This window comes from Topomyia yanbarensis, chromosome 3 (genome assembly GCF_030247195.1).
Source record: "Topomyia yanbarensis strain Yona2022 chromosome 3, ASM3024719v1, whole genome shotgun sequence".
Classification (NCBI taxonomy): domain Eukaryota; kingdom Metazoa; phylum Arthropoda; class Insecta; order Diptera; family Culicidae; genus Topomyia; species Topomyia yanbarensis.
In genome coordinates, this window is record NC_080672.1 from 311487192 (window position 1) to 311604778 (window position 117587).

At 37.9% G+C, this 117587-nt stretch overlaps 7 protein-coding genes across 15 annotated transcripts; 4 read left to right on the plus strand and 3 right to left on the minus strand.

Moving 5' to 3' along the window:
* The first annotated feature begins 5785 nt into the window (after positions 1-5785).
* Positions 5786-41649, plus strand: LOC131688451 (MOG interacting and ectopic P-granules protein 1). 9 transcript variants are annotated; one of them, XM_058972715.1, is made up of 9 exons: positions 5786-6006; positions 6513-6599; positions 30492-32946; positions 33011-33307; positions 33551-33610; positions 33799-34062; positions 34123-34302; positions 34366-34735; positions 41477-41649. In XM_058972715.1, exons 3-9 carry the CDS (start codon positions 30559-30561, stop codon positions 41479-41481), a joined length of 3564 nt encoding a protein of 1187 aa, XP_058828698.1. In that variant the 5' UTR covers positions 5786-6006; positions 6513-6599; positions 30492-30558; the 3' UTR covers positions 41482-41649. The 9 variants fall into 9 exon arrangements, with proteins under 9 accessions (XP_058828698.1, XP_058828695.1, XP_058828696.1 ...); XM_058972712.1 differs by having other exon boundaries at positions 6559-6599; XM_058972713.1 differs by having other exon boundaries at positions 6002-6136; positions 6559-6599.
* A 1318-nt stretch (positions 41650-42967) lies between these two features.
* LOC131688453 (uncharacterized) lies at positions 42968-45540 on the minus strand. Its single transcript, XM_058972721.1, has 3 exons — positions 45180-45540; positions 43589-43669; positions 42968-43523 (listed from the first exon to the last, which is right to left on the minus strand). The coding sequence occupies exons 1-3, from the start codon at positions 45374-45376 to the stop codon at positions 43136-43138; spliced, it is 666 nt and encodes a 221-aa protein (XP_058828704.1). The 5' UTR covers positions 45377-45540; the 3' UTR covers positions 42968-43135.
* A 12850-nt stretch (positions 45541-58390) lies between these two features.
* On the plus strand, positions 58391-59400 carry LOC131692802 (uncharacterized). The gene is made up of 2 exons (XM_058980090.1): positions 58391-58534; positions 58724-59400. The coding sequence occupies exons 1-2, from the start codon at positions 58514-58516 to the stop codon at positions 59384-59386; spliced, it is 684 nt and encodes a 227-aa protein (XP_058836073.1). The 5' UTR covers positions 58391-58513; the 3' UTR covers positions 59387-59400.
* A 7871-nt stretch (positions 59401-67271) lies between these two features.
* Positions 67272-67893, minus strand: LOC131691192 (U6 snRNA-associated Sm-like protein LSm5). The gene is made up of 3 exons (XM_058977414.1): positions 67709-67893; positions 67436-67632; positions 67272-67365 (listed from the first exon to the last, which is right to left on the minus strand). The coding sequence occupies exons 1-3, from the start codon at positions 67752-67754 to the stop codon at positions 67330-67332; spliced, it is 279 nt and encodes a 92-aa protein (XP_058833397.1). The 5' UTR covers positions 67755-67893; the 3' UTR covers positions 67272-67329.
* Positions 67894-76359: 8466 nt separating this feature from the next.
* On the plus strand, positions 76360-101627 carry LOC131688947 (uncharacterized). Its single transcript, XM_058973594.1, has 5 exons — positions 76360-77053; positions 92502-92852; positions 92912-93217; positions 93270-93875; positions 99958-101627. Exons 1-5 carry the CDS (start codon positions 76976-76978, stop codon positions 100768-100770), a joined length of 2154 nt encoding a protein of 717 aa, XP_058829577.1. The 5' UTR covers positions 76360-76975; the 3' UTR covers positions 100771-101627.
* Positions 101628-107383: 5756 nt separating this feature from the next.
* LOC131691832 (uncharacterized) lies at positions 107384-108687 on the minus strand. Its single transcript, XM_058978499.1, has 2 exons — positions 108566-108687; positions 107384-108503 (listed from the first exon to the last, which is right to left on the minus strand). The coding sequence occupies exon 2, from the start codon at positions 108454-108456 to the stop codon at positions 107581-107583; it is 876 nt and encodes a 291-aa protein (XP_058834482.1). The 5' UTR covers positions 108457-108503; positions 108566-108687; the 3' UTR covers positions 107384-107580.
* Positions 108688-109830: 1143 nt separating this feature from the next.
* LOC131691524 (eukaryotic translation initiation factor 3 subunit I) lies at positions 109831-111280 on the plus strand. Its single transcript, XM_058978031.1, has 3 exons — positions 109831-109961; positions 110091-110317; positions 110373-111280. The coding sequence occupies exons 1-3, from the start codon at positions 109959-109961 to the stop codon at positions 111121-111123; spliced, it is 981 nt and encodes a 326-aa protein (XP_058834014.1). The 5' UTR covers positions 109831-109958; the 3' UTR covers positions 111124-111280.
* The last annotated feature ends 6307 nt before the right edge of the window (positions 111281-117587 follow it).

Here is a 117587-nt window from a genome sequence, read left to right on the forward strand (position 1 = left end):
ATGGTTTCGCGGTTTAAGTTTTCAGTACACTCGAAGTGTACATAAGAGACGTTACGGCGGAATTGAATATTTGAAGATTTATATATTGCTTTCGTCTTCTATTTATTGGGATATCATTGGATACGAAATTTGCAAAAAGCACATTTTAGGCAATCATCATGGTGTAATAAAAAACAAAAAATAAATTGGATCCATATTAAATTTTCTCAAAGCATGCAAATTATATATACTTTCCATCAACAATGTCTATTTAAGAAAAGCATCTCGTATGGAGCATAAAGTAGCTAAAGTGACAACAATTGGGTGATCTGAATTTTGTTTCTCATAAAAACTCGATTCGTCGAAGTCGATCTGTAAAAAAAATCTTAGTGTTGTGGAGAATAAACTTCTAAAGGGGAGGTTATTTTTTTCTTTTGGATGTGAATTAGGTAAGTTTGAAATTGTTTGTGGAATAATTAAAAGACGTAAGAACTTTCGGCGATTTCCGTCTGAAAATCCGCGCGAAGCATGGTCCGAAAACTACGAGCCTGGAGTAAACTGAAAACAAAGATCAATACGTAAACGGTTTTGTGGGGTACATTCATACCCCAGCACTAAAATCGCTCTAATATGTCTAATTTGTATTCAATTTATAAAAAAAATTGGATAGTTTTGTTCTAAAATCAATCCTAAACCAGCCTGTTTAAAAATATTTGTGTTTGGTCTATTTTATTATGTAATATTAAAATTTTTATAGAATAAATCTTTAAAATATGCCAAAATTCCCATTTTTCCCTAAATATTTCTATAACTCTATAAGTTTATAACCGATTTTAACTTTCTACACTGCGTTTTGAAGATTATTAAATTGGCTTTTGAACTAAAAGTAAATATTACAGACAAAATCTTTTACACGTATAGCCATAAAATAAATATTATAAAATTAATACCTCATTAAAATTCAGGAAATGTCTGTGGTTACTCGTATATGTGCATTACTTAACATATATCGTTGTCGCAGACAGCTAAATCGATTATTACAATCTTTCTCTCGTTTAAAGGCTAATCAGTTATAATGCATGTTTAACATATCGATATGAAAGAAAAATTCTAGTGGTCAGAAACAATCTGATAAAAAGTTTGATGGTCTGATACATTTTGCATTAGCGGTCCAGGGTTGGGGTAATTCAAATTTCTGATGTACTTTTGCGGTGAAGTGTTTTATACTCAATAAAAGTAAGAGACCGAACCGTATCAGCTAAAATATGTGTAATTGATCAGGCTTTCCAGCAAAAAATAAGTCCAGCAAGTCGGTGAACACATTTCAGATCAAAAGCTCATAAACCGTTACAGGGTCGGATCAAAAAAAATCGGAGGGGGTTCGAAACTTCGATTTTGAAATGTTCTTTGAACAATAACCTCATTTAATTAAAATCATTTTTGGTGGTCTAATTTAATTTAGAACGAATTTGAGTTTAAAATGAATTAAAATAGAAACTATTTTAAAATTTGTCAACAAGTTGAAAAATTTCTGGAGGGGTCCGGACCCCCAGGACCCTTCCCCTGGATTCGCCATTGAACGCTTACTAGGTCCGAATTAACCCAGGTCCACTAGGCCTTTCTCAAGGACCAACTGGATACTATATTGCTCTTATATGCAAATCTTTTTTTTTGATAAATTTGCTACATTTACAACTCAACTTGTTACGAAAACAGCATTGCAATAAAATTCTGTTATTTCATTTTGATCGGATATGTGTAGGAAAATTTGTAAATGTTAAACTTAATGTAATATAGTGAACTGTTATTATATATGACCTATTTGATGGAAACACTAACAAAATAGCTTACAATGATAGAATACATATAAAAATACATTAAGTGAAAATCATTAAAAATGTCAGTTTAAATACAATTTATAATATTTCAAATTATACGGTTCATCAAAATCAATTCATTCTAGAATATGGTTCTTCTACCTTGTAGAACCCGTATTGCAACGTAGAATTTATATGTTAGTGTTGAAAAAAGTTGCATACAATAATTACCTATAATTTGCTTGCGAAAATTGAAAATAACCCCATCGTTATTTTGTTCTACAAGAATTCTTACTGATGATGGCAGTAATGTATATTTCTTTGACATTCAATTTCTGTTTCCGACTCTGCACTTGCTAGGATAGTTTGCATTGGACTTGTAGACTCAATTTCCGAATAACTCTGTCTTACGCAATACACTGTGCCAAATATTTGAAAAAGAAAAAAAGTTTTGATGAACAGTTTGAAAACACTATAGCACAGTGACTATAGTATCGTTTAGTCATAAGTTTGCAGAGAATACAAAATATTTCCTTATAGTGTTATAGACCGAAAAATAACGACAATTTCTTTCCTATCACCCATATCCTTTTTGACTATTCATGCAATGGCTCGTGATTATGGTTAGTGGGTAATGCTTTATCAATTTATAATGAGAGGACAGCCCAGTGCTATGGGCGGTAGACCTGCTGCAATGGTTGGTAGTAATACACACACACATCATTGGAAGCGCGATAATTTCTTTGCAAATCACTGGGCATCTGCACACGTTCGAACGCTATGCATCTGGTAGCCTTTTTATCTACTGACTCTTTATCCGGCAGCCAAACACAACAGACATTCTTTCAAAAAAAATTCTCACGAGTGGCGAAAATCACATTCGCATGAAAATGCTGCCTCCAGATTCAGTGAGCGTGGCATTCGGAAGAATTTGCTTCATCCATCGAACGAAATGCTGTGTGAGCAATTCTAAGCTAGATTGTGTCAACCTCTACTCAACTACGCCACTCATCAGGCATTGTATTCATCGCATGAACAGAGAGAGGGGGATGAACAAACTATTATGAAATTCGACGTGTGCATCATCACAGCACAAAGCGAAACGGGAAAAAATCGACGTTCACTCAGCAATCAACAAGCTTGATTGCTGGTTAGTTAGTTGAAATCGATCAATTAGGTCGCCCGTACTACTTTTTTAAAAATTAGCGGACTAAAAACTTCAATTGTCAATATTATGGTCAAAAAAATTTACAATGTCGAATACTACCAAAAAATTAGATATTCAACTAAACTATCGTTCCTGATGTGATGATCGATAACCTTTAGTTTACAAAACAGAAAGAAAAACCTTAACTTTAATAGTTGAACACCATTTCTGATGTAAAATTGTGCGCTGAATCCGAAAATTAGGTCCAAAAAATTTACAATAGAACAGTTTTCCAGTTAGAGTAAAAAAATTAATTTCATCTTTATAACAAAAAGTACGTTTAGTAAAATCCAAATATCTTCGGTTATAGCGCATCGATATGAAGTATTATTATGTTGAATTGAAGGTAAATGAATACATTTTCGGTGGTTTGAATATTTTGTTTTACTGCGACTAATGGTCCTGATGTTATTTACGAGTTTATTGAACTTTTTCTAAATTTTTCCTCATTGTTTAAAGAAAAATTAGTGTTTGATTTTGGCAAGACGAAGCAAACATAAAAATTATGTTTTTACGGGAACTCAAAGCCTGCTAATAATCAATGAAAACAAGCACTTATTAGTTTAATTCGTACGGGAATTGTGAAAGTTTTTTGTAGAATAGAAATTTTTGAGTTTCTCTGAGTCAATTTATTGAACTGTATCGATCCCACGCTTTTCCACGTTATCTTTCATAATATATGAGGGATTTTCTGTTATAACTTTGTTGAATAAATAAAAAGAAGAATTTTGGGAGAATTCAAACCATGGTAATATTCGAACTCGTTTATCCAAATGATTTAAGACTTCGGATAACAATAAGTTTAGGCTCAATGAAGTTACAAGTCATCGCATGATTGGTATACAATACTGCGTGTAATATTTACACGTCTAATACAGAAAATATCACTCTTATGATACACAATTCGCTGTATACTAAATCTTTACACGTTATAAAGTACATATTTTGAAACGCTAGCCACTCAACTGTGTTTTATACAATGTTAATACAAACTATACGAATCCGCAGATACATGAGATACTACATACGTCAAATATTATAAAATTAATAATTTGTAAAACTATTAATTTATTTTCCTTCCTAGAACATCTAGCAGTTCATGTTTTGAAGTTATGTAGAACAGCGAACAAGATTTAGGTTAGGTTTAAAATCTCAAAATCTGAACTTCGGAATGATGTGAAGGACGTATGATATTTTGGTTGGCCCACAGCCACTGTCCAACTAACGAATTTGATTCGCTAGTTGGACCGACTGACAAGTGTCAAAAACGAGACGTTAGTAGTGTAAAAGATTGAAGAAGACGTTAGTAGTGTAAAAGATTTTCAAAGTAAATTTGACATTAGATTTTGGCGTTCAGATGCTTTTTAGTTGGACAATAGTCCAACTAGCGGAGGTCCAACTAAAAAGCGAGCCAGTTAAAGAGTGTCCAACCAGCGAATCACGACTGTACTCAAGTGAGAGCAAGGATGTGAAATATACATGTCTTTACTGTGAGACATGTTGGTAGACTTGGGTGGTTCGTAGTAACTCTGCCTAAGTTCGACTCCTGCCAGCAGAAGACAAAAGAATAGTCTGAAGAATTATAAGCCTGTTTCTAATAACCCTTCCACTTCTAGTTTTCCGATCTGTATATTTCACATCCTTGCTCTCACTTGAATACTATGGCTCTAAAATTTTCATAACTTTCACTACTTAGTAATCTCTAGCTAATTGAATGTCATTGAGAAAAAATTATTTTAAAATTTATTTATGAAATATGTTTTTGTGGAATAGGATTCAAAGGAAATTTGGGTCGGTTTGCAACGCGAAACAGCATATGAAAGTGATATTTAATTGAAAGGGTTTTATCGTGTAAATTATAATTTATCTGTGAAATCATTTGACGGAGTTGTAATATAAATAAAATCATGATTCTCCGAAATAAGTTTAACCAAATCGACCACACTAGAAATACTGTTCCGTTTTTGATAACTGACTCGAGCCACCAAGGTTCGAGGAATGTGTATATTGCGTTTCTCACATCGTAAATATAAATGAAAAGAACACCGTATATCAAGTGCAAATTGTTTGATGCTGTGTCTGCTTTACCAAACAAACTTAATCTTCTTCCGTTTGATACCATCGTAATTTATGGATGAACCATGAAAAACCTCAAAAAAACTTCCGTAATAAAAATAACAGTCAGTGATCACTTTCAATTTAATAGAGACCATTGATTAGTTTATTAGTGTGAAATTTGGACAAATTTGATAAGCTGACAAAATCAGAGGTAGACAAAATCAGGGGAAGACCTCCAATATAGCTTATTCCCATCATCACTATCAACACTGAAATCGGATGAATATCAATAGACTGCAAAAAACCGTTAGTCTTAAGTACTATAACAGTGCTATAAAGTTGTATTGTACTTTAATTTGAGAACATCATTTTCTATTCGCGGAATTGGTACATATCATAAATGCGCTGAACGATGTTCAAAGCCGCGCTAGGTTGATAAATTAACGGTTAACTCACCCTAACTTCACTAACCCACGTTGAATTTCAACGATAATGATCTACCGGAAATGATACTCTTGCGACTGATTAAGATTTGCGCCAAAATTGTCCTTGCCCTTTCCTATCGTTCTTCCGATCGTAAATTGCACTTTTTGAGCCTTCCGCTAAAGCTAAATTGTGCCAAAATGCACCGCTGGGTGGCGCGCGTTCGAGCCAAACACAACTTCCTGTTTGGATCGGCGGTTTTTTGCAAGAGTCGGCAGCGCTGCCGACCCAAACGTCAGCGTACTGTCAGTCACAGACAAACACTCGTACCGTTCAGCCGTCTCTCTCGGACCTGGGACCAAGCGAGTTGTGTTTTATATATTTATAGGGTATATCGCGGAACATAGTGGTGAAGGAGCTGCTGCAGGCCGATCCGTGTGTCTAGGGCGAGTGAGTGAGCGAGAAGTTGACGCCATTTTATGTTTGCGCTTACACCAGTGTAGAAAGGGGCCTCTGTCTTCGGTGAGTTGGTGTTCTGCTGTGCAGTTTTGTGAACTCCTCTCGCGGGTGGCAGATAAAAAATCGCGACTTTCCCGATCAAGTGTTGCTGTGAATGTAATGAAAAGTGCGCTAAAGTGAAGATTCACGAATGGTACGATTATTATGAATGGATTTGACCGGTTTTGATCCGGATTGGGGGGTGTTTTTGTCGCGTCAAAATTTCAGGTCAACTTTTTTTTTCTTGCAATTGTGAAAAGTCTTGGAGAAGCATGTACAACAATGATCTAGCTTGCCCGCTGGTAGAGGCGATGTTGGCGGTAGAATATGCCCGTGTGTGAGTGCCTACTACTGACAGTTCTCTCCGTGAAGCTTGGCGCTCGCTGTGGGTGTTTGTGACTGCGTCTGTTTGGCAGCAGGACAGCGTTGTCAGATTGACAAAATACAGAAATACTAAACTAAATTACATATTGAAATATGAGAATCGCTCATGAAGAAATTAATTAGTGCTATTCTTGTGTGATTTCTAGTGCATTTTCCTTCAATTTATTAAATATCGGATATTTGTTGTTACAGTGAAAAAACGTTCACCTGGATTTATTGTTTCAGCGCATCACGTAAGTTATTCATTTTAATGCAATTTTATAATATGTAATTTATTAATCGAACGGGAAACTGGTGGATTAACCTTATGTCAGGGCAAGGAGAAAGTTTTACATCAGAAAACTAAACATTACAAGCTAGAAAAATAATGTTCTAGTTTGTAACTTTAGTTTTCTTATTGGAACAAACATATACATTGTTCTTGTTTATGAGAATACTTCCCAATTGTTTTTTTGAAATTCTGTCCATTTTTTCACATTTTTTTTGGGTTGTTGACTTCACATTTTAAACGTATTTAGTTTCTTTTAATTATCGTTAGGTAGGACCCCAAATAGAGATGTACAGTTATAAAACCATCCGTTTTATTTTAACAGTGCAGTAATTTAACAAAAATTTAGAACAAAAGTTATGGCACAATACAAAAACAAATATACGTACACCTAATTCCATTATCGGCAACATAGGAACGGGTTATGTATATTAATATTAAAAAATATATTTGTTGCATAGCTTTTTTTTCAGGAAAGGAACAGTAATTGTAATTTTATTGAACACGATATTCTGTCGGTTCACACAGACAAGAAAATAATAATAATGTTAATTTACAGTATTAATTTTTTGATAATTAAATTAATTGTTACATGAAGTTTTATTAAAAATCTATTAAACAGTTCTTCGTCGATCAATAACCATAATATTTAATGTTCTACGATTGTTTGTAGGGTAAAAACTGTTTATCCCTATTCGGGATAACATTTTAACTACTGTGATTTTTCATAATCGCGAAGTGGTCTCAGGTTACTATATAATTTATAATGAACTTTTTTAGAAGTATTTACATTAACTTAAAAGTGTTATATGCATTATTATTTAAAAATATTTTTCTATTCATAGCTAACAGAAACATTACGTCTACTCATTTGTGAATAACTATTTACTGATTCAGTTTCAGTAGACTGCTTTTATATTCATATTACGACGATGAAACTTTTCTTAAGACTTAAAATGCTATAAAATTGATAATTATTATAACACTTCTTAACTCTGTAGTCTAGAATGTTATGAAATGTTTCAAACTCTCTTTAAACCATATTCTAAAAAGCTGCTCCCAAACATTGGCAACCCTGGCGGGCAGCATGTGCGAATGAATGAATGGTTGTTGCGGGGTGGATCGTCGCCGCATGCAAGGAGTAGGTTCGCCTGCTCGGTGGGGTGGCGGAGTGTTGTGTAGTTTTTAAAAACAGCGCTCTGCACTGGGGCCCCGCAAGTCTGTCTAATAAATTCAATATGGCGGCCGGGGGCAATTAAGCTGTAACCATGTCCCAAAACAGTCCGGAATCACCGGATTCCCGGCATATCCGGCGGATTCGCAGTGAAAACAAACTAAAACTTGTGTGCGTTCCACAGATTCGGCTTGCTTTAGCTAGCTATTGGTAGTTGTGTGTTTCGAGCTTGAACTCGTCTCGGCCGCGATTGCTGCTCTCGCGTTTTCCTTCTGAATGCTACTCACAGCTGATTATATACAAATATCACATATTTCACGTACTTTTAGCTGTTGCTTATTATTTAATCTACATATTGTGCTAATATGCCTAAAAGGTGCAGCAGAACAACCCATTTAATATGTAATCTTTGGTACAGCCACCATCAGCCTTCAGATTACCATCGTACATTGCCCTCCCGTACCGTAGTTTTTGCAGAAACTAATAAGTAAATAAGAATGTTTACATTTTTTGCCTTTCTAAGCACGAGATTGGTTGAATTTCTCCAAACGATATCCTTTTTTCATCAACTAAAGATTCTGGAAAATTCCCACAATGATTACGGTTGCGCTCCGCTTTGCACGAATCAGCGCACAAAGAGCAGCTATTCCGGAGGGCTGAGTACCAGTTTGTGAAAATTTTCCTCCACACAGTCGAATGAGCTGGTGCTGCTTTTGAGGTTAGGTATCGAAGTACCACTACCACTCAACACCACCAGCCAGCCGTCAACAAACGAACAAACCGACCGTCCACAATGGGTACCTATCTACGTCGAGTTAGGTCGTGGATATGCCTAACAGGAGCTGAGGGAAGGAACGGAGGAAAGGCTAACGAAAGCGATGAAAAGGCAAAAAAAACTAAACGATGAGGTGATCCAGGAGAAGCAGCTGGCGGTGCGCGAGGGTAGTAGGTGACAGACGGGGTGACGTGGGGAAGGGTTGCTGGGGCATTACTCGAGGAACTTACCCACAAAGAAACTGTTCTGCTGATGTACAGTATCCGATTGAAAGTTATCTTTAATACTGTCAACATTTTGGGCTATTTTTGAGGATTGTCCTGATTTTTGGAGTCTAATTTTAAAGTTGATCACGAGTACTAATTTTAAAGTTGTTAACGTGAACCTAAGTTGCGTTCAGCTATACCTCACATTGCGGAAATAGTACCGATGTTGCGTTTTCGAGGTAAACAGTGGATTGCGCAACGGTTCATTTGCCTCGTCGATCGGTAGTTGATTTTCACGGTTACGAGTTTTCTTATTATCTTACTTATAAAATTCCAATGGTTCCGAATCAAAACAATAATATTTGGTGGCTGTGTTGTTCTCAATAATCATATACCGATTATTAGATCATAGATTGTTCTATAAATTGTGTACATATTTCACATAAATATGTTCAGAACAAATATTCTTAGCGACTTGGGATTCTTGGGATGGAAGCCTTGAAAGTTCTATCGCTAGGTAACGGGTTCTTTTTATATAGCTTATGCGCTTCCCCTGCGCCATAGTGCTGATGGAAATTTTAAAATAAATCTCGTGGCTCATTGCAGGGATTAGAGGAGACAGGGATAAGAAAATTTGGACGACTCTCGTTGAAGGGAGCAGGAATGTCTGACAATATATGACGTCGCTTAGGGAATATTTCAGAACAAAGTGAGGTATATTACTGAATAGCTCCAATTCAAGAAAAGTAAGCTTGAAAGGACATTGAAAACAGTATTATATTGCTGCAGATAAAATCAACTTGCAGACTTTTTGATCCGATTTTGTCAACCTCACATGAAAATCTGTCTGATAGTCTCTAAAAGACGAACCAACCCAGATTTAATTAAACTCATTTTTGAGCACATGTAACTCGTATCTAATGAATAGATGCAATTCCTTTTTATAATTTTTCACTCGTTTTGGAATTTGGGCACTTGCACATGTGCAATGAGTGCACGTCGTTCTTAAAATCATCTTCTTGTATATAGATACCAAGTTTAATAATGCAATTGAATATCCTAAATTCTTAGTTAGGACAACCAAGTCATGTTATCGTAGCAAGCATATATCAATAATACGCAATTGCACCACAAAATGGATTAACATATTTTTCAGTTTTGATTTTAAAAACTTTTTCCGCGTCGCGGAGTTCCCAGCCTTTCCTATCAATCGACTCAGCTCGACGAGATGGGTCAATGTTTGTATGCTTTAATATGACAGTTATTTTTTATATCGCCAATCAGCAAATTAATCAGAGCATCAAAAAAAAATTGGGCGGAATCTGAGCGAAATTGGACCATATTAGTACTTGCCTGCCCCAAAGCGATTTTGAACCTTTCTCAAAGTGCTCGAAAAATTTGGTGGTATTCGTTCTATTATTTTTTTAACTTTCATCATTTTATTTACCTTTGCCTAGGCTGATTGAAGTGACGATATTGGAAACAGCTTCAAGCAATATTACATCTATCAATTTGAATAAGCCTAGTGCATCAATTATCAACAATTAATACTAGTTTGTTCCTAAAATCTCCCTTCAAAATGTCAACTAGGAAAATAGCCATTTATATTCTATTGTAAAAAATTGTAACTTTTCATATTGATCTCCAACAAAAAGTTGTTCTAAGATGTTGGTTGCAATATGCATCGATACCCATGCATCGATGAGGCCATTGAGGGCTTATTGGGCCTTTTTATGTCGCATGCTTTTTCCTGCTATCACCAGCCCAAACCAAAGCTCAGCCGTTAGTCAATGTTTCAAATATTTTGATGGTGTGTGTGATGGTTGAATACTAATGTTTTTTTCATGTGCTGTGTTTTTGCTTTTTCACCATTGGTTTTCACTAGTGTTTGCTGTTATGCACATGCTTGTGACAATTTCTAGTATCTTTCTCTAATCTATTGTAGTATACGAGTCGTACGTCGCTACGTACTGATTGAATGCTTAATTAATATGTTGTTTCTTCTTTTGGTGTTATATAAACGAATTCAGACTCACAAAGCTATACACAAGCTAGCACACGCGCCATCAAAACGGCCAAACGATCTTATACGTTAACATAGAAATGCTTGTGCCCTTCGCGATTATATAAATCTGACCATGCATGCGCACAATTGTGATTATTTAACCACGTAAATCAACTTTCGCGATCTCGCATACGTAAAAACGCAACGCTGCTCAAGTCAATATGTTAGCACTTACGATGATATAAACGCGGTCGTAAGTGCTATTATGCTAACGCCTGTTCATACACTATTACGAATCGAACATTGTCGAAAGCCCATACCGTTGGAGTAATGGACGTCCATGATTTGATTCTCTGTTTGAAACAAAAAACAAATGTTATACATTAGAAGTTTTATTGCACCATGGCCGTATCTAGTGATTTGGGGAAATTCATTCCCTTCCAGATCTAAACAGTTCATTCAAAACTGCGATTCGCACAAGCATTTAAAAGCCCACACGAATAAGTAAGCATTTAGGGTAGGCCCTTATTCATCTCATTGTTCAGGATGTCACACTATTTCGTTAATAATTCGGCCAACTGTCACTAGAACATCGGTTCTAAGTAACGGTGCAAATATGAGTAGTGTATAAGGGGATTTGTCAATTTGGAAATACACACAAGTTTTTTTTTACGCGGTTTTTTTTGCGCGGTATTTTTTTACGCGGTTTTTTTTTACGCGGATTTTGAAATTTACGCGGTTTTCATTTACGCGGTTTTCATTTACGCGGATTTTGAAATTTACGCGGTTTTCATTTACGCGGTTTTCATTTACGCGGTTTTTGAAATTTACGCGGTTTTCATTTACGCGGATTTTGAAATTTACGCGGTTTTCATTTACGCGGATTTTGAAATTTACGCGGTTTTCATTTACGCGGTTTTCATTTACGCGGCTCGTATCCCCCGCGTAAAAAAAAACCTGAGTGTATTAACTTACTGGTGGGTAACACCCTCTCGCAGGTTGATGGGATTAACGGTATTGTAAACATCATCCAGCCACAATAGATTCCATGGAGTTATCTAAATATAAGGACCTTCGCTCTTTTTAGTTTCTATTTGCACCAAGTTCTACTACTAGAGGGTAATTAGTTCTCATGGTAATAATCCACCAATCGTTATGGCTGCTCAGGACTTGATTACAATACACCTCGATAGTGGTGTATCGAGGAGGTCGGTAGGGCTGATGTGAGCGTTTTCTCTGTTCTATACTTTTCCTCTAATAGATAATAAATAGATACTTGAGAAAGTATATGCTACGTGTGGTAGTTGGTTATTCAAGTATTAGTAGTGTTTGAAGTACTAACGTATATTTGTCATGTGATGATCATAACTTCAGCTGTATCTTGTACCTGCCTAACCTTTTACATCTCTCATCTAATGTGTTTAATTTTTTCTTTTCGAGTCTTATACTGCCATTCTACACCTGCCTTCAGTTGAGTTAGTCAAAGATGACGCTCATATCCACCAGATAACACGTTCCATGACAACATGACCGGGAACTACAGTTGATACGAGAACACTCACTCCCTTCTAGCATCTGAACCGCACACTGAAATTTAGTATCAGATTCATGGCTCGCCTATCGTTCAGGACCAATCGCATATATGGTACCAGTCACAGAATCGAGCGCATACACGCGAAGTCACATTCACGCTACCACATGCGACATCCGTGGGGATACTTGAGCCATTTAACATGCTTAACAAAAATGCATATAATTTTGATAACACGTTACTGTTGTTTACAAAAGGTATTGCATATAGTAAAGCAATGTTTGTTCTTTTATATCCATGCATATAGAATATTTTATCGGAAAAGGTCTAATACATATAACAATTAACAAAAAAGTGGTTCATCTATACCCACTCCTCCAATTACGCTTTGATTCAAATAAGGCACATGTCGTGTTAAAAGTGCCAGGATTTTTTTACAATCGATTTGCTTATTTACATGTAGCGTAATGCGCCTATTACTGGGTTTCGAACTATTTCGTTAAGGGCTTATATATGATGAGGTCGGTCAAAAAGTCGAACTTTTTATTCTTTAATCTTTCTTTGATTCTTAAGAAAGTATTTCAAATGTTTGTAGAGGTAAAGCAGTAGAAGCAAAGTTATAGCGCTGTTCATCTTGTTCCTTTACGGGGCAGAGGGCGTAGCGCGAAACTGTAAACGTGAATAATCTCGAAATCGTGTTTTTCCAAAACCGTTGTTGCAATAACTAGGATTGCCAAAATTCGGCCAAATGCAATTTTTGTTTTAAATTCTTCGTAACGTATTTGCCGTGCCCTTAAGAGAGGCGCAGAGGGTTAAAAATCGACTTCTTTTTTATTAGCTTAATTGTTAGTTATCCGCAGGAAAATCTAACAAAATAATGAGAAAAACAAAATACGCGAGATATGATAGGTTTGACGAAATATGCATTTTTTCTTGAATTGATGTGAATACTTTTCTTTTGGAAGGGCAAGATCAACAATTGGAGATGAGACTATGGATGTTGAAACAACGAGAACTGGATCATAGTCTCTTCGAATACACCGATTTCAATAGTCAAGATATTTGCTCAAAACCTTAATGTGCCAGATTCCTTCAAGCTTAGTTTTGGGTTTTTTAAACAATTTTAAGAAACGGTACAGGCTACGTAAAGTGATGCTGTGTGGGGAAAAAATTATCCGCTGATGCCATTTGACTCAAAGCGTTGAACAAAGATGGCTTCAATGGGTAGTGTGAAAATAGAAACATGGCAAAAATAGAATCATTACCTTACTATGATTTATTCTTTTTGACTAACTTTAACTTTTTATTACTTTTTGTTTAGAGAAATACGTGGGTTTATTGCTTGAATGCAATTTTTTGTTTGGTTTTGAATATATCACGCATCAAATATTTCACGCTAAAATTCATACCGACCGTGATATAACATTACTGTACGAAAATCTTGTAACTATTTTCATTCTCACAGTGGAAAAAATAAAATATTCCTTTCAGTACAACAGGTTATTTACGTTCTAAAACTGACGCAGTTGCCACGGCCGATATTTTGAAACGGTGCCCCTTTATTCAAAGCTTAAATGTATTCTACATCAATAGTGTTATTCATTCGTCTGCATTCTCGAAAAATGATATAAAATCAACACCTGTTCCTGTTGCAGAAGATCAATGTTATATCGGGGATATGACTTTCCTAAGAAGAATATATACCAAGCACTTTACATATAAAAATGCATAATCGCAAGTTGTTGAAAGTTGATTAACAATCTTCCAGGGATTTTTGATGAAAACCGTTAACTGCGATTTTTCAGATTGCCTTATTTTGTGTGATTTTAAATATTTTAACTGCTCAAAACATGGATGTCATGATTGGATAATCCTACCGATGGCAGTTCTCATCCTCCCACCAAAATCTATCAACATGTAGAGTAGATTGCCCAGAAAAAAATTAATTTTTGAAAACTCAATCGGCCCACCCCTGAGTCGAATCCTAATCCCACCAGGAGTACTTGCACCAAATTTGAAGCAAATCGAACAAGTCTAGCTACCGGACCAACGTGCCTGTAGTTTGTATGGGCGTTTTCGACAATTTACATGGAGAAAACCCACTAGTTCGCATTTTTGCCTCTAGGTGGCATCTAGGTGGTGTATGCATCGTATTATCACTGTAAGTGAAAATAAGAAAGATAATTTAATTGTCTACAACTTTGTCCAAGACTGTCATTCAATCCGGCTTTGTTAAAAGAAGTTATAAAACTTTTAACGAAGTGATGACTGAGTTACTTTTGCATGGGGCCTAGCAGTGGATGGTTGTGTACCAGTACTCGATTTCCACGAACTATACATTTTTGTGAAATAATCGTTAGGTTTAGCTAAATAGTATGTTCAGAAGAATTTTTGTACATAATAAGAATAATGTTTTGGTTAGAAAATTTTAGTTCCACCTTTGACCGCATAGAGGGCACCAACACTAACTTTTCATAGAAGAGAGATAGAATATCGAGATGTTCGGAAGAATCACTGCAAAATGCCTGTTCTACAACTTTGTGGAAGATACCTAATTTCTATATCTTTCCTTTGCAAAGCTAGTGTTGGCGCCCTCTATGCGGTCAAAGTTGGAACCAAAATTTTCTAACCAAAACATAACTCGTGTTATTTACTATAATTCCTCTGAACATAATATTGAGCTAAACCTAACGATTATTCCACAAAATGTTTGGTTCGTGCTAATCAAGTACTGATACACAACCATATGCTGTTAAGCCCCATGCAAAACTGACTCCGACATCACTTCGTTAAAAGTTTAATAATTTCTTTAAAAAAAGCCAGATTTACTAACAATCTTCGACAAAGTTGTAGACAATTAAATTATCTTTCTTATTTTCACTTACAGTGATAATACGATGCATACAGTGCCATCTAGCGTCGAAAATGCGAGCTAGTGGGTGTTCTCCATGTAAATTGTCGAAAAATCCCATGCAAACTTCAGGAACGTTGATCCGGTAGCTAGACTTGTCCGATTTGCTTCAAATTTGATGTAAGTACTCCTGAGTGGCATTACGCACAATGCGAGGAAATTTACAATTTTTTTCATCTTCGCATTCGGATAGAGCCTCGGATGAGTTGCTACAATCAATTGGATTTTCGGATGGAGAAGTTTCCCATTTTCGTTTATTTGTAATATTTGACAAACGGCCATTCTGGGAGGACCCAAGCATGTTTGAAGAACTAAATATTTCTTTAGGCTGAATTATTCTTGAAAAATGTTTTAATTTTGAAAAGAACTGATTGAGTAGAAAAAGTAGGTAGTCTTAACAAAGACTATTACTGTTGGAAAACTCTAGGTAAACCAGGAACTATCAAATTTTTGTGACAAGCCGGACAGAACTGACGCTTGTATCACGAAAGCACTGCCACTTGATCATGATGCAACTGTCAAACTAATGTTGATTTCGGTTTTGGAATTGAGTCGCTCTAGATTCGCTTAAAATTCATATAAAAATAACAGTTTCGAGCGAAATCAGCATAAGAAAATCGTTTTGTTTTATTCACAGTTATACGGTATGAGTTATAGCATACATTCTTACAATTAAAAACAAAGTATTGGTAGCACACGTGATACGGGAAGCTTATTGTATTCTGGTGCAAACAAAACAGTAACATGTTAAACATATTAGCAAAAATTATAGAAAAGCGATTTGGAATCGGAGGGATAGCTCATAAGTGATTTAAAAATATTATTTATAATACTCAATTTTTTTTAACGATTTTGTATCTAGTTCTCTCAGCAATCCACGTGGTGTGTCGTAAGGTAGTGTTTTAGGTTCTATTTTGTTCATTTTGTATACAAATGACACCAAGTTTTAAGATTTGGTAAACTCAAATTGGTTTGCTGACAACGCTGTTATGTTCATTGCAGCAGGATATAGATCAAGCTGTGACACATTTAAACGAAAACTCTTGCTCGTTAATTATAATTAGAACGATTAATGTTAAATGTTCTTGAAACTAAATAGGGGAATTATGGTTAAAACCGACACCTTAAGCTTAACACTTTTTATAAGTTGGCACAAAACCAATAAAATTATAATTTTAATACACAATTCTTCTTCAGAAAATTCTTAACAAGGCTTAATTTTTTCAGAGCTTCTAAAAATTAATTTCATTAAAAATTATTGGTTGTAAAACTAGGAAAACAAAGTAACTTTTGTAGACACTGCGGGTAAAACCGACACCCTATAGGGGTAAGATCGACACCCCCTTTAATTTATTTTCGCTCCACTTTATTAAAATCTTTATCTTTATTAAAAATGAGATATATGAGATATATGCGTGATTAATAAAGTGTGAGTATGTATGATGCAAATATATGCTTTTTATTGCTTCATCATGTAGTGAGGGGAAGAAAGTTCGAAAGCGTAGTACTATAACTAAGAGCATTTTATGCTATAGGATTATTTATTGATATTTTTTTCGAAGTAATCATTACATATTTTTAGACGCAACACTTTTTTTCAAATTTAATATTTTTAAACCATGTATGGAGAACAATATTGGATGGTTTTACCTAAAATTGTCCGCTTACAGCTATTTTTCCAAAAATGATTTCAAGTTGAAGTCCGTTTTCGTATTCCGGGGTGACTTTGATAGCCTACATTAAGTTATTGATGTCAATGTTTTTCACTCAAATGTTTGTTTAAACTAATTTTGGAAAGATACTCATTGTTAACTAGATGTTAATTGGTATTATAAAAAGTATTTCAATGTACTGTCAAATTCGAGTGACCAAAATTCGTATAATTTGTGTCCAACTAGAATAAAAGATTCTGAAAACCTTTAAAATTGCTAAAATTGTTTCATTTCAGTGCTTTATCAATGTACAAAAAGTTTCATCCATTTTAACACGTTGGAATAATTAACAATAAAAAAATGTTGCGAATTTTAGTTTATGCATAAAATGCATTTAAAATAAACAAACTCTTAAATCTAGATTTGGCACAACCCAATCTAAAGAAAAATAAAAACTTGCTTGTAATTTATTACCCTTGCTCAAATCTGAGATTTATTTGTTTTATAAAAAATATACACTTTACGAAGCTTCGTAAAAATAAATTAAAGTCAAATTTTGGTTTTTTGTAGTTTTTGTACCCAAAAACCGAACAATATACTCAAAAAGTATAACAAATCAGTATTTTATAAGTTTAGAGTAAAAATCATTACAAATTAAAATGATTCGGTAGACTCTTCTGGTTTAATAAGCGATCTACGAAAACAGTTTCGAGTGATCAAAGTCACCTCAATGATCAAAGTCACCCCGGTTTACGGTATTTCCAAATAATCCTTGCGCACATCATTGCAACCTCCAGTGTCATTTTATTTCGTAAGAGAAGATTTGCAAGCGTTCTACGTTCTGCTAATTGGATTCATTAACTTATAAGTGACACACACACTTCTTAGTAAAACTATCTTTTTCAGATTTGATTTTTCGGACTCTGATCTTCAACGATCTATTGGGGTATACATAATATCATTGTCTCATTGTGATAAAGTTCGTCTATGGCAAACCAAGAGAACACTAGAAATTCAGTTTGATGAGCTTTTTTCCGAAATAGCACAAGCTTCGATAGAATCAGATGAGCAAAAATTCCAATTTTTGATTTTTAAAGAGACTTACGAGAAATAAACACAATAAAAGTATTTCTGTGTATTTCTGCTAATACTATAGTGTTCTAATAGGCTAATTGAAGTGTCAAAAAAATCCCCAGTATTTTGAAATGAATCCCAAGTATACACAACCATTTTAACAGCGTGTCGGTTTTACCCTAACCATAGGGTGTCGATTTTACCCCAACAGCGCACATTTTTTTATAAAAGCAATTAAAAATATTGAATTTCTCGAACTCGTCTTCATAGGAAAGGCCGATAATAATAGGTACTGAAAAATGGGGTGATTTGAAAAGCTTTTATTCGGTTAAAATCTTAAAATCTACCAACGAAATTTTACATCCAGACGAGTATGAACGCTGCTGTCGTATGTTTTGTTTATTTTTATGACATTCGGCGCACTAACGTAAATCCAATTTTTCTTCAAATGCTCTACATAAACGTACTAATAATAATATATCATTATGAAATGAATAAAAATTTGATTTCTAGGAGAAGTTGTGGGGTGTCGGTTTTACCAACAGTGTCGGTTTTTCCCGCAATTCCTCTATATGATTATTTCTCATGCTAATACGAGACCTTACGCATTAGTGAATTGAAATAGCTACATGAACTCTTTTTGGCTCCAAAAGCAGGGTTGTTATGGTCGCGTAGATTTCGCGGATTTGGTGTGGTTTGTGTTTTTAATTCGACGAATCGCGTGAATTTGGCTCAATTTTCAACAGCGTTTAATTTTATCAGAATTGGTTCTAACATGTTTATCATTTTATTCAAGATAAATGTGTACTATTGACTTTCACTCCAATCGCTGGGGACATTATAGGGTGTCCCACATCAAACTGCATCACGGAAAAAAACCTGTAGAAAATTACCTAGTGGACCGATCCTGTTCAAACTTTCAGGCAATAAAATATAACTCATTAGCAAACTTTTGGCATGTTTATTTCTTTCAATTTCAATACCATAATCGAGCGCTCGCATTCCTTGGGATGCTTCCGTAGTACCTGCTTCATAATTGCTCAGTAGGAAGCACCTATCTTTATGAAAATAGACTTTTCGTGTTTCTTGATCTCGTCGTTTTAAAGGAAAAATAGTTTTGAAACCCTATATGCACTAGAAAAAGTTGGGCATGAAAGGGTTAAGGTTTTGCCTCATAGCCTTTATCCATTCTATATTGAGTGAATCACTGACATATAGTCACCTTTTTGATTCGCTATTCCTGATTGTGCACCAATGTTTTAGATTTATTCTGGCTGTTGTACAATAGCCGTAAAGGATGAAGTATAATTCTACACTAAGTAAAAGCATATATTAATATACCGGCTCTTACACCCCAAGGTATAATTTTCAAAGCTTTGGTTTACAAAACTGTTTTTAAAAAACAAATTTTTACGTAGGAAATTTAATGAATTGGCCTAAGGCGAAGTTGTCGAGTTGCACAAAAAGTTTTTTGTGTGGCTAGCGAACTGTAGATGTATCAAAATAAGTCAGTTTCCTTCGAATCTGGATCCGCCTACCGTTAAATCTACATTGACAAATACCTCCAAAAGTGACTTCTTAAGGTCTCATGAAGTCCAGAACTTCACTGTCAGAAAATGTAGGGCCATCAGAAGCCTAAACTTCCTAAAATTCCGCTCCTGGTCCTTTCTTCAAAATTATCCAATGCAGTACTCTGTGTCACTCTTTCGCGTTTGAACCGCTCATATGGCAGTCAGTCTTTGCCAGTATTGCTCTTCTTCCATCCATTTTTCTTCTGGGCCGCCGATGGATCAAACCCCATGTCGTTGTGTTTATTATATTTGTTACGCACAATAAACATGCCGTTTGCAATTGCCGTTTAATCCAATTATGGAATTGTGTCTGAGTGAAGACGCCTACTTGTCATTAACATTTCGCAGTGAATTTCTTCATATTCATTTTGGATATCTGCACTTTTTGTTTGCTTGCTTTGTACTGCAATCTTTGGAAATGATCATTGAAGTGTTAATAATATGCAATACTCCCGATGGTCGGCTGTTCGGAGTTCAAATTGCTCATTCTGAAATTGATTGCGACCGACTTTTGTACATATTACTAAGATCATATTGTCTATAGATGAATAGTTATCTCTATTATATTCCACGCGGCTTTGTCCTTTTATGTAACGTCTCGCGGAAGAATAATTATTAAAACGCCTATTCGAACGACATTCATGTTTCTACTGGAACTCGCACATCTGAAAACTTTGATCTAAAATGAAAATACAAAGCGCGTGAGTACTTCGTGAAATCACAATACTTACCAAGATATATCTTGACACATTTCCCTACTTACTAACCTGTCAATCCTATCCTGCGACACTTGTGGATGATGCAGAAAATATCCCGGTCATAATAGTCACAAGTGTTGAACTAACATTCCTTCCATGCATGGGCGTGGCCATCTACGTTATTAATCATAGTCTCTTCAGGTTGCACGTTGAGCATGATGTACTACTCCCAAGTACCATACAATTGGTTCAATATGCAATTTCAACAGGCTTTGATCAATCGCGGGAAACTCACGGGCGGTCAACTAAGCTAAGCTAAGTTTAGAGATAGAGCATGTTTTGGGTAAAAATTTAACATACATTTAACATTTAAGATATCACGAACAGAAACATTAGGTGATTTTTCGGAGCTTCAGGAATCAACTAACTGAGATCTGGCTTCGAAATGTTCAATGCAAGACCAAACAACATGTTCAATGTCTTGGTAACCCTCTTCGCAAGCTCATTAATTTTCTTCTGTGAGCCCAATATGGCAGAAATGCGAATTCAACGCATAATGATCGTGCGATAGTAGTAATAACGGAGTTGGTTTGTTGTATATGGTCGTCTTTCTGATATCGCAAAACGCTGGGTTCGATTCCTGTGCGATTAAGGATGTTTCTAAATAGGAATGTCTCTGGATTCACTTGGGTTGGCGTTGAATTAGCCTTCATATTTTTAAAACTACCAGTAATGGGGTTTTATATTGCTGATGTAACTCGGTTTGGCTCTGCACTACCACAAAACTCGTTACTTTCCATTATCGCACGCGAAAGTAGCAATGTAGTGGTCGGGCGGGAGAAGTCTCATTGACTATTGTCGGAGGTGGAGAAGAATTACCGATTTCATCAAGTATTTTTCCGGGATGGAAATTTTATCGGTAGATCCTTATTTACAAACTATTCGAAACTTATTTGATCACGTTCTTTGTCAGGAAAAGCTAGAGAAAAAATTTAACCAATCCGTTGTTGTTTTGATTATTGGTTTTGCCGTGTATAAAAACATTTCGTACCTTCGTGGGGGTATGAGTTAGTACCGTCATCATAATCACCATATCCGTATTCAAACTATAGAGATGCCTCGAATTCTAAGATAAACAGTCTAACAGTATTCATCGGTTTAACACAATCTCTCCGTGTATAAACAACGATTCATTACAATTTTCTTCGAAATTTTGCATAAAAGCTCTACGTGTCGCTTGGATAGAGGTAAATGTTCCCAATTGTTTTCCAATTCTTCTTTGTCGGGAAGTTTAGAAACACGTCACTACCTACCTAATCACAATTCGTATCATGCGTTATCTTTTGAAGATATTCGTTTCGGTTTGATGCACACACAGCCTTCCTTCTCTCATCATGCCGATGCCCTGTTTTTCTTGATAATTATGTACGATGCTCATATTACATCATCATTTTATAGTGAAAAATAAATTGAATACAACAAATGCTGAATGTAGTGGTGGTAGCACACTTTGTTTGACAATGTGTCCATGAAAAATTTGTCGCTGTTATTGGTTGATAGTTTTGATAAGGCGTTTGATATATCTTGCGTTCAACGACCGTAAAGGTAAAGAAGCCTAGAGTTTTCATTAGTTGCAGTACATTGAAGAGTAGTTAATAGATTCCAATGAAGTTAGCTGCTTTAGTTATAAAACTAATTTGCATTATACTAAATAAGTCATCATTGTTCATTTCGAGTAACGCCGTCATTCCGCCGCCGCCGCCAATCGAAAAATCATGAAACATGGCTGGTTAAGATTTAGTTGGTGCGAAGATCTAATAATGAGTCATATTTGGGCATCGGAGAACTATTTAAAAGTTACTTAGCACTGATTCATAAAATCAAACCAACATGAAATATCAAGGCGGCATATCTAATTTTATTCATCTTTAAAAGTAACCTTGTTTCAAAGATATATGTATATTTATATGTTTAGAAATTCTTGTGCAAGTTAAATTCAGCATTTAGTAAAACACAAACAAACTCCATAGAAGCACATCGTGTCTCATTGCCAACCGTTAAGTTTGTTCTGCCAAAGCTTCTTAGACTTTCTAGTAAACTTTGCGAAAAAAAATCTTCCTTGCCCACCGCTGCTCCTATGAATATACCCTCCATACCCCGCAGTCGGCTTGCCCTTGCCCGCCGCTCGTCAGCCACATTTCCACAAACCATCGACCTCGGTGCTGCTGTTGTTTGTTACTATACTTGTACGGTGCTGTTGGTGAACAGTTTTTCCCAGTGATCATACACTATGCCAAGCAGTGTGTACCCCCCCCCCCGTTCACCAACACCAGTGGCGGAGCAGACACAGTCAGCCCCGAGAATTCCACACATTCAAAAATCAATTCAACTAGCAGCAATCCGTCCCCTGCCCAATCCACTCCCGGTGCCACCTCATACCGCAAGCAGGGTTCGTCTCTTCCCTGCCCGTGTCACCCCTGACGGTTTGCTGCCGTAGAGAGAATGTTATTCGGTGTTATCCATAGTGTTCGAATTTTTATTTCTGTCGCTTTGGATGGTATCAGATTGTGAAAGTTCATTTCCCGTGCCCAGGATAGGCTTTTAATCGAAATTAATTAGCTGCATCGCAAATGACATCATTTGTGAGATATGGCAGGCGCGTGATTTGAATACGGATTCATTAAAGTTCCTGCTATGCCAGGTGTAAAATGCTGCGCTTGCATTATTTTTTGCTGATTATGTGCAGTTTTGGATTTCCCGAAGTCCACGCTTTTCATAGTCAATCTAACTGTGGCTGTTTTGCTGCCGTTTAGTTATGTTTTTCCTCGTCCATTATTGCTTTGTTTCTCTGTCTGGTTTTTCTCTATCGCTCTCGCTTTTGCGTTCTGTTCGCTTAGTCGATGATTCCGTTTTTGCGCTCTGGATGGCTGTTAGCTGAAAATTCCCCTCCCGTTTCGCTTCTCTTCCCAACCCGCGCAGCCGATTGTTGGACCCCTCACTACCACCATCGGGTGCTCTGCCGTTTCACTTTGTGCAGTGTGTCATGTAATTCTAATTCGGTGATAGATCCTGACTGGTCAAGATTGTTCTCAACCTATCAAGGTTGGCGACATAATGACATGCACTAGAACCCCCCCCGCTCTAGCCCGGCTCAAACTATTCGAGGGTATGCTTTAAATCATTGAATCCGATTGATCCCGGGAAGACTGTTAGTTGCTGTACTATAACCAGCAGTAAGTCGGCCATTTTGGTTCGCTGTAGGATTTTTCCTCTCCATCATCAGAACCACGTTTGCTACAAGTCGAGTGGCAGCTGCTTCACTGCCGTACTGGGGCTGCCATCTGGTGTCGCTAAGACACAACGCTGGCTCGAGTTGAGCCATGTTGGCAAGGGACTATTTTTTCGTTCGTTTCACCCGGTTTGTACAAATCGTGGGCGATCCCCGGATGACGTGGAACATCTGCAGAGGTGCGGCGCGGTGATTGTGTCGCTTTAGGGGTAAGGTCGGTGCGGCGTGAATATCCGAAACGAGGTGCGGTGTATTTTATCGATTTATTTTCCCAGGGAGTTGCAATTCTTGGTTGTTGTTTTCGAATCTCAATAATGAAATGATTTTCCATGGACATACAGAGACCTAGTTTTTTTTATTACCATAATGCATCATTTAATGGACTTTTTAGATGTAATCAATACAAACTGATTTGATGTTGTAACAATTTGTACACTGAATTCATATCAATTAGACTTTCAACTTCATTGATTTATAATCAATGAAGTTGAAAACCTAGTTAAAATGAATTAAATGCACAAATTGTAAGTTACAATTTTCTATCAGGTGGTATCGATTAGCTCTATACAGTTCATTAAATACTGTTTTCTACCGTCTCTGGATCCGCTTGTGCTTATACAAGTAAATCTCGGAAGTTACTTGTAAACTTTCCACTCAGTTAAGAAAATAGTAAACTTATAAATTAGAAAACAAGATTGTTACGTAAGTTTCACAACCTCTATCATTACACCATAATATTAATCCATTATTAATTAACCTAATTAGTAATGTGGGATACTAGTAGCGACAGTCCCATGCAATCCACACAAAAGTAACAGATCAACGGTTTGGATATATCCCTAATCATCTGTTATCAAGATCAACTAACCAACCTAAAACAATGAACCCTATTATATATTCAGTTTCGCCGAGAATATATCATTGTATAACTTCATTAATTTTTGTCTAATTCTTGTGTTAATATCCCACATCAGGACTTCTTGCTATCTATGCTCTTCTGCTTTCTGGTCAAGTACATTTCAATTTTAGAATAAATAATTTCTTACTTCCCTCTCGCAGGTTGATGGGATTGACGATATTGCAAACATCATCAAGCCACAATAGATTCAATAGAGTTATCTAAATATAAGGACCTTCGCTCTTTTTAGTTCCTATTTGCACTAAGTTCTACTACTAGAGATTAATTAGTTCTCATATTAATAATCCACCCATCATTATGACTACTCTGGATTTGATTTATATAAAAAGCCCGCTTCAATATGTTGATTACAATACACCTCGATGGTATCGAGGTGTATTGTAATAGTGTATCGAGGAGGCCGGGAGGGCTGATGCGAGTCTTTTTTTCTGTGCTATAACTTTCCTCTATTTACCAGCTCACAAACAACAATTAACGAATAACAAATAGATAATTAAAAAAGGATGTGCTATATGTGGTGGTTGGCTATTCAAGTATTAGTAGTGTTTGAAGTACTAATATGTATATTTTTCATGTGATGATCATAACTTCAGCTGTATCTTGTACCCGTCTAATCTATTACGTCCCTCATCTATTGTCTTTTATTGCTTTTTTTTTCGAGTCCTATACTGCCATTCTACACCCGCCTTCAGCTGGGTCAGCAAATATGGTGATAGTGAACGTCTTAACACTCATACATTCTCAAGCGGGAATACCTACAAAAATGCCCTCTCGTGCGCAATCACGAATCGGTCACGTCCGGAAGTCTATCCTTGATCCGAGAAACCTTTGTCCATGCCTTCAGCTGAACCAATTAAGAAAACACACTCATACTTATAACACAACACGTCTCATGGCTACATGACCGGGAACCCTAGCGATATAAGGGAACCCATTCTCTGCTAGAATCTGAATCGCGCACCGAAAATTTAATATCGGACTCACGGTTCGTGCGACCATTCAAGAACACACGTGAATATGTTACAAAGTCATGTCAGCATGCAACTGTTACATCGCCTCGCAATTAACCAAGCAACCTACGCCCACGAACTCGCAAACATGATAATATCCCGGTGATAAGGCGAACGTCTCAGCACTCATAAACTTACCAACGCGCTCTCAAGCGTCAACCTACAAACTCCCGCGCTCGGGCGATCATAAATCGGGATCGTCCGGAAGTCTCTATCCTCGGTACCAACAGTCTAGGTTCATGTTAATTAATATAAAAAGGAACAAAAAAAATTAAATTGAGAAATTAAGAAAATTAACTCCCATATTCACTAGACAAAACGCTCCTTGGCGGCATGACCGGGAACTCTAATGATATGGGATAACTCACTCCCTGTCAGAATGTGATCCGTACACCAAAAATTAAATATCGGAATGGACGGTCCGCGTGGCCATCCAAGAACACACGCGAATATGTGAGTGGCCGCAGGGTTATAAAATCGAATTTATACACGCGACAAACACGTCAACATACCAAGGCTTAAGTCCTTCGCGATCATCTACGCACACCTACGCCCGCGATCGCGCAAGCTCGATAACACTCCGGTAATAATGTGAACGTTTTAGTACTTACGAAGTTACAAACGCGGTCTCAAACGCGAACCCGCAAACTCGCGAGATCATGAATCGGTTACGTTCGGAAATCTTTATTCTTAATTCTAGCAACATAGCTCCCACTTTCTTCTAGAATCTGAACCGTACACGGAAAATTAAGATAGAACACACACGAATATGCGAAAGGCACACGGTTATAAAATAGAATTTATAGATGCGAAGTTACATTCACGTTAGCACACACGATATACAAACGCGCGCGCGATCGAACACGTTCGTGTACAAATGCTCGAGCCCTTCGCTATGATACACGCGATTGCGAGTCCCTACGCCCGCACATATCTGAATCGTACAATGAATATCACATTCAGAATCACGACTCGCTACAATTGGCCTAAAGCAGTGTTTTATTGGGCGCCATCACCTGTCTCGTCTGCAACTTGTAGTATGTGATTCTGACGGGGAGCCCTTCCGAGAACCTAGCTCTACAGCTCCAGTGTTTTCCTACTGGAGCTGTAGAGCTAGGTTCTCGGAAGGGCTCTCGAAAAAAAGAATATATAATTTCTTATTTGTACCTGAATACCATGCGCAAAAAACATTCATATGATATTAATTATTGGACAAAACAGTAAAATCACCCTGTACAAAATTCAAGATTAGTCATTTTCTATTTTTTCTTTCAATAAATATCAAGTAATGTTTAGGCAAATCATATTATTTGTTATTGCCTTTTACGAAAATCATGAGAATAGAACATATCCACCGCCTTCACATCATAATAACAATATTTTCGAGCTTCGAAAAGTTTGCGACCATGAAACTGATCCACAGAGTATTAAATGTGCATAAGGAAAACGCATGGTCTTATCTGAGTGGAAAGAACAAGCGCTCGAGCCCTTCATCCACGCACACATACACCCGCGAAATCACAAACAGCATAACTTCCTGATTACTAAGTGGACGTTTTAGCACACATTTACAAAAGCGGTCTTAAGAGTACAAACGTCCGTGTTCGCGCGAGAATGAATCAATTACGTCCGGAAGTCCCTACTCTAGGCCCTAACAGACTAGGCCCATGCCTTCAGTTGAACCAATAAATGACACTCATATCCAGCAGACAACATGTTCCATGGCATAGCTGCGAACTCTAGTGATATGGAAGAACTTGCATCTGAACCGTACACCAAATTCACGGTCCGCGCATACGACATACGGTTTTAAAATCGAATTCATGCACACGAATTTACATCCGCGCTACCACACGAACACGTTAACGCGCAAACGCTCGAGCCCTTTGTGATGATATACGCGTTCATCAAGTCTCTACGCCCACACAATAAATATCACATTCAGAATCACGTCCGGCTGCAATTGGCCCTGAGCAGCGTTTTAGTGGGTGACATTTCCGGTTCCGTCTGCACTTGTAGTGAGTGATTCTGACGGGGAACCCTGCCGAGATCCTAGCTTTACAGCTCTCCAGTAGGACAACTCTCGACAAAAAAATGTTCATTGGTTTGCTTTTAGTTTATGAAATCACGTTCATTACATATTTTTTCTCCTTGTATTAGGTAATTTCATATAATTTTTAATGTACATGCCCTATAGAGGGATTCCATGAGAAACCGACCGACCGCAAAATATGACCATCGTCGATTCGAACGAAACTTTACAGTGCTCCATAATTTTCTCTGGTGATGCGATATTTTAATTCAAGAGTAATTTTTCAAAAGAGTGCAAACGTTTCTGCGTGCGCTACCTTCAAAATATTTTTGTTCGAAAACTGTAGGGGAGACCGGGACTGGTTGGCCGAGTTTTGCTTTCAAAATTTCTGCACTCATTCTGGTTAGACTTTTTGATAAACTGTTTGCGCTGTCATGAAAATACAACCCTGGAACATATATGTGAATTTTTTCCATCATAAAACAAAATCTGTGAAAAAGTTTATAATCAAAGGCGGAGTGAAAAATCGGCCAACCAACCCCAGGGCTGGGGTAGGTTGACCGAGTTTGGTAAAGTAAATGAAACATCACATGCATCAGTGGAAAACTCCACTTTTTACTTTTTAGTCCCTTTGGAGAATTTTTTTTTCAGGAATTTCAGGATTGAAGGGCAATATTGGAATCATTTGTTTTTATAATCAATTTCCAACTATTAGTGATTATTTATTAATAATTTCAGTTTATTTTAATTAATTATTTCTAATGAATATTTTTCCTTATAATCATCAATATTAGTATAACTTCCGATTTCATTCAGAAAAAGGTTAACATTTCACGAATATCAAAGCGCACATTGCTCTGCGCTAAATTTACAACTCGGGCAATCAGATCCGCACAAAATTCAGCCAACCCACCCCAATACATATTTTCGAGAACAATCACGATTTACAAAAACAAAATTAAGGTTACACCGAAAAGCGTTATACCACTTTTGTTGGGTTTTGAATACCCTTTGCAGCTGTACCACGTTTTTGGAAAGTGGATGTAAATTGATTCGCGTTACACATATTATTACTTTTCAAAAACTAAAATTTACTCTCCAGTGCCGGAAAAAAGAACAAACGTGCTCCTGTACAAATGACAACCCAAAAAATTACTTGGGTACATGGGCGACCTAAAACCCCACTAAAATCATTATAGATGTCGCTACTGCGCATAATAGCCATTTCATAAAAGACAATCGGCCAACCTGCCCCTTTTAGGCCAGCCAGTCCCAATTTTCCCTTATTCAAACAGCAAAACTATTTGAGTACGAGTTACGGGGAATGAATATCTCTGTACGAAAAATATATATACTGAAAAAAATGTTGTTTTTCACAAAAAAAAATAATTATGTTGAAAATTTAACCCTTTATATGGCCCAGAGCTTTGGGCTAATAATGGATGTTATATTAATAGAAACACGGTTCTTTCATTTAGTTTAGATATTTACATTTACTTCGTAAAAAAAACTGGTTTGAAAATACACTTGGTACCGCCCGTTAAAAAACGTCAGTCTTCGTAATGTTTGATGTATTTCCAACAAAATTGGTGGAAATATAAAGACAAATCCCCTGGATTCTGAGGATAAGTTGAAAAATGAGGCCACAGATTACAGACGTTCAGTTATGCATTTCATTTTTTTCTTTGCAATTTTTACCACTGATAAACCAAATTTTCGGATTAAAATAATTGTTTTTACAAATTTGCATCACCAATTTATAGGGTCTAGAGTATTTTTTTCAAAATCGAGCTAATATTATTGTCCAAAAGCCGTAATCTTCTCAAAAAAACTTTACCAATCTGACACTTTTCACTGTATCTCAATAAAAAGTAAGAAGGCTCCTAACAAGTAAATTTCATAAGGTTGGAACACTTCTCATTTCATATTTCTGCGTTGTGAACGAAACGAAAAGGTGCCAATATAGTTGCCCCTGCTTTATAAAGGGTTAAATTGCAAAAAAATCTTTTCAAATTTTTTGTCAACAAAAACCTAAAAAGAAAGAAAACATTTCGAATGTAATTGCATGATGGAGAACTTATTGCTAAAAAAGTTTTTCTAACGAAAATCTTATACATGTTTTTAAATTTCATACTAATTGACATACAAAACTGTAATTTTATTACAGAATATGAATCTAAGTATCATTCCTAATTAAAATTCATTTAACAAAAATTTCCCAAAATGTGATACTTGTTTAGATATTTGAAATTTTGCTCCAACAAAAACAATTAATTCGCGCAATTCTGCTCTTTTTAAAAGTTATTCGCGTTTTTCCATCATAGAATTTCATCAATCTAATGTGCATCATTTTAAAAACGTAAAAGAAATTTTTTTTAGCGTATTTGGATCATGGAGAAACTTTCAATAAAAAGTTATCCTAACAACTTTTGACGTATTTTTATAATTCAATCTATTTGTAGTCAAAAATACAATTTTATTTTTGAATATATTTTTGTTACGCCATTTTAAATCAAAATGTTCGTAACAATTTTTTTTTTTAAATGTTGTAATTCTCGAGATATTAGAAATAAGTTTCTATCAATCACAGAAAATATTGCTATTGAACATTTAAACGAAACGCAAATATTTTTTTAAAAGATCTTGGTTTCATATAAGATTCTTTCTTCTTGCTGAATATAAGTTCCATAGCTAACAATTTGACCATGTGCGCAAATACGTTTTGCGAAATATGCAATTATAAAAACTATCTAATTAACATTGGTAGACATAGACATAGACATAGACGGCCGCGAAGTCGTTGCTGGGGGTTAAGGTAGAATTTCAAAATAAAACTAATCCACAAATCAATGTAACTGTTATTAGTACCTATAATAACCTTTCTCATTTTTTTTCGTTTTTGTTCTTGATTAAATAGCCTCATTATTAATCTAACTATGATTCATTGTAACTACATATCTTGTATTGATGCTAATCTTTTTTTCAAATTCTCCGTTCTCTTTTTTCGTAGATCTCACGGCTCTTTGCGCCATCCACAAGCTGCCATCGCCTTCACCGTGGCGTCGTCCGTCAAGGAAATGGGCGAAGTTGGAGTGGCCGCCAACGAACATCCCACGTCCGACGAGGTCAAGGAGAATGGCGAAATAAACGGCAACAGCGCTAAACCGAAGCTGGACAAAGTGAACGATATTTCTGCTAAGGTAGGGCCGCTCGTCGAGGAGCAGAAGCCGCAGGATATCAGTCCAAAAGGGGCCACTGCTAGCGAAAGCAGTGAGGTGGATGAGAACTCACAAGCCTCACGTCCGATCAGCAGCAATGGACATACTGAAGGGGAAGATGATGAAACGTCGCAAGATGCTGGTGGTGAGACGGAAGAAAGCAGACCGGATATGGTGCCACAGGATAGTGAAAACCAGGACACAGTAGAATCAATGGAGGTGGATGAAGAGGAAGATGATGGTGGAAGAAAATCACAAATCTCCGATGAAAATAGCGGTAAGGATCCGCTAGATGATGGAGTCAGTGTGACTAGTTCAGTGGATCAGAAATCCAAAGGGGATACTGAGTCCATGGATGTCGATGCACCTACCAATGGCCACAGTACGACTGATAAGACGGACGGAGAGGTGATCGATGACGATAGTGACAAACCGGTCAGTATTAATTCGGATTCTGAGAACGAAGAAGATCGCCCTGAGCCAATTAAAATTTTGGCTCCAGAAAGTTTGGATGGAAATTCCAAATCAAATGACGCCATCTCAATGTCCAGCAAATCCAATGGAGATAATTCAAAGCAGCACAACGGTGATTGTGATAACGACGTGACAATTCTTAGCGACAAAGAGGAAGATTGTGTGGTGATTGATGACGAAGATGGAGATTCAAACATTAGCGGCACGCCTAGTCAAAAGAAACTGGATATTGGTGAGTTATCACCTAGAAGAAGTTCAAGGGTGAGAAAAAGTACCCTGCCTCAGGATATTTCCACTATCGATGATGATGACGATATTGAAGAAATTATCGATGACCCGCTAAATATTGCTGCTGCCAAAAAACCACGGCTTTCGATTAATCAATCGTTACAGCAAAATTCTTTCAAACCCCAGTTGGCGATGAACCCGCAACCACAAAAATCACTTCTGCCAGGTAGTAACCCAAGTAGTACCACAAAGGAACCAACACTGGTCATAATCGATACTAACACGCTGATGAATCGTTCCAACCCAACGACGCCAAAGTCGCTCAATAGTTCGTATTCATCCCTCCCGTTAGGATTGTCACCGAATAGTTCGTTCAATTCACCTCGCAGCGTCCTTAACCCGGTGGCTGCTGTTTCAAACTTCATCTCGAAAACAAACCCGCCGCCATTGGCGCCTGTTACTCCCCTGCTGCCTGCTTTGACAGACGATATGTTTGTGTTGGAAGCTCCTTCCTTCATCGTTCCTTATATCTACGAAAAGCCCCCACAAGAAAATCTTCGGGATATTGTCAACGAACTGGAGGTAAGAATTAAGGAAATGCGCAAAAAGTTGGAGGAAACTACTAAAGATGAAGATAGCAATAGCAAAATTGATGACGAAAACAGCCAGGAAACCGCGGATAGTGCCGAGAAAAAATCATCAACATCTGCAGAACCTGAGTCCGAGGTAGACAAAAAGAAAAAGTCGAAGCGAAAACGAATGCCTGATGACGATGAAGAGTGGGATGAGCTAGACACTTCAACAGACGACGAAGCTTCCGATGAGGAACATAAAACTAAAGTTCTCATCAAGGAGGTGCAATCGGACATTGAAATGATCAAGGAGCACATAATTACCCCTGTGTCAAAGGACGATCTATCCAGTAGTACTCAGACTGATACGAAAAAGTCGGAGAACTATTTCGAAAATCCTCTCGGCAAATTTTTTATGAACATCGGTGTAAACCTGGTACAGGAGTATGTACAGACCGATTTGCTTCGACAGCAAAAAAAGAAACGTGACCGGGAAGGCAAACCATCCGCCAGCACTCAGATGGCCATTAATTCACTGATGAAGAATCTGGAACTTAGCAAGGAAAACAACAGACCGTTCAAATATGACATGAAACGTTGCGAGTACTGTTCCTTCAAATCGGAATCGGCTTTAGCAATGGCGCACCATTACGAGACACCACACATGCGCAGCTACGTCTACAAGTGTAATTTCTGTTCGTATGAAACCCGTCCGCCACATGACATTCTCTACCACATGGAAGCGATACACAACGTCAAGGGTCGACTGGAGAAAGCGGCAATGTACCATGCATGCCCCAATTGCCCGTTCGAGGATAACGGGAAATCTAAACTTGCCCGGCACGCCGTGGCCTGTGCGAAGAAATTTCGACCAGAGATCAATCTGAACCCACCGATCGACTGGGAACCGCCGGCGAAAATACCGCGCATTAAACCCAAGCACGGGCTAGTAGGAACTGCGACGGCCTATCAGGTGAGTACATGTGTGCTTTGAACATTGAATAAGTATAATTCATTACTGGTGAATATTTCAACAGGCTATGACCGCCCAGCAGCAGAAAAATCTAGCCCTGGCCACACAGCGAATACAAGCAGTCAACAACATCAGCCCGGTCAACATGAACAACATGTCGGCGGCGGCGCAGGCGGCTGCGCTGCGTGCTCGAACTGGTCGACCGCAACCTATTTCACCGGCTACGCAAACGAACCTGCTCCGACCAGGTGCCGGTAACGTTGGCAACCTGCGAACGTCTATGTCCCCCGGAATGGTAATACCCAATAACTTCCAGCTCTCTGCAGCGGCAATCGCCGCTGCCGCTAATAAGTTTTTGCCGGTAATGTCCTAGTATATGTTGTCTTGTTTTTAGATTACACGAGTTGTTTAGTTTAACTACTATTAATCTATAATTGGTTTTCTGTTTTTCTTGACACTATTAACAAGGATTTTATTTCGGTGAAAACACTAATATCTGTACAGAGTTTTATTTGATCAAATGATTTTTATTATTTTTTTCTTTCTATACCCTACTCGCACCTATTTTGTTTGACACAATGAAACATACTGCACTATTGCAAAGACCCAGAACGCTGCTGGACGATCTCTTCTAGCGAACACTAATGCATCGGTAACGATTCAGGTTCGTTTTCTTTCAGTTTACTATTAGTTATGCTTCAGTTGGTCTTACTGGCGAAGGTATATCAATAGACGTGTATATAAGTATATTTGATTGGATGTGTTCACAAGTATCAAAATATCTTGTGAACATTCCAAGCTCTGGATCAATAAGCCCTGTTAACATTCTGTATTATTTCCAATACAATACAGAACTCTATGGGAATGAAACCAGGTATGAAACCTTCGCAGACGCCCAGCATCTCCATTACTCCTCTTCCTCGACAACCCAATCCTACAAACATGGCAGTCGCGGGAGCACTGTCCAAACTACAGGCAGCCGGCACGTCGGCGATAAAGCCAGGACAGAACCCAGCCGGCGCCAAGACGGCATTCGTCGTTTGCGAAATCTGCGATGGTTACATCAAGGATCTGGATCAACTGCGTAATCATATGCAATGGATACACAAAGTGAAGGTTAGTCATTTGATTCGAATTAACGAAACAGCTGACCTAATATAGCATTCAAATTAACAGATTCACCCGAAGATGATCTACAATCGGCCTCCACTGAATTGTCAAAAGTGTCAGTACCGTTTCTTCACCGATCAGGGTCTAGAACGACATTTGCTGGGCTCGCACGGCCTGGTGACAAGCTCGATGCAGGAAGCCGCCAACAAGGGGAAGGATGCGGGACGTTGTCCGGTTTGTGGACGGGTAATTTTATCTAAGCTCATTTTCAAAGTTTAAGTTTGCTTCAACGTTCTTAATCGATTTTAGGTGTACCAGTGGAAGTTACTGAATCATGTTTCCCGAGATCACAACATGACACTGAAACCGGCTCACCTGTCCTACAAATGTACAGTATGTACGGCCACATTCGGCATGTACAAGCAGTTTGAGAGCCACGTGTATTCAGCGCACAGCACGGTCGCGAAGAAAGCACTTGACAACAAGAACAAACCGCAACCAGCAGGAACGGGATCCGGTGGCAGCAGTGGTAGCGGTATTCCAATGCGAAATTCGGTCGGTGGTAATGATTCGCTGCTGAAACCGTTGAAGATCAACGACGAAATTACGATTATACCGCAACCGGCGGGCAATAAGAGTGGTGTACCGAAAACGATTGAAATCGAAAGTCATGTTATAGGTAAGTCGGAGTAGTTCGGTAAGCGACGATTGTTCTTTTCTTTTTTTTAAATAATGCATTATACTATGTTCACATTACAGAGTTAAAACACTTTTTTAATAATTAGCAACAAGAAAAATGTCATCAAGAAAGGTTTAACTCGTAGTGTGAACGTAGTATTATGTTCATACATAACAGTGGATAACGAAACTTGTGCCATTTCGCTTTTCGTGGCGTAACTTCCACATTGAAGACAAATTTTTAGAACATCAAACCTTATAATATGAAACTCGTAGCACTGCAATATGACTACTCAATTTGTGCGATCCAAGCATACCTGGAGAATGAACACAAATAGCTTAGTTTCGACGAGAAAAAGGCAAATCAAAAGACACTATTCTGTCGAAAGTTTGGATATAGTAATAAAAACACCTCATCCGTGCAAAGATGATGCTAAGGTGCCTAAATGTACGTTTATGGAAATTAACCTTCCGAAATTCGCGCTAGTGCACTGAGTGCACGCTGCTCTGAAAATCTAGCGAAATCGTCGTAGTGCACCAGTCGCAGCTCGTACAGTGGGCCATTTGCGCGACTTCCGGAGGGGTAAGGCAGGTTTCCAATTTTTTGGGTCATGAAATGAACATTGTTAAGAAAAATTACATAACGAAAGGCACTTTACATATGCTGAAAGGGGTGAAGCGGAGAGATTGTTTCTCGAAATCACGTTTTTCAAGCTTACGGAAGTCATCCAAGGCGCTGTAGTTAAGAGACCTTTATGAGAATTTGCTGAGATGATCTAGGGTGTGTTTAGCTGTTACTAGAATGAAGAGAAAATAATAAGAAAAAATTTTGTAATAGTAAGAGTATTTTAATTTTTTATCAATTTTTCTTCAATTCAGTACCAGTCATGTACAGAGCCTAGATACCCTTCTCCCACATACGATTCTCTTAACGATCGCTCGACAGAAGGACTTGAAAAACGTAAATTCGAGATACAAACCCCCACCTCCACCAATCAAATTGTTTTTATCCACGTCAATACATTTACTATTAGTAGGAAAACCTTCAAAAGCATACGTTTTGTAACTTTTCTTAATGCAAATTTTCTAAACAATGCTGAGAGCAATGCAAACCAGCTGGCTGATTGATGAAAATCAAATTAAAACAAGATTGCACGACTTTCCCACCAAAAGCTTTCCCGAAAAGTTGTATGTAAAATCTCCAAAACGCGTGTTAGATGTGTGTGTGTGTGTTAACCTTCTGGCCAGCAGTGGTATTATGAAAAAAGTATTCTGCATATGGTACAATCACCCCATGCAAACAACTTAATCTCGGAATGAAGTAGGTGTTAGCTCTATTGATTTTCCAATGATCCATTTCAGAATGACAGAGACCTAACGAATCTTTCGAATCCTTGCCACGAATGCGGGCACAAGGAATTGACGCGTGTTTAGTATATCATATTTTATTTACTTGTTAATATTAAATCATGGGAGCACGTCGTTTGGCATAAGTTCGTTTGGCATAAGTTCATTTGGCATAATGTTCATTTGGCATAACAGCAGGTGACACATGCTTTCGTTTGGCATAATGTTCATTTGGCATAATGGTCATTTGGCATAATGGTCGTTTGGCATAATGGTCGTTTGGCATAATGGTCGTTTGGCATAATGGTCGTTTGGCATAATGGTCGTTTGGCATAATTTGAAATATACATAGAAATCTCTGTTATATTTAATGTTGACGCCTAATGTGGCTACGCCACATCACTTTAAGTATGGTACTTAAACTAGTTGATAGCCCCTATGTTTGAGTAACCCGGGCAAACGAGTGTGTTGCTGGTGAGGGGTAGCCGCTTCTGACGGCGGGTTGATGACCACCTCGACCCCTCGGTTATGCGATATTTCCAAGGGCTATTTGGTATATAGATTCAAAGAACTGCTCATACCTTAAAGAAGGAATCAATCCTTGTTTCTGGCAAATATTTATATATATATATATATATATATATATATATATATATATATATATATATATATATATATATATATATATATATATATATATATATATATATATATATATATATATATATATATATATATATATATATATATATATATATATATATATATATATATATATATACATATATATATATATATATATATATATATATATATATATATATATATATATATATATATATATATATATATATATATATATATATATATATATATATATATATATATATATATATATATATATATATATATATATATATGATTCCTTCTTTCAAACATGAGCAGCACTTGAGCGACCAAAAGTAAAAGTCGGAAGGATAGAATATGCTTCGTAAAACCCGTTTCAAATATATTAGAATATAAAAACCGGATATGAACTTCAAGCATAAAAATCGGACTGGGACATTCCTTTGTAAGAATCGGGTAAAAAACCTTCAGTGAAAAAACTGGAAAGAAAAACATCCGATTCTTACACAGTAGTTTTTGTTAGCCGACTTTTAATCTTGAACATCAAGATATACGGATGCTCCTACGAGCGATTTATTTATTTTTAAACGATTTTTATACTGGAGGTTCATCCTTGCCGAGTTTTACGGGTGAGAGCTTTTCAAGCGATTCTTATGCTGAAGGATTTCTGTCCGATTTTTATGCTTGATGTTTATTTCCGATTTTTATATTCAAATATATTTGAAACGGGTTTTCCGAAGCATGTTCTATCCTTGCGACTTTTATTTTCGGTCGCCCACTTTTACTTTGCATGTTTAATAAGTTCGCCAGCAAAGTGTTGATTTACTCGTTTGTCCGGTTTACTTAAACATAAGGGTTGATTCTTCTTTCAAATATGAGCAGTAATTTAGTAATTTATATACCAATTAACCCTTGGTATCGTTGCATAACTGAGACCAAGGATCCGCCGGGTTCCGATGGTGCGTCGGCGGACTCTTGCGAGCCAACCTGTGATCCACTCGTTTGCCCGGATTATTCAAACATAGGGGCTATCAACTAGTTCAAGTCCGACGGAGCGGAGCGATGTCGGACAGCACCGGGTTTAAAGCGATGTGGCATAGCCACATTAGGCGTCAACGACTAGTAACAGAAAATTCAATGTATATTTTAAATTATGCCAAACGACCATTATGCCAAATGACCATTATGCCAAACGATCATTATGCCAAATGACCATTATGCCAAATGAACATTATGCCAAACGAACGTATGTGTAACCTACTGTTATGCCAAAAAAACATTATGCCAAATGAACTTATGCCAAACGAACTTATGCCAAACGACGTGCTCCCTTAAATCATGGCATGTATAGGCAAACGCTGAGTCATCTAGCAAATTTATTAATCCATACATACATTTGTTAGGCACACAAAATTTATTAATGTTTTTATCCTAAATGCCAACACCAAAGGAAATATTGTGATCACTTTCAAAGAATGAAATAATCAGAAGGATAGGAGGGATCTCACCAGCTATTCACATTAGTCCGGACACCATTCTGTCGCCCGCTCCTGCTGGTAGCCTTTATTAGGCAATTCCGGTGATTGGTCCTGCCACCGTTACTCCCGAAACAACATCTTTTACACAGATTCTATCGTGTTTTCAGTATTCCTCTGCAAAGCATTGTCACATTTTTCAGCAGCGCACAGAGGAGTATTTGACCCAAAAGCTGGCCAAAAGCTAAAACTCCAAACTCGTGCAATAGCTTCTAATCCAACGTGGCTGTTTTTCGGGATAGCTACTACATAATTTGGAAGCTTTGTTTGATTTACACCCAGGTTTTTTTTACACGGGCGATACGCACGCGTAAAAAACCGCGCTGATTGGAAAATCCGCGTAAAAAACCGGATTAATTGGAAAATCCGCGTAAAAACCGCATTAATTCGAAAATCTGCGTAAAAATCTTGCGGTAAAAGACTTAGAATATTTTTGGAATTTTTTTTTTTGCGCGGATATCGCAAAAAAGTCCTTTTGAAGAGATTTTCGGAAAGATGGAAGAAACGGGTCTGGAAGACTCCTTATGGTTCGCACCTAAACAATATGGGTATTTTCGGAATGGATTTGGCGAGTAAGTGCCAGAAACTTATGTTTGACGCTATTTTTAAATCCAAGATGGCGGCTTCCGGTTTAGTAAAATTTGCCATAACCCAATCAATATTGGTATTTTCGGAATGGTCTTGACGAGTAGGTGCCATCAATTGATGTTTGACGCCATTTTGAAATCCAAATGGCGACTTCCGGTTTAGCGAAATTCGCTATAACCCGTGCGATATGACTATTTTTGGAATGGTCATGACGAGTTAGTGCCAGAAATATGGCGACTTCCGGTTTAACGAAATTCTCTAAAACTTAATTAATATTGGGTTTCAAAATGGGTCAATTTCTGGCACCTACTCGTCAAGGAAATTCCGAAAATACCCATATTGTTGAGGTGCGGGCCGTAAAGTCTTCCAGATCCGTCTCTAGAATCTTTCCGAAAATCTTCCAAGTCTTTTGCCTTCAAAAGGACTAGGAATATTTTTACGAAATCCGCGTAAAAAAAAACTTCCAAAAATATTGTATGTTTTTGCTGAGGGTTTTTTGCGCGGATTTTCGAATTAACGGGATTTTTTGCGCGAATTTTTCAATTAACGCGTTTTTTACGAGGAATCCGCGCTACAAAACGGACGCTTTCGAATCATTCGGGCACTGTTACAGAAAGTTGGAACCGCACCTTAGGATGCATACAAACATAATTACAATATAATTCCACATAAAAAATTGCTTAGCACATCTTATTACACTGGTTTCCATTCATCACCGGATTTTTTTCTTGGAACAAATTATATTAATATTTTGATACGAATACTCTTCTGGGCAGCGCTCAAAACATCGTCTCCGAAACATGTGTTACATGAACGTACATATCTACAGTACACACTTACGATTATTTTTCAAGCTGATCGGATATTGACCCGATGCTGATCTGACCTTGGTCCGACGTTCGCCCAAAGTAGATAAAACATTGGTCCGGTTGGATTTGAATGTTTCGTGTTCCACTCAATAACTGACACCCCTCCCCTAGGTTGACGGGTTTGACGGTATTGCAATCATCAAACATATTTGTGCATCAGTTTTAACGAAACTCTGACAGACAACTTCTTTAAAATAGTTATTGCATTACACCTCGATAATGATGCATCGAGGAGACCGGGAGGGCTTATGGGCGAACGAATTCTTTTTTATCGTTTGTGCATCTCATATTCTGCACAACATAAGCCCAAACTAACGGTTAACCACACTGGCCGAGTGGCGGGTAGCCGTGAATTGTCTTTTTCTGTGGGCTGTCATTGCAAACATTGTTTAACAGCTTAACGGCACTGTTTGTGGGTACGGTTCGCATTTGGGATTCAAGTAGTTTGATATTTACTATATTTTTAATTGCCGCAAAGTTCTAGTTTATCGATTTTTTGGCTATTTTATGCAAATTTAAGAGAGAAACGAAAGCAATGAAATTGGAAGACGGATAGGACTTCTAGAGTGAATCAGTTAATAATGCCCACACGGTTGTAGAAAATAGTGTATACATGCAAAGCTAGCTCATGCGACAAAAACGTGAACATGCAAACGCTTGAGCCCTTCGCGATCATTCATACATACTTACGCTCACGATCTCGCAATCTTGATAACACCACGGTGCTAAAGTAAACTTTTCAGCATTTATAAATTGACATCACAAAATACAAATACAGTGAAGACCCGATTTTATCAGCACCCGATATTAGCTACCCCTGATTTCATCAGTTTTTTGACCCGATTTTATCAGCTTTATATGAAAATTGATACTTGGTAGTTTGATGGGCTCTAATAGACGAATCAAATTGAATTCAATTCTTGAGCATATTTTTCTTATCTTGGAGATCCGAAATATGCCAAAAAAATTCATTTTTGCACTGTCAGACTCCCTTAAGGGAAGTTTAAGCTAAATAATCAGGAAAGGTCATGAGGCTATACTGCCGCTCTACGCATAATTGTCCCATGTGTATAGGGAATCCCATAGCACATGGGACATTTATGCTTATAGCGGCAGTATATCTAGGGACTAAAGAAGAATATTTTGAGAGCTTCGGTTTCTTAAAAAGAAAGAAAAATATATGTTCCGATTTTATCAATGTCCCAGTTTTATCAGCCTAAAATTCCCCAAGGGGCTGATAAAAACGGATCTTTACTGTATTTGATATCAAACCTTATGGAGAAACATATTTTAATTTCTGAACAACCAACAGTAGTACTGTTCCATTCACCTTTTCATCATATTCTGCTGCGCAATTATTAGCCAAGTATACATCAATTCTTCAACCCCACCCTAACCCACACCCTGATATATCCAAACTAACCAAATTGGCACCAACTAGATACTAAATCCAAACAATTCCCACAAAGTAAGTGAACGCCTAATGCAACTGCCGGGTACCGTGTGATGTCTTGGTTAGCTAAGCACAGAAACTCTGAGGCGCCGGTGAGTTTAAGAAAACTAATTCTTGACTTTTGGCGTGAGAGTTAAACGCCCGAGATTATGCAACATTTTTTCCCAATTAGTAACAAAAATGGATCAATGAAATTAGTTAATTAGTCGTGATGTAGTATTTGCATTCATTGTTATTTATACACGGTGGATATGAAAACGAATAATTACCAGCAATCGTGAATCAATTAATTAAACTATACTTCATTGTCTCTTTCATTCCAGATTGAACATCGCCTTCGGTTTTACCATTTCATTAGGACAGAGTTTTCTACTATACCAATTACCACTTTCTGATCAGATGTATCTTGTAAACAAAGCTGCACAGAAAAAAACCCAATATTAAGGCAAGCTGAAAATAAAGCATTAAGCGCAGATTCTTTCTTTCTACTTACTCTTATCCCGAGTTCGATCATTCGTTGTTATCACGTCGACCATTCAATCTCAAATCCTAGTTCTTTTTTGAATGGTTACGAATGGCGACGAAGGGAATACACATTTGATTGATTTGGTTGAATGAACTAGCGACAGTCTTTAGAGAACAAAATGCAAACGAGTTCCTATTGGTCAGATGCAATCTGTTACGACCAAATAAAGGGGGATTTTCTCAGTTCAACCGGTTCCGAAGTGGTTGATAGCTAACCAAGTAACAAAACAATTGACATATAGGACGATTAGGGAAGAGACCTGCTGATAGGTTGATTCGTATACATAGCTGTAAGAGCTTCGTTTTTCACACTTGAGTTGTAATAGTTCCCCTGAACCAACGAACAAATTCTGATGTATCATACTTCCACATTTTTGGTATCCAAGTAAAGATTCAATATATGCGCATAAATATAGTTTTGTGAAAAGATTGACGAGAAAACACTCATAAATAAGCACATATTATCAAATATCAAAGCTGCATAGGAACAAAAAAACATTCGGTTTGTTTGTGAGCTTGCAGCTAACGACAAACGGAAGCTACCGATAGCGACTGATTGGCGAACGGACAGATTCCTGCGTAATTTTGGCAAATAGCATTGCCCCTGGACGACCCTGCAACGTAAATATATTACCACAGAGAGGAAATGGTTCGGGGAGTAAAAAAAATCAACAAAGTAATAACGGATGGGCTTACTTTCTTGTACTTTGTATATTTTTGAATTTGAATAATTTATTTGTTTTTAAGAGAACATAATTAATCTAACGTTTAGGAAGTAATAATTAAATCGCGGTTACAACTAAGCGTAGTGTACCTAAGTTAATCAATTTTCTTATAGAGATGTAAACAACGGTACAGATCATCTGATTGTATTGAGGTGTGCATGAAAGGGAAAGCAAGTACATAACAATAGATGCGTTAGGATTCACAGAATTTAAAGCAGTACAGTGCACTAACCTCATCAGGCTGAGAAAAAGTAAACAGAAACATAAACTGTAGAAATGAAACTTGCCAATGACTGGCGGACCGGAGTATGTTTATGTAAAAGTAAAAATTATTATAAAGGTGAAGCAAAAAAAAAAAGAAAAAAATACTTTATAGTCTAAATAAACAGCAGATAATAAGCAAGGACAAAACGCGTATTTCAATGGATCACCTAGAGAAAATCGTTGCGAAACGCGATCGGAAATTCCCCAGGTCTCGTTTCTTGATTGTTCCTATTATCATCCGATTAGCACCCCGTGCAAACCTTGGCCGTCATCGTGAAAATAAGCCTTTTTTCCATCGTGTATAGCAAAAACACTCCTTGTCATATTTATTTACTATGCGAACCAAAATAACAGCAAAAAATAAGATCACATACATATCGTAATTAACTGCACAAACAGACGTCGGTGATGTGCGACTTTTGTTATCTATGGTCAAATCTCAGAATTGCCCCTCGCCGTTTTCCTAGTCTATACCGTATCAACATCCGCCAGATTGCTGATCGTCTGATCCAGTGACGTCGGTATCAGCGGATGACTAATCGGCGACGAAATGTGCGGGAGCTTTGCCAAATCGGACACACTTACAACATTGGCCGAGTCGCTTAGGCTGCTAATATTCTGCTGTGACAGCTCAATATAGGAGGTGTTGGTTTGCGTAATATTCACGATCGTACCCGTGAATGGGAGCGTCTGCAGGACCTGACTTAAATCGGAAACCGCACCGATATGAACCGGGGCGATACCGGTTAGTACCTGTCCGTTCACACTGGTTGCCACCGGCAGAGGGATGTTACCCAGATTAATGTGGGATTTGTTCGACGAGGAACTGAAGAATGTCACGTCCACTTGTTGCTCACTGAAATTAAAGAAGCGTGATTAAACAGTTATAGGCTTTCTAACATCGACTCTTGCTAAAGTTACCTGCTTGGGTAGTCGTCTGTTTCGTTGTCGGGTACGTTGACTAGAATACCGACTTCGTAGACTATAGCCTTAACCACATATCTGGAAAGGGATTGAAAGGTAATAGTTAGTGTTGGTTCACGGCATAATTGCTCATTAACAAGCCTGTGTATTACGAAATTGTAGAGGACAGCGCTGAGCTGAAGATATTTAGTAACTAGCTAAGAAGAGCTATTAAACTGCTCAAATCACTTGATACCTTCTTCTTTTGAAGTAATAACGAATCTCAATAAAAAAAAGAAGTTATGGAACCCTCCAAAGCAGTAGATAAATTCATCTACAGAAACACAACGTTTTAAATCAATATTTTTATTATCTTATTTAGATGATAGGTGTATAAGTTTTAGGTTAAGCGCCACACTATTATTGCGTTGTATTATATTAAGCATTTTTGTGGAATCATGGCAAGATTTCAATCACATTTGAAAAATTAAGATTTAGTTATCTCAGAATCCAATTCACACACCCACTTGAATAAGGCGATTTTGCTGTTGTACCAAAGAATAATTATATTTTGCCCACTGAAATGTTTTTATTAATCATGACAGACAAACAATTATAAAATAGTTAAATTGTTCAAATTGGGTACCATAAGAACCATTATCACGAAAATTCACATGGATCTTGGTTTCCAGTACGATATTGACATTATTGGTGTCGATCGCAGAATAGTGACAGAGTCTTTTTTGGCAGTGTAAGGGGGAAGCTGCGAGAATAATATCTACTTTCCCAAAACAGAGTACATGGCAGCCGGTCGAGAACAGATTAGTTCAAAGTGGAAATGGATAAGGTAAGGTATGAAAGTGTTGAATTCATCTATACTTTGGAACGCTCGTAACATATGATAATAATGTTAGCGGTAAGATAAAAAGGTGTTTTATGCGCCTTTTTATGTTTTGCGTAGTCAGAACCTACAAACGAATATATAACTTGCTCTTTATCAATCGCTGATACTCTCTGTTGCCCTCTGGGGTCACGAAGCAAGGATTTTGTGTGCTCTGAGCTGAGCGTCTGAGAATGTGTGCTCAATAAACGGAAGCAAAAAACATGGGGAATGGCGCAAACGCATGAATGCCCCAAGTAAAACACTGAAGCCAAGTAGTTCAAATGCCGGAAAGACACCAGCTAAAGTAATTTTCAACAGAGATCCTGGAAGAGCTGGCCGATCTTGAAGGAGTTGCCCCAATGTACAATCGAGGAAAAAGTGCAAGCTGTGGATGTGCAGACACTGAAGAGTGGCGGCCGAGAATCTAGTGAACCGGAAATTTGTAATTTGTCCGGTTGTGATCCAGAACGCCATGCGGAGTGGTCGACCATGAAGAATAATCACGAACACAAATTGTTTTTTGGAGCTAGTGTCAATCCGGCCCTAGCTTAGTCCTTTCACTAAGTTAGTGTCGGATTCTGACGAGATGAAATCAAAACGCATATTCCATAACTAGTGTAATCACGAACCTCTATATCACTTCTGATACCATATCAGGGGTCCATCACCTAGTGACTGGAAAGAAATTTCGCTCTAGTCACTAGGTAATATATCATAAGTACTTACAATTCCTGATGAGTGCCGTTTCCTGACTCCGACGATTCATTCGATTCGATCTCGTTCTCTGAACTGGGCGAGTTAAACAGAGAGCTCAACGGTTCAGGTGTACTGTCCCTGTCGAAAGGCACCGGAACTCCGTGCAGCTGCAGGAAAAACGCACACAGTACCGCAGTCAGGATGCTAGTAACCATATTTGAAGCCATTCCAAACTATCTCCGATCTATCGTTGCACTTTGCAATCACTACTACCGGAGGTAATTCTTCTCAGCAAATATCTAGTTCGCGTTTTATAACAGTATTGCTGAATGCTGCGAGGACACTACAGTTACTGCTGGATCTGGAATCTGCGATACGAATGACCTGCGATAAATCGTGCCGTGATGCTTTATATACATATGTTTGGCGAAATGTTTAGCACAAGCGCTCCCAACGATGTTGTCGTCTTCGTTAGCTATCGACATCTTCGACGCCATCAGATCACTTCGTAATTGGTCGTTGTGACCGATTATTTTGACTGTGTATGCAAATAAATGACGATGTGTGACATGGCGGGTGTGGAATGAATTTATTAGGATTCAATTATAGCGCCTCGCACAGTCATACTAGCTCATCACTAACGTAGTTGTTTCCGGCGTTAAACATCCTAACATTAATTGCTAATTAATGTAAATTAACCGATACCCAGAAACAACACCGTGATTCGAGAGGTAATTGCTGAAATTTTTATTAGCAATATTTTTATTAGCAAATATTTTCAGGAGACCAATTCGGGCTTAAACATGGTTAAATGATTGTGCGTCATTTCCTGAAATACTATTTCACAGAAAATCATGTCTCGCAATGAACCATTGCCCGGAGTGCACCATTTTCTAGAAAGATATTTCCCCAAATAAATATGTACTCGAACAATATATTCAATGGAAGGTTTGTAATTTTATTTGAAATTAATAAAATTCCAAAGCTTTACATTTCTTATAAACGAAAGGTATAGGATTCGCTCAAGCTCTGGATTTTGTTTCTCCGAAAGTAACTCATGCTTAAAAGAAGGTAAAATCTATTATATAATTGTAATTACACCTAGAATAAACAAAGGGTCCCATTCTCACAGTCACGTCACCTAGTGACTAGAAGGAAATTTAAAAACAGTAACAAAACATGTATAGTATGTTTGGTTTATCATTATAAATTTCATGAAGATCACATTCAGCGAAATTTTGAATTAAGACGGAATGAATTCTCGAACCAATGTGGTGTAGGGAATGAGATGGAGAGAAAGAGAGAATAATTAAAATAAAATTGTTGAAGCAGAGAGAATGTACTGGAGAAAGAGGTCGAATGAAAAGAGTAGGAAAAGGTTAGGAAATTGTGTGATAGACTTTGAATAAGGAAGTTCGGCTGCTGATACGTCCTGATACGACATGTGGGTTGATCGAATACGAGCCTCATTTACTGTTACTGAGAATGCAAATTACATTCGTTCGAAAAAGTGATTCGTCGTAATGCAGAAAACGGCAAATTGTACCATTTTTTGGTATTGTTTTATTGCTTATTCGACATGCTACCTTATCAGGGCTATGACAACTAGCCTCCAGATGGGGATGCCATCTTGGATATGGCTGACAAGGCTTGCAGTTCTTCAGCCCCGCGTTCTGGGACGGACTCTGTTTAAAGCCAATCTTTACATAGAGAACAGACGCTCTTCCATTTCCCTCTACCCTAGCATACGATCTACCGGGGTTGGTTACCCTATTTTCACTAAGGTCACTCACACCTCAGCTAGCACCTCGTGGAGGTATGAATTAGAGTTCTGTATCAGGGGCCCTACTCTCACAGTCCCGTCATTGAGTGACGAGCAAAAAAATTTTACAGTGAGAATAGAGCAACAAACGATCGCATGATGGGATCTCATGTTGCACATATGATACGGGTTTGCCAACCTCTAGGTCAGTACAGCAGTCACAGAAGTGATGGATACAACACGTGGGAACCAGCGGAACGACTGCTTCGATGCTGAGTGCCAAAGATCGACGGACGAGAAATACCAGGCTAGAAGTCGAATGCCTGCAGTGGTTATATGTCAGAACAGAGGAACGATATAGTAAGCTGAAGGCAGCCAAGAAAAAACTTCATCGACGTAAGAAGTCACAACCAAATGGTACTCACTAAGGCAGAGAGAAGCTTTGCGATGTATGACACGTGGCAGTATTACAAAACGATCAACAACATGAGGAAGAAAAGCACACCGACGTCGGTCATGATTAGCGATCGAGACGGGAATCTGTTGACATGAGTGGTTGCCGAGTGGAAGAAGTACTTTGAGTTGCTTTTGAATGGACAAACGAGTGGGGAAGGCACAAACAGAAGGATGATTAGGGATGATGGACAAGCCCACACTAGACGATGTGCAAAGGCTGATTCGAGAGTTGTCAATGGTAAGGCCGTCGGGAATCCCAGCAGAAATTGTAAAAGCCGCTAGTGACCGGCTGTACGATGCAATCCACCGCGTGATCGGGAGGTCTGGGTGGAAGAAGAAATGCCTTCGGATTGATTGGATGCTCTATCTTCAACGATCACGAAATCGAGTGAGATAATTATCGAGGGATAACGATTCTCAATGCCGCTTACAAAGTACTCTCTCGTTTTTCCCCGTTGGATACCACCAGTCCTACTCTCTCGTGTTCTGTTTAGCAGAGTACGCCCGTTTGCTGAATCCTTTGCTGGTGAACACCAAAACGGGGTTCAAGAAGGACGACCCACGACGAGCCAAATGTTTTCTTTACGATAAATTCTGAACAAAGAAATCTTATAAAAAATATTGAAAACTCCACATAACTCGACATTGACTGTAATTCAATGCATATTATATGTATCCATTGAAAGCCACAGGAGAAACACATACAACTTATTGTGGCACACCAATAACATTCATATTTGTGAATTGGGATTTTCGATTGATTGACACCGATGAAGTGGAGTGCACTGGAACTGCACCATTTATGCAATTTTCTAGCAGAAATGCAGAAAATTGGGTATGTCGCATTGACACTTCTGCTAGAAAGTGCAAATCCAGTGCACTCCACCACACCGGTGTACATCAATCTAAAATCCCAAATGTGAACGAGGTTACTCGTATTGTCAGATGAATGTTATGTGATTTGCAAATATGAAAAATCAGTAAGAATGCTTAAAGTGTTTTTACGGTAGGGATTCTGGTTGAGCACTGGTCGAATCATGATTCGAAAATCGTATTCGATCCCACTAGTTTGAATACAGTTTGAAGCAGAGTTGCGTTGAATGGTCACTTTTCAGTACGTTGCACAGTGGGACGGAATCAAAAAAAGCCGGACATTGATATTTGCGACGAAACTATTGGTTATGGCACTTTGATGTCTTCGGAAAGTTTTCTTAATTTTTTAAGTAGTATAATATAATGTTGGAAAATTTTTATTTAAGGGGGTATATACGCAGATAAAAAAAATAACTTTGCAAGTTGTTGCCAAAATTGATAGTCATGTATGGAAAGTTTGTAGACGAAATTATTTTATGAAACTTTGTTGAAGTAGCGAAATGGCTATCTGTTAAGCGAAAAAAGTTATTGGGTGAAATTGAAGTACATGTCGGAATACCCCCTTAAAAAGTGTTTTTTCATTGTAACTTTTTTATTTGATTTTTTACAGTTTCTCGATGTTCTAGAAAGTTGTTGATGCTTTCAAAACACACCTTTTTGCGAAACAGACCAACTCGCTATCTCTTCGTTTTTAGGGTGTATGTCTGTTTTTTTTGGTTTTTCTGGGCTAACTTTAAGGGGCTATGGTTTGTAGAGTAGCAGGTAGTAGCAGCTAAATTTATTTTTTTGGTGTTCAGCAAGAAATACCCTATTGATACATATATAATTCATAGCGGGATCTAATGGGATCCTTGGAATAATGCAGGGTAAAATAGACTACCCAAGCAACCAAAAGTTCGTATAAGGGAGCTGCATAAGCTTCTCGTTTTAAGTAATTTTTCAGTGCGTTTTATGTTCTAATAGCGGCTTAAGCAGCTTTATAGTTCCATTAAAGCTTAAGCAGCTTGGAAGTTCGCTAAGAACTTTATGTGAACTTTAAAGTGTGCTTTTTAAGTATTATTCGAACTTCTGGTTGCTTGGGTAGCGTTTCAATAAATTATTGGTATTATGAAGCATGAAAAATAAACTATTATGCGAAATTAATAAACATTTAAAATATTATAGTTCATTCCATATATTCCTACATTCAAAGTTAATTTTTTTGTTATTAACATGCTCATAAGGCATCATTGTCCTGATCTTCTTCGTCATTGGATGAACAAGGTATTTCGTTGCTTAAAATACTCGGTTATATTATTACCTTGTTCATCCAATGACGAAGAAGATCATTGGCAGGACACTGATGACTTATGAGCATGTTAATAACAAAAAAATTAACTTTGAATGTAGGAATATATGGAATGAACTATAGTATTTTAAATGTTTATTAATTTCGCATAATGGTTTATTTTTCATGCTTCATAATACCAATAATTTATTGAAACGCTAGTCTATTTTACCCCGCATTATTCCAAGGATCCCATTAGATCCCGCTATGAATTATATATGTATCAATAGGGTATTTCTTGCTGAACATCAAAAAAATAAATTTAGCTGCTACTACCTGCTACTCTACAAACCATAGCCCCTTAAAGTTAGCCCAGAAAAACCATAAAAACAGACATACACCCTAAAAACGAAGAGATAGCGAGTTGGTCTATTTCGCAAAAAGGTGTGTTTTGAAAGCATCAACAACTTTCTAGAACATCGAGAAACTGTAAAAAATCAAATAAAAAAGTTACAATGAAAAAACACTTTTTAAGGGGGTATTCCGACATGTACTTCAATTTCACCCAATAAATAAAAATTTTCCAACATTATATTAAACTACTTAAAAAATGAAGAAAACTTTCCGAAGACATCAGTGCCATAACCAATAGTTTCGTCGCAAATATCAATGTCCGGCTTTTTTTGATTCCGTCCCACTGTGCGTTGATGCCTGGGAGAACATTTAGTGAAAGTTTTGCGTTAGTTAGTAAAATGCGATAAAATTTAGACCAACATGTGAAAAGCAGTTTTCGACCATCCACATAATGTGGCAATTTATGTATGGTAGCAGGGAAGTTAGCTGTGGTTCGAGAATCAGTGCTCTTCCCCTCCGAGTACAATCTGGGCGCAAACTTCCGATTGTCTAATTTTCTGAGCCCTTCGGCTCCCTTGTGCCATACACCACCGCAACTTCTTTAGGTCCATTGGCTCCTTTTTGTGCATTTAGCACCATTTCCTCGTTGAGCTTTCGACTTGTTCGCGAACTACTCGGTCTAGTCCCCGAGGATGGACCTAGCGTACTCCGACGGAGAATCGTCGGCGATAATAGTTCTCCCGAAACCGAGCCAACCAGCCAGGTCTTGTGGACAGTCCTACAATTCCGATGGAGCAATGCGTTCGGTTCGCTGGTACCCCAACAATCCGCAAATGTTGGTGTTTCATCGCGGTCTACTCAGTCCAATCCCCGACGGTGAATCTTGCTTACGCCGACGGAGAGTTCCCCAGCTGAAGAAGTTCTCTCGACACCGATTCTACTGCTGTTTTCGCCACATTTCTCTCGAATGGCGTCCAGTGCGCTGGCGTCCTGACGATCCAGTGCTCTGTCGTAGTCTACTCGACTAGTCCCCAGTCGTAAATTTACTTTACTCCGGCAGAGTTTCCCGGCGATGATTGCTCTCCCGAAACCGTTGCTCGCAGTTTATCACGCCATTTCCGCTGTAAGGCATTCATGATCTGCTTCACCACTTTGTTCACCGCGTTCCAGCTGATAACGTCACTTATCATTTTGTGGACGACATTATCTGGGTTGATGTTTGGCCCTCCCGTTTCAAGCATCTCTCTGCATATCGCTTCGAACCTCGGGCATTCAAAGACTACGTGCTCCGATGTCTCCTCGATGTACTTACACGACGGGCACAAAGATAACGTTGCGTGCCCGAACCGATGAAGATACTGTCAGCTATGTCAAGTGGAAGTTGGTTTTCAGAGTAGCATCTCCGCCCTGAACCCCATATCACAGTATCGTTAACGAAACACTAGCTAGCAGACGTCTCGTGCAGCTTTTCGGACCGCCGACGTTTGGCATCATCCTCGCTATCCCGTTCGTTGCCTTCGCCAACCTTTCACAGACGTCGTCGACATGGTTGTTGACGCTTCCGAGTATTCTGAGTGTATCCAGCAGACAGTGACTTCCTTAACTCTGGCAGCATCACCAGCTTCTGTACCTTCCACATTTCGAATAAGTTGCCATCATCCAAATATTCCTGCACAATTATCCTGAACATGTTCGGTTATACCAGGCTCACAGCTTTCAGCACCACGTTTGGTATTCCATCTGGACCGGGGGATGGGCGCCGTCTACTGCGGGGCTCCAGTTTTCGCGGCATTCTGGCGTCACAATCCTTCTTGTTAGGCCAGCCGCATCCATGTTCTCGGTCTCGCTATCCGGCCGAAGTGCCTCAACGAAGGGGTCTTCCACTTTCTCTCGCCGGTCGTCCTTCTCCATGCTGCAGCAGGAATCCTTGGCGGATAAGGTAGCGAATCGTCTGGTGGTCGCTATGGGCATACTTCCCGCACATTCTCCAGCCCATGTTCGCCGTGAAGGATTCCAGAATGTGACGTCGATGATAGACTCCATCCTGTCTCTCCAGAATGTGCTAACGGAACCTTCAATGCAATGCACCTTCGTATGTCTAACTTCACTGGAGCTTTCATTAGGATACATCCCCTTGTGATGGTTACTCTACTGCCCACTTCACATTCCAGGTATTGAAGTCAATACCAATAACTACCGGCTTTCGGCCAATCAACTGCACGGTTAACTGTTCCAACATTAGGCTGAGCCACTATCACCCTTGTAGGTGCGTAACAGCTGCACACGAAGACGCCATTCATTGTGGCGATCACGAAGCTTTTGCTCGCGAGTTTTCTGAAATTAACTCGGAGTCACGCTTGATCCATGAAGTGGCTCGACCTTTCATCCATTTAGTTCTCAACATTTCTCTTGCTTTCCGTCATTCTCTCCATCTATTACGTTATATAGCGATAAGTTACCGCAAGGCTTTTATTTGTGGTTTCTGTGAGCCGTTTAGATCTCGTTTTCTTGAGCTATTTAGCTTTCGTCTCTTTGATCTATTTAGCTCCTGATACAATGAGCCATTTGGCTCCGGTTTTCGTTAGCCATTTAGATCCCAGCTTTGTCATGATCTATTCGAATAGTTCCCGGTGGTAAACTCGCCTCAATCCGACTGAGAGGTCCCCGATAGCGGAATTTTCTCCCGAAACTCATACCCATTTCCTTGAGCCATTGAGCTACCAGGCGGTGAAACTACCGTACTCCGACTGAGAGTACCCCGGTGGCGGAATTTCTCTCGGTACCGATGTCTGTTTAGTAAACAAATTAGCTCCCAGCTTTGTCTTGGTACAAGTGAGCCATTTAAGTCTCCGCTTCTGCTCGATGTAGTCCTTGGCGACAGACCTAGCCTCCACAGCGAGCCGGTAGGTGCCGAAGTCTGTTGCTAATTTTCACTACTAGATGCACATGCACACACATAAGTTATATGTGTGTATTGTTATAGAATCGGGTTTTATGTGCCTTATAGTTATGAATTATGAATGTAAGATTAAATTAATGTAGCCAGAAATTTGATTTGGGGGGTGGAGGTGTTTGATGAAAATTGTTGATTTTTTGAAAATACTAAAATTTAATAAGAGTTTCATCAATTATTGAAAATTCAGAAACATAAGTAGTCTACATTTCTCAACAGTCAAGACCAGAGCCACGAAATTTCAAAATCAGTTACCTATTTCTGCTTGCATTTACTGAAATCGACATTCAGATTCAACGCCTCCCTCATTCATTCACTTTCCAACTGACTGAAATTTCATGCAGAATCGAATGCTCGAGTGCAGAGGAAATATAAATTCATTCGCCAACCAAGCATTCATTTTTTTTGTATTTGTATTTGTTTATTAACAATATTACGGTAACCTGTCGACATATGCCTTAACTCAGGTCAAGGAAGCGGTTTGTTATTATGTCGATAGTTTGAAGGCAAAAGTTGGCATCTTCTACTTTTTCGAGCATAAGTGAACTGCATAATCTATATCTGATGCACTTTTGCTCAATAATCCCTCTCAGAGCCAGCATAAGAACAAAATTCACTTTGCTTCTGAAACCGAACACATCCGAGCCTGAATGCGCTGCGTCGGGAGAACGAATGACGAGGGAAACAGGCTGGATGTTGTTGGCTCGAATCAAAACTTGTCGAAAGTAAACAAAGTTCATTTCATATCGTGAATCTGGCGCCCAGGTGGTGAAATCGTTAGAATTCAACGGGGTGCTGGAGCGTTGCTAGAAAATTTTTATTTCCAGATTAAATTTTACAAAACTTCCCAGTTAAGCTCAGCCGGTATGCTGGCTGGTTCTAATTCGTATTCCGGCTCCAGTGACACAACCGATTCTAGTTAGAATGTTTAAGGGGTGCCATTTCGATGCGGCCTAGCCGCATAACCGAGGCCTAGGAACCGAAGCAGCGCAAAGTCGCTGAGGATCAGCCGGGCGAGGTGGCCACCGTCCCGCCGTCGGAAGCAAGCGAACCTGTGATCCACTCGTTTGCCCGGCTTACTCAAACATAGGGGCTATCCCTGGTTTCAGTCCGACTGAGCGGTAGCGAAGTCGGACAGTATGCGCAAAAGCGATGTGGCGTAGCCACATTGGGTGGTGGACACAAAATAAAATTGGCAACGCTAGCAAAATGTAAACACAAATGAACACATCGGATGAACCTATCGTCAATTGACATTTCGACGAGTTTTGATTCGAGCCAATAATATGGGCCCAGGGAAACGAACCAAACATTTCATTCATCGTAGAGGGCATGAATTGAATTTCTTTTTTTTTTCAAGTTCATGCAGAAATGTCAATTTTTAGACTCTGGTCAAGACCACATAATTTCGAAATCATCTACTTTGAAGGTTTGACAACATCGAATAAGTTTCCCAACATAAAACAGTGCATCTTTTGATATACATGAATATGAATTCTAGTGATTATTTCTCCTATATAAGTAATTGTGGAAAATTAACTCTTCAAAAATGGTAAGTGACTTTGTACCTTCAGCAAAGTTGTTGATAATATCATTTTAAACAATTTTGTTGAAAATATGAAGGCTACATGAATGCAGCATATCGATCAGCTCTTCAATATACCTTTTTTGAATGCTTCAGAGACTCATACCTTGAATGAAATGTGAATTTTATTGTTTGTAAACCGCAGAAGAGATTTATCAAATACAGTAATATCAGAATAGCTTGTTTAAAAGGTTTTCTTTTACATATAGTCTACTATATTTCGATACTCTGAATATATAAAATATTCGTGTCTTCAACAAAGTTTTTTGAACCAGCATTTTTGAAAACTTTCCTAAAGACGTTAAGTCTCGAGCTAAATTTTCTTGAAGATTAAATTTTCTATACCGTAAACCGGGGTGAGATTGATCACTTTTCGAAGTAATCATTAAATATTTTTAGACGCAACACATTTTTTTCAAGTTTAATGTCTTTAAACCATGTACTGATGTAAGGAGAACAAGATTGGATGGTTTTACCTAAAATTGTACGTTTATTGCTATTTTTTTCAAAAATGATTTCAAGTTCAAGATTTAAAATCCGTTTTTGTGTTCCGGGGTGACTTTGATAATCTGCATGTTCACCCACATTAAGTTATTGATGTCAATGTTTTTCATTCAAATGTTTGTTTAAACTAATTCTGGAAAGATACTCATCAAAATTCTGAAAACCTTTAAAACTACCAAAATTGTTTTGGTTCAGTATTTTATCACTGTACAAAAAGATTCGTCCATTTTAACACGTTGGACTATTAACAATAAAAAAAATGTTGTGAATTTTAGCTTAAAATAATTTGAAATAATTGCCAACTAGTTTCACAAAAAATGTATTAAAAATAAACAAACTCTTAAAACTAAATTTAGCATATCCCAATCTAAAGGAAAATAAAAACTCGCTTGTAATTTATTACTCTTGCTCTAGTCTGAGATTTATTTGTTTTATAAAAAATAGACACTTTATGAAGCTTCGTAAAAATCAGGTAAAGTCAAATTTCGGTTTTTTTTTAGTTTTTGTACCTAAAAACCGAATAATATACTAAAAAAGTATAACATATCAGTATTTTATAAGTTTAGAGTAAAAATCATTTCAAATTAAAATGATTCGGTAGACTATGGTTTAATAAGCGATCTACGAAAAAAGTGTCGAGTGATCAAAGTCACCCCGATGGTCAAAGTCACCCAGGTTTACGGTAATTACTTCTAGAGGATTAACCACCAAAATTAGTTTATCAGAAGATATACTGTTTTATGTTGTAAAATTCTTCTTCAGGTATCATCGAAATTTGACAGTTAACAGGAATTCCGAATGAAAGTGATCGTAATAGTAAAAAAATTATCGAGCATTTAGTTTGCTTTTCTTCACTATTCAAGCTCACAACTTAACAACGAGTCCTTGTACCTAGCACACAAAATTTTATTACGCCATTCAATTCAACACTCAAATATACACCATTACTAGCTTGAACTATTGAGACATTCACCGAAACGTACACGCTGCACCAACTGCTTTCTAAAGACCGCTCTAAGGTTGCCAGTAAGTTTTTGGTGTAACTAGTACTTGTATTTGCTATTTGCGGTAGTAATAAGCTTTCTTTTTTTGGTAAGTGAAGCTCATTAAACCAATTTTATCAACAATCTAAAAAGAATTTTTTGAATTTTACTGAATGTGGTGAATATGGCACCACTTGAATCTGGTATACGCAGGGCTGATTCTTGGATCAACTTGTGTTCTCATTCAGCCCTTCGTTATGCAATTTTGCGATATTATGACAGATCAGCTAAGCGCGGTATTTCATGAAGCGCGGTCCTTCCTTTCGATCGGGAAAGGCCGCATGGAATTTTGAGTAAATGCGCTAATATATTGAAATTTTAGATTCATATAATTGATAATACAACAACAATCAAATTTTCATAAAAACATATCCTGACCTGCTAGAGACAACCTGTAAACGTCATTTTTCATCATCTTCCATCTACTTTCCGAAATGTTATTCTTGTTTTTAATCATATTGAGTTTTTGTTACAACTCTACGCAACCTAAAAAAATGCATTTTCAGCAAATGTTGAAATGTATGCACGTTTTTGGTGAGTAAGTTTATGTTTTATAGACAATCAACCTATCCAATTAGTTTCCCATTCGAAAAATTGTTCCTAATCCATATTTTGGAACATCTCTCCAGAAAAAGCTCATAATAATTCCGGCAATTATTGTATTAAGTTACAAGTTTCTCTTCCCACAATTTTCCACAAGTCGTCATGATGTTTGAAACAATAGGTTCTCAATGTAGAAATTAGACAATAAACTTCCAAAAATATTTTGTACAATACACTCAAGTTTTTTTACGCGGTTTTTGCGCGGTATTTTTTTACGCTTTTTTGAAATTTACGCGGTTTTCATTTACGCGGTTTTTAAAATTTACGCGGTTTTCATTTACGCGGATTTTTGAATTTACGCGGTATCCATAAACGAGGTTCCCATTAACGCGGATTCATAAATTAACGCGGTCTTTATTTACGCGGATTTAGAAATTCACTCGGTTTTCATTTAAGCGGTTTTGATTTACGCGGACTGTATCCCCCGCGTAAAAAAACCTGAGCGTATTTAATTAGATTAGTCAACATGAATAATTTTTTCTTCAAGCTGATTAATATTGGGTTGGGAGGATTTTAACCCCCAAAACATACCACTGGTTCCATAAAACTAAAAAATGCAGCAAAAAATTATTGAAATATCATATGAAATTTACTATCGAAATCAATAACCCTCATTGACATGTCACGTACAATCTTGTAACAAAACCGAATAATTCGGGCGTATGTGATTGTTCTAATGACTTTAATCAAAAGCATCTTTCAAAAGGTTATGGGATTTGAAAATTAAGTAAAAAACAACATGGAAAATAACTATGTTTTCTGATTGATTTTGAAATGATTTAGTTGTGTGTTCAGTGATTAATACCTTCTCGGAAAATCAACCCAAGTAACTGCTAGAAATCCTTTTATTAATTGCAAATGATTGTCGCTTGCAAATAATGCAAAAGATTTTTGTTTTGGGTGTGGAGTTCAAAAAAACTAATTTGCAGAAACAAGTTTTGAAAAATTAGTTGAAAATTTATTTTAAAAAATGTAATGTGAGTTTTCGAAAAAGGCAGAAAGGTAGAATCCAAAAGCGTTGTTTATCTTTACAATACATTGCCTCTGGTAGAATCCTTCTTGGTTGGGACTCGAACTTACATTATGAGATCAGCCTGTAAAACTCAGCAATTAAGCCATCCAAAAATAGATAAGTGTGTTATCACAAAAATATACATAGGTATTAATCCTACTTAATCTTTCTAACCAGTGCTGGTATAGTAATCAGAAGGCATGTCGAAAATTAATTAAACAATTTTCGACATACTGATTACTATACCAGTAACACTAGTTGGCTAGATCCAACCAATATTTCTCAAATTCAAATTTATTAGTTTGTTTTCTTAAATGCGAAACATGAAAAATAATTATCACATTTTGTTAGAACTAGAATTAAGGTCGATTGTTCCAGTTATAAATCTAGTTAAATCCCGATTTAAATCTTTATTTAAAATTTTGCTAATTCATAGTAGATCACGACTGAAAAAGGAAAATTTTGTAACTTTTTTTGAATCAGCCTGCAATGGGTTCTGAAAATAACAATTATATTTGCAAACATAAAATGTGTACTTTTTCAAGTGCAGTTTCTCCGAATTTAGTTTTAGTGAATCAAAATTTCCCAATAGTTGTCCTGCAACGTCATTTAAGAAGTCACCGGACCAATTCTGATTGGGATAGTGCTAAATATTTATCCAAACAGTGATCAATGGTCGGTTGCATGATTAATATCGATCGTGTCTCTTTTTCTGTGAATGCCGATATGTAGCCACGTTTTTAGGTCGTTACTGGGCACTTGGCAGTGGGATCGATCTTTCGACTTTAAATTTATTATCAAACGGCGTTTTCAGATCAGTCAAGCCGTGTGTCGTGTTCAGTGCAGTTGCCAAGTATCTCTTTCGAGAGATACTAATACTATCCGAAACTGAACATTTCCGAAATCGTGATTTTACAAGTTTATATTTTGCAAGTACCACCTCTCTGACGAAATGTTTGTACTGTTAATATCGGTGAGTCAATATTGGTAATTTTGTACCAGCGCTACATCAGTGTAGTATTATACAAATATAAACTTATTATACCGAAGGAAGAGTGAGTGTAAGTAGTGCTGCAACTGGTGTAGTGCTACATCAAAAACTAAAACGTCACAAGAATAAAAAAAAAATAAAATGAAAGTATGTATTTTTATTTTTCAACAGTTTTTAACTTTTGCAACGAAATGTCAAAGTGCTCCAGTCACCACCGATTTCAACAAAACTTCGCTTGCGAACATTGAAACTTTTTTCGAAAATGCTTTCGGTGACCTAGCTGGAGCGTTAATAACAAATCGAGATCAAAACTCCACGCAACACTATCAATCGTCGGACGGTAGCATTCATGCCGATGTTCAACCATTGCATTTTTCTCCGTTGGAATCGATCACCTTCAGTCCTAATCATCATCAATTAACCATTCAGAATAAGACTGTACTGTTCCACAATGGCAGTGCCGAAGTAGAACTAGTAAAGGTCAGCTTTGCTACCACAGTATCCAGTCACAATGTTTCCGAAATAAATACTACCGCAAAGCCAATACCGACAACAACCGCCGCTTTCGCGAGTGGCGCCCATGAAGTAAAAAACACTACTAGTGTAGTAACGACGGCTCTTACTGTTAATAGTAGAATGAACAATAGTACCAGTAGTAGTACTGTTCCAGTTGAAATAGTAACTCCTGAGAGTAATCCAGCTACAAGGGAAATAACTACAACGACAGCTGTAAACATAAAAACTACAGTGCCAGACAATTCTTTAGAAGATGAAATAAAGGAACAAATTAAAGAGATAGAGGCCAACCCAGTTATTCTCTCAGTCATCGTTTAATATTAATCGTAAAAATGCAGTTAATAAATTATTTGTATGTACAAATATGTCTCAATCACGAATCACATGGTCCGTCAATTTGAAAACTTGCAGAGATTAGAAACAACATTTATTACTTTCACTTTTGCTATTTGGGGACCAACAAATACTCGCCACCGCGTCAAAAATTAACACAATTTTCTTGTGACCCCCCACTTCTACCATCCTCCTTGAAATTAATGTCGCAAATAATTTTTGTAGAGGAAGATGGGGTAAAACGCACCACCGGCGCAAAATGCACCCCTTGCTTATATGGAAAACTTCTGAAAATTTCTAAAGAAGGGTAACACCAGTTAGACGTCTACCATAGTACACATACTTTGTCAAAGTTTGAAAACCGTACATTGATAGCAGCCCGAGAAATTAACAAAAGTCAATAACGTGCTCTTCTCATGTAATTATCGTGGCTCATGCAACAAGGATAGGATTTTCAGCTCTTATAAATGCAATTTTTACTATTATATTAGTGCATTCCAGTTCTATTTATACCTTTGTTCATTATTCTGTCGCACTATATATGAAAAGTCTTCTAAATAATTCACTTTTTGCTAAATTTATATCTCTGCTCCATCCTCTTCTTTGATTACGCTGATTTTTTAATCGAAAACAGAAAAATTGTTCTGAAAACCTACTAATTGCATAACATAAGGCTATTTAATGGCACACTTTTGAGGTGCGTTTTACCCCATCTTTCCCTATTGGCTTTTTTCGGTAAATGCCTCGTAACGTTTTAGCTTACTCAACTTCCCCCAATATGTCACAATTTTCCATACACCTCCTCCTTATGATGCATTGTCGTTTTCGGTTTTAATTTCGCAATGGTCATCTTGGCCACTGTGACGCACTCGTAATGGCACACAGGTACTGCGTCATAACGTCCCAAAACTGGGAGCGTAATAACGTCCGGGACATTATGCCGTACAAGAGTGTGTCGTAAGATCCGAGAGCAAAAATATGGCAAAATGTCTGGGATCTTATGACTCAACCTTGTACGTCATAATTTTCTGGGTATTGTGACGCACCACCTTTCGGACATTATGACCTCGGACTTTATGACACGGAGACATACAGTCGTGATTCGCTAGTTGGGCCACAGCCTCTGTCTAACTAATAGGGTTTCCATCCATTCGGGTTTGACCCGGAGAATCCGATTTTTGGGGGCGATCCCTGGGCCTCCGGGTTTCAGCTCAATTACTCCGGGTCTAGTGAGACGACACATTTTTAAACTTTTATAGTACTGAATGTATTTGTTTCAAACGAGTTCTTCTGGTGTTATGCTGCCTGATTCTGCAGCGGTCCTTATGCCCATGAGTTGATAGTGATTTCAAAATCCAATAACACGGCATACCTTACGGGTATTCAATAAAAAATGATTCAATACCTTTCTGTTATTAAAGTAAAGAGCGTAATTTTTTTTCCAAGAGAATTGCTTTCTGGACTCCCTAGAAATGGTTGGCATGTTTCTCTTCGCTCGGGTGCTGTCAGTTCAATCGAAGATGGCATCGAAACAGCAAGCACTCCGCGAGCGTGTCGTACGGTTTTACGAAACGCATGGTCATTGTGGAAAAAAGTTTACAGTAGACCACTTTCAAGACGAAAACGTGCCCGTGAGTACAGTTTACCGGATCCTGGCATCCCAGAGCGTGGAGCGGAAGGCCCGTAGCGGCCATCTGGCGAAGATAATGACGAAGAAGAAAGAAGCGTTGAAAAAGCTGTTCGACAACAGTTGCGAGCCGCCAGCCGAAAATATCACTGATCCCATACCTTGATTCACCGATCCCTCAAGATGGAGGACACCAACTGTCGGGTGAAGACTCGGTCCCCCGAGTACACGGGCGATTAGATAGCGATCGACGAAAGTTACTTTTCGCTTTCGAAAACCAGCATTCCAGGAAATGACAGTTACTATTCCAGCGACAAGTCGGCCACACCCCCCGAAGTAAAATATAAGTTTAAGATAAATCTGGAAAAAAGTTATGCTGTACATCGCCATATCGGATGGAGGGATCTCAAAGCCGTGGTTCAAGCCGAGCGGTCTGGCCATCAAACAACAAGTGTCTTGAGAAAACTCTTCTGCCGTTCTTAAAGATGCATCATGCGGATGGGAAGTACATCTTGTGGCCAAACAAAAAAAACCGTGCAAAAAAACCGCGTTAATTGCGAAATCCGTGTAAAAAAAACCGCGTTAATTGCGAAATCCGTGTAAAAAAAAACCGCGTTAATTGCGAAATCCGTGTAAAAAAACCGTGTTAATTCAGAAAACCGTGCAAAAAAAAAACCGCGTTAATTCCGAAAATCGTGCAAAAAAACCGCGTTACATTCAATGCAAAAGACTTAGACGATTTTAGGAAAAGGGATGATTTCGGAGTTTTATCAAAAATGTTCTAAGTCCTTTTGAAGGCAATAGACTTAGACGATTTTTGAACAGGTTTTTTTGCACGGATTATGCAAGTAGCACGGTTTTTGCTTTTTCCAATTCGTTAGGTATTTGGAAAAGTGGAAACGTCGGATCTTGAGGTTTCCTTTTGTACCGCACTTTAACAATATGGTTGTTTTCGGTACAGTGTTAACGAGTAGGCACCAAATATCGATGCCTGAAACCATTTGGAATACCAAGATGACGACTTCCGGTCTAACAGAATTTTCAATAACCCAATCAGTATGCATATTTTCCGAGCGGGCCTAATGAGCGCATGATAGAGATCAATGTCTGAGGCCATTTTGAAATACAACATTGAGACTATCGGCTTAGCGATATTCTGTATAACTCACAACATGGAGTGTTTTGGAACTGGATTGACAAATATGCAGTTGCCAGAGGTCTGACGTCATTGTAACACCCAAGATGGTTCTGATTATTTAGTATAAATATCCAGCGTAAAACAAAAAGATACATTTATTTTTGTATATTTTGCATTTATAAGATAAGAAAAATGTGCTCATGAATGGATTTACTCGAATTTGAGTTGGTTCGTCTGCTAGAGCTCATCGAGCGAATCTTCATGCGAGACTCAAAGTCGAATCAAAAAGCTGACATAATCAAGGGGAAATAATAAAATCAGGACTTCGCTGTATTATTAAGGGGGGCGTCTGGTGTAAAGTGCTCAGACCGAAAGTTATTTTGTTTTACGATTTTGAAGGCAAGGAAACAATGCATCTTTTATGTAATGTTAAGCTTTAAATTTGTACGTTTATTCTGTACAAAAAAAAAATTTGCACGGCATTATTCTGCGCGGCGTGTGACGTGAGACGACGAAACTCACCTCACTTTACGTGACTTTTCTCACCCGATTCTGAGAGTCGACTCGGGTGAGGTAAGATTCCTCATTGCGGTTAAATGGGAGTCTCACGTCACCCGAAGTGACTCTTCAGAATTGGGTGAAGTCACGTAGAGTGAGGTGAGATTAGTCGTCTCACGTCACGAGCCGCGCAGAATAGGGTCGGCAGCCATGCAGAGCCACACATACGAGCGTTCCAAGAGTAGACGTCCAACCATTTCCACGTCGAGGAGCGCCGCGGCTAACACGATGACTCTTGATAAAATTGTTTGACACAGGAAATTAAGTAAAAATTGTAAAGCTTAGACTTGTAGTTACTCGATGAACCCAAAAAAAGTTCGAGTTTAGGAAAATGGCTTCATGTATACCGAAAAATCTCATATTTTTCTGTAAAATTCGTGCACTTTTCTTCAAAATAATAGAGAGAACAATTTTTTCATTCTGTTTTCTGTGGTTCACCGACAGGCTACACATATTGTGCATTTTCATAAAAAAATCAAGTCAATTCTTTGATTAGTTTTTGAGTTATCGTGTTCACCAATTTGAAAAACGCGGTTTCGAAAAAACGCTATTAAAGGATACTCCATATCAAATTGCATCACGGAAAAAATGACGTGGAAAACAATCCATTTGTTATTTTCTCTTAAAAATTTGGGTGGAAGTGGTTTAAAGTGTATTGTTCACACTGTATTTTTATCGCTGTCAGTCTTAAGAAAATTTTTTGCCGATAGATTGAAATCTGCGTGTGTCACAGCAAATACGCGCGAGGAATGCATGGCTGTTTAAAACAAAAGAAGTTCAGCGTGGTCACCGAGATTGCGGGAGACTATTCTAGAGGCTCAATACTAACAATTAAGCGGATAAAAAAGAAGTCGATTTTTTTGCCCACTACACCAGACGCCCCCTTAAGATGAATGAGATGTACACTAAAGCAGAGATGATGCTTATAGAGATGCGCGAAGACTGAAGCTGAAAGTTCCAATCGAACCCAAAACAACGGTTCCAAACTAGCAATGTAAACAAATATGGCGGATTTAGAAAGTAATGCGTGGGGAGTATCGAGATTGAAATGAAAAGAAATGCATGTCTGCATCCTGCATCCTCGATACATTTTTTCTAGTGCAACGAAAAACATGTAGACAGGCTCAGTAACGTAAATCAATGCGTTTCCAAGTTACATGATTGAGTATTGTGGGAAATATTTCAAAAAAAGAATTCGCCAAGCATTCGTTAAAACTACAAGTCCCTCGCTGTTTACACAATATTCCTGGTTGCCAAAACTAGCAGACAAATAATTTGTAAAACCGTGCAGCCAAATTTACTGTTTTTCTCGCCGCGTGTCTTTATATTTAAAACATCGTCTTGGTACTAAAATAGAAGTCACCATCTTAGATGAAAACATGACTTCCGGAATTGACATCCGGTATCTATTCATTAACGCTATTACAAAAATTCTCACATTGTTGTGGTAATTGAAATTTTTACTAAACCGAAGTAGCCATTTTGATTTTCGAAATGGTCTCAGACATTGATATTTGGCACCTACTCGTCAATCCCGTTCCAAAAATACTCATATTGATTGGGCTTTGGAGAATTCCACAGAACCGGAAGTCGCCATCTTGAATTTCAATATGGAACCAGACATCGATATCTAGCGTCTATTCGTCAATCTGTGATCTAAACAGAATGGTTTTAAACCCGAGCAAATGCTCAATCGTTACGTTCACGCGGAAACGCCAACCGACTCAGTTTAACTACCATTTCTTCGGCTCGAGCATTCCAAGACACTCTCACATCAAAGATCTCGGAGTCATCATGGATTCGGCATTAACATTCAAACCACATACGTCATACATCGTGGACACTGAACCGGAAGTTGCCATCTTGGTTTTCAAAATGGCCTTAAACATCGATATCTGACGGCCACTCATCAATCCCGTTCCAAAAATACCCATATTAATGGGGTTTCAGAGACTTCCACTGGACCGGAAGTCGCCATCTTGGTTTCCAAAATGGCCTTAAACATCGATATCTGACGTCCACTCATCAATCCCGTTCCAAAAATACCCATATTTATGGGGTTTCAGAGAATTCCACTGAACCGGAAGTCGTCATCTTGGTTTTCAAAATGGCCTTAAACATCGATATCTGACGTCCACTCATCAATCCCGTTCCAAAAATAGCCATATTGATGGGGTTTCAGAGAATTCCACTGAACCGGAAGTCGCCATCTTGGTTTTCAAAATGGCCTTAAACATATCTGACGTCCACTCATCAATCCCGTTCCAAAAATACCCATATTTATGGGGTTTCAGAGAATTCCACTGAACCGGAAGTCGCCATCTTGGTTTTCAAAATGGCCTTAAACATCGATATCTGACGTCCACTCATCAATCCCGTTCCAAAAATAGCCATATTGATGGGGTTTCAGAGAATTCCACTGACCCGGATGTCGCCATCTTGGTTTTCTAAATGGCCTCAGACATGAACATTTGGCATCTACTCGTTAATGCTGTTCCAAAAGCAATCACTTCCACTTTTCCAAAAATCTTGGAAATTCTTTGCCTTCAAAATGGAAAAGCAGAAACCGTGTAAATTTCAAAATCCGTGCAAAAAAAACTTGGTCAAAAACCGACTAAGTCTTTTGCCTTCATAAGGATTTTTGCTAAAACCGTGTTAATTGTGAAATCCGCGCAAAAAAAAAATTGATCAAAAATCGTTTTTTGCCTCCAAAAGGACTTAGGTAGAACATTTTTGCGAAACCCGTGCAAAAAATTTGTTGAGAAATCGTCTAAGTCTTTTGCCTTTAAAAGGACTTAGAATATTTTTGCGAAAAACCGTGTTAATTGCGAAAACCGTGCAAAAAAAAACCGTGCTAATTGCGAAAACCGTGTAAAAAAAAACCTTAGTGTAGGGAGTGGGCGTAGCGTATTGGTAAATCGATTGCCTTGTACGCAGCGCACCTGGGTTCGAGTCCCGACCCCGCACATAGGGTTAGAAATTTTTCCTAAGAGATTTTTCTAACCCGAAGAGGCGAATGACCTTAAGGTTAAAACCTCTATAATTAAAATTAAAAAAAAAAAGACCTTAGTGTATTTGAATATAAGGATATTTGGAATCGCTGAACACAAATTTGAGGTGAGATTTGAAAAATTTTAAATTTCGGATCCAACATGGCGGCCAAAAAGTGATCTTGAAAAATGTTCATGAAATTTTGATCAAAACAAGTGTTTTCAACAAGAATGAACAAAATTTTAAAATTTGTTTCGAAGAATTCAAATGATCAAATAATGTTCATGTCCATGACAGAACAGAACGTTTTGAGGCATCGCAAACATCAGACGTCTATTCACTTAAAACAGTGACTCACATGGGGACTTGATGGTACTCGGTAGGTTGCGCAGGAATGCTCGATCGCCAAGTTGAAGGCTTCTCCTGGTGCAGGGGAGCGAGTAAATTTCACGTTGGAATCACACGATTTGCACATCAGAAATTCACTTAGACAGTTAAACAACTTCTATGATAGCTTCCATGTCCTTGGCTGTTTTTTCAGTTTTTTCGCTGACGTGCCGACGAACTCCGTTCCAGCAGTAAATTGATTTCCCTTGAGCCGATCTTATTTCTTCCACGAACGACGCCCAATACCAATACCGTGACCATATTTGTGTGGTCCTCTCATTTTTCTTCGAAAACCCTACTCTGCTTTCATGAGATCATACTGTTTGGGCCATAATGGCAACTTGTAAACACAACAATAAACACTACTGCCACCTATAGAATTAATGTGAACGACCAGAGTTACCTTCGGTCGGTATAGTAACTTGTTTTAGAGCGTGCGGCGAACTTGTTTCTGAGCGCCCGTCAACGCTCAGAACATAGGTCCGTTCTAAGTCGGGGTAGCGACGTAACTAATTCAAAGACCAAAAATAAATTTTACCAACATATTCTAAACACTTTCATAAAATAAAATAAAAATCGATTTTTCGAAAAAAAAAAAAAAAAAAGTTTAGAGAACCCCATAATTTTTTATTTGAGTCGTGAACCAATGTGAAAAATTAGAATATCATTGTACAGTACAAAGCTGTTTATTTGGAACATAACTCGTACTTATCAAAATGAGTGAGTATGTTCATTGCTACTCTATTCCGCAAAGAATGTCTGCAGCTGGTTACTTTCAAATATACCTAGTTTACCGTTTAACCGAGCTGCAGTGATTTTTTTCATTGGTGTTGAAATCATCCTAGTTCATTCTATATAATTTTTATCAAAACATTACGTGCCAGTCTTGAAACCAGAATACTGGAATTACAAAATATTGTAAAATCAAAAACGTTAGAAATTTTAACTAACTTTTGTTCCGAGTGGCATCACACCTTATACTACAATGCGACACATTATGATTTTTCGAACAGATGTAGGTCGACCGAATCCGACTTCCGTTTGATGATACTATCAATTATTGAGCAAGCAAACCATATTCGATCGCAAAAGCAGTGACATGTTCATTCCAATAGGCATAGGCAGTTCTTGCTTAGGAGGCTTCTTTCTTGGAAAAAGCTCTAATCATAAAAATTGTAAACAGTAGTATTTATTATAATCTAAATGAATACAATCTAAAAATATTCTTCAAGCAGCTTCAGTCAGTTCACCTCCAGGGACCAGCTAGCAAATAAAATGAGGAACATGTAACGTACCGCCGTAAACAAACAAGAAAAACGAGTAAAACACTCACCATGGTTATGTTGTTGCCATTCAACAGAATCTGATCCAACTTGGTAATCCGCCGGCCTTCCGGTGTATTTTCGTATTCTGTCACATCTTCAAGGAGCATATTAACAAAGTCATCAAATCCCAGCAAAGTTCCGACAATTTCCTTGTCATTCTTCATTATGATATGTATTCTAGAGCCGATGCATTTGTCAACCAATTCTACGTAAATGGAAGTTAACACCAATCGGCATCTGTAGAAACAATATTTCCAATGATTTTACAAAAAAAAACTTACCAAGAGGGAGTAAAGTTGATTGATTAGAGACTGTTGACTGGGCCATCTTCAATCAATATAGAATAGTGCAAGATTAACTATAAACGAGTAATGATCGTGCGAGCTCAGAATAATTATTATTCTGTGATGCTATGTTGGGTTTGTTCTGTTTTCGGTAAATAATTATGCTACATGCTCGTTTGTTTTGACATTTTACCCGCCGCTATAGATGTTTTGATGCTTTGCTACTACTTTACCGACAAAATCATAGCATGCAATATAGGGTGATCAGTTTATTTCCGGAACAAGATAAAATTTATGCTGCACTGCGCAGTGCGCACAGAGGAGTAACTAGAACAAATTCTTGGCCAACATAAAAAAAAAATAATTTCGATTTTTTATTAAGTTATATTTATTTTAGATACCTAAAAGCATACTGCATATTGTGGCAAAATAAAGAGCTTGCCAAAAATTGCTAAAGATTTTTTGCATGGATGCAAAATGGTGATATTTTAAGGGGTTTTTAATCATTTTTTATTATATATCCAGCAAAATCGCTTTCAAATGAAGACGACTGTAATAAATAAGACAATATTATAACGAACGTAATTGAATACAACTATTTGTGTAATCTCAGCTTAAAAATAACCGAAAATAGTAGTGTTTCTGTGTATTGGACCAGCTTTAGAAACACTCTTTTTAAACATTTTATTCCAAATTTGAATGATAAAAAAGTTACATTATACGGCAAGATCCGGCAAAGTTGCTGAAACAACATTACAAAACAAGATTCCGGCTATCCGAAAAACATTCAATCTCTTTCGATCTACAAATTCCAAGCGATTTGAAAATATTGATATTTACACTAATTTGAGATACGCCAAAATTGTGTAGGGCCAAATACTATGTTTGGCAAAATGTATATTTATGAATATGTGTACAGGTTCCCCTTTTCTTCTCCCTTTTCCACTGACCAACTGTTCATGCATCGGGAAAAACAAATGTATTCACAAAGATTACCTCAAAAATACTAATATTCGGAAGGATCTAGAAAAATGACCTCTGCACTGGTAGGTGGATAGATGCCAAATTGTCCCAAAAACTAGTTATTTTCTATTTTTAGTTCATATTAAGGCATAATAACAGCAATAGCCGCAATAAATAGTTTTGGCCAGGATTCGACCCCAGTTACTCCTCTGTGGTGCGGTTAGAATTCAGCGTTAACATTAGTTTATTCATTAGTTCTATTGCTTGTGGCACTTTAAAGAGCTACAAGCAATAAAACTACTGAATAGTGTATTGAGATATCTGTTGAAATACCCACACTGAAATCTCGCAATTTTATACTGACCCCCCCGCCCCCCCCCCTACTTAAGCCCAGAAGCGGTTTGTTTTCCTCCCAATTCGCCGTGTAAACGATTTGTTTTCCTCTCAATTCAAACTTCCGCACGAGTGCGAATGTGCGCAAGTAAGATATATGAGTAAACATTGTTTTCCGTGCAGGGTACTGAACCGTCGGATTGGAATTAGGAAAAATAAGGTGTGTTGTGGGTAAATAAGTATGATAACCGTAAAATAAATGAATGCATGAATGGGAACATTCAAAAACTACGTAAAGCAAAATCATGTAACAAATTGTCACAAATTTATTCACAGTCCTTCTCTAGCACGTTACAAATTCTTTAAAAAGAATTTTTATTCAGCAAAAACTAATGAGACTAGGATAACAAAGAGACGCCATCTTAATTCAGTGAAAACAATTCAACTAGCAACCAAGCTACTGGTCACAGGCAACACTGCAAATGTGCAAGGCTCACCAAACTTGTTTGTTGTTATTCCGTTTGTTTCTTCTAACCAATATAAAAATCCGATGCGACTGTAACTATGTTTTAGCTGCTGAGTTCCTCGACCAGCTAAAACATAGTTATATCCGCAGAAATCGTATTTTTCAGCAACAAAATTATATTAGGCCAAAATTTATTATTTGCATCATTTGGTATTCGTTACCCTCATGCTTAATTTCGTGCTCCCATAAACCCAAGCCCTTTTCTCTTTAGCTTTTCCAAACACGATGGTATTGTAACAAATTTGGTTTGAGGATATAATTTTTATCTTTAAAATCTTTAGTAATTTTCATGAATTGCATAACAATACTTCCTTAAAAACAATGCCACATAATGCTAAACATTTACGATTGACAACTCTCTTGTTCGTTTGGAATGACATTGACAGTAAAATTGGAATCCCAAATGGAACATGGCGTCTCTTTGTTATTCTAGTCTCTTTAGTAAAAACATGTCATGTAACGTTCTAGCTTAGGGGGATTCCGGTTTTCGGGAGCGATCTCCGGACCTCCGGGTTTTACCTCAATTTCTCCGGGTTTGGTGGGAAGAAGCATAGTTTTAACTTTTTTGAAATTAATTGATTATATGCAAAATATTTTAAAAGTTTAAGTTTACTATTGCTCTGGTTTGGACTAACCCTTCGTTTCAAGGTGCCGAAGAAAATTTCACCAAACATTCCTGATTTCGTTCGCAAACCAATGAAAATCAAAAACAAATCAAATTTACTACAAATTAAGAAAAGTAAAATCTCGCTATATGCTACAATTGAAATTTTGCATCCCATTACGTCGCTCAAAATGGTGTAAAAAGTTTTTTGCTGCAATTTTACTAAATCACCACTGTTGGTGCTTATCGACAGCTGCACCAATGTATGGCGGATTTGTTCTAATTCAACTGGCTAGGTCAATATCAAACGAATTTTTCCGGTGTTGTTGCTACTCCTGCAGCGATCCTTAACTGTTGGCTAAGGACGTGAGTTTTTCCCCTTTGTTGGGATCGTGATAAATATACTACACATATTGCTACCCATATGATGCCGCCTTTGCTCTTCTTTTCCTGTTAGATGTGAAGGAGAGTAATGCTCATTCGATTTATCCAACACAGCGAGAATAGCAGGTGCTTTTGTATTCTGGACACTTAGCCGGGTAAGTAAAATACTACATCTAATTAAACCGACAAAACCGTTCTCAAATGTAAAAAATGTACAGCTTTCTTTTAACGCCATGGATGAGTGGTGCGCAATAAGTTTGGCAAAAACAACACACTCTACAGTGATTGTGAGACAATTTTGAAATGAATGAAAGAGTACATATTTTACTCTATTTAGATCATTAGGTAATAAAAAGCGATAAAGGTGCTCTAAAATGTCGAGTAATCGCTTTGATTTCTGTCTATTTTCACTCATAATCTACCATCACCCAGTTCAGTGAAAATCTCCGGGTCAAAGCCACTCCAGAGGTGGCAACTCTAAGCAGTACACCGTCGCTTAAATCATTCACGGTATATCTAAAACGGCCAGTTAATTCGAAGTTCCCTAACCGGACAATTTTCCAAGATGGCAGATAAACAAGCTGTCGATTTTCTCAAAAAAAGTGGATAAAAAAGGCTTTACATTCCACTGCTAAAAGCCAATATTCGATGTGAGAATTTTCAATATTTTAAAGAAAACGTCGCTGAGCTACAGTTAATACTTCCAAATTTACAAGATCGGATGGATTTCTTTCGCATAAGGCATACCAGGCTGAATTAACAGTGCCAATTTGTTCCCACGAGGTATGACTAAAAGGAAAATATCTTTAGCTAATCTAGCGTACTCACTATGTTCTGTATCATTATTCCATGCCTCTAATATTTCTTGCAGACATTTGCAAACGATATCATTACGGAAAAAAGTTTCTGTCGCTGTACCGAACTGAGTTCGACAAAAAAAATTACCCGCCAGACAGCAGAAAATACTTAAAAGAAGCTATGGTTAAACACTATCTTCAAAAAGGTGAGGTATTCTAACCGGTGCTTTCCTTGGAATCGTTAAAATTATTCAAAACGAGCTGTCTAATGGAGATCCTCTTGTTTGGTACACTAGATCATTCCGCACTAAAGCCGCGGGAGGTTTATTATTTTATTATATTATATGCAAAAGTGACGTAAACGCCGCTTTGATCAAGCTTCATTTTTCATATTTTTGAGTTCTCTACGAAACCCCGCGTCTCTGAAAAATTATGCAAAATGACCTTTAAAAGCGCGAAAAACAAAGGGACGTAAACGCTCTTTTTTACCAAAGTGACGTACCGGTGCAATATACTATGAAACGCGTATTTAAGAAGGCAAAACAGTTTATTCTTAGATTGTTGTATCATATGTAATTTTGTGGAGCTAGATAGTTTCATATATATTGATAGCGGGTGTCTATACGAGTACACTCATATCATTTTTAAACCTTAGCTATTCTTTTCTGATTTTTAAATTTAAAAAAATCTTAAATTCAGTTGTCCTACTAAATGACGTATCTGCAAATATCTCGTTCGCCTCATTGTTAACCGGGACAGCGACCCACACAGCATGATCTGGTACTTTTATAATCCGCTAGAAGCCTGCCATCCCAAATTTCATCTGCAAAATATAGTAGATTTAATGAGGCAACCTATAGAGTCGTGCAAGTCGCATGGGTTTGGATGTGTTATTGTCCTGAAAGGAAACAAACTAAAAAATTTTTTTTTCAATAGTTTCGGGCTTAAAAAAGAAAAAGGACCGAGATATTAACTCACGGCACCAATCTACATCAGAAAATGCCTTAGCCCGCACACCCCTAACATCCCTTTTAGGTTAGAGTGGTATTCAAATAAGCTTTTTAGTGCGGTCGAATTCCAGCAATTTGTCGATGGAAGCATATTTATGAGCCATTCATATTTTATAAAGAAGTCTCATGTGCAAGTTGAAATGTTTCTTCAAAGCAGCAAGCGGAATGTTTCTTTAAAGCAGTGATGCGAAATTTATTCAAGTTTCATGAACCGTGGGAGTTGAACTGTTCCGGCTTCGAATTTATACGAGAATTTCATGGGGTCCGTTCGAGGTAAATTTAAGCCAGTTTCCTTATTTTTTAACGCATAGCTTGAGGATTAGCATTAATATAACATGCACATTAATAAATTGTATATGTACCTGAATAAACCTGTTATTTGACACACTCGATCTACTAACAATTCAATCAGACGTAAAGTCATCAGATCACATGAGGTAGATTACGACCAACTCCAGAATAACTGCATGTTATACTTGACCGTAAGCTACGTTTCATCGAACACTTCAATGCAGTAACTGCTAAAGCCTATGCAGCACTAGGACTCATCAAACGAAACACCCGAGATTTCAGCGATGTCTATTGGCACTGTACATCATAGTACGCAGTATTCTAGAATATGGAGTTATCGTATCACACCGTGCACATTAATCGTATAGAACGTGTGCAAAAGAGCTTCGTCTGGTATGTACTTCGACGGCTTCCCTGGCGTAATCGTTTTGAACTACCACCATATGAACATCGCTGTGCTCTCATCAACCTGCCTACGCTACGAAACAGGAGTTTTTCTGCAGCGACTTTTTGTTTTCGATCTTCTCGCAGACAGGCACCCTGTGCTTCTTGCAAAGCTGAACTTCAACGTTCCTGGTAGATTGTTGCGAAGAATAGATTTCTTTCGGCGCTCTGTTCATCGCACGCAGTACGGCCAGAATAACCCATTCAATGTTTGCTGCCAGATCTTCAATAGCGTGCATGTGATAGTATTATTCGTAGAAAACCGAGTTGGTGTATTTTGATATGCCACGTGACAGGAATATTCACTACAAATTTCGTCCGATGACAAGGAATCCGGAATCACCGGAATGGGTCGTAAGGTTTCCCTGTGTGTCCGAATGACTTTACATGTTTGCATTGTTCATAGATCATCGTTAAAGTACCACATGGTCGGTGTTAAGTCAGACCGGACTAAGTCGCAAAACATCAAAAAATGAGATAATGATAGCACTGGATAAAGAATTTCGTCAGCTACATTCGACTTTTGCCAGATTTGATATATTTAACAATAAACAAGAATTATGGCAAAAATAAATTTGCAATCATAATGTAAAGGATGCGGCGATTCAAACTTTAAACTCATTTTTCTCGAAATCAATATTTTGTCACTTAGTCCGGTCTGACTTAACACCGACCACATGGCAGGTATCTTCAAGTACACTCAGCCAAAAAGTACAGTGAACTGCATATCGTATATTTTTTAGCCACAAGCAGGACGTATGTAAATCATAAGACTATCTTATGAAGCGGCATTTATTTCGTCAAATCGGTTTGCTATGATTTAATTTTCCTTAATGCATCTTCGATTTTTCATAAAACAAAACTATATATTTCTCATATGTTTATGTGAATCATAAGATGCTCGTATGAAACTCTAGCGAGTAACGTATACAATACCCAATAAAGTCGTATTTTTTCATAATCATCTTATGAAAACATAGTTTTGATGTTTTTCTATATATCATAAGATAATTCTTACGAATCTCGTTGTATGATTATCTAGATGTATGATTGCTTCACAGATGATCAGTGCAGGTAATGATCATTTGTAGGCAGTGGTGTAAATTTTCATTTTCAAATGCCAACTTTCAGCTCAATCAAACCCAACCATGATTCAAATTCAAAGCCTCCCTAAATCATTCACTTTCAAGTTGGCGGGATTTTCATAACCAAACCGTACGTCTTCATTTCAAATTGATGCTTTTTCATTCACCAACAAAAGTTGTCATCTGCTCTGTAGAGGTGAGTTTAGGTTAAATGTTGACATATTTTGCGAAGTATGTTCAGTAAGTAGTATGTTCGGAGTAATTTTGCTTGAAAAACCTTGTCAATATCCCAGTACAGGGATATTCATATGGTCAATGAAATCGAAAATGAATGAAAAATGATTGGCTGTTTGAATGAATGATGCAAACGAAAAATGGCGAATTGAACATAATAGGGCATTGTTTGAGATTTGTTCTTCCTTCAAGTTCAAAACAACCTAGTGAAAATTTGCAGCTCTGTAGGTAATTCAGTTGAAACGGTTGAAAACACACGACACGATTTTTTCGATACTAGTGGTTTGTATACGTCAGAATTGCATAAAAACAGCGATTTCATTTCAATTCGCTGTTTTTTTTGCAAAAGTGACGTTTGCTAAAATTTACAAAGTTTTCGCAAAAAAGTGAAAATCGAAGGAATTGGCTATTGACTAATCCATGTGCAGTTGTGTTAGTGCGAGATTGAGGTTAAATCGGGTGGATTTTTTTCCAAATGAAGTTAAATCAGATGGCGAATTGAAAACATCGTGTTATATGTATGTTGTCTATACACATTGCAACTGTGCTGGTGTTCTAGACGTCAAATAAGTCAATTATCTACGATGGAATATATTCTGGTTGTAGCTAAAAATCTTCTATTTTCAGCGTACGCAACTAACGCGCAAGTGGTGTAGATGATGGGCAAGTTCATTCTGTAACATGTACACAAGCTGCGCATGAGTTACCCAAGTTCAATAATTAAATTTTCAACTGCAACCAGAATACATATTTTGTACAGAATAGATAGTTGAAACATTACTCGTGCTTTTGAAAACATGACAAAAATTGGTTTCCTGGAAAATATTCCCATTGTTGCTAACGTCACAATTGCATACAAGGGCTTGGAAGCATTCCATCCATACTAAACCATTTCCCTTACCTACAGTATGTAACAATTCCTATGCGTATGCACATTTCATCATTTTTATCTGACCTGTTTTGATACAAAGTTTGTTTAAAAAAAATTCAAAATTGAAGCAAAGTATGAGCGCTTTTGTTTTGAGTGTATAAACGCCGCAAAAACTGAAACACTCGCAGTTCCTTTCGATCATAACATTCTTGGATACTAATGAATACTATATATTCTTTCAGGATTTTGTAGTAGATTGACAGTACTTTAAAGATAATTCTAATGTCATCAGTACACTGATAAAAATCCAAACGTTAATTCTATTTGCTTCAAACCACTTAAAATCCATATGAAGAAGAAATGCTAATGTTATCGCGCGTACACATACCTTCTATGTGTCAACTGTATAAACTATGTATGCGCACACATAAATTATATGTGCGTATTGTTATAGAATTGGATTTTATGCGCCTTATAGTTATGAAATGTGAATATAAGATTATTATGTCTTGTGAATACACACATTAGGTTTATGTTCCAGAAAATAGTGTCTATCTGCCTCCGCTAATTGCAAAAATCTATGTGTAAAATCAATAGGCATAACATTTAAATTTTTTTGAGTGTATAGCATATGCAACTTTTGAGAAAATTGGCTAATAAATATGATTTTTTAACCAAAGGTACAGCCGTAACTCTTTCTACAAACGTTGTAGCATTTTGAAATCACGACTGTATTTATACATACATGTTTTTTGCACATTATGTTGTGATTTTATTTGTTGCATTGCATATGTCACATAATTTCAAGTGACAATCTAGTCAAGTTTCTCTATATTCATGCATGCAAATGCAACAGTCGACACTGAAACGAACGAAATCACATAGCATGAAGAATGTGGGTGTACTCTGCCATCACACAATTACGGTAACCGCAACCCCCAACGTTCGCTAATAGGTAAAACAACGTGCAAATGTCACATACTGCACAGGCGCAGACGTTGACTCTCGCGAGAAACGATTCAAAAGTTTACATGTTTTTATTTTTCACTAGATATTTATTACCCGCACTTGTGATAGCGGCAACTCTCTTCCATTGTGTCGGCGACTGTCACGCTGTTCGAGTCGTCTAGTTCCCGCAATCGGAACCGTAGCGTGTCGCGTATATCAACCTGTAAAAAGTGAAAAACATGGCGCCCGAAGGTAGACTGCAGACTTACCCGTCGTTCCATCCTCATAGGAAAGCTGGATCTAAATGAAATCAATTTCAAAGGCCATAATACAGATAATCGCGTCAACGAAATCATGTTATAATCTCGAGTTTTTTTATCGAGCGTGCTTGCTCTCGAAACCAGTACTGCACGTCAGAATATCATAGTGATTCCATTGCCACTTAAAGTTGATTCTTTGCCACGGTGGTCGACTTTTTGTGTTACATTACGAGCAAACAAGTGGTTAATAACAACTCAATAATTAGCATGTTACGAAACAGTATATAATATGTGTGTGATAAAGAAAACGTCCTCAAATTCCCATCGTTCTAAACGAAGATACTCAATGTGACACACAAAAGAAAAAATCGATTTGTGCTGGAACAAGGAGAAGAAGTTTTTGTAATATGTAGAGTTGTAGGGAATGCGTGATCACTAGACCAGGCGAAAAATTCGCAATTCTAAACTGCTGTTTTCGGATAGACTGCGGATTATCACTTGGGATCGGTTCACAATGAATGCAGATCGAAGTAAACGCCAATATCGATCCGGGAACAACCTGTTCAGCGATGATGAGCTGGAATTATCATCGGTAAGTGCCGTAGGTACCTACATTATACACCGCAGTAGTATATGGATACATGGTACTGGATTACTATTACTGCAGAACTACACACGGTGGTGATAAACCAGTGAATCATCTCTCGCTCTCTCGTTAAAAACAATGCTAGAATAATCCCGTGTGTGTGATCAACACTTCTCGTACAGGTTTACTTTTCGCGTCACGTCTATATTTCGTGACAGCTAATTGAATGATTTGTATGCGAACAGTATATCTTCTGTTTCAACTGAATAACTATAGCATTCTTTTTAAATTGAATTTCAAATAAAGTACACTGCGGGTTTTTGCCTTTAAAAATTCTAAGTTTGATGATTTGCAAATAACATTTTGCTTGAAAGTGTTAGTAGATTTGTGGTTCAATATCGACGATCATTTGTTTTTAGTACTCTTGAGTAAGAAATCAGATTGACGCTGTAAATTTTAGTCTAATTTCATGGAGATCAGTGTTATTTTGACAGATCGATTTTCGTCATTCAAACAGAATAAAGACACATCACTGATTATTGATTGCTGAATTTGACCCACAGTTTTTGCTTCAAACTTTAAATCATTTTTTAATAATTGAGCCGCTTCAAATATATTAGATTTTAAAAAGCGGATATAAACAACAAGCGCGAAAATCGTACTGAATTTTTTCAACACAATAATCGTTTAAAAATTCTCACCCGAAAATATCGGCAACCTCCAGTACAAAAAGCGGTAATTGTTTACTTTAGCTACTTTTCCCCCTGTAAGTGGAGAACATGTTTTTCTTTCGTGAATATGCTAGTTTAGTGTTGTAGATTCATAAAAATAAGGCGGAAAGCGAAAATTTTTAATAATTCTTTAATTAGCTTTAAAGTAAGTTGTACCTAATAACTTTGTTCATAGGGTTATTGTGCTCCCGAAAGTAAGGTTTTTGGCGAAGCTAGTTTAATGCGGCTATGCCGCATAGCCGTAGTCCTCGTACTCGTCATCGGAAACGTAAGCAAACCTGTGATCCACTCGTTTGCTCGGTATACTCAATACTTAAACTAGGGATAGCCCCTATGTTTGAGTATACCGGGCAAACGAGTGGATCACAGGTTTGCTTGCGTTTCTGATGACAAGTACAAGGAAGGCTCGTCCAGCGGATCCTCAGCGGCTTTGCGCCGCTTCGGATCCTTGGACTCGGCTATGCGGCGTAGCCGCATTAAACTAGCTTCGCTAAAAACCTTACTTTCGGGAGCACAATAACCCTATGTGCAGGTAGAACTTATTTTTAGTCTCATTAATAAATTATTAAAAATTTTCGCTTTACGTCTCTTTTTTATGAATCTGCAACACTAAACTAGCATATTCACGAAAGAAAAACATGTTTTCCACTTACAGGGGGAAAAGTAGCTAAAGTAAACAATTACCCAAAAAGCGGTTAAAAATAAATAATTCGTTCGCAGGAAAAACCGCATAATGTTACATTCGAAATTAAGTCGGATAAAGAAATGTAGTTTGTAAGATTCGGATATATCTTAGAAATTTTTAGCGATTTTTATTTTTTGAGTCGAAAAAATTCATAAAAATATATCCGATTCAGCAACAACAATAGCAAATTTAATGTACCTGTTTTAATCTACCTAGTGGTGCTTCTCTCATTTATCCAAACTAAAGAACTTAAAACAAAAATAAAATACAAATATTCGTGTTCTTGATCAACATTAGTTCTATGTTGTCTTCATGCTAGCTTAATTTATATACGGTGTGAATGAAGGGGGATCGGAAACCTCCAGCACACCACCCTAACTTATGTTATGTCGTTTTCGCTTGAAGCAGAAACTAACTCAGTTTCGGACCTAACTGCTGTCAAACCGTTTGTTTGAAGCCAGTTTCCAACCTAGGTTATGCGCCACTGAACTGAAAACCGGGTTGGGTTCCAACCTGAAATATATTTCGGGTTCGCTCACACCACCGCTGTTTGGCGAGAACCCAACTCAGTTTCATTAAAAACGTTCGTTTGAAGCAACTAACCTGGGTTAGTTTCTAGGTTCTCAATCGAAAACGACATTAGTGTACACGGTGAAAAAAGGGATGGTGGTGTATGGAGGGCGATAAGGCGGAAGGGGGTGTTGAAAGAAAGGAGTTATACCTTCAACCACACCCCTAGCCTAGCTACACCTTTGTTAAAGATCCAGAAAACCAATTTTAGCCGGATTTGTCGATTTTCAAAATGATTTCCCATACCACGGATAACAGACATTTAGGCTAGAACAAAATTTCTTTAAAAAAACCTGTGTAAACTTTCAAATCGATAAACGTTGGAAATCCGTGTTTCACCTTTGCCATCTACACAACTGTTTGCTACACGTGTTTGACAACTGCACTTCAACTTCATTGCGTCGATCACTGCGCCACCTACAAACATTTGCCAAACGTGTTTCAGGGTCTGATTAATTCGGAATTGCAGTAGCGAGTATTTACACACGTTTCGAATCGAACCTAAACGTTTGTTATCTGTACACGAGAAAGGCAAAATTGTGTCGAAGTCAGAACATCGATTTTGGCAAAAAATCAAGAAACGTCGTAAGTGAACTAGTTATGGAATTTGCATTTCGACTTTGTCTCATCTGAATCCGACACTGATTTAGTGACAGCGAGAGCACTGGATTGACCAAGAAACGAAAACACTGAGCAAACCTCTAGTCCTGTCTGCTGTTCCGCAATGTATTGCATTGCGCATTGCATATTTCACTGGCTTGCTATTTTAAACCAAGTTTCGACTGCATGTATTCTCATCAGCTTAATCAGAACTCCTTTTCTTGCGGGACACGCAGAACTAGGGATTTGCTCAGAAACGCAAAAAGCACTGTTGAACATAAGATTGGAGAGCTGAACGATAAAAATGGAAAAAGTTTGGGGTCCCAGGAAAGCCCTGGTGAAGAAATTGAAAAAAATGGAACGGGGCTTTACAGTTTAAAATCAAAGTTTGTATGGAAAACTAGGGCGCTTCTATAGGGATGATATCAATGAAAATGGCCATCTTCGCGTTAAGTCTAATATAAAATGCTTATAACATCGAAAAAGGAATCTGTGCAATTTTATTTTAGCTCAATCGTATATCATTAAGTGAGCGCAGGGTTCCAATATTGGATTTTTCTCATTCGAAAAAAATCGAAGGAGTCATGAACTTTAAGGCGAACGTGTATTACTGGTAGGATCAATCAGAATTTGTCAGTATCGCATCGCGGGTAGTGTGAAGCAAGGCTTCAACCCCTTTGTCACGACGGCTGACCGCACATAATTCCATCGAACCTCACCACAACGTTTCACACCCCGATAAAACTGTTGCCTAGTTCACATGGGAGACTCCGTCGCTCCGCCGCACAGGGGCCGGAAATTCAAAAGATCGATTTAATCCACCTATCAGCGAGATGAGACGTTTCTTACACTTATCACTGTAGTATTATAACACATGCAAAATTGACAAGCAACTCGTTGTGAGATAAGCACAGGTTCGAGTCCTGCACGAATAACACTTCGAATAAACTGAATAAATTAAAGAAAAATAACAAATTTTTTTTAAAATAATTATGAAGCAAAAAAATTAAAAAAAAAGCTTTTCGTAAAATGGATAGAATGATTAATATAAATCAAATTAATTAAATGAATCAAATTAGCTCAAACGAAAATTAGACAATATTGAAAAAGTTATTAAATTAAGAGAGTAAATTAAATTAGTTAAAGCTAACAAACTGTCATCCAACACTAAAAAGAACTGACTAAATAATTCGGTTTATAAATAAAATGAAGAAACTGAATAAAATATATAAACTGGGAAAAACAATTTAATAAAATGATTAAAATAAATGAAATAAATAATATGAATAAAATAAAACAAATTAATTAATAAGATAAATAATATGAATAATATCGATAAAATTAACCCTTTCAAAACTAATATTTTTCTAGCACATATATGGTTCCAAAACCGTTTTTCTTAAAAGTGTTAGAGTAAAGAAACACGAAAAATCTGTTTTTATCAAGATATATGCTTATGTAGCAGTGTGAGAAGTTGCTCAATTTTTACATCCTACAAATCATTAAAATGAAAGTCAAATATTCAAAATGAAAAAAATAAACACAACGAATATAATCCATGAAATGAATAATCTGGAAAAAATTAGTATATAGAATAAAATTTAAAAAAAGTTATTTAAATGAAGTAACTGTTGTTTCAGAATATTTTGAAGTGTTTGTGGAAATCCCATTGCAAACAGCACGTTTTCGTTCTTCTTTTCTTGACGGTGTTTTAAGATTATCTGGTGTTTCTACTTTATTGGTGAGCCTTAAATAATCATCAGGAAAAAAAGAGATCAGGAATCTGTCTTAGAATTAAAAGATGTCTTTTTGGTCACAGATATCTGAAAAATCATTTTCATACAGAATAGAATTTTCAGGTCCAGTATTTTAACGCATAAGTGGAAATAGTGAACTAAGAGAAGGCCACCTGTAAATAGTATTCATTTTCATTGAAGTATATAGAAAAAAGTGTCAAGTATCTAGGTTATGTTGCCAATTATATTATTGTCGATGTCACAAAAGCCACACATTCAGTCGATTACAATGCAATCTCTTTCCACCCATCCTTATCACTTGAGAATTCTATCATTCGGAATTCTCGTTCTGGAGGTATGGAGTTATGAGTCCTACACAAAACAATACCATGACAAAGAAATGGTTCAAACTACAATATTAAGTATTTAAATTCATCGAAAAGCCAGTGGCCATTGAAAGTGTCCCTGGACTGCTTTTGAGACACTAACAGCTTTTAGTCACATTGATCATCAAAAATGTATATTGTGGTTTTCAGTACAACTCAGTATCAGTTACACAGTAATATGTATGCCATGAATTCAGTGAGATCAGTTATCTGTCCAATGCAAAAACTGTGATTGTAATCCTCGCTAATTAACGTGTAGAATACGGAGCACTGAAACGAAACGTCTATTGAATTGTCCAATGCCCGTACTAATTCTGTCATTGAAGCTTCAATTGAAGCATTCTCTGCATAAGGCAAATTTGGGCAATCGAAACCATCGCTATAAGTTAAAAGCATCCTTTTACTGGGATGCAAGAATAGTTCGATAATTCATGGGTCTTTGGGCGCCATTTTTCCCGAATATAATTTGTGGGTATTTTTGGAATTTGATCCGTTTCCTAAAAGTGCATTCCAATACAGTGAATCTGCGTTTTCAATAATATCGACCCAAATCAGGTTCTCCATTTTCAAATGACACATTTGTACATATGTTTCATTCAAAATTCAGTAGAGACACGAAAAGTTTAAAAAAGTGTACATGGGTTGTCTCTTTTCAACATTTTTGTCTTCCAAAAACCACATTATCCAAATTGAAATACCTAAGGATTTCCAAACGCTCAGTATAGAATTGAATTAAATTGGAGTTGATGTAGTTTTCGGTTTTTGGTCATATGACTCTCCTTAGTACAACGTTTTGAAGGAATAGCCTCTCATCTTCTGAGGAAAGCAGGGTTTGAACATAAATTAACTATAGCAAATACCAATTTGTATTTGGTTATAGTTTTCTCATAATACAAAAATTTTTCAAATTTTCCCAGGACCACAAATATTTTCTTTTTCAAGTAGAAATAGGGGGACCCGGGGCTATTAAGACAGTGGGGGTAATTCGGACCTCCTCGATTTCTCAGAAAATCGTAAGACTTTCTGACTGTCGTACATATTCGTGGAACCGCTATTCTAAAACACTAATTTTGACAGCAGAATCTAATTATTTGTTTTGTTTAGAAAGGCGATACAACGTGTTTCATTTTTGCCATTCTCAAAACAAAAATCACCATAATGCAAAAACCGTAATTAAAGCAACAATTAAAATTGAAAATAATTAAAGGTATGTATTTTAGAAAGCTTTAGGCTCTTATTCTAACAAATATTTCAGGTTTGACACATCTCAGAAATGGATTTGGAAATATCAGGATAGATCTGAGTAGACAAGTGAGGAATGGTAAATGATGGTTAGTGCTGTGACATTATTTTTGCATAAAGGGCGAAATTTTGATTGCTTACATCTTTATTATACATAAAGTAACTGATAATTTTTTCGCCATAATTAGTATAACATAAATCTTGCAAAAGAAGATAAACTTTCACTAGAATTTTGTTATTCAAAAACACAGTTGCTTTCGGTTATGCTACGAGTATAATATGAATATGAATTATGTTAGAAATCTATTTCCTCACTACTAGGTGGATTACTTGGTGATCTGTGCATTTATATACCATCGAACGACTATCTAACGACTTAATGCAATGCTTAATCCAACGGATGAATACATGAACTCTGGATAAATTTTTACATTGAAGTGAATTTACACATTGTTTTGTCTATGAAGTAAACTTGCGTATTAATTTTTGAGAAATAGTTAATTATTAAGTAAATTCACAAATTGTTCTCGGATTCGAATTCCTTGAATCACGCAGATGTGTTTTCATACCCCGATATTCAAAATCGGTTTAGTTTTACCCCTAAAACACCCGTAAAGCAATGCTCTGTATGTAACGATCTCATTTTTAGTTAGGGTAAATGGTTATACCTTATTAAGAACCTATACCTGACGCAAATAATCATTTAACCCTCAAAAAGGTAATGGGTCTCAGAGGCCTGGCTACTTGAAGTTTTCTAGTTTTAAAGAACTAGTAATGTAAAATACGAATGATCGAGCGTTTTCGGGCTTTCGATTCTCTCTCTGATAAAACGACAAAAAAGAGGCTTTTGATTTCATTGGGTCTTAGGAGCGATGCTTATTGAAGTCACAATTTTAGCTTGCCTTTTTGAGGGTTAATGACATTCCGAGGTGAAAAAAATATATTTTAGCTACGTATCATCCGCCATCGAGTGCGGCATCTCATCCGCAATTTTGATGCGGCATCTATCCCAATTGTAGGGGAGAGATGCCGCACGACGACATTTTCCTCTGAAATTATGGATGACCGTGCTTATGATCAGAATGCCTTCTAAAAGCTCCCAGCTATTCAACCGATACATGATTCACCGAAAAAAATATCGAGCGATTTAAAAAAAACGAAATTTTAATGTGGTACTGAAAAATTTTCGGCACCTCGTGATGCAACTGGACGCACATAAACATTATTAAAATTTTCGTGAGTTAATAATAAGAATTATTTTACATCTCCAGCATTGTAATTCTTCGAAAGACAAACTCACAATATAATATTACCGTATATTTTTGTAGATTTCATTTCATTTGGCAACCGTGAAAGAAGTGTGATAGCGAAGTGCATCAAAAATCCACCTTTCAAAGCAATAAACAATACGTGATATAGAGAGCGCGGCATCTCTCCCGAAATTCCTCTATGCCTGGAGCACGTAATGAACCCGTCGGAATCTTCGCTGTATAACGGTTTCATTTGCACAAACGCAACGCGAGTGATTTTTTGTGATTGAAAGCATGTGTGTATTGCTAATACTATCCACTCGGGCTAAAAGTGTGACTTTGTGTGTGATATAGGTTTATAGTGTTTGTAATGGATATTTGAAAGAATCGAAAAAGCAATCATTCTAATATATAGACTTTGCTTTAATTACAGAAACTCTGAGAAACTTGATAAAAGAAGAATCTTCTCCCCAGCATTTCTTATTTTCTACTATATCAGAATTCAGTTCCAACAAAATAGAACATTAACGACGCAAGACCTCAATTTTCAACCACGGACGTGTTCAAGCAAATATATAAAAAAAAGTTTGTCGAACTGTGAAGCGGGTGGTAAAGCAACAGTACTTAGGCGGATTAAAATCCTTGCCTTATTTACAAAAGGGACTGGAAAGAGCAGAATTGTAGAAAAAATGTGATAGCTGCAGGCCATTCTCGGCATGGATTCCAACTTAACCGCAGGATCAAAATGATTAACATGAGATATATTATGAGGTGTTATGTATGTGCATAGCGGTGGATATGAAGCATCGTTGGTTTTGTAAACAGTCTTTTGAGAGCACAGAAATAGGAAAAGGGGAAAATTGTCTCAAACTGTGTCGTTTCCCTCTTAGTGGCGCAATATCCAGGAATATTAGTGGTGAAATATTATGAAGCTGACTGAAGTTATATGGTTTTTACAAGGATAAAGTTGATAATGAACACATATCGTAAAGGGTTAAGGATATACTAAGATTGAGTTCTATGTAGGTATTGAGTCTATTTTGGTCCTGTTTCCATTATAACCCTACCCATTTAAAGCCATTGATTAGAGCAGAGTGTCTGCCATCTTTGTTCAACGCGTTATCTCAAATGGTAGTGTGATAATTGGGGCAATTGATTCGAGTTATCATTACGCTCAAACAGAAGTATTTTACCTTTCTCAAGCAATTTTTGTTTTTATATTAGTAGGTCTGAGGCACGAAGCAAAGCTGTTGACGATCCCAATTTATACGCATTCCCTCGATTGACGGCTCCGTTAATAATGAAATAGTGCGGCACACTCCAAAATAGGTCCAAAAGAAACGGTTTGCCTTGTATTTGAATGTTTTAGCGAAAGCAATTGTGGAATATAATTGCTTCGATATTGAAATGAGCTTTATAACATTCATATACATATATAGGCTGATAATAAATTTTTCACAATCCACCGGAAAAGTATTAATGAAGTTTATAATGGGAACATGGGATATCTTTAGCCTTGTTTTAATGAGTAATTACAACATTCGGCTTACGATCCTTAATGTCTAAGCGGATCATAATGATATTAATTTCTTCTACTGGCAAAAAAATCATCGACTAGACCGCATTATTTTATTTTACTGGATATAGCTTAATCATACAGTTCTATGGATAATATACAGTTTTGTATATTCATTCAGTATGTATTCTACCATTACAACAAAAACTGCACCGCTGCTAAACAAGTAAGATGTTGTTTCCTTGCTATATGACTTCTTGTCTTGATACATTGCACGTTTTCGATGAATGCATGCTTAATGCATGCATGCACTGCAGTAACTACAGTTGATTAAAAAGAACTTTTCGTCGCTGTTGTGCTATCTTATGACAAACGTCATTTTGGGGTAAACTGAGTTAGATATATAAAGTGACATTTTTAGAATTTTGACATTCTGCTTGGTTACTGAGATATAGCGCGAAATTTTTTGCTTCAAATGACTGTGTCCGGGTATTTGCTCAAGTTATCTTGATGTAGGGGAGACCGGGGCTAGTTGGCGGTGTTTTCAGTTTTCAATTTTTACCGCTTTGATGTAGGTAGATCTTGCAAAATAGAACACGCGGCATGAAAGAGCAGACTGTTGGCTACATCTCTGATTTTTTAAAAGTGTTTGATGTATTGTCTCCTCTTTTAGAGACAAAAATATGTGATGCGGAAAACCCGCCAACTTACCCCGGCCCCGGGGTAAGTTGGCGGTATGTGAGGATATGCCAAAAACTAAGCAAACAAGTGGAGATTCAATTACCTCAACGGTCCTTTTGGAACGTGCTGAATGTCTTCTCGAGGAAACTGTATTTTAACCTGACATTTGCTATTATATTTCAGTTTCAATACCCCGGCATTTTAACTTTGACGCTTACTCCCTATTCAAAAGCAAATTTTAGAAATTTTTCGCGCAATTGGCCGAAATAAATGTCTCCTACATTGGGCGAGATACACAAGAAAAAGATTTTCTTACTTTGGAGTGAATTCCAGAAATAAAATTTTTTGATGACTTTTTTTGTAAAAATATTGCATAAAAATATTTTTTGATGACACTGTAAAAATATTGCCAACTTGCCCCGTATGCAACACCGCCAACTTACCCCAACCGCATATTTTATTGAAAACTAGTTAAAAAATAACTTTTGTTTGTGAATAGATGTAATCTATACGGATACTGAAAGTTCTTTTCACGCGCTATCGAAAAATATAATCATTCGGGAAATAGATTGAAAATCACCCTGAATACCGCAAAGTATTTAACATTTAGAAAATTTATTTGGTATGCTCGAAAACACAACATCGGCCACAATTTCAACTTAACAAAAATTTTTGCAACAAAAACACATCGGATAATGTGTTTCACATTACTTGAGGTACACAACGAGAGGTAACGCTTTATGTCTAATAGAAACGGAGAAAAGGAGTTTCCGCCAACTTACTCCAACCGCCAAGTAGCCCCGGGCTCCCCTATAAGATGTTTTTATGTCTAAAACTATCTGAGAAATACGATGGCATAATCATTTTTACAACAAAAAATACCCAAATTGTGAGAAAATGCAGTTTTGGTTTTAAACTGGAAATATAGCATATTTGGCAACACTGTAACCAAAAATAACTATTTTTTCTAGATTCCCTGACTCATTTCCCTTAAAAATGCATCTTATCGATTGTTTATAGACCAAATAAAGCCAAAGATATGAATTAAAGTTAATAATTGATGATGTCTTTAAGGTGCATAAAACGTCGAGATTTGATGCGAACTCGAAAAAAAATTGACGAAAATTCACTTTTATGGATTTTGGCACATTTTTGCCTTTCTCATATATAAAGGTTACCAATGCAATCACTCTGAAAATCGTTACCCTAATCCCGGTAGTAGTTGAGGGTATACGGAGAGGGGTTAACAGCCCCTCTACTATTTACTCCCCTCACTTTAAAATCCCCTTAAATCACCCCTCAGACCACCACCCCATCCAGCCCTCTCAAACCCATCATCTTTAAACCACCACTATATCACAAAGCATAGCAAATTAAGCTGGGCAGTCGTTCGTTCGTGGGATTTTCGCCCTCCTTACACATCCACTCCCGCATGACCATGACAAAATGAGTTAGCAAGCAGATAACGTCGAACTAATGTTGATTAGGCTAATTATGATAATTTTTTGTTTCAAGTGGTTCACCGTCGACACAGAGCTCGTCAAGTTCGTGGCTGGCAAACCATTGTGTATAAGCGCAATGTATACTAAGAATGTAATAAACATTTCCACAATCATGTTGATCATAACCAGCCACCGAGACATAGTTTAGAGGAATGGGAAAGGCACAATTGCACCGCTAGGTGGATTAAAACAGGTTTTTTCTATGGAAAATTTTCCGTGCACGATTATAACGCGCCATACAATTTTTGTCTTCAATACACACCTATGGCACGTGTAAGTGCGACTTTTGTTTACATTTATAGTAAAAACTCGCAACATAGTCAGCCGATCATCGTAATATTTAGAGAATAGATGAATAGAATAAATAAAAGCATCAATTGTCTTCTATGAATTGTTTGTACCATTTATAATTTTCAAGATATTCAATCTCAAACTTTAAAAATCGTTTTTTTCGAAATGTGCTAAATGGCGCTTGTCATAAGATAGCACAACAGCGACGTTTTGTTTTGTTTGGTTTTTCCATCTGGTGCCTAGGACCGACTTCGAACTGTCTCGACTCATATAGAGTTTCACATGTTTTAACTAAATAGACTAGAATAACAAAGAGATGTCATCTTAATTCAGTGAACAACAATTCAACTAGCAGCAAAGCTTCAGGCTACAAGCAACACTGCCAATGTTTAAGCCTCACAGAACTTGTTTGTCGTTATTCAGTTTGTTTCTTGCAAAAAAACAAGACGCTGCGACTTCTGGTCTGCTTAGTTTCTCGTTATATCCGGATATAACGAAATGTTTGGCCAAATTTTGCAGCATCTAAACCATACTGCAATTCAAGAGCTTTTCGATTTTTCGATGACGTATACTAGAAAGAAACATAGCTTAAATTCATTCTAAATTTTCTCCTGCTCACAACCATTCCATTTCTTTCCTAGAGTTTCTCACAATGGTGGTATTTTAACGAGTTTAGTTTGAGGATCTAAATTGTAACACAAGATTTAGTAATATCAATGGGTTGGAAAACAATACTTCCTCAATAATAATGCTTAAAATTTGAGATTGACAACGCTCACGTTCGTTTGGTATTGAAGTGACAGTTAAATTGGAATAAAAAGGTCTGGCCTTCATCTGAATGTTTATCTTACTATCGAATCAATTTGGTCGTTTCTAGTTTGTTTTTTGAAAAGTTTTTTATATGTAGGCAATCGAATTTTGAACGATATTGAAATACTGTATACCGATTTTGCAGATTAGCCAAGCTTTTTTAGAAGTATTGTAATTAGATATCTCTGATTTTCGGTTGGCCTGCACGCTATCTTTTTACATATCAACAAATTATGTTTTTAAACAGAACAGACATACGGCATGAAAAATAGTTCATTTTTTGGTTAAATATTTCAAGAGATCTGTGTGTTTTAGGTGTCCAGATTTTGTTGCGAACAAATTGTATTATGTCCAAACTCGTTGTAACTGTGTTGGTTTCCTTATACTTAGGATAGGGTACGCTTCCATAGATATTATGGAGTTGGATTGAAGGAAAGGTATAGGTCTAGGATACGCCACAAGCGGGCAATGCAACCACGAAATGAATAGGTTTTATGCGGTGGACTGGTTTGTCTCCGAATACACGCGTATACTCAGAGCAAAAAGATGTTTGGTTATGTTGTTCTTGTGTTTAAACTCTGGAAAGCCGACCAGCGAGAGTGATTTACGTTTTCCCTAACTATAGCAATTTGAACTCCAAACAGCCGGTTGCGGGAGTATAGCTAAAACTATGAACTAGTCTAATATCTAAAATCGTTTGAAAATTGGGTAGTAGGACCACAAAATGATCTTAGCTATATGCACGAAAGTCGTACGGGATCGATTTCCGAACATTTGAATCGCGCAACTTGAACTGCGAACAGCCATCGGGAGTTTTTGCTTCTTAGTTATAGTGAGAGTGTTGTTTTTACTTTATACTTTCGTACGTTCATGCTACCGCCCTTTTGTTGCAATTTCGTTATTGATCTGGACTTACTGATTTTACTGAAACTGTCACGGTAAATAACGAGAAAATTCTTCTTTCAAATATTTTTACGGAAGGAAAACTAGCCAAAGAGAAAAATAATATACATATACAAACTGAACCTACAAAAGAAAACCAAGAAATAATTTAGAGCTGCCCAAAATAACCATGCACGCGTCCTTTGTCCTCCTTCCCTGTCAGCATACGACCACCGATCCTAGCCGTTTTTCACTAATGCCATGAGACAATCTCCACTCCGTCAACCTGTCGAAGTGAATGAACTGACAGCGGTTGGGGACAGAACCCGACCCAGTCCCGAGTTTAAGCAAAAAGGCATAAGGTACCCTGTACCCCGGTTAGCACCGCGGGGAGGTAAGGGATAGTAGTTCTGTATCAGAGGTGAATGGCGACATAGTTTGGCCTTATGTTGCACGATAATACAGCTTTGTCAACCTTTCCTAGACGTCAAATAAGGTGTATTACTACAACTATCTACAACTGCGACAAAAGACACTCCATCATTGGTTGATCAAGCATTTATATTATTTTTCCTAACAGAAGGTATATTCATAATGTCCACTACACTTGGCGCATTTTAGTCTTTCCGTCGATCCTGTCACCGAACAAACGTTCTATATGGAAATCTGTATTTGGTAATTTTTCTATCTGCCTCTCCTTTTTTGCCGTTGAAAATTTTATGCCTTAAACATATTCGGTTTACCTACTCCATAAATGCTTACTAGGATTATATGCTAGAAAATGTATAAAAATCATAACAGGAATAGAAAATATCCAAACTCTACAAATATTTTTGTTCCTCAGTATTTTTTAATTTCGATTATAGAGGTTTTAACCGTAGGGTCATTCGCCTCTATTTTCGGGTTAGAAAAATCTTTTTAAGAAAAAACTATAACCCTATGTGCGGGTTGGGAATCAAACCCAAGTGAGCTGTGTACAAGGCAATCCATTTACTATCTACGTTATCACCGCTCCTAGTTTTTTCTCAGTGTATTTGTGATAAGAATCATAACTTTCGAGTCCAAATATTCAGTTGAATAACGCAGCAGGTTCTGAATATAATCAAACTCGATCCTTCTTTACTCGTTTAACTATTCAATAATAACCACTGGCGGCTCGAGGGAAGGGCACGAGGGGCAGGTGCCGCCCACCCCCTCTGTTGACCAGCAGCTGCTTTGGTAAAAAGATATTTGCTGTTCCCTACTCCAACATGCTAACATTTTAGAAGTGATCAACAGATGGTCAGTTTGATTTTTTCTTTCGCAAAAACAAATATTTCCACTAATGAAAGTGTTATGCGGGCGTTCCTTAAGGGAAATTGAATATAATTATAAAAGCCATGATTTTTGTTCATTGTCCTGTTTTCGTAACGTAAAAACGTGGTTGTTCCAGAATTCATGGCACTTTATTCACGATTTTGGGAACAATTTATTTTCCGTGTAGTACAAAAGTAGCGAGGTCTTCACGATTCTTCTCCGCTCAAAAATTATTTAACAATTTTTGGCATACTCCTAATATTGCCACGTTATACAGTAGGTTTTAAAGTATGTTTCTAGCCCCGTCGTACCAGTCATTCCACTGATTTCCGCGTACGGTACTTTTGTGGATGTTGTACTGACTGTCTTATGTCACGCTGAATCCAGGTGAGATCTAGCTACCCGGCCGATCGTCGAGCTTCTGGCCATATTTCTCGGCAAAAACCTAAGCCGACACTCGCTCTATGTTCAGTTGAATGGTACGTTGATTCATAGAACTGCTTAAACTGGACCATTTAGCGCGAATTTTTCACGCTACGAGATAGCAGTAGCAGGATAGGTTGTGAAGAGATTGACAAGCCTCAGGCCATTGTCGATGGTGGTTTAGCTGGGTTGGGTCAAATTATCAGGGCTACGTTGTCCAACCTCGTGATGGAGCTGGATATAGCTTACAAGGCACTGCTTTTCGCCATCAGTTGCCTCCTCCGGGATGGACGAGCCGCTGCTAACGTCGAGAACAAACACTCTTCGGTTCTCTCATTCTCTGTCAGTAAACGAGCGAAGATTACACCGAAGTCTGTAAACAGTCAATGTAACAGTTTTGGTAGAAGTCCCTTGACCGCCGTGTCATTTTAGGGTCTGTTTGGGCGGGTAATGATAGAATCTAAGTAGTGGGCAAACCCCTATTAACAAGTTAGTACGTACCCCAGCTGACACCACAAGAAGGCATCGGAGGCAGAGCTGAAGGACTAATTTGACAGCACCCAAAATTGGCTGTTCCAGCCTGTATTATAACGAAGCAAATAAATCGTATCTGGGTCCCATTACTAGCTCTCGTTCCAACTAGTCATAACTTTATTAATGCAAATTTAAGTGTACTGCCTAGATTGATTATCGTCGCTCCGACTTATACTATAATACTTAAAGAACAATGTTTCTATCTTTCGTGCCGTAAATTTGGAAATAGAAAAAGAAGTGTTGATGTAGATTAAGATTAACACATAATGCTGACGTTGAATTAAATGTTACTAAAAATGTGCTTCATTTCTTTCTTTAGTCACAGATACTGGAAAAGGTCAAATCTGACCGCATCCCGGCGACCAAACCGGACGAGGATCGTCGCCGGCGAACGATCATCGTCGAAAAGAAGAATGGTTCCTATGGGTTTACGTTGCAAAGCTACGGCATCCATTACAAAAAGGAACAGGAGGTCGAAATGATCACCTACGTGGACTATGTCGAGTACGATGGACCGGCATATCGGGCAGGGATGCGCGAAGGCGATGTGATTTTATCGATCAACGGCTACGATATGGAGAAAGCCGAACACAAAACGCTAGTCAACTTCATCAAAAACTGTGATAATCGAATGCGAATGGTGGTACTGTTTGAGGATTGCTGCAGGAAGGTTAGGTCGTTTTACAATTTTGCCCCAATTCGCATATCCAATTCAAAATATTCTTGTAGGTTGAACTACATCTCAAATATATTCGGCTTCAAGAACTACTGAAGAGTAAAATGAATGATCTCGAGCGGATTTGTCTACGTGAACGAGAGCTATTAGAAGGAAAATGGAAAACACATAGCTTACCAGCACGAAAGAAAACAACTGTCACCAACGACGATATCGACCCTGGTTCCACAACTGATGTCGAATCGGCCTCTGGTTCATCATTTTGTCGTCCAGCTGCTTCGACGGAGGACGTTAAAAAATTACTTCGCCAAAAAACGTACATTGTACCACCGCCGGCGCAGTTTATGTTGGCCTACCATGTAAGTGCAGAATGATAACACCTTTCCATGCTTAAACCTCTCTCTTTTGCAGTGTCTGGACAGCAACTATCGATATGTGATCCATCCATCAACTGCAACTGGTGCTAGCGGCACCGCCGACTACTCATCTGCTACTGCCTCAATCAACACTAGTTGTGCTCAATCGACGGCCAAATTGTGTAAAGACCATCAGCATGTAATCCGCGGTTCTTCCCTTGACAATACTAGTTTAGGTGGTTTTAAACCTGGTAGCGGCACAGCCGGCAGCAAACAGCCAAAGTCCACATCGCCAACGAAGAGTCTTCACAACTACGATACCAAAACAACGAAATCGTCATCGCGACGCCATCTCCACGGACACTCGTGCAATCCTTGTATGGGCCACTTCTTACGGAGCGGCGATAAGAGCAACAATACTGCCGACAAAGACAACACAAGCTTGGATGCGTACGATCTCGCCAGTCCGTGCTGTGATCCTCAGTGCGTTCCATCACGGCGTAAATCCAAACACCACAAAGATCATCATCACAAGCATAGACACCGCGACAAGGAGACCAAGGAAGGCGGTAAAGATCGCATCCCTCGTCCCAAGTCACAGCCACACATCTCACCGCAGTCGCAGCCCAATTATATGTATCGCCATAGCAAAGACAAGCACGTAAGTTTTGATGCGTAGTTGTTGCTGGAGTGAATCCTATCTGTTCATACATTCGTAGATTACAGTGTGATGCGACTCTTGCAAAATTTTAAATTCGTTGATTAATTAAACAAAACGTTAGAGCACAAATTTTTAATTTCGCGACGAAAGATGGCCTCTTTCAGATGAGCCCAAAACTTCAGGCACGTTCGAAATCACTATTGAGCCGTGTAATGTGAGTCGTAATTGCCATATGCGTGAGCCCACGAAACGATTGCTAGAAATCTGTGAAAATGTGCCATACTCTACCTACCACTACCAATGACACCACACTGAAACTAAAGGGAATAAGAGGATGTTTAACCTTTCGGCAGTCGCGCTAGTGCACAGAGTGCACGCTGCTCTGAAAATCTAGTGAAATCGTCTTAGAGCACCAGCGGCAGCTCGTTCAGTGGGCCATAAGCGCGACTTCCGGAGGGTTAAGCATCACGAGATATGCATCTGTGATGTGGTTTTGCGCTTAGTGCTTCGAACTCACTGTTCACATACCATTAGAACGCCAGAAGATTTTTCTTTCTTTGACTTGTATGATATCTGTCCATTCCACAGTGTTTTAATACGTCGGTTTCGTGCTCAAAATTCATAGCGTCTAAACCGTTAACTTCAGAAGTATAGTTTGTTCGGGGAAATTGTTGCCTTTATGATTGCACATCTACAGGAGTATGTCGTTTAGTGATTAATTCACCTATAAGTGATATACTAAATTTAAGGGGTCTTCCATATAATATGTTCCATAACTTGCAAACTATAAACGCTAGATATATGATGCCTACAGCAATTTCTTTTGTAGTTACATTTGCTATAACTTTGCCGAAGATACAACGTCTTTATCTTAATTAGTTCAGAAAATAAATTTCATATATCACTTATAGGTGAATTAATCACTAAATGATGTACTCCTGTAGATGAGCAATCATAAGGGCAACAACTCCGAACTAACTATACTTCTAAAATTAATGGTTTAAACGCTATTAATTTTGAGCAAGAAAACGACGTTTTAAAACACTGTGCACTCATTACCAAACACAATTCTAAATATCTGGGGCGCAGTTTCACCATGTGTCTTCCCTAATGGATTACAATAATCCGAAATACGACATGAATCTTTGAACGATTACTTTGTCAATGAGGGGTGCGGGTGCCAGATCATACAGCCGAACCAAAATTTCCCATTGTTCATATACATGGTGATCTTGATATTAGCGTTGTCATACACACAACTGCATGTATTTTAAGTTGTTATGCAACATGTATCTTCATCTAGGCCAATTTCTTGAACATTATCAGCACTAAATTGTTGAATGGCACCTTCCGAAAACCTTACTTCCATGTTCAGGGGAGAAGGATTACAGCGAAACACATTTTATCACGATTTATTTTGGATGAGAATACATTTGTGTAGTCGAAAGTCATAAATAGTTCCATAATATTGTTAACTTATACTTCAGCCATTTTATGGGTAAAAAACCGCATAATTGAAAAATTATGTCAAAAACTCAACGTAGGGGTTAGGAAATTTCTACATGGAATGTGTGTGCAAAGTTTGAAATAAATCGGAAAAATAGTTTTTGAACGGCAGTTAACATCGCAAATAGTGTTTTTCCAGAAACATTCTACAAAAAGTTTCGTCATCGAATCACTTGTCAATATTCTGCATGGAAAAATTGCAGAATATTATTGAAATGATGCAGTATAATCACAGACAAACAGACATAGCACTATGAGGGAATTCCCTCAAAAAACATCGATCCGACAATTTTACCAGAACACTAGCTCCACCTTTTATTCACGGTCCCAAACACTCATTTGCTGGTGGGTTACTCTTCAAGTTCGGGAACAATTTTTCACTAGTGGTCTATCCCCCATATGCTTGTTCATAGGTCAGTGGCGCCATAATTGCAAATGTGGCCACAGCCCCAACTACAAATATATTTGAAATGACCGTTAAAGCGGGCGAAGCACTGTTTTCGAGTGTTATGTCTGTTAGTCTGAGGTATAATGTACAAAAGTTTCTATCAATTCGCTTCAACCCAATTTCTAAAAAAAATCGCTTCTAGAAATATTTTTTTTTACGCTGAAACACTTATCCCTCTCTTAAAAAGAAGAGGGTTCGTCGTTGAGGTGCTGCGCTCCAGGGTGAAAGCGCCTAGCCAGGCCCGCGGGAGAGCCTCTTCAGCACCCAGTCTGGATGTGTCGATGGGCCCACTGAACGATGGTGGTGGGTGGTTTACCAATTTGCGTTTTTTAGAGGGGCCACGGAAGAACCTCCTCAGCAACCGGTTCGGATGTATAATGGAGAGCCCGCTGAGAGTTCAAGAGACTGGAAGGGCTGGAAGATTGTGATAGTCGAAGGGTCATGGGAGAACCTTCCCCGCACCTGGCCCGGGTGTGACGGAGGGCCCGCTAAGCAGTGGTTGTAGGAGTGTGATGCCAACCCGTTAGCGGTCTGCCGTAGATGGATTCGAGAAGATTGGCATCTTTCAAGAAAGCAAGTCGTGCCTCTTCGTGCACTGGGTCGTTTGCTAGTGTTCCCCGAATCGAGGGGGCAAGTTGTGGTGTCGTTGCAGGTTTTCGAACTCCCGGCAGTTTATGAGTAAGTGCTTCACCGTGGGTCTTGTGTTGCAAGTTGTGCATACTGGAGTGTCGACGCGGGTGATGGTTTGAGCATGGGTGATCCCAGTCATCCCATCGGTCTGTCCACCTTTCGAAGTCTCCCTTTACCTTCTGGGGGTAGCCCTAAAGGTTCCTCCAGTGAGTGATGAAGTACTCAAAGGTCTTCGCCTTGTATTCGCTAATGATGTTGGGTCAATATCCTCGTTTGCATGTATACCGCTGGGCCCGGGAACCCAGCAAATGGTAGTTAGCGGGTCACAGGATTGCTCAATGGCTTAGGAGTACTTGGACTCTCCTGATTCCAGCGCCTTCAGGTCGAGGGTTTATCGGTAGCGGCTACGGCGATGGCGGCGGCTTCTGTGGAGAGCACTGAGCACACGGAAGGTAACCGACGGGCGAAACCCGTTTCATTTCCTCTCACACCCGCGCCAACCTCCTTGCTAAGATTCGAGCCGTCGGTGTAGATTTGCAGATGATTTGAGTATTTGTGTTCGATCATCTGGAGAAATTTGGCTCTGACAGCACGGGGAGGAACGCCTTCGCTGGTGCATACAGCCAGACTGATGCCAAAGTTTGGGCCACGGTCGTGTCAGAAGCGGTTGTTGACCCAATGTAGCTGTGCGACTGAAGTAAGAGAGGCATCGGAAAGCAGGGTATGTATGTTCATGTCTGTTTTTAGCATATTAAATTCCGCGGCTCATCTTTGAACGGCTACCGCCATTGCCCACTAGCAGGGAAGGACGCCGGTTTCATCGCAGGCAAAATAGGCGTGGGTGCTGGGCAGCAGGTTTGAGGCTGATCTGACGGCTCCGTGATACAGCGGTGCGAGAATATCGACTAGATCCTCCCAATTACGACTGGTTATCTCAAGTTCGCAGAACAGATGAGTGTGAATGAAGGCCTGACTGATGTTGAGGGTGGTTCGCCCATTTCACCTCGGGTGCCCCGAGCTGATGATGCGAACAAGTCGTTTTCTGCATTCGCAGTCCTTTTTCACCCGTCGAAAGTGCGAAAGGAAAGTCATCTTCCGGTCGACTGTCACGCCAAGGATTTTTGGCTTCTTCTGGAATTGTATTACTGTTCCAGCGAGTTTGACTGGCCGGCCGGTGGCTACGTGGAGTTGCAACTGAAACCTATTAAGTGGCCCACCGACCAAAGGCATTTACGGTAGCCTGCAGCTTCAGTATAGTGCGACCGGTCGTTTTGCCGATCGCTACAAGAATTACGTCGTCGGCGTAAATAAACATGAATATGCCTTTCGGAAAGGTGGCGAAGAAGTAGTACATGCTGACTAGGAATAGTGTGACAGCCAGCGCTGACACTTGTGGGACACCGTTTGCTTCCCAAAATAGGTCTGACTGGTTTCCTTCAATGCCTACCCTGAAAATTTCGGTCACTGAGGTACTGCTTGATGAAGTAGTCAAGTATAGCACTCCCTCGCACCACATTGTGTTGTAGGCCTTGGTGAGATCTAGGATGGCGATATCCGCATGCAGGTCGTTGGTTATGGTGTCGCTTAAAATTTCGCCGAGACAGCCTAGGTAAATGCCTCGTAATTCTCTTCAGGTCAGCCTTCCCATATGCACAGCGCACACAATGTTCGCTCTGGTTTTGTGCTCATATTAAACCCACACTCCGTGTACGAACTCAAACACACTATTTTGTACCTAAACACGTGCACATGTTCGCCTGCACACCGAACCCCATGTACACGTAGGTTCTAGGCACTAGTTTTCTCTTTCTCACTCTTATCATCACTAGCGTTGACTCTTTTTGCCTTGTGCAAATTGTTCTCGTGTACGTACCCGGTGTACGTACACGGATGTTTGAACTAGAGTTTGTACACCGTTTGCTTGAGTTCGATGTTCGAGGCGAACCTGTACATCGATACGAAGCATTTTTGAGCTTGAGCGCGTGCACGAAATATTGTACACAGGTGCAAAATTGTCGATGTTCATGGGAAGTCTGCTTCAGGTTTTCATCGTTGAAGCTGTCTTGGTGGCCGCGATCAGATGCTCTTCTATGCTTCTTGTACTTACAGTTGACCAGTGCAAACCCGTCATTGTTATTACTCTTCTTGCCGATTTTACTTACAATTGATTTTAGGATGCTGGATGCTTCTTTTGCAGTTGTCATTAAGGTATGAACAGCTATCACAAAATTGGCCACCGTTTGTGGTTCAGGTATTGGTATTGAAAACTCTGTTTCGGGTTGGTTTGCCACAGATGAGTTGGCGATCGGTTGAGATGAATTCTCCTCTGCATCTTCCGCGCAATGTTTGTCCATAATGTACTGTCTGCTTATAGTAGTTGCACGTAGGAGTTTACCCCTCATGGGTTCATAGTGTAGTGTGTTTAATTGTAGCTCCGTGAGTTTTGAGTTTTCATGGTGAAGTCTTTCGACCTGTATTCTCACTACAAAAAACGCCATTGGGATTACTCGGAAGAAGTTTCTTCTATTAACAGGTGTAACGGATTCTACTTCTCGGTATAGCGATATGCATTTTGCAATAGGCTCAGGAGGGGTACGAGGCGATAGGTCATTTAGCCTCACCTCTATATAGTCATTTTCTATATACTCCAACGTCGTCACCCCGTGTTTTAAGTTGTTCTGCGAAACAAGATACTCATTTGGGCTAACGTGTTGAATGATATTAATACTGCATGGTGAAGGTACTGAAGGTACGCGACTCCCGCAAGCCTAAGCTGCCTTTTCATCTTCAGAATGTATTCCATTTCACAAAAACTTGGTAGCATTGAAAAAAAATTAAAGTCAACGACCAGCTGGGTCGAAACAGAAGCAGAAAACACGCTATGTATCGTTACCGTTATCTTTGGTGGTTAGAAATAGAATATGTACAAGTCGTTGGCAATAATTGCAAAAGATATCTTCATTGTTCTACCGTGACGGGTAACGGGTTCGGTCCAAATGATTTAGTTTAAAGCTTATTCAATGTTTGCTTGATCATAAAACCTAATCGAGCTTGCAGCAGTCATTTCTTACGTTATCGGGTAATCTACCTTTATAGCCGAGAGTATGGTGTAATTTGAAGTGGTTTTCATTTCAACCAGTTCATCAATTGATCTATTTCTCGCTTTCAAAGCTGCCTGAAGAAAATTGTGTATTGAGTATATGCAACTGCATAAAAGCTGATGTTATTTCAAAACGACAATTCGTCGAAAATATACGTGCGCCATATTATATCAACTTGTCGAATATTTAATAGGCTCGATAAAGCGGTTCTACGAACGTTTGCCGGTCATTTATGCAAAGCAGAAAATTATGATCCTGTAATCTATGAATTATCAGTCATTAGTATGAACAATCGTTCATAAAAGATAGATTATTTTGATAGCACAGTATCATCAAACCATCTATTGCGCCATTCCCTGATTTCTCTCCCTTTTTCCATTCCACATCCGTTCTCTAGGAGCACCATCACGCCAAAGTGTACGACCTAAATGCTAGTTTAACCAGTCATTGTAGCCTTCATTCATGCACCTCCAGCGAATTCAATCCGGCGGCTGAAAACTCGCCAGCTTCCTACAGTACTTCCATTAGCACCGATACACTCTACTGGGAACCACACAGTGAATCAACCTCGGCCTCGGCCGGCTCATCCCATAAGAAGCCTCCGCCGACGAGTTCCGCAGGTCCAAGCCGACCGCACACACATCAGCACCATTACTACGTGCAAAAGTACGTCAATCCACACACCGGACAGATCCAGCCAATTGCCATGTACGCCGGACCACCAGTTCATAAGCCCAAATCGTGGGATAACCTCGCAATGAAAGGGTACGGCGGATATGGATATGGCTACGGTTATCTAGAAATGGGCAAAACTAATGTCCCCGCTCAGACCCGTACACAGACGACCATCACCATTCAGCATCGGAATTCAATTCCGAAAAAGAATGGTTACGAACGTTATTCGGCCTTCGTGGATGTAGAAAACTACGCTCCACCGCCGACTCAGTTCCTACAGGAAACAACAACAACGACGACCACCATTACCACTAAATCAACGGAAAATCTTCTGGGCGCTTACAACGTATCAGATTCAAGCTTATCGTGCGAGTGTTTGGATGGACCATCAACAACAGCTAGTGCCGGAGGTGGTAGCGGCGCTAGTACCATGGAAATTCTTCACGATAAATCAGGATACTACTCGAGTCTGGGTGGGAGTGGTACCGGTGGCAAAAAGCAAATAGCAAATCTAACTGAAATCGCTCGACTATAAACTGCTTTGCATAGTTAGTAAAATCTAGACATACTCTAGAAAGACAACTGCGGAGACTCCATTTTGGATCGTCTAAATTCGGATCAAACACGCCGGACAAATACCTATCCTTATAGCATTGGACGTATTGCCATACGATGCCGGGGCAAACGTTTTCTCTCCGCAGTTCTCTTTCTAGAGCTTTTCTAGTAAAACCAGGTGCTTTTTAGAATGCTAGAGGCGTTTTCCGATGGCTAACTCGTTCCAAACATATATGTTCTTGTCAGTTTCTTATTACAGCAGAACATTTAACGTTTTTGTCTGGCGAAAGCAGTAAACTTTAATAACCTTAAGTTTTTGGTTCGTTTTTCGTCTAGGACTCATACATAATGTTTAGTGTGGAAATTAATACGTTAATACTGTCGTCCTAGGAATATAAACAAAATATCCAAAAAATTTATTCATAATCAATTCAAAAGCCAAATACTTAACGGAACCATCAAGTTTATACAGTTCTAGCATAAGTAGGATGTTACTTAAAAATGATTTATCGTATGTACTGAACGAATCCCGAACTTCGAATCTATTAGGTTTAGAAAGTAATTTTTCTGTATGTGTAGCGTATTGGAAGTAAAATCAACTCTAGAGTGGTAATCAAAATCTTAAACACCTTTTTAGCATAAACTATATGCTGCAATGCAAATTTATTCAAATGAATATAAACACAACAGAACATAAGGTCAGATTCAAGGAGTCAAGAGAAGGTTTTTTGTGCGATAAAATATTTGCAGTTTCCAAGAGAGGCTTACAATCCAGCAGGAGAGAAGAAAAAAGACCCCAAATAAATGTACATTTGTAATAATAAAATTATACGTAGAGCATACCGCATTTAAAAGAAAAAGAGAATATCCCAGTCTATTGAGATTTTATTTTCATTTCAACTTTTCAATTCAGGTAACTGAATATTACGGTGACACAAGCAGTGACAGTTATTTTTGCGATGTTGGAATTTTGTCTATCGCCGATCACAGCGTCAGTCAAGGTGTCAAATAAAAATTTACGCAAATTTTGAGCGAGAAAGGGCCATATTAAAAGCCAGTTTTTTTTCTAAAGCGGGCACCCCTATGTTCCAGAGATCGTATTAATGTGTTCCGATTTTGACGAAAATCTCAGCATTTTGGATTCCTACTTTGCGGAGAAGTTCTTGAATTAAAATCGCTTTGGACCACGTGCGCTGATGCATGTCTGTCGATCGTACTGAACCCCAGATTTTTCTACAAAATATGTGACTACATATTAGACTGCCAAGAAAAATAATGAATTTTTAAAATCCCACCCCTGAGTCGATTCTTCATCCCATCAGGAGTACTTGCTCCAAATTTGAAGCAAATCGGACAAATTCAGCTACCGGACCAACGTGCTTGAAGTTTGTATGGGATTTTTCGGCAATTTACATGAAAAAACCGCCGCTAGGTGGCACTGCAAGCATCGTATTATCACTGCACGTGACAATAAGAAAGATAATTTAATTATCTACAACTTTGTCGGAGACTGCTAGTCAATCTGGCTTTATTAAAAGAAGAAGGAAAAGGTGATTGAAAACGAACCTCGAGTAAAAAACTATTTTTTTAAAAAAAGTTTCTAAGAAAATGAAATATTTCAAATAATATTTTAAAATTGCAATTTTTCGATTAAAATATGATTGCTTTTCAATGTAACGACTATAAATCGAAAAGATACCTACCCTATTTTCAAATCCTCTTAATGCCCACTCAGAAAAACAGAATTGCAATTCATCAAGTTAAACCAGTGATCGTTCTCAGCGGTAGGACTCGTTTCCTGCCTTCCAATAAACGGACGAAGCGAACAAGGCGCAAACAGTGAAACAAAAGACGGACTGTGATAAGGTATAAAAACACAAAGTACGATCGATCGACCACCGCCGGCGCGACTGAACTAGACTGTCGTGAATTTTATTTGGCGCACTTTATCACAGATAATACATGTATAACGGCGGGGGCATATGCACCGATTGCGCTTTGCCGCAACACCAGAGTTAGATTGATTTTAAAATGTCGACCTATTTCTTTAGACCAATTTTCAATGCTCGTTTTACACTACTCCCTCTCAAAGTAGGAATCCAATATTTGGCCGAGGTTCATCCAACATATGCACAATCAAACGCTGAAATTTTGATCAAAATCGGAGAATATCAATACGATCAGAGACAAAATTTTGAAAAGCTGGCCCATAACACGTGCCCAAAGCGCTTGGTTTTATTTGTGTAGTACTAATGCATCTATTTTTTCATGCTGTTCGAATTTACAAATGCACGAAAAATTTTGAAACTGCCTAGAGCTCGAGCACATGCAAGGTTTCTAACGCATTTTTCACGAATCACCGATAGTTTTGTATTTCTTATACGATTAACGCAAGTTGGATGTTGGATCAACTAACACACTCCAAAGGAAGCGTTAGTGGTGTAATCTGTTCCAGGGTCGTCTAAAGATCACTCGGGCCCCTGGCTACGACTAAGCTAGGGCTCCGTTAATTGAACAGGTATAAACTGCTATTTTTACTTCATTCCACCTTGAGGTTTTGTTTTCAAATTTGAGCCAATCAGTCAACCATGTTGAACTTAAGAGAAAAAAAAATATGGGAATCGAAAAGCTCCAAATCACGACGAACGGCAAAATACGGTGGGAATGTCATGAACCCGGAAACTGTACACCCAGATGCTGACGAAGTCTTACGAAGACTTACGTCAATGCGGACTTCTGACAATTTCCGGGGCTAATGTTCTTCACCGCCCAGCACAAGTTCCCGAGGAAATAAGGAAGCAGAAACTTTCAAAGTTTACCAATAAATACATGATTTGGCAAGCGATCTGCTCATGTGGCAAACGGAGTGCACCGTTTGTAACTACCTGGACTATAAACGGGAAGATCTACCGCAAGAAGTGTCTACAGAAACGTCTGCTTCCTCTGTTGAAGCAATACGAGGACCCTATGATCTTCTGGCCGGATTTAGATTCGTGCCACTATTCAAATGTTGTCCTGGAGTGGTATGAAGCCAACGGGGGCATTTCCATATCAAGGGCATGAATCCCCCCCCAGTACACCGGAACTAAGGCCCATCGAAAAATACTGGACAAATAAGAGGACGCTACGGAAGCATCCCAAGGAGGTCAAATCTGAGGAAGAAAAAGTGAGTTTCTGTACACAAGAAGCTGCAGTCAGATGTTGTACAGAACCAAATGAGTGGAGTTAAGCGTAAGGTGCGAGCGTACGGTTATGGCACTGAAATTAAATTGAATAAATATGCAGAAATCTTACTAATGGGTTATATTTTATTGTCTGAAAGTTTGAAAAGGATCGATGCACTAGGTACTTTTCAACAGCGTTTTTTTTTTTCTTGATGCAATTTTATGTGGGACACCCTTTAAAGGGTCACACTACACGCGGTGGCGGGAATTCGAACTGAGGAGAGCTGCGTATAGTGTCATGGACTTACCAACTATGCTATGTACATTTTAAGTAATAATAACAGTCTCCCTGTTAGACAAATCGGTATTACGAAGAAGTGGTTAAATGGAAAGCCTAGGGTTTAGATGGTGGAGTCACCTCTCTGGTGTCGATAATCAATACTCAGTGCGGAAAGAAACTGATGAAAAAGAAATGTGAGTAGTAAAAAATAACCCTAATTGATACGTAAAGATTGTTTAAAAAAGATTTCATAACGAAATATCGAAATTACTCGAAACTATGAATATAAGCTGCACAATTAATTTGAATATCAGAAACGTAAAATAGTCGGAATAGAAAACATATCGAGGGCACGTCGTCAAACTTTGATTGGGAACACAATACAAAAATGTTCTTAATTTTTTTCGTGGCCAAACCATTAGGACCAAGCGAAGTAAAGGTAGCGTTGATTTGTATAGACGCTTTCAAACTTTTTTGGGATTTCCCGCCTTTACCTCGGCCTTGATTTTTTTATAGTCAGAGTGTAGTACAAGCATAATTGCTTCTGTACCAGTGTACGACGACATGTGGAAGACCGCAAATCCGGTCGAAACTTCGTGAGAACCCAAAAAGTGCATAAGTCACCTTTGGACAATGTAGTATGCACAGGTATGGCGAGGATGGTACTTTGGTATTCGTAAGATAAATCTTACATGAGTGGTGTGAGTGACCACAGAATAAATCGACTTGCTTTCGTCATACCGTTCGTTCCGCTCCTATTGAATCGTGTGAACGCTATGACGTCGACCCGTTGTGCTTCTGGATTGTTTACATATTTTTGGTTGCCAACACAAGCAAACCGTGTGTTCTGCCACACCTATATATATACCTCATTGACCTTTGGAGGCTTCTATGTATATTTGTTCGTTGGCGGTCCCAGACATAAAGATGAACTAAATTATTACCACGCCCGTCGTGGATCGCTTGCCTAACAAGAATTTTGTAGCGAATTTCCTTTTACTTCCGGTATAACTTCCTTGTGCAAGTTTTGCTGCCAGACGTGTTCTGATTAGCGCTCCTGTTCGGTGCGAGCTATGTACACGTGTTATTAATTGCTCAAAATAAATTAAAACTTGAATCGAAATGTTGGTTTGATGTTTGAATTGGTTCAACACCATCTTTCTCATGCAGTGCCTCGTTTTCTATCGCTACTATCACTTCACTTGATTCTGAGTCTCTTTAACGTCTTAATGTTCACATGGATTAAGTTGCAATGTGCGACTCCGAGCTGATACCGATCCATTGATTTCCACAGGCTAAAGAGTTATAAACAATTGAGTGGGACTATTATTTGGAATATACATGATCGATCATTTGTGTAGCTGCACTGTGCACTACAATTCTAAATCGTTATTGCGTGAATGTATTGAGTTTTTCAGATATTGGATAAGTTTATATGAATGATGTGTACAGCCACACTGCTCTCCCCTTTACCAAAATCTACGGGGAATCTTAACGCGACGCCCAGATCCAGTCTAGTATGGCGATGGTTCGGTGTCATCTCAACTACTTGATGGAGATCCTTTTGTAGTTTCAATGGGTTGGGTGGACTGGAAACTCGGTGGCTTAGATGCGTACTGTTTTGAGGTGATCGACGGTGATGACGATGACAAAAACTTTCTTCTTGCGTCATAGTACTCTGTAGGGGACTTCGAACGGTGGCGTTAGTGGCAGTTTGACTGCGCCAACTCTAACGAAAACGTGTGAGCAAGCAGCTAATTCCTTCTGGGTGTATGGTTATTATCGTTGACACTTAAACAATGTATCAGATCCACATTTATAATATTCATATTTTTGTTAGTTTAGTGAAATAATTTATAATTTTGTTTCGTTTCATAATTCTCGTTCAATAGTTTTTCATCATATTTGTAATTAGTTTCAGGCATTTTTTGTAATGGTATACGAACATAAAACTATTGATTCAAAATCTAGGAGTTAAGAAACGTTCCAAACTCATCCAGCCCTGATAACATATCTACTAACATCTCCCCTGGCGAAGATTAGGTAAACGTCAAAATTACGAATGTTTATGTGCAACAACTATCGAGTAGACATAATCACAGTTGATATTGTTTATCATTTATATAATAGAACTGCGTTTACAGAATAATTTTGTGAGTAATAACCATTCGCCCCGGTCCTGTCTACAAATCTAAGTTTAGCCTTTATATTCCACACGAGAAGAAGGGCCTAAGTGGAAATCTCGAAGAAAATGCATGTTTCGCCGTTTTTTTTTTAAATTATAAATCTAACTAAAAACCATTTTAACTAATTTGTACCTCAATCTTGTAGTATTTTTGTCGCATAATGTCATAATAGTGAAAACGCAGTTTGTTTGCATTTGCGATTTAAGCCCTAATGAAAGATCTATGTCGATGTGTTGAATATCCTTTAAGGCCCATTTACACCCTCGGTGAAAATGAACGTGAACTTGATGCGCGCCAATTGAATACAATACAAATATCACTTTTCATCGCATCACTGCTGCTGACGGTCGAATTATATGCAAAATTTTTAACTTTCTTTTATTACGTACAAAAGGAGCCTCAATTTATTCCTCAAAACTCTTGCGAAGTGGCCAAGCAGTATAGATAAATGATTTAGACACATTAAAAGAAGATCAAAACAAAATTGCGTATAATTGAACAACCAACAGCAGTGGTGCTAGAAAAAATGAATATTTTAGCAATCGTAGGGCATCAATCGGTTTTTGTTTAATAACTTTTTTCTCAAGCGTCAGATTGTTTCGTGGTTTTCGAGACTGTTTCTTTGTTAAATTTCCTATAGAAGTCACATAATGATTTATTTTTAGAAAATAATGGGCGACTCCTAGAGGAAGTTTTTTTGTGAAAGTTAATTTTCCCATGCAAAATCCCATGTAAACTGTAAACAGTGGGCGCAAAAATATAGTTTCAGGAATCGAACTAAGAATTTGCACAGTTGTTCTAGAACCCAAATGCTACTTAAAAAGTTGCTCGGAACTGGAATCTAATTTTTATCCCACCCTACTGTATATAGCATGTGGAGCTAGTGTTCTGACAAAAGAGCCGAACGATATAGTTTGAAGGGATTTCTTCATAGTGTTAGTCCACAATATCGTAGGAAATGATTACTAATGCTTATAACTGAAATAATTGCGCATTGTAGGAAATATATTATTGTCTCTAGTAATACCGTTTTTATAGAATAAAATCATTGTACTTAAATTTAAAAAAAAATCATCTCACTTGCATTGATACCTTTGCATTGTGCGAGGTAACAAATTAGCTATTGGACAGAGAGACGGTTGCATTCTACATGTTTTCAATCAGTCTAAATGAATTCGGTTCCAACGTTCCTGATTGTGCAGTCGTGATTCGGCCGTACAGGTTCCACTGTCGTCAAGAAAGTTGTTCGGTGTGCTGGTCACAATCTTGCAGTGATACTTCTTTGTGAACTTGGACAGAACAAACTTTTTCAAGCTACCTTTCGGTTTGAGTGCTCTCAGATTGAAATGATTACGGGCGCGTTTTATTTTCTTTACGCATGAAATCGTGCCCACATCGGTTGAAACATTCTCAGGCAGATCTGTATCGAACTGAAGTTCTCGTCGTGCCGCACTGGGGGCGCGAGAGTGGGTACTAAACTCAAAATCGCAACTGACCCACGATTCCGAACGTTTGGATGCTGAGATTCGGTTTGCATTTTTCAGAGCAGACTTGTACAGCGGCGATGCCTCCCTCCGGTGTGTTCGATTTTTCTTTCTGCTTGATCCGTTGCCTGCATTAAGCTCTTCGAACAAATCACTTAACCCTGGAGAACACGGAACACATTTGATGCTTGGTTCTGTGATAAATTTCCTCTGCAAACTGTTTTCCCTCACAATTGTTTGCCACTTTATCAAACAATCTCGACTGTGGCTATTCATGATGTGTTTCGGTAGCGCTGACAAGTAATAAAATAATGCACCACAATACGGACAGATGTTGCTATCGCAAAACTTAATACTGGAATCCGGAGACTGGACAATTGTAGCAAGATCTGCTTCATGATTCTTTAGTAAATGATGTCGAAGGGTGAATTCAAACAAATATTCATCGGCACAGAATGGACAGTGGAAATACTTAGAAGTAGATAAGAGAATTTTGACAATGTTTTTTACTAAACCATTTAGATCAGCTTTCTCGCAACCGTTAAACTCCATTTCAGGATCTTAACCTCAATTGTATCGACGGGCAGCTGCGAACTCGCCTAAAATAGATTCAAAGTTAAGCTATTCAGTTTAATATAATAAGCGCACTAATTGGTATTACCTGGTGAAAACGTATAGCAACTAATTTATAAAAATAAAAAGTAATTTATTATGAGATCTGCAGACGTCCTCAATTTCTTGTCGCCCCCATTATTTGTGTTTGACTTTTCGCATCAACTTATCAAGCAAAGCCGATAAACGATAACAAACGATAAAATTTTGCTTCAAAGGATTTGTATCTCGGCACCCAAATTATCTGATAAAATATTTTATTGGGCAAAAACGTCGATTTTTTTGTATCATGATTCAAAGGAAGATTCAAATCCAAATACACATATGCGCAAAATGTTGATTATTTAAAAAACATAAGAAAACAATCTTCATTTTTACCTCCCTATCTCCCCTAGCTGTATTTTTAATAAAAAATCAATTATGCATATAGCAGAAAATTTCTAGCTTAAGATGGCCTACAATTTTTTCTCACTATTCAAATATAGCTTTCAGATAATTTCATATTACTACTCGTAAGTTTCAAGAAATTTGTAAATTGTGAACCATATGAAACAAACAGACAATAAAAATCAATCTTCATTTTAATTCAAGTTATTCGCTAATCTTGAACTTATAGCACATCAATTTCTAATGTGTAATGAAATATAACCGGGAGCAGCAAAATACGGTTACTGAAAACAATTAAGTTGTTCCTCAGATAGAATGTTTTTTGACAATTTTATTTATTTTATATAGTAAACTACTATTGTCATATAGTGAGAAAATATTCCCTACACACACCTTTGTGAAAAAACTTAGTATTTTTATAAGAAAAACTGGACACTTCACATATATTTTGTTTGTTTGACTGGATGGAGTAAAGAGAACTGGAAGAATCCAGTTTAATCTGGAATGTTGGCATCGCTGTTCTAAATTCTTGTTTGGAACTCGATTGGAACATTTGGCTTCAATCTTTGCCTATGTTTATAAGCATAATCTCTGGTTGAAAACTATTGATTTGATTCAATCATAATAAGGATCTATAGACACATAAATTGCACATGGTTGCCTTTTCAATATTTAATCGAGTGTAGGAAATATGGTTTTCAAATGAAAAATATGCGAATATTGTGTGAAAACGCTACTTGAAATATTTTTTAATAAATTTCCATATGAAATTACAAGAAAAATCGTTTTACTTTTAATATGAAAACGAACACGAGAGTGATGTTTAATTTCTTACGGTTTTATTTTCAGTGTTTCTTAATGCGTTTTTAATGCTGCATGGGAAAAAATTGTTCGACTAATGTGTATTCGACTTCTAAGCGAAGACACTTTGAGGCTAGCTGACGTTTCGTTCTTTCACTGCAAACATTTTCCTTTCTGGAGCTCATTGAAAGTTTATAAATTTCAATACCTGAAAAAATCAAGTTTTTCGTGTAATCAAGTAAAGTAAAATCAATATGGTAAGGACTTTAGCTGCTAAAAGCATATGTTTAATTTGCTTCGTCAAATTTTATGCGATTTTTGAGCAAGAGCTGAATATTAGTTTTCCAATTATTTCCTAACCTCGAAACAATACATTCCCATCGTAGAAACCGCTGATGTTGCAAGGGCACGAACGTGCCATCACGCAGATAAAATACAATCGGGAAGGAGACCTGATCTTCTCGACGGCTAAAGATCATAAACCCTCAGTCTGGTTCTCGCTGAACGGAGAACGTCTGGGAACCTATAATGGTCATTCGGGTGCTGTGTGGTGTGTAGATGTGGATTGGACTACGACAAGGCTGATGACTGGTGGTGGTGACATGACCACAAAGTATGTGATGAATTTTAATCGAAGAGGATCGTTTCACATTTTGTTTATATTCTAGGTTGTGGGATGTTGAAACGGGAAACACTCTTGGAACAATCGTTTGTAATTCAGTTGTCCGTACAACAAACTTTAGCTACTCAGGCAATCAAGCATCATACTCTACGGATAAAACAATGGGTAACAATTGCGAACTATTCATTATTGACGTGAGGAATGTAGATGCCAGTATAAGCAGTCAAAGTCCAGTGCTAAGGTTGACCATGCAGCAGCAATCGAAGATCACCTCAATGTTGTGGGGTGCTTTGGATGAGACCGTAATTACCGGTCACGAGAATGGCTCAATCAGAATTTGGGATCTGCGTGCTGGCAAAGAATTAGTATCTATAAACGATCATACGAATGTCATCAACGACATGCAAATGTCAAACGATGGAACAATGTTTGTGTCAGCTTCCAAGGACAACACAGCAAAATTGTTCGATTCTGAATCACTGGCTTGCTTGAAAACATATAAAACGGAACGACCGGTTAATTCCGCTGCAATTAGTCCGATCAACGAGCATGTTGTGCTAGGCGGTGGCCAAGAAGCGATGGAGGTGACAACCACCTCGACAAAATCTGGTAAATTTGATTCACGGTTCTTCCATTTGGTGTACGAGGAAGAGTTTGCTCGTGTCAAGGGTCACTTTGGTCCGATCAACAGTTTGGCCTTCCACCCGGATGGCAAGAGTTATTCGACGGGAGGAGAGGATGGTTTTGTGCGCGTTCAAGTTTTCGATGCTTCATACTATGAATTTGTGTTTGAGTAGAAACGATTGGGTATTTGTGATTTGCGACAACTAGGGCAAACTTGAGATAAGCTAAACGTAATAAGTTTAACAGTGCTACAGTTGAAGCTATTGCGAGACATGTCGGAGAACGAACGTTTACTACTTTACATGAATAAAACCATATTCCTGAAGTTCAGATGAATTTTCTTTTTTATTCCTTTTTAAAACGGGGGTCGAATATGTTTTATTTTCAGTTTTTGTGGTCGGTCATGTATTGTTTTTGGCAAGATTCTATTGGTTAATGTCTGTATAATCTGCTTTTACTTAGGTCAAAGTCAAATTCAATTTCCATGTTCTTTCAATAATATAATATTATGTAATTCGTTTAATGATGTAAAGTTGTTGTAATTATTAAAACCTACTTTGAAATTGCTTTGGTTTTGTGTTCTTATGCACAAAGTGGTTTTTTTCACTGTATTCCTTAGGAAAAACTACACTTGCACTGGCTTGCTAAGCTAAAATAAAGTTTCGATTCCATTATAAGCTCTCAGAAACAGAACTTCTCTGACGGGACGTCAACCATTATCAGTCGTTTTATGCGATCATACACACCAAACTCAGCAAATGAAAGTGGTGAAAACTCAGCAATTTAATTTCAACCATTTGACAGATTCTTTTTGCTGAACATTCTGCAATTTAATTGTCAAATTGACAGCACAATCACCGACTTTTTAGTAATCCAGCCCAGATTACTGAAAATTTGGTCACTGTGCTGTCATTTTGACAACCCAATTGCAGAATTTACAGCAAAAATTATCTGTCAAATGGTCGAAATTAAATTGCTGAGATTTCAGCACTTTCATTTGCTGAGTTTTCATCCCAAAATTTTGGTGTGTACGTACTGTTTGCTTTGTTGGACTTAACGTCTGCATGGCGGTCATGTGCTGAAGAGCGGACCGCGAAACGTTAAAAACAATTTCAAAGTAGGTTTTGTGTCCTTATGCACAAAGTGCTTTTTTCACCATATTCCTTGGGGACAACTAATTCTGTGATGGTTACTATGATATGTATTCTAGAAGCAGGGGGACGCTGTTCAGCAAGTATTTCGTAACCAACATCACCTGAACCGAACCCAAATATCGTTATGCAACCCAGCGATGCCAGATATTTTATTGAAATATCTGCAATTAAAATTGAAAATGTCTGGGAATTTCCAAAAATGTCTGTGAACATTAAATGTATTTAAGAAAGTCCAAGTGTTATTATATGTGTACAAGTATATTTTCTCTCATTTTCTATTTACGTTATTTTCTCTACGAATATTTTTTTACAGGTTTTACGTCTGATAAACTAGGACTTATCATTTTTAAAATACATTTCCTTTGTGAAACGACTCCTTGCAGCTTCGGTTACGACGACAACTCCGGAAGGTGTTTTGTGTGTCCGCACGTATTCTTTAGCAGAAAGTATGCCTTGCATGCTTGATGTAATTAACTTATTCCTTGTTTTAGTTTTAATAAGATTATACGATGAAAAAATGCGTTCAACACATGCAGATGAATGAGGAAGCGATAATAGCACAGGAATGAGTATTCGGAGATTAGGGTACGCTATGCTGCCATCTACCCTTTTCGTAGATAATACTGTACCCCAGAATTGTACTCCATCTTCAAAATCTTGATCAACTTCCCATTTCATATTTATCAACTCTCTAAATTCATCGTCTAATACTTGAGGATTGGCTATATTCGGTACGTGAGAAAAGTGTTTAAGCAGATTGTAAGCGCTCGGGTGGATTCTACGCTGAACATTTCTAGGATCCAATACGACTAGACTTGATAATACTTCATCATCGAGAATCAAGCGCTTTTTTATTTGATTAATAATCGAAATATATAGACTCATTGCAGCCAGTTTAAAGTTGTGAATATCGTCAGTAGAAATATTGCCAACATATTGCTCTAGCAGATTTTGAACCTTAACTCCCATATACAATTTGTCCAACTCACAATAATGTCTTGGTTCAAGAACAACATCAGCAACATTTTTTAGTTTGATTATATAGTCAGGTCGCATAAAGTTATCCAGAATAGTGCGAACAAGTCGTTCAATTTCAGAGTGTAGCTGGTATACTTTTGGATTTTCTGATTGAAACAACCGGTTCAGTCTGTTGATCTTAGGTATGACATATCCAAGCAGATTGAAATATAGTATGGTAAGAGGATTACAAAGCTTTTCATGGATGTCCTTCATTTTGATGACCTGGCTTTCATCGATGGAAGCATCTTGGAAGCTGAAGTACACCTTCAGTGCCTCATGTCTTTCCAGCATTCGATTAATGACGGTTTCTAATGATAACCAGCGAGTGGTCGACGGATGAAGCATTTTTAATGGCTTTAAGTTCATCACATCTTGAAGCTCGTTAAACTTGGCCGATCTCAACGGAGAATTGTTTAAAAAGTTGTGGACATCTCGGCACACTTGTTCCACGTATACAGGAATATGTTTGCAGGCGTAAGCGGAGCACAATGCGAACGAGTGACAAACACATTTAATCATAAAAATTCTCGGACATACCTGTTTCAACAGTACAGCTACGGAATGCTTGCCTCCAAACATGACATTCGCGCCATCTGCAGCAAAACCAACTAAATGCGTTTTGTATGGTATCTGGTCTTTTTCGAAAACATCCACAATTTTGTTGAAGATGGTTGTAGCATCAGCTTCAACCATTTCAAGTACTTGATAAAAATAATCTTTCACCACAAGCAGTCCATTTTTCCAAGTATGTACTCGTATCACCATCACCAACGCTTTCTTACATGCAATATCAGTGGATTCATCGATCAGTAAGCTGAAGCAAGTGTGTCGCATTATTTCAGCAAGTTCTTGATGATGCGATTCCCCGAGAACATTCTCAACAATGGCAGATGCTTTTGTCCGACCCAACGAAATATTTTTGGAAACTGCCGAATCCGCAAACACTATTTTCGCCAGTTTGGAAAACTCTTGAATATCTGTCGCCGATTTGTTTTGATCAACTGCCCAGGCACACATCTGCACTTCCGCATCCTTGATCGCTCTGGGCGGTTCGACAAACTTGTTTAGTGTAGGTAGCTTACTTGCTAGCTCTTTTGATTTTTTAGCATGACTCTCCCTATCCTCGTGCTTCGTCATGTCAGGTATACCTCCACTACAGCTGATGTGTTTATCGCACACTTTGCAATAAACAAATGTAGCACCTTTATTGCTTGGAGTCAACCATTGAAATTTGGCTAACCAGGCAGTCGATAACTTGCGGATATATTTCTTGCGTTTTGTTTTTGAAACCTTTTCTGTTGTTTCTGAAACCAAGAAAAATCATTGTTTCGGACAGGAAAATATGGACCGAGATATGGGCAGTGTCATCAAAATGCCTTCGATTGCAACTTACCTGAAAGCGATCTACAATCGTTATCCGACGAATCATCAGACGTCGATTCAGATAATAGAGTCGAGGACGGACCGGTTAAGTCAGGTAATTTTGACGGTAGATTAGCGGTGACATCAAATGTCGAAATTGGCGCAGTAGATTGAGTTTGTTTAGCGGTCCCGATTGACGGAGGGTCGGTTGACTTACCGTCCGCTAGTTGCTTCAGACCAACACGACTCAAAACCCTGGTGCCGGTCAATGGTTGAGCAGAGAATCGATCATCGTTAGTATCTACAAACAAAAAATCTTTAGTAAATTAGACAAGTAATCGTAATTCTTAAATGGTATATAAATTAAATGAATTTAAACTTACTTGATTCCTCGCCTGACCCCTTAAAATAATTTGTTATCGAGTTTCCCGCAGTTTTTTTTAATTTTCGCGACATTTCCACAACTTTGAAATAAAAGCTTCCCAATTCTTCGGCACGATTGACCTGTTGAACAGTGTAAACTAACAGATTTTCGTATGCAATAAAACTACAAATTACAAAATTACAAATTACGATTAAAAATCGAAGCTTCTCGCGCTAATTTTATGTGTGTTGCAAAACGCATCGCTCGCGTCATTCGATTTCCGAGTCAAACCCATCCGGAATGATTTGGAATTCAATCGGTTACTGCGTTTCAGCCGGGATTCTGACAGAAACAAGACAAAATCGTGATTCGAATTTCGGATGGGTTGAATAAAGTTTTAAATCAGGGTATCCAAATTTCTTTATTTTCTAAAACTTGAAGTCTGTAAATATCTGCAACAAAAATGAAAAATCTGCAAATATCTGCATTGCCAAAAAAGTCTGCATCAAAAAATAAAAGTCTGCACATTTACAGACATGTCTGTGAATATGGCATCTCTGATGCAACCGCACTAAAAAACGGGATACAAAGTATTGGTAGAGCACTCTAGTTAGAGTGCGGCCAAGTCGCGTTTGACGTATCCAAACGAGCAGAAATCTGACGTATTTCTATTGTGAATACGTCAAATTTCATGTTCGTTTGGATACGTCATGGCCTCTTGGCCACACTCTAACTAGAGTGCTCTAAATATTGGACCACAGCGATGTTGGGTTCGCACAAAATATACGTCATTTGACAACCACAGTCTACTTCTGACTAAAAGCTGTAACTTAGGAAAAAACCTAACGAAGAAAACTAACAAAATTTGTGTCATAATGCAAGAAGATTTTATAGATGCATTTTGTGGAAAATAGCGGAAGGATAACAAGTTTTCGTTGGGAATCGTGAAAAAATTAAGCCTCTTTCGTGGAACAATAGAAGTGTTTGGTTGATTATTTCTCACCCCACATGTCTCTACGTTATGACGTTATGAGAGGTTGAATTGCTTCAAACTAAATTCAAACCTAATAACAAACCGAACTTTTTTGCTGAATATCTACGATCATAAGTTGTTCATTGTAGGTTTGGAGATCAAGTGGGTTCACGTACCAAATATCTCTAATTCGATAGACCTATGGATGAGATAATAAAAATTGGGCGCACACTTCAGTTTGTCAAAGCTCGGGTTCGAGAACTACGAAACAAGCCTACTACATGTATTCGACAGATATTTATGGAGTAACGAAAAAGAAGGTTAAGTGTAATAGCTGTTCGGGAAACTATTTGGGGAATGACATTCCGAGTCATGCCGGTTATGTGGAAACTCGGGCATTTCATAAGATGTTGTATGACTGATAGGAAAAAAATAATCAAAACTGTACCCAAACATTGGTATAATTCAATATTAATTCTTCAAAAGGGCTAATGAGATTTTTGTAAACAAACTTGTTTCGCTCCTTAATCCGCTGCCGAGTTGAATTTCATGAAAGATACACATGAATCAACATCTTTACCCTTGGTAGAATCAATTTCAAATGTTTTCTGTGGTAAAATTGTAACAATTTAAGATAAATCAGCAAAACAAAAGTTTGTTTACAAATCTTATTAGCCCTATTCAAAAGTTGATATGGAATTTTGTACAACACTAAATTATACCCTAAAATAGGTTACGCTCTTTTGACGTACCTACCTTTGCAGAAAAATAAATAAAAACAACTGGATTTGAGAATCAGTCTTTTATTCCAGTGCGCGAACGAACTAAGTAGAAAGTGTTCTTAACTATAGTAAAGAGAGAACTCCGGATCGTGGTCCCCACAAAAGTGTTCTTCGCAAGTGGTTCCTGCATCTATTGATTGTGCTTCTGCTGGTCCACCTCCCCGACGGACGGATATTTCAAAAACAGCTCTAAAAGAGAGATACTTGGAGTTGAGCCAAAACCGACACACAACCAGGAAACAAGAAAACAATCAAGAAGTTCATGATATTGCAGAGAAGATCGAAATTCATTATTTGTTCTACCTAGAATGAAAACAATCACTTGCGGTTGATGTAGGTGGAGTTAAGATAAAGTTCATCGTAGACGCAAGTGCGACTGAACAACAAATTGATCGAGTTTCATAGTTGAAATATTATTCGAATTTAAAGTTGTGGGGTGCCTCTCTTTCTCGCACATGCTTAGAATTGGATATTTCAAAAAAATTAAATTATCTGCAATGATAAACAACTATCCGAAAACCTGACAAACAAAGGAAACGAAAAGCGTTGGTAGATATCAAAAGAAAGGCTAAATATTCAAATATAATGGGTAATCATGTAGTTATTGAAAATACCACCAACGAAACAAATTGGCAACAAATTTCAATTCACATATACTCTCATATGGTGTTGAAAAGAACGGGAAGAAGATTGCCCACCATTTCAATCAAATCAGTTTGAGAATCAGGAGAACAGGATGATGACTGAACTGAAGCAGGATCAATACGGCTTCGTGAAACAGAAAGCCAAACTAAGAAGTCTAGTTAATTGAACGATTATTCAGTATATGAAAATAATTATAATTGAATTATAAAAGATTAAATCACTAATATAACAAGGAAGAGATGTAGTGTCTACAGATATGATCAAGTAAGCTGTGAAATGGATTGCTAATAAATCATCTAAGGAGTTTTTAGTTTTTTTTTTAACTCTAAGCACTTTG

Bases quoted from the DNA above. Each gene is read 5' to 3' on its own strand.
- LOC131692802 (XM_058980090.1), top strand. From the start codon at position 58,514: ATGTTTGTACTGTTAATATCG. The intron at 58,535-58,723 runs GTGAGTCAATAT...ATTTTTCAACAG, and splicing joins TGTTTGTACTGTTAATATCG to TTTTTAACTTTTGCAACGAA.
- LOC131691832 (XM_058978499.1), bottom strand. From the start codon at position 108,456: ATGGAGTTTAACGGTTGCGAGAAAGCTGATCTAAATGGTTTAGTAAAA.
- LOC131691524 (XM_058978031.1), top strand. The intron at 110,318-110,372 runs GTATGTGATGAA...TTTATATTCTAG, and splicing joins GGTGGTGACATGACCACAAA to GTTGTGGGATGTTGAAACGG.
- LOC131688451 (XM_058972715.1), top strand. From the start codon at position 30,559: ATGGGCGAAGTTGGAGTGGCCGCCAACGAACATCCCACGTCCGACGAG. The intron at 34,063-34,122 runs GTTAGTCATTTG...TCAAATTAACAG, and splicing joins AATGGATACACAAAGTGAAG to ATTCACCCGAAGATGATCTA. The intron at 34,303-34,365 runs GTAATTTTATCT...AATCGATTTTAG, and splicing joins GTTGTCCGGTTTGTGGACGG to GTGTACCAGTGGAAGTTACT.
- LOC131688453 (XM_058972721.1), bottom strand. From the start codon at position 45,376: ATGGCTTCAAATATGGTTACTAGCATCCTGACTGCGGTACTGTGTGCG. The intron at 43,670-45,179 runs GTAAGTACTTAT...ATCCCTTTCCAG, and splicing joins AACGGCACTCATCAGGAATT to ATATGTGGTTAAGGCTATAG. The intron at 43,524-43,588 runs GTAACTTTAGCA...CTTTAATTTCAG, and splicing joins ACAGACGACTACCCAAGCAG to TGAGCAACAAGTGGACGTGA.
- LOC131691192 (XM_058977414.1), bottom strand. From the start codon at position 67,754: ATGGCCCAGTCAACAGTCTCTAATCAATCAACTTTACTCCCTCTTG. The intron at 67,633-67,708 runs GTAAGTTTTTTT...CCATTTACGTAG, and splicing joins ATCAACTTTACTCCCTCTTG to AATTGGTTGACAAATGCATC. The intron at 67,366-67,435 runs GTGAGTGTTTTA...TTTATTTGCTAG, and splicing joins ATGGCAACAACATAACCATG to CTGGTCCCTGGAGGTGAACT.
- LOC131688947 (XM_058973594.1), top strand. From the start codon at position 76,976: ATGAATGCAGATCGAAGTAAACGCCAATATCGATCCGGGAACAACCTG. The intron at 92,853-92,911 runs GTTAGGTCGTTT...ATATTCTTGTAG, and splicing joins TTGAGGATTGCTGCAGGAAG to GTTGAACTACATCTCAAATA. The intron at 93,218-93,269 runs GTAAGTGCAGAA...TCTCTTTTGCAG, and splicing joins AGTTTATGTTGGCCTACCAT to TGTCTGGACAGCAACTATCG.